Below are 139,430 nucleotides of genomic sequence, written 5' to 3'. Positions count from 1 at the left end.
AACAGCTCCTCAGTGCAGGCAAGCAGTTGAACAGAGCTGGCCCTTCTCAGCTCCAATCTTAGTTCCCAGGAAAGGACTCTGACAGACCACCAGGTGCCCATGCCTAAAAGCCAGTGTGGCAAGGGGTAGACCGTTCTTCCAGAAGAGCTCCCTTTGCATAGAGTGGGAAGGGCAGTCCCCAGTAGGGATATTTAGAACACACATGTTTGGACTTCAGCTTGGATAGCCCAGAACCCCTTCCCCCATTCTTTTGGTAAGAGATTCTGCCCTCCTGGCTACACTCATTCTATTTCCATGCTCTTTCTTGGAAAAAAAAATGGTCCCAGGAGTAGGAACCCTTCCTCATCCTATGCAGAAATTTGAAACTGAATCTGAGAGAGAAATCCTCTTTTTTCTTAGTCATGAGATATGAGTGATAGGGATCAGATAGAAGTGCGCAGTGGGAACATGGAGTTAAAGGAATGGTTCTATAAACTGACTGAGTACGCTGACCCCCACCCGCTTTCTTTTACTTCTTCTTTTTTTCTTTTTTAAGCAATTTACATGCGGCCCTGCTTGGATTAAATGGATTGGATATGTTGTGTTCCTCAGCAAACTACCCATTTTCTTCAGGACAAATGCAGGCCTGAAATACCAATAAGAAGAACACAGGTTATCCTGAAGTGGGGGGACTTTTGTGACCCTTATACAGACTGGATCCCAAAACTCAGGGAGATAAGGGTAATTCCCCCTATCCATAAAATATGTAAGAACAGGTTTCAATTAGAACTGTTCATTATGGGCCAAAATAACCAAGAGTTGTCTTGTGCAATGAGGCCTTGAAGTCTGGTGTCATCCTTCTTTCAGTCAAAAGTCAAGAGGTAAACCAGGGTGAGACTCTGGAAACTTCTTTGGGATGCCCCAATAAAGCTGGAGGGAAAAGAGGTGTGCTATCCTTCTCCTCTGAGAGGACCCACTCTTTCCCTTGAGAGTTTCCCCTTTCCCTGTTTCCTATCACTTCTGGTAAACTCATGCCCATTGCTTGAAATCTTTCTAGCCTGCTGGCAAGAGTCAGGGTGAGCTAGGCTGCCTCAGCTCAGCAGCATGGCTGGTGCTTGGTAATGATAGACCCAACCTGATCTTTTATGAAAATTGGGAGCCATCTTGCCACAAAGCCATGAAAAGCTAATTTCGGCTTTACTATAAATTACTGCAAATTCTGAACCTGCTTGGAATGCCTACCCGTGCCTTGAACTCACCCATGCCTGGCTCTCTGACCAGATAGCAGCCCTCTCTGAAACTTTAGTGACACCTCATAAATATTGGCCTTCCCTGGCCAGACAACGACCCTCTCTGAGGCTCTAATGGTCCTCATAAATTCTGATGTTGGGGCCAGCAAAAAAAAAAAAAATGTAAACTACCATTAGTGTGATGCTTGTCAGAGTTCTGTTATCTGTAACCCCCCTTTGTGTAACTTTCTGGGCTATAAAGCTGGGCTGTAGGAAAGGTGGGGCTGCTGTTTTGTTCCCGCCGTTTTGGGAGGGAAAGGCAGACCGGCCGGTTGAAATAATAAGCTTGCTTTAATTTGATTTTAATTGGAGTCAGTGGTCTTTTCTTGCGTCCTGGTCTAACAGGTAACTTGAGAATACATGTCTGGCTCTGCTAGAGGCCAGGTCTGAGTCTCATGCAAAGGCCCATCTGAAGAAAATGGAGCAACCCCACAGGGAGAAACAGAGGTGAGAAACCTAGGGTCCTGATCAAGTCTTGGCTCTAGCTACTCCTGAGCCTGGCCTAGGGCTTGAACCAGTGCATTCCCACATTTCACTTAAGCTGGGGTTTTGTTTTTTAGTTTTTGTATTTGTTTTTCAGTACTGGGGCTAGAACTGGGGTCCTTCTACATGCTAGCAAAGCACTCTACTACTGAGCTACATCCCCAGTCCTTACCTATTTATTCATTATTTTTGCATCACTGGGGATTGAACCTAGAGGGTCTCTACCACTGAACCACACCCCACACTCTTTCAAAATTTTATTTTGAGATTGGGTCTCTCAAAGTTGTCCAGGCTTGCTTTGGGCAACTTACCATCTTTCTGCCTCATACTCGCTTATACCAACACACCTGGCTTCAGTTCTTAATGGCAGTATTTGATAGTGAGAGAAATTTTAAATTAAAAAAAACCTGTAACCCAAAAGGTACAATCAGAAATATGAGAGTAGACCTAGAACATTAGAAAATACTGTTGTTGCCATATGTTGAAACTATTTTCTCTTCTACCCCTAAACAGAAAGTGAAGGGACACCATTTCAAAAAGCACCATTGGAATGACTCATGAGATATTTATAACTCTGCAGAGTGCCTGTCCAGCCCGCGCTCCCACGTGGTAGAACCAGAAAGTGTACAGCAGTAGAAGAGGATTTTTTTTTTTGATACCAGGGATTGAGCTTAGGGGCAGCCAACTACTGAGCCACATCCCCATCCCTACTTTGTATTTTATTAAAGACAGGGTCTCACTGAGTTGCTTAGCACCTCCCTGTTACTGAGGCTGGCTTTGAACCCACGATCCTCCTGTCTCAGCCTCCTGAGCCACTGGGATTATAGGTATGTGCCACTGTGCCCAGCTTGGAATAGGATTTTGATTCAGCAAACAAATATTTAAATATTGTTGTCATGAGATAAAGCTCTTTGCTTAGGTATAAAAGACATTTATTTTATGCTTAAAATGACTTAAAATTGAAACAGCAGTTTGTTGAACTTGCTCTGCAAATCTGAATGCTGGGGCACTGTTCCTTGGGGAGGTTGGTCCCCAAATAAGAAGGAGCCATTCAGGGACACAGGTCCTACAGACATGGGGCTCCAGGACCTGCCACTTTGCCTAAGATATGACTTCTGCATTCCAGCTTTTCTTCCTGACACTCTTTTTCCAAAAAGGAAAATTTTCTTTCTCAAGTACCCACTAGACTTTGGACTTATTTTTAAATATATATTTTTTAGTTATAGATGGACACAATACCTTTATTTATTTATTTTGTATGTGGTGCTGGAGATTGAACCCAGTGCCTCATGCATGCTAGGCAAGCACTCTACCACTGAGCCATAACCCTGGCCCCAACTTTGGTCTTTTATTAAGCTTCCCCACAGCTCAAGTTTCCTTGGAAATCCTTCATACCTTCCCTAGTTTTGTCAAGGAATATGCATGGAGAAATGGCTACTCCATTTACCAAAGTAAGCCTAGTACAGCCCTTGTTGCCTGGGAAGTGTGGGGCAATACATAGCAGGGCAGAACAGTCTAGTGTGTTTTCTCAGTCCACTCTGTGTTGCTAGAACAGATGGCCTGAGATGGGGTAATTTATAATGAACAGTAGTGTTTTTGGCTCATCATACTGAGTCTGGGAAATCCCCGGTTGAGGACTGCATCTGGTGAGGACCTTCTTGCTGGGTCATGCCATGGCAGACATCACATGGTGACACTATAGTGCCGCAGTCTGGCTGGGCACAAAATAACCGAGCCGCCACGAGGCACTTAAAGGTTCAAACAGGAACTCCTTTATTTCCCGAACTCCCGAGAATGCCACCCACGTGGCCCTTCCAGGAACCCCTCCAACCAGAAATCCCTCCTCCAGAACTTCCCCAACCAACGCAGGAACTCCAAAGTGGGGGGGGGGCAGGCGGACAGCAGGGGTCTAATATACAATTGAATACACAGCTTAACGTAGCCATCATCATCTCAATGGCTGGCTGGCGTCACCTCTCAACCACTCCCTTCTGGCAAAAATGCCATGCGTCATTCCGACTAGGCTGTGGCTCTCAGCACTATAGTGCAAGAGGGGGAAGAGGACCGGATTCATCCTTTCATTGGGAATCCTCTCCCATAATGAGTAATCCCTCCTTCAATAAATGTCCTTTCATGAAGGCAGAACCTTCTTGACCGATCATCTCTTAAAGATCCCACCTCTCAACACTGTTACACTGAGGATTCTTTATAGTTTCTTCCTTTTTTCTTGTGGTGCTGGGGATTGAACCCAGGGTCTTGTGCATGCTAGGCAAGTACTCTACCAACTGAGCTATATCCCCAGCCCTGAGGATTAAGTTTCTAATACCTAAATTTGGGGGCACATGTTCAAACCATAGGAACTGCAAAGGATCTTAGGAAATGTTCAACTGATCTTCCTTCAGGTTGAGATGATCTAGTCCTGCCCTTAGGAAGGCCACATTGAGGTCCAGATTCAGATGGGCTTCTCTGGTCTTTTCAACCTTCTCTGAAATCTGCTGTGGGCCTCTGCCCTAGACCTTGGGAATGTACCCTTGATCATTACCATAGCGGGTACAGTGGCCCACATCTTCTCCCTACACTATCTCTTTCTCCTCCCTCTCATTTTCTTCAGTTCTCTTTTCTTCTCTTCCCTCAAAGCCCTATCTTCTTGGTGTCCAAGATGATCTCACTGTGTGAAGGTTAAGGTTATCTACTACTCCCTGCTTCAATTTCTCAGTTAGGGGTGTGTGTATTGGGAGTGAGAAGAAGTGACCTTTATGGTGCAGAGGTGGATAGTAAGGAAATATCTGAAAGACAACGGGCTCTTTGACTCTTGCAACTGACTGCTCTGTGCCTTGTTAATTGTAAGAATATCTTTCTTCTTGCAAGTCTTAGCTTCTATTACAGAAGCCCAGCCTCCACCCCACACCCATTATTTTAACCTTAAAAGTTACCAGCTTAGGAGAAGATAATGGGGGTGGGGAAGAGAAGGACAATACTCATTCTTTCCCATGCGCAAGAATTATAGTAAGGATTAGTCTACAGATCTGTGAACCTGAGCTTTGGTGGACTTTATATGGGAAATCAATGACAAGCAGCCTCAGGTCAGCATTCTGTCAGCAGGTTTCCTCCTTGTGAAGTTAGGGTGACTTGAGCTGCAAGCAGCAGAAATCTTATGAGATAAATAAACCAGGATTCACCAAAACGTGTCTATAGGCTGAATCCAGACAGTGGTTGTTTTTATACACCCCTCAAGCTAAGGAGAATATCTGTCTATTATTTTGGTAACAGGGATTAAACCCAGGGATGTTTAACCACTGAGCAACATCCCGAGCCCTTTTTTTTTCTGTTTTTTTTTTTTTTTTAATGTGGTGCTGAGAATGGAACCCTGTGCTTTACATGCTCTACCACTGAGCCACAACCCTAGCCCCCTTGTTTTTATTTTTTATCTTGAGACAGAGTCTCACTAATTGCTTAGACTGACTTTGCAATCCTCCTGCCTCAGCATCCCAAGTCGCTGGGATCACGGGCCACTGCATCTATCCCTGAGAGTCTTTATATTTTAAAATGTAAAATGTACAAAAGACTATCATATTAGCCTTCAAGGGAGTAGTGCTGCTCATTTTGCCTTTTAGCTTGCAAATTCTAAAATATTTTCTGGGCTAATCCTTATAGATGTTTATTATTTCAGAAAACAGAAAGTCCCATGTGGGGGTGGGCTTCAGGTTGGTTGTGGAGTATGGTGGGCAGTTTGGAGTATGGTGGGCAGATCCCCGTGGATCCCAGCTCTTTTCATCTTTCTACTATGCCCTTTGGGGATTGAACTCAGGGGCACTCAACCACTGAGCCACATCCCTGCCTATTTTGTATTTTATTTAGAGACAGGGTCTCACTGAATTCCTTAGGACCCTGCAAAGTTGCTGAGGCTGACTTTTTTTTTTAAATTTTTTTCTTTTAGTATATTTTTTTTAGTTGTCAATAGACCTTTATTTTATTTATTTATATGTGGTACTGAGAATCGAACCAAGGGCCTCACACATGCTAGGCGAGCACTCTACCACTGAGCTACAACCCCAGCCCCTGCTGAGGCTGACTTTGAACTCATGATCCTCCTGCCTCAGCCTCCCAAGCCACTGGGATTACAATCGTGTGTCACCTTTCCCAGCTGCTATGCCCTTCTTTTTTTTTTTTTTTATTGGTTGTTCAAAACATTACAAAGCTCTTGACATATCATATTTCATACATTTGATTCAAGTGGGCTTCTTAATGAAGGCATTGTGTTTGGGCTGAGAGCAAATGACTGCAATACGTGCAAGTCAGAAAATGATCTGAGGGACAGAAGCAGTGGTGCAAGCCTGTAATCCCAGCAGCTCAGGAGGCTGAGGCAGCAGGATTGCAAACTCAAAACCAGCCTCAGCAAAAGTGAGGCACTAAGCAACTCAGTGAAACCCTGTGTCTAAATTAAATGCAAAAAAGGGATGGGATTGTGGCTCAGTGTTTAGGTGACTTAAAAAAAAAAAAAGGAAAATGACCTGAGGAAGTGATTTCTCTTCTAGGAATCTCTTAGGAATGTGAAAACTTATTCCAGAAAGGTTCCTAGTGGAATCTTCTTCTTCTTTTTCTTCTTCTTCTTCTTCTTCTTCTTCTTCTTCTATAGACACAATACCTTTATTTTGTTTATTTATTTTTTAATGTGGTGTTGAGTATTGAACCCAGTGCTTCACACATGCTAGGCAAGTGCTCTGCCACTGAGCCACAACCCCAGCCCCCTAGTGGACATCTTCTTACATCTCACTGGCCAGAATGGAGTCACATGCTGGTTCCCTGCAATGGAAAAGCATCACCTTTAGGCCACCTTGCTCCTCTTGGACTGGAGGTGTGAGACTGGCTGAGTGGGAGGAGCCGGTACCAGTGTAGCTAGTCTCCAAAGCTCCCCCTCACCCCTGCTGTTCCTGTGTAGTCTGAGTCTAGGCCACTGCTATGTAATAAAATGAAATATGGTGGAAGAATGGCTGCTTTCTTTCAAGGTCAGGGATAAGCCTTGCAGCCTCTGCCTTGGCCTCCTAGGGGGCTCACTCTATTGGAAAGCTAGCCACCACCTACAGAGCCTGACTACTGGAGACCGCCATGCTGTGAAGATGCCCATGCGAGTTTACAGCAAGGCTGTGTGAAGAGGGGAAGTCAGAATAGGAGAGAGACCCGGCCAGCTGCCAGCTTTTGCAGCATCCTGCTCGGGCACCAGGTTTGTGAACCAAGAGGCCTCAGGGGGCCGGGTGTGGTGGCACACACCTGTAATCATAGCAACTTTGGAGGCTGAGACAGGAGGATCATGAGTTCAAAGACAGCCTCAGCAAAATCGAGGTGCTAAGCAACTCAGTGAGACCCTGTCTTTAAGTAAAATACAAAATAGGGCTGGGGATGTGGCTCAGTGGTCAAGTGCCCCTAAGTTCAATTCCTGGTACCCCCCCAAGAAAAAAAAAGAGGCCTCAAGGCAGGTTTCAGATGACCCCAGCCCCAGCTGCCATCTAACTGCAACCTATGAGACCTCAGGCAAAACAGCCAGCTGAGCCCAGTCAGCCACAGAACTGTGAGAGTATAATAAATGGTTGTTTTATGTTTGGTGCTGGTTTGCAATAAAACAATACACTACCGGAATAATAACTGAACAAAATTAGGGCTCTCCCAGGGAGGAGGGAGCAGAAAATGACTGCGTCTGGTAGGTGGGTAGACTACAAAAGGTGTCCCCTGAACCCTGCTGGGACTGTACACAGAACAGCATGGTGCTATCTGATGACCATCTGAGTGCCAGCTAGAGCAATGCAGGGGCCTTAAGGTACAAAACTTGCTATTATTGAGTGTGATACACACACTCCATAATTTCACCATAAGAATGAAACTTTTATTCCAAGAAGAGATCACTGGGGTGAAGACAGTATATCTTTGAAATCACTAAAGAAAAACTCAGTCTGTACCTTCTGTGATTAAAAGGGAAGTAACCACAACACTCGGAGCAACCAAGAGATCTTTATTACAGCAGTGCAACAGAGGAGAAAAGAGAGAAAGAGAAGGGGGGTGGGGAGAGCATTCGTGCAAAGGAGATAGAGAGAGCAAGAGAGAAGAGAGAGCAAAAAGGAGAGCAAGAGAGAGACAGAGAAAGCAAGAGAGATAGCAAGAGAGAGAGGGGCCCGGCAGGAGGGAGTGTTTATAGCCCAAATCTAATGAGGTCTCTGGGTCTGCAAGCTGCCTTGTTGGCACACAAGGGGGTTAAGTGCTCGGCCTTGAGCAGGGGGTTGAGTGTTCAGCCTTGAGCAGGGGCTGGGGCGTTTGGGCTTGAAGCAAATAGTTGATAAAGAACCAGACAGAGGGTTTGAGAGGCCAGGTCATCCTGCAGCTAACTTTGTTTGGCATGCCCTGCAGACAGCTTACTCAGCCTGTCCTGCACCTAACAGTGATGGTGATGATTATGATAATGACCATGATGATGATTAGAGGAGGAGGAGGAAGAAAAGAAAGAAAAGGAGGAGGATAAGAAAGAGGGGGAGAATCTAACACAGATGGAATACATCTGGTGTGGGAGGCCAGACCCTCATGACAGCATAGCCTTGTAGGTGCTGTTGCTGGCTCTGCTTTGTAGGATGAAGAGCTGCCATGTGGCCCCAAGGGTTTTGGGTTCAAATTCTCACATTTCTCTAGGTAAGTTGCTTGAGCTCCTGGGATTAAGTGAATCCATACTGAGAACAGTATCTTGCACAAGTAAGAGCTACATATGTGTTGACCATTAGTATTATTTCAGAGAAGTAGACCAAGGCAAAGGGAGGCAGATAACCTGTCCACATTTACACAAAGAGTAAGAAGCTGGCTAGCTTTAACCCTAACCTGCGGGCTCCACAACCTCCAGGCTTGACAAGCTGTGCTTTCGTTCTTCGTGGAAGAAGGCTGAGAATCTGCTGAATTAAAAAGTCATGTTTTTTGGCTTTGAACTGATGCCTCTCAGATCTCTGTCTAGGGAAAGCACAATCAATGATAGCCCCAGATGCTACACTCTAAATCCAGTCCCACAGTCGGGCTGAGTCCACACTGCACAAAGCTTGTCCCAAACAGTAAGTCTGCAGCAGGGCTGCTAAGGCAGGATGGCTCCTGAGACAGGCAGGGCTCTGCTGGACTGTGCCTCAAGGGAATTGCCATGGATTCTGCCCCTCAAGTTCATATCTTGGGGCCCTAACTCCTAATGTGATGATGTTTGTGGGTGGGGCCCTCATGGGTGGTATTAGTGCCCCCATGAGATTGGCCCCAGAGACCTGCCTTGTCCTTTCCACATTAGGGACTCAGGGAGAATGTAGCTGTCTGCAAACCAGGAAGAGAGTCCCCACCAGACCCTGAACCTGCAGGCACTTGGTCTTGGATTTTCAGCTTCCAACCTGTGAGAAATGCATTTCTGTTGTTAATAAGTCCTTGTTTCAGGGTATTTTGTTTAGCAGCCTGAACTGAAGCGGACAGATATCTCAACTTAGCATATGCTCCAGGCTGAGTCCTCCTGCCTAACCTCCCTGGCGTCCCTCTCTCCCTTGCAGGTAGCACCTTGGGGCTGCAGCCTGCACCTCTTCCCTCACGGCCATCACTCTCAACAAATCTCGCACATGTGATCCTGCTTGGCTCATGACTCTCAGAGAAGCAGAAGTGGCCATGATGACATCCAAGTAACAGGAGGAGGAAGGGGAAAAAAGGGGTGCTGTCGACTTTGCTGTAGACATTTTGGGGGTCTGCCCTCCCCAAGTCCACTCCTTTTTCCTTCGATAACATCATAGGCTGTATCTCTAGCACATGGCTAGAATTTTCTGGCCAAATATTTTTGGAATACTAATGAATATCTGACCTAAGTTGGGCCCAAATTTTCTCCAAGGATCTTGAGTGTGGGGAAACCTGAAGGTAGTGGACCCCTCCTGTAGGCCCCGCACATGCCCAGTGGACCGGCTAGAGGCCTTTTATACTGTATGTTCCTATTGGCTCTTGAACCTCCTCCCTTTTCTGAGTTTTATGAAGTGCCTGTTACACGTCAGGTACTAGTCTATGTGTTAGGACTACATCAGTATTTCTGTCCTTAAAGAGCTTCCCTTCCAGTGGCTGAGACAGATGGTACAAAAGACATATCAATCCAGCCACTCAGGAGGAAGTAGGAGAATCCCAAGTTCAAGGCCAGCCCTGGCAACTTAGAGAGACCATGTCTCAAAATAAAGAGCTCAGAGTAAAGTGCCCCTGATTTCAATCCCCAGTACTGTTAAATAAGTAAATAAATAAAAATGAGTAAATTAGCCAGGTGCGGTGGTACATACTTGTAATACCGGTGGCTCAGGAGGATGAGGTAGAGCCTGCGAGTTCAAAGTCAGCCTTAGCAACATGGTGAGACCCACTCTCAAAATAAAAAAATAAAAAGGGCTGGGGATGTGGCCCAGTGGTTTAGATCCCTGGGTTTAATCTTTGGGATACATACATAGAGAGAGACACACACGTATGAGGAGTGCTATGGAAAAGCCAAAGTGGAGCAGGGGGAGAGGTGGGCAGTGGCAGGGTGCCATCTGCACAGTAACAGGGTTTCCTGGTGGAGCCTCACTAAGAAATGAGATTTTGGCCAAGGTTGGAAGAAGGTGAGGGAATTGGTCGTGAGGTGATGTGAGGGAAGAGCATCTGGGCAGAGAAAGCTGCTAGAGGCCTGGCTTCGTATCAGGAGCTGATGGAGCTCTATTCATTCCTTCTGTTGTAGGTGTGACCTGTCCCCTTCCCAGGAAGACAGCCTATGACTGACCAAACTAGCTCCCTGCCTGGGAGGGGCTGATGCCTGCCCCAGTGAGTGCAGGGCACAGGTGCCCACTCCACTTGTCTCTGAGCGGGACAATCTCTGTGATGTGGTGCACATTCCAGAGAGCTGTGTGGGATCAGGCTAAATCTAGAGCTTTCCCTAAAGAATTCTTGCACAAAACTCAGTCTCAGGCTCTGCTTGTAGTTTGTACATAACAAAATACCTTTTCTTGATAAAGAAGAGAGGTTTGTTTAGTTTTGGAGGCTGGGGGTCCAACATTGGGCAACCCCATTAATCCAGCCTCTGGTGAGGACCTCACGTGGATGGCATCACAGTGGTGGGTGTGGTGTGAAAGGGAGAAGGCCCGTGGAGATGAGTGTCAGAGAAGGTGCAGGGACCAGGCTTGCTCTTTTTCATTCCTTCCAGGTGCCCATCCCCAATGACCTACCACCTCTTAAAGGTTGTGCCATCTTCACTCTGCCACACTGGGAATCGAGCTTTTTTTTTGGTACATGAGCTTTTGGACGATACATTCAAACCATATCAAACAATAGGGCCACCAGAGCTTGCCTACTATATGAAAATACATCAGGCAAGTCTTTGTGGCTACAACGAGTCTCCCCAGGAAACAGCACATGCAATTTGTATACAATTCTGCCCAAGTCACTGGATTTAGCAGCCACAACATCTCCTGGGCCTCCACCCAAGGGCTGGTAACCCACATGCTGACTTCCTAATGAACAATCCATTTCTCCATAAAGAGAAGAGGATTGGGAGGTTTCCTTCTCAGATACAATTTTCTTTCTTTCATTAAGAAGAGCTGTCTATTTACATCTTTTCAAAGCTGCTTTCCTGGGAAATTAGAGAATCCATGTGCTATGGGTTGAATTATGTCCCTCCCAAATCTGTATGTTGAAGTCCTAACCCCTATTATAACTGTTTGGAGATAGAATTTTTAGGAGGCAGTTTTAAGTGGGATCCTAAGGGGTAGGACCCCAATACAAAAGGATTGGTGGACTCATAAGAAGAGGAGGAGGCAGAGACGTAGGAAGGCCTTTCTTCCTCCACTTTCTGCCATGTGAGGCCACAGCCAGAAGGCAGCCATCTGCAAGCCGGGAAGACAGCCTTCACCACCACCCCAATTGACTGTCACCTGGATCTTGGACTTCTCAGCCTCCAGGACTGTGAAAAATAAGTTTCTGTTGTGTAAACCTCCCAGTCTTTGGTATTTTGCTTTGGCAGGCTGAGCAGATTAAGACACCACCCAAAATACAAAAGTCGGTTTTGAAAATTCTAGTTAGGTTTTCAGATCATTTTTTTGATCCTGTCAGGATCCAGTTCTTGTAGTGCTACCACCTGGCCACTAGGAAGTCTGGGTGTTAGAACCAAGGGTGAGCCTGGACCCACATTCCTTCTCCTTTCAAACCTAGCCATGAAATGGAAGACCATCAAAGGCTGAAGATAGACTGAGGGAGGCTTTTCTTACCATTTCAATCATTTCCCTTGTCACTGCTGTCTCATGAATACAGAGGTAATCTCCTCTTGTATCTAAAATGATTCCAAGAGTTAATTTTTTTTTAATGTAAAACGCTTAGTCCACCTCTGCCTATCCTGGCAATACAGCCAAGCTCTTGACAAGGAGTGGAAAAGAATCGGTTTGGAGATCGGAGACAGCCACTTGGTTCTCTACTTTTCTTGTATGACCTTTGCCAAGTTCCCAGACCTCCCTGAGCCTCAGTTTCTTCCTCTATAAAATACACATAGGACTCACTCTACAGAGCAGGGAGGATCAAGCATAGATCACATGAGAGTGCATTTTCATTTGGCCCAAAGTTCCCCGATCAACTACCATTAGACACTCCGAGTGAACTCTGAGAGTGGAGAGTGAGCCCTGAGAATGGAACCTGTGAATTTGAGTGAAGTTATCTTATTTTTGATTAGATTGTCATGTGACCCAGCCCAAGAGAAGTTCAGGAACTGGAAGAATGTTTCTTAAACTTGGGCACATCTGTGTCTGCTCACGGGTGAGGAAATGAGCAGGGACAAATGAGGAAGAGAGCATCCACAGGATAAATGGCCAAGCCAGTCCTCAGCTGACTCTACCTGGGAAGTCATTTAAAATGTGCCCCTGCCTTGCCCCCAGCAAATGACTGATTTTCTGTGTACAGCCCAGCCCCAGAACCTGCATTTTAATTTTTTTTTTTTTTTGGTAATTGAACCCAAGGTACTTAACTAATTGAACCCAGAGGTACTTAACCACTGAGCCACATTCCAGTCATTTTTTTTTTTTAATTTGGGGATAGGATCTCAGTGAGTTGCTTGGGGCCTTGCTAAATTGCTGAGGCTGGTCTTGAACTCATGATCTTCCTGTCTCAACCTCCCAAGCCTCTGGGGTACAGATGTGCACCACCACACCAAGCCGGACCTGCATTTTTAGAATGGACTCCTCAGTTGATTCTTGGACACACCTAAATTTGAGAGGCAAAGTAACTGGATTAGATTTTATAGACACTTCAGGTTACTATAGATTTTGTGCCTAAGTTGTAAATGTTTTGAATATTCTGCTTGGAATAGGCTGCATTTAAAAAGTGTCCTCCACAATAATCAGTATCTCATGCTATTTGGAAGCTTATTACATGTCATCTAGGATTAGTAATTGCATTATGTAAAATACTGTATTCCTCCAGTTACATACTCTTACATCCAATTAGGGTGATTTAAGAGGAGCAATTGGAAACTCATTTTACATGCATTCATGGAAAGTCAAGTAAGTAAAAGATTAGGAAAGACACACAGTGGTAGTTGGAATCTGGGCATAATTAAGACTATTGCTTTCTATTGTTGTTGTTCTGGAGAATGAACCCAGGGGTGCTTAACCACTGAGCCTCGTCCCCACCCCATTTTAAGTTTCATTTTGAAACAGGGTCTCGCTAAGTTGATGAGGCTGGTCTCAAACTTGAGATCCTCCTGCCCCAGCCTACGGAATCATTGGGATTACAGGTGTGCTTGACCACGCCCGGCTAAGACTACCACATCATAAATTCCAATTTTTGTTTTTGCTGCTCAAAATCTGAAGCCAAGATGCAGATCAAATTAAATGGCCACAAAATGTATTTTGCAATGAACAAAGAGCAAAGGTTCCTTTAAATTTAGCATTCTGATTCCATTAAAATTTTTTATTCCAGCACATAGAACATGCTGTGAAAAAGAAATCACAGAATGACATAAAACAACCTCTTTGTCATCTGGGAGTCTATATATAGAGTCATTTCTAAATGTTTCTGCACCACTGGGACTGTGGGAAAGATTTTCCTTTTCATTATGCAACATTATGAACAAGAACCAAAAATTTAAGACAGCTAGTTTTAATATTTTTCGTTAACACCATATTGTTGAATGGTATAATGCCAACGGCAAGCCAGAATGGGTGAAAAAACCTGTTGTCCATATGCTACAGGATGAATAATAATTTCATGAGTGGAAACAAGGAAAGAGTAAGCCTAAAAGATATGAAATCTATGAAATACAGTGTCTCTGGATGGCTCAGTGATTAAAGGGGACAAAACTAACGCTGACTGTCTGGCCCTCTCCCTTTCTAGCTGCTAGCCCCATGGCAGGACATCTAGAGTTCCAGCACCCTGAGAAAGGCTCCATCAAGAACCGTCTGGGCACAGGCAGAGAGACTTATTATATGTTAACCCTCTTTCTGACTTTCCATTTGTTGCCTCCAATCTTCCCAACAATTCTGGGGTGCCTCGATTTTAGCCTTGGGGAATCAAATGCAACTTGCCTTGGCTACTTACAATCAAGATCTGGGTTTGAACCCAGCTCTGCCTCTTACTCATTCTCTGACTTTCTCTGTTACATCACTTTACCTCCCCAGGGTGGCTTTTCTCCCAGTGTGATGTCCCATCACGGGCATCAGAAGGATCTGGAATGCTTCCTGATTCCAGCATACCCAGACCAACAGAGTCCATCAGCCTGGCCAGGACCAGAAATCTGCAATTGACAAGTTCTCCAGGTGATTTTTACTCACGCCCAAGTTTAAGTATCACCATTTAAAAGGAATCCAGAAGGAACACAGATTCCACAGAAGATAGAGTAGCTGCCCTTCACACTTTTACGAATGAGTTGGAGAGAGCAGCCCCCACAAAACAAATGCAAAAAAAATTATTTTGCATCTTTGGTAGCGAATTATGAAATCCCAGCCTGGCTTCCACCTGGTGCTCAGCGTCCTTTGGTGCCATCCTGTCTTGTGATCAGGTGGTATTTACTTGGGGAATAAAATCTTCATATTAACATAAGCAAAACATAATTAGAAAAATCTGTTATAAAAACCATTCTGCTTTCTGAGCCAAATATAAATTACTTTTGGGTTAAAGCACGCCAGGAATTCCACTGTGTTAGCTGATGTAATTAAGAGTGACTGTCATTCCAATTGCTGTCACTATCTATTTTTCTTAATTGTTTGGACACTTGCCCCCGACATCCTCCCTGCATACTCCCAGCCTATGTATAGTTTGAAAGTGTTGCCATGATCTCACTCATTTTGGGGACAGGTTGGGCTGGTTTTTCTGCATTTCGCCCCTTCCTCTCCATCCATTCTCTGCCCTTCTCAATGTGCTATGGGTTGCAGGCTGACCACCTGGGCTCCTTCTGCCCTCTGGATTCTGATTGAGCCTGCACAGTGGAAAGAACCAGCAAAGGAGAGAAGGGCAGGAAAAGAGAGAAGCCCACAAGAGCCTGGCCTTCCAGGGGTTCTTGATTTCTGTTATGGCTGCAGTTCTTCCTGGGCTCTCAGCTCTCTCTCTCTTGGATAACAGCACACATGTCAGATCTAAGGGATGCCATGACTTCTTACTGTTGCTAGTCCCCAGATGCCTCAACACCCCTGGCTGGGTCCCTGAGCTCTGGAACTCATCTCTTCATTAAGGTCTCTTCTTACCTGCTTTGTTTCCCACACGTTCAGATGCATCTTTTTTTTTTTTTTTTTTTTTTGTACTGGGGATTGAACTCCAGGGATTTTATGACCGAGCTACAACACAGAGCCTTTTAATATATTTTTTTTAATTTTTGAGACAGAGTCCTTGCTAAGTTGCTTAGCCTACCCTCGAACTTGTGATCCTCTTGCCTTAGCCTCCCAAGTGGCTGGGATCACAGGCATGCACCACCATACCCGTCACATCCCCTTTATATTCATGTGTTATATACAAGAACGTCTAGTCTACCCAAATTATGGCATTAATTTACAAATATAATTACTAAGTTAAAAATGATAGTGTTTTTCGAGTTGGGATTGTGGCTCAGTGGCAGAGTGCTTGCCTTGCACATATGAGGCACTGGGTTCCATCCTCAGCACCACATAAAAATAAAAAAATAAAATAAAGGTACTGTGTCCATCTACAACTAAAAAATAGAAAAAAATCTAATTCTTAAAAAATATAATGTTTTTAAAATACATGAATTCACACATGTATGTGTACACACATACTTGAAAACGTCAAAGAGTGATAACCGGCCCCTCCCACCTTCCTAACGGGGAGAGACTTTATAGGTTCCATTGAGGGAATTGGTAGAGATGGATGCTGAAAAAAGGGGAAAAGGGAGAGTCTGGATTTAATTTTATAAAACAAGGATTGCAAGACTAGAGCAGAGACATAACAGGGGTTCACTTGATGCTTTGACTATATCCCTTGTGGCTTTGAAACTTACATTTTTTTTTTCTTTTTCCCAATTTTCTTTTCCCTGAACTTCTCCCTGATCTTCTTTTCCCTGGCCTTCCCATCCTGATCTCTCCTCCCTAATCTCATTTTCTCTGAACCACCTCTATAGAAGCCCCTTGTTCCTGCGGATGGTGAGATTCACTGCCTTAGGGACAGGAGTCCCCTGTTTTTCTCCTTTGCTGGCAGAGCAATAAACCTTCTCTTCCCTTTTCCTCAAAACTGTGTCCTCATTGTTGCATCGGCATCAGGGACAAGGACCCAGCTTTTGGCAAAAAGGGGAAAGTGAAGGAGGGCTGGTGGAGAGGAGGGAGGAGGACAGGAGCAACCATGCTGCTATCAAGTGTGGACCTGTTCTTTGGCATAAAAACTGGGCAATAGGGATTTTAAAGAAAATTTCTGTCGATTTTTTTGTATGATCTTCCTTTCATTACTGTCCCTGAAGAAAAACTTTTAGCAGCGTGCAGTGGTGTACTCTCATGAGGCTGAGGCAGGGGGATCTCAAATTCAAGGCCAACCTGAGAAATTTAGCAAGACCCTGTCTCAAATAAATGAATATGTAAATTAAAAGGGCTGGACATGTAGCTCAGTGGTAACTTGCTTGTCTAGCATGTGCTAAGGCCCTGACTTAAATCCTCAGCCATGCAAAAAAAAAAAAAAAGAAGAGGAAGAAATAAAAGAAAGCTTTCGGGCTGGGGATGTGGCTCAAGCGGTAGTGCGCTTGCCTGGCATGCCTGCGGCCTGGGTTCGATCCTCAGCACCACATACCAACAAAGATGTTGTCTCTACCGAAAAACTAAAAAGTAAATAAATATTAAAAAAAAAAGAAAGCTTTCAGTTGTGATCCACATTTCTTTCAAAGTTATGGAGTTTTGAAACATGACGACAAGTTCTTTGACATTTTTCCTGTCAAAAGATGAGGCTGATTTCTTCCCCGTTAAATGTGGACCTGCTTCCAATAAAAGCAGCAGAAATGATTTTGTGACTTTAGAGCTGTAAAGTCCTTGCTTAGCATCTGGACAGCCATCGTAAGTGACAGCTGCCATTTTAAGAAAAATTTCACTCCCTTGACCAAGGGCATTCCTGAGAAAGGCTCATCACTCCCTCATACCAACCCCACCCTTAACCCCTGCATTACGACCCGCCCAGCTCTGATCCCTGAGCCTGCCCCATAAAAGTCCTGGATCCCAAGCCTGTTTTGCCTCTCTCCATCTATGGAGAGATGGCCTTTATTTGTCAGCTCTGACAAATAAACTCCCTGTGCATCTCCGCCTGGTCTCTGTCTTTCATTTCTTACTTGCCCGTCTCCTGGCTCCTTGATTTCCTTTAAGAGCTAGTTCAGAAAAGGCCAAATATCTAACACCTGGTGTCTCCACCCCTTCTCTCTCCTGTCCCCAGGATCCCAGGCACTAAGTTGAGGGGAGGCCAGCAAATCACAAGAGAAAATCATACCCAGGTGGTCCAGCCATAGCCCCACCCATTGAAGTCCCAAATGACCACCAGCCTCACCAGCCAAACTTGTGAACAAAGGACCCTTGAGTGACACCACAGCCTTCACACACACCTGGCAAAGCTGAGTAGAGCCAAGGCAAGCTGTTCCTCACAGGCTCTGCCCAGGTTGCAGATTCATGAACAAATACATGTTGTTGTTTTAAACTGCTACATGTTGGGGCAATTTGTTATACAGCACTAGATGACTAGTACAAAGCTTGTACAATCAGGCCTGAAGGTGACCCAGTGCGTATTAACAAGGAAGTGGCACACAGTCAATGTTTTTATCCACTTAGCAGCCTCAGAAAAGTCCTCCTCAGGGACAGTTATGCACATAATATTATGACCCAAACTGCATATTTAGCACCTAGAAGTGTGTGATAAATATCTATTTTGAGTGAATAAATCAGCCACTTATGGTGGCAATGGGACCCAGGGGCATACTTTAGTAATAAAAGTTACTGGGGGTGGGTTTGGATGCCTTGAGGGCTCTGATTTAGCTCTGAGCATGGGGAAGGGGGTGTTGCAAGTTTGGATCTGAGCTCATTTGCTCTGTTTAATAGAGAAGAAAGGAGCCAGGAGATAGCTCAATGATCATCTATGTGTAGGAAGGAGGAAAATAGGTTTAAATGCTGTTGGTGGACATTTTCACAGAAAAAACTGTTTTTCTTTCCTTTTTTTTTTTTTTTTTTTGTAGAAGAACATCTTAAGAGCCGTGGCTGTTGTGATGCAACTGTAGGGAAAGTGAGGAATGAGAGATGGGTAAATGAGAAATGAAAGAAGGAGACCAGGGAAAACAGGCTTGAGTTCTGGGACTTTTATGGGGGGGCTCAGGAATAGAGCTGGGCGGGTCCTAATGCAGGTGGTTAAGGGTGGGGTTGGAAGGAGGGAGTGGTGAGCCTTTCTTAGAAAGGCCCTTTTGCAGGAAAAGGAAACTTTTTCCCTAAAATGGCAGCTGTCACTTAAGATGGCCATCCAGAAGCTAAGCAAGGACCTTATAGCAATGACCCCCAAAGCATGGCCAGGGTGGACTTTGAACAGAGATCCTCACCACTCAGAGGGCAGGTACAGCTGGTGGGGCTGGGGGCTCAAAGAAGGCAGATCAAAGAGAAGTTTCTGATGGTCAGGTGACTGAAGAATTTTGGGAACAAACACATCTAACAGTTATTTGTAAGTTGCTGGCTATGAGTTCTGTGATGTAGCACCCATCCATAGGCCCCCATCCTCAGTGAAGTGTGCCTTACACATGGCTCTTCTTTGGTGGTGGTTTGGGAAGTTAAGAAAATGGGGCAGTATCTGGCACAGAATGGAAAGGGTCAGAAGACCAGAACGAGGAGGAAATGTGGGTGTGGGGCCAGTAACCACAGGAAGCAGGCTTACTCTCCGGAATCCCCCTTTTGGTAGTTGCTCTAGAGATTCATGTACGCAGTACAGCCTCTTTAGAGTTATCCACTTCATGTAAAATGTATAAACCTTGCAATCACATAGCTCCGGTTACCACCCTCCTGCATCCTTTACAAGTGGCATAAGCACTAAATCTATGTACATTGTACACTCCACAATAACAGGTGACAATTATCGCTTTACTCACTTTTCATTCCTTTCTAAAGATTTGAGATTTTTTTCTATTATCATATCTCATTAGATCCCCCAAATTCCTTGAGTCTTTTTTTTTTTTTTTTTTTTGTACTGAGGACAGAAGCTAGGGCCTGTGGATGCTAGGCAACTGCTCTACCAATGACATATATCCTTTCTAAATCTTAGTTTTTGGGGGGTATAAGTTCCTTGCATTGCATTTGGATGGCCATCTTAAGTGACAGCTGCCATTTTAGGGAAAAAGTTTTGCTTTCCTGCCCAAGGGCCATTCTGAGAAAGGCTCACCACTCCCTCCTACCAACCCCACCCTTAACCACCTGCATTAGGATCTGCCGGGCTCTGATTCCTCAGCCTCCCCGATAAAAGTCCCAGAACTGAATCAAGCCTGTTTTGCCTCTCTCTCTTAAAGAGAGATGGCCTTTATTTGTCATCTCTGACAAATAAACTCTCTGTGCATCTCTGCCTGGTCTCCGTCTTTCATTTTTTGCTTACCCACCTCTCATTTCTCACTTTCCCTTCAGGAGGGCTACCGGGGACTAAACTCAGGGGCACTTGATCACTGAGTTGCTTAGTACCTCACTTTTGCTGAAGCTGGCTTTGAACTCTCAATCCTCCTGTGTCAGTCTCCTCAGCCGCTGGGATTACAGGAGTGGGCCATCACCCTTGGCTTCATCCTCTCTAAATCTTTTGAGACAAAATCTTGCTAAATTGCCCAGACCGACCTTGAATTTGAGATACTCCTGCCTCAGCCTCCCAAGTGGCTTGGGATTACAGGTGTGTGCTGTTTTGCCTGGATCTGAGCATTTTTGATAGGAAATCTGTTAGCAACAATGTCTTCTGTTTTCTTTTTATCTGGAAACGTCTTTACTTCACCTTCATTTTTGAAGGATGTCATTTCTGGTACTAGAATTCTGCATTGGCTTTTACATATGTCTATTTTTTCTGATGAGATTTGCTTTGAAAAAGTTTTATTTCAAGAGTATTTTCTTTTATGCCCTTGCTGTGGTTTGAACGGGCGCTCCAAAGTTCACGTGCCGGAAACCGCCTCTCCCGTGCAGCAGTGTTGAGAGGTGGAACCTTTAACAGGCAGAGCCCTCACGAATAGGTTAATGCCATTATCAAGGGGGTGGGTTAGTTATCGTGGGAGTGGGTTTTTGGTAAGAGGTTGCATTCCCTCACATGCTGCACTTTCTCACCATGTGATGCCCTCCCCTCATATGACAAGGAGATGGCCCTCACCAGATGTAGTCCCTCAATCTTGGACTTTCCAGCCTCAGTACTATGAGCCAAGCAAACCCCTGTTCTTTATAAATCTGTTACAACCCATGAAGTGACTAAGCCGCCTTGGAGTGTAGTCATCAGAGCTGCTTTGACATCTTTGCGCATTCTGGGGTTTGGAATGGAGCTGATCACTGTCATTTATCTTTTCTCTTGAGTAGGGTCAGGTTTTATGGCTTTTTTTTAATATAGCAATTTTGGATTATATCCTGGACATTATGAAAGATTACAGACCTTCTGAGTTCTATTACCTTCTTCAGAAGTATTTTGACTTCATTTTAAAAAGGGCAGTTAGTTTGGCTGAATTCAAACAAACAAATTCTGTGCCCCCCCCCCCCAGATGTTAAAAAACTTGTCCAAAGTCATACAGCTAATGGGCAACTAACTTGACGTGACTTACAAGTTAAACTAAACTCGGACAGGGATTATTTATTTCCCTAAATTCTTTTCTAGGTTGAAAAGTTATACCCTAGCTAGTGCAGTCGCACAGACCTGTAATCCCAGCGATTCTGGGGGCTGAGGCAGGAGGATCACAAACTCAAGGCCAGCCTCAGTAATTTAGTGAGGCCCTGAGCAATGTAGCGAGACCCTGTCTCCAAAAAATAAATAAAAAGGTTGGGGATGTAGCTCAGTAGTAAACTGCCCCTGGATTAAATCCTGGTACAAAAAAAAAAAAATTCTACCCTAAACTTCATGCTCAGGTTCCAAATGGCTCTCTTTGATGCGAAGCCAGAACATGGCGCTCAGGCTGCAGTGGGTGCTTCTTACCGCCACTGTTCTTCAAGGTGCCAGTGCCTATTCCCAGCTGTGGAAGCACAAGAGTTCTCCAACCCCAGGGGATGGAGCCTCAGATACACAGAACAGGGCAATGTTTGCCAGAAAAAAGTACAGGACAGTCAGTCAAATTCAAACTTCAGATCAAGGAAAACACATTTTCTTTAAGTATATTTGAAACATATTTTTTGGGGACACACTTACACTAAAAAAATATTATTTGTTGTTTATCTGAAATTCAAGGAAAAAAACTTCCTTTTGCAGTGCTGAGGTTTGAACACAGGCTTCACACATGGTAGGCGAGTGCTCTACCACTGAACCACATCCCCAGCGCTTTTCTTTTAAAATTCCTCCCAGAATTCTCCATGAAGCCCCTCATCCCATGAGCTCCCAGCCTCTCGTTCTGGGTCAGGCGCCCAGGGACCGAGTGAAGGCTCTAATGCATGCTGAGAACTATCTCTCCTCAGGCCTGGTGCTTCCTTCTGTCCAGAATGTTCTTTCCTGGATGCTGGACCTGCCCAAGTGACAGGACTTACCCTAAGGCAATGACCCTTTTCAGAGATGTGTTTCTGAGCACCTATGTCAACCCGTAGCCCTGGAGCAGACACAAGCAGGTCAGCGGTCTGCGGGCTGGTCCTGCAGCAGAGCTGTTCCCCACGGTGCCATTGACAGGTGCAACAGGACAAGCCGAGGACTGCCCGCACCACAGGTGGGTCTCCACCCTCTGCCCTCAGCCCTGAGGGCTCTCTCTGGCCCTCAGGCTTGGCTTGCTGCCTGGGCCAGAAAAGCTGAGGGGTGGAGACCCCCGCCCCCCGGGGGGCCTTTTACTGTGGCTCTGGGCAGGGGTTCACAAGCTCCCAGCACACTCCCCTGTGCGAGGGGTAATGCAGGCTTGTGCACCTCACCAGTGCCCACTGGGGAAGCCCGGGTGACCCGGGGGTGACCTGCTCACAGTGCTCAGGAGGGCATCCGAGGCTGTTTCTTTCTTTCTGTTTTGAACTGGGGATTGAGCCCGGGGCACTTAACCACTGAGACACATCCCAGACCTTTTTTTTTTTTTTGAGACAGGGTCCTGCTAAGCTGTTTACGGGTTCGATAAATTTCTGAGGCTGGCTTTGAACCTTCAATTCCTCCACCTCAGCCTCCTGAGTCCCTGGGATTACAGGTGAGCACCATCACACCCAGCTCTCTCCCCACAACTCCCCGCAATACTGGGGACTGAACCCAGGGCTGCTCTACTACTGAGTTACACCCCTAGCCCTTTTTATTTTATTCTGAGACAGGATCCCAATAAGTTGCCAAGGCTGGTCTCAAACTTGCAATCCTCCTGTTTCGGCCTCCTGAGTGGTTGGGGTTGTAGATGTGTGTCACTGCTCTCGGCTACAGGGGTGATCTCTATTGACTTTCTTCCCTTTCTCAGGCTCTCTTCCAGGTGTTCCCTGGGTCACCCTCAGGGCTTTCCTCACACTGAACACTGTGCTCCACATTCTGTTTTTGGGGGGCTCCAACTACACACAGACTTCTTGACCTCCAGCTGGCCTCCCGGCCGGCTGCTTTCACTGTGGGATCTGCCAAGAGCAGGCCTACCCTGTAGAGGCCCTGGACTGAGGCCAAAGCAGAGACAAGAGCAGAAGAGGGGCTGATGCAGTGGAGCCAGTCGGGTGGCTTGGGGGGGTCGCAGTCGCCGGGCAGGGGGAGGGGGCTTGTGTGCTCATCTGTGCCCCCTGATGACCGACCCAGCCCCTGAGGCACCCCCCCACACCTTTGCCCCTCGAAACACGAGGAGCCTGCCTGGCCTGGTGATGCTGTCCAGTCCAGAGGCCCCTCCCTCTGGTAGTGGTTGGCTTCCAGGGGTGATTCTGCCACACTCCCCACCTGACCCCAAAGTGTTGAGGAGTTGCGACTGGCCCCCAGTGGGCAGAGGCACTGGGCAGCCCACAGCAAAGAATGGCTCGGCTCCAATGGCAGCAGCACAGAGGATGGAGGCCTGCTGCAGAGAGCAGCCTGCTGTCCCTCGTCCCTACTGAGTTGGTGCCTCCATGGCCGACTGGAACAAGCACGGGCGTTGGGGGAGAGAGAGGCATTGCCGGTGGCTGGCTGGCCCAGAGCTGGGGTGGGAGCTGTCCTGGGCACCTGCGTGGTGCCACTCCTGGAAGGCACCAGGCCCAAGCTCTCGTGCCACAGGTGTCACGGTGGAGGAGTCCCCTGAGGGCGAGGGCTCACAAGCAGCACAAACACTGTGGCCTTTGAACTGCTAAGGTTGCGAAGATTTCTGTGGGAGCTTCACGTTGACAATGGTGGATGCTTTCTGAGGGCTTCTGAGGGGTCGTGCGCTGAGGGTCATGGGTCAGTAGTACGCCTTTCAATCCTCATAAGGACTCCAGGAGGCTGAGGTTTGTCACAAAGCAAGATTCCAATAGTTTAGTTGGAAGAAGTAGCTGGCTTCGTTTTGGGAGCCTAGAATCCTGCAATGCTACCTCCTGGAAAGAACAGTGTTTTAAAGGGCTGATCAGAGAAGGTTGGCAAGAAGAGTCAAAAAAAGCAGAAGCAAAGAACGAAAAGGGAAGTCAGGCGCAGTGACGCTCGCCTGTAATACCAGCAGCTCGGGAGGCTGACACAGGAGGATCAAATTCAAAGCCAGCCCCAGCAACCGCAAGACACTAAGCAACTCAGTGAGACCCTGTCTCCAAATAAAAAACAAAATAGGGCTGGGGATGGGGCTCAGTGGCTGAGTTCAATCCCTGATACCCCCCTAAAAAAAAAAAGAGAAAGAAAAGGGAATTGGTCATTTCACTTGATGTTAGCTAAAAGGCCAAGAAGCCATAATATCGGTCATTTCAAAGTTACTTGTAAGCTGGGGACAGGGAGGCAGAGCAATAGAAAACATAACTGACTGGTTAGTGTAAGACTGGAAGACACCGCACCACATGACACAGATCACCGAGAGGTTCTGCTTTATTACAAAAGGCTGTGTGTTTATATAGGTCTAAGGAGAGGTCGCAGGGCTGAGGTAGATAACAGGTCACTCATTCATTGGCTCTTCCATATGTCAGTTCTGGAGCCCAAGAAGTTAATTCTTATTGGGGCTAAGGCTTCCTACCATCGGGGTTTGAACATTGGCGCCAGCGGGAACGTTTAGCACCATTGAAAGAAAAAAAAAAGGAGAAAGAAGGTCGTTAGGCGCCATGTTGGGGTTTTTCTCTGGGGTGCTGCCGCCCGTTATATGTTTTCCCAACAGTCAGCATCACATTGCTTTTTTTTTTTTTTTTTTAAGAGAGAGAGAGAGAGAGAGAGAGAGAGAGAGAGAGAGAGAGAGAGAGAATTTTTTTTTAATATTTATTTTTTAGTTTTCGGTGGACACAACTGTTGAGAGCTGCAGCCAAAGGGGCCCCAGCAAACTTCCAGCTGATTGGCTCACAGCGCCCAGCAAACTTCCAGCTGCCAGCTGATTGGCTCCTCTGCAGTGATGCTCATTGGGCTGTTTCCCTGCCCTTTCAGACCGCGGAGCTGCTCATTGGGGGACTCTTTTGGCTCTGCCCATGCAACCCAGCCAATCGGCCTCAAAAGCAGGAGGAGGGGGGGGGTTTGAGAGGCTTGTGGGATCCCCGGTTCTTTTCTGCTTGATAAGTGGCTCATGAATTGTGCCCAGTCAGACTGCAGCACACAACCTCTTTATTTTATTTTTATGTGGTGCTGAGGATGAACCCAGTGCCCCGTGCATGCCAGGCAAGCACATTACCGCTTGAGCCACATCTCCAGCCCCACGTTGCTGTTTTTGTAAGCACAGGGGCAGAGGGAACTCCACGTCATGCCATCTGGAACCGGCCTCTTTAGTGACTTCTGTCTCTCTCCTGATTTTTTAGGGCTTAGATGCTTAGCTACAGTTTGATGACATGGATCCCTGGCCTAAGTGACTCCATTTTGATTTTTAGTTTAATTTTGGGAGGCTTAATGAAGGATTCTGGTCCAAAGCAGTGGCCTTCTATAATTTGTACTTCATGGTGTCATTATCGTCTACTTTTAGAACAAGGAAACTGAGGCAATGTGAACTAGCTCTTAGCCACTGTCATATAGCCAGGAGGTAGTGGTGCTGGGGGCTGAACGCAAGTGACTCACTGTCCTGGTGAATGTCCCAAACTCTGAACGCTAGAGCATAAAACGTTTGCGCAGCTAATCCTGATGGAAATTCAGGGCACGTCTTTTGTCCATAGTCCTCTCCATTTGGCAGTGTACATGTCGGCCCAGGTATATGCCTCCTCTGGAAGCCAGGGTTACTGATTTATTCCTCACATGTACTCACAGACGGCAAGGTGCTTGGCACATTTAGGAAGTCCAGCTCCAGAGTGTGTGCTCCAAACCACCCGCTGAGCTGAGTGTTTTCTAAAAATAACAGAAGCAAGACACACCAAGCAGGCAGAGGCACTCTGAGTAAGGCAGGTGAATGCCGTTTTCGTCCCATGCATGAGACACGCTTCTGCTCGCTGCAGAGGACAGCCTCTCCTGCCAGCACCTCCTCCTCTTCCTTCTCCTGGCAGGGCTGCAGGTGCCAGGGTATCAACTTCCTCAGCGTCAGTTGGCCCTTCCTGGCCTCTGGCCCCACTTCTCTGCCTCTGAGCAGGACCAAGACTAGAGATAAGCCAGGGCATTCTGGGGTGGGGCGCCTTCAAATGTGAGGGGGTGCAAGTGTAGGGTGGCATCTATGGGTGTTGCCTGTTCAAGCGCCTCGCTTGCCTCCTGCTATTCGCGACTTCCTAGACACAGGCACGATGGAGTGGCTGCCTGCTGCCAAGCCCCTGTGGCTCCCCATTCACTGCAGAAAGAATCAGGCCTAAGTCACTGAGCGAGGGGAAGAGGGAGAAGCAGGAGCCAAGTCTCACGTGGGATGGGTGTGTTCCGGACAATGGAGGACCCAAGCTTCTGTGTGGTGACAGTTCTGCCGCCATGTGAGAGCGGCCTGTGACCACCCTATGATGTATGAGCAGGCGAGGATCAGGGACTTCTGCAAGTCCTCAGGTCTGCTCCGGCTGACTCAGGGAATCTGAGGTGCTGGGCCCTCTGCAGCAGGAGAGACCCAACTAGCTCCCCTTGCCTCAAGAAGTCCTCCTGGCCTGCGCTAGTGCTCCAGCACTCTTGACCTCCACCTTGACCTCCCCTCTTGACAGTCTACTTGGCTTCAACTAGCACTTGGCCTCAATTAGCCTCACCTAGTCCTTTTGTCCTGAATCAGCCCACCAGCCTCAGTTAGCCCCTCTTTGGTTCCCACTGCCCCTCTGCCTCCACTAGTCCTGCTGGCTTCATCTAGTCCCCTGGTCTTCAAGGTTTTCCACAGCTTCAACTTGGCCCATGGACTTCCTGCCTCACTGATTGCTTCAGGCTCCTGCCAACATCTAAGAGGCATTTCCTCCTTCCAGGACATTCCTTCAGTCCCACAGGCTGCCTGGGTACCTCCCCCACTGCCCTGGAGAGAGCCCTTCTTGCTTCCTCTCAGGGGATGTCTTCAGTGCGCTCTCATGCTGCCTTATTCCCCTGGGAGGGGAAGGGGCAACCTTCAAAGAATACTACTGCTCACCAGGCCCTGGGCCAGTGCCAGGCAGATGAGCTCTTCAACCCTCAGGATCACCCAGGCAGGTCACCTACTGCCCTTCAAAGACTGGAAATTGAGGCTCAGGAAGGCTGGGTGACTGGCACAAGACTGTACTTTCAGGAAATAAAAGACAAGGTATTTTAATTCCATTCTGGACAAAGTGGTACAAGCCTGTAATTCCAGCTACTTAGGAGGCTGAGTCAGGAAGACTGCAGGTTCATGGCCAACCTGAGCAATTTAGTGAGACACTGTCTCAAAATTAAAAAAAAAAAAAAAAAGAGGCTGGGGATGTATCTCCGTGGTACAGGTTTCCTGGGTTAATCCCTGATGCCTCAAACCAACCAAAAACCTTTCTGTCTGTCCCAGGGCCAAGGAGGTCCCCACCCCATGGCCTCCATAGGCCCAGCACGCATTTTGAATGGGTGATGGAGGACATGAGTGTGTGTGTACATATTAGGCCCAGTGGTTGGGTCAGCTGGGAGCTGCGAGAGAATAGATCAGAACATAGATTGTCCATACCTGGACCCCACATGCCAGTGTGGTTCCTGCACAGTACAGATTTCCCAAAATGGGAGCTTGTGGGGTGGTTGTGGGGGTGAGGCCAGGCATTTGCATTGGAAAGGGCCTCTGCTGGAGTGAGGACTGGAACTGAGCTTGCTGTCTTACAGAAAGCTTCGGGGCCTTCCTGAAGCTGGGTCTCCATGGAAATTAGTTTGCAGAGAAAGGAGCTATTTTAAGAACTTGGGAAGACAGAACCTGGTAGGCTGGGGTTAGGGAAGGTAGCTGTGGGAGAGAGCTTTTCTGAATGACTCACTAATTTCCCTCCCAGTGGGTGGAAAAAATGGCACGGAAAAGCAACCAAAGCCCTGGAGAGCAGAGGCTACCAGTCCCACAGGTGGCGTGGGCAGAGTGGCTGCCCTTCAGGCTATGTGGCACATCCTGGAAACTGGTGCAGGCTGCAGGAAACCAGCAGCACCTTCCTGTCAGCAGGAGTTCTGGAGCTTTCCACCAGTTTTCATCTAATCATGCAAAGAAAACTTTTTTTTTTTTTAGTTGTAGATGGACACAATATCTTTATTTATTTTTGTGTGATGCTGAGAATCGAACCCAGTGCCTCACACATGGGAGGCAAGCACTTTATCACTGAGCTAAAGCCCCAGCCCCAAACTTTTGTTTCTTAAAAAAAAAAAAAAAAAAAGATTGTAAGTTGCACTCTCTGATGGGGGCAATGGGGTCATCCAAGAGAAGGGGCAGCTTTGTAAGGAAAACCTAATTGAATTTGCCTTTTTGGTTACAGAGCTTGGTGAAGAATATGAGGTCAGATCAATTAGGGGTCAAGAGGTGGCTGGGTCTGGTCCCTGCTTCTCTTGCCCGGGTAGGAGGCTGGGTGTTTGGGAGGCCTGGAGCAGAACTGTCAGGAAAGGAGACACAGCCCAGAGAAGGGCTGTCAGGGACCTCCTGTGTGTGTGTGTGTGTGTGTGTGTGTGCAGGGCTGAGAGCCTGGAAGGACAGGATGGCACTTCTTTAATTGCCTTGATCCCAGTTCTGGGTATCCATGAGCCTGGTTGGCTGTCCATGTGCAAAGCCAGGTCCTCATGACAGCATATATTGGACTGTGGAGGGAAAGGGATGACTAGGTGACTAGGGCTCAGTCAAGGTGACAGGGAGATGAGGAGTGTTCCATGCCGGTGCCCTTCCGCTCGCTTCTCCTGGGAACCCAATAAATGGTGGGGAGGCTTGATGTCCACCCTGTGGGCTCTCTGCTGTCCCTGTGTGGAGCTGCTCCTGGACCTCATGCAGCAGGCCAGCCCGCCCTGGCAGCAGGTGGGTTCCCAAGGGCCACAGGCATCAGTTTCCTGGTCCTCAGCAGTGAGGAGGTGGCTGGGGGCAGGCTGAAGGACATCGGGGTGTCTCCAGCTTTCTCTATGCCCTGGCCCTTCGTCTACTGGGTCAGCATGCAGCGGGTGGGGGATGTGGGTCAGGTTTCCTGCAGAGTAAGGGGCTCCCACCTGAGTAGGGGTGAGAGGACAGGTTCAGCTGGGTCTGAGCTCTGTCACAGTGTGTGCCACAGTGGCAGGCAGTGAATGGATGGTTTGCTCTGAGAATGCCAAAGATTCTAATCCCTGCAGTCCACACCTGGAGTCTGCAGGAGGACAGATGCTGAGAAGCCCATGGTGGCCAGAGTGGCAGTGCAGGCCGTGGCACTTTGCAAGGCCTCTGACGTGGGAGCCCATGACCTAGGGGTTGTTTGCATGCGTTTGTCTCTGGAGCTTTAGTTCTGGTCACAAAAGCTGGGAGGGGGGCACTGTGTGCTGTAGGATAGCAGGCACCCAAGGGTGGTTGTGGAAGTTGGGTGGTGGCAGGGAACCTGGAGTCCCCCAGAGACCTGTGTGGAGGGAGTGGCACCTACCCTTGGCCCTGTCCATGCCCAACCTCAAACTGGCTCCACAGAAGACTGTCCCAGTGTCCGTCTGGTGAGGGTGACGTTATCTTGTCACCAACACGAATCCTCAACAGATTCCAGCCTCCCTGACTGCTCCTCCGGCCCCCACATTCCATAAATGTGTGTGTGTGGCTCTGAGTGTCAGAGAAAAATGCCACACCGATGGAAGAAGAGAAAGGCACAATTTATTGGTCACACAGACTGGTGCCTGTGGGCGCCTGGGGGCATGTAGGGATTCTTGCACACACTCTGGATTTGGTTTTCTACATTAATTCTGTTATGTCAAAAAGCCACAAGGGAAGGCATTAACAATCTATTCTCCTAGTAACCAAGGACACGGGACTAAAAGCCACAGAGCTTGGGAAGAGGATGCACTAGTTTGAGAGCCTGGAACCAAGAGGCCCACCCTCTCTGGCAGCTGGGCTGGAGAGCTTGGCCTCCAGCAATAGTGGAGACTTGTCCCTTAGCAAGACAGAAGCGTCGGGGTGCTCAGCCTCATCCAGGCCTGGCAGCGGCTGTCCACTTCAGGCAGTGCGCAGGGATTTGGCACTGGACTCGGCAGGGGCCTTGACATCTCCAGCCAAGGTGGAGGCATGATCTCTCCAACTGGAGAGTTGGAGCTGACTGTCCAGGCCCTGCTCTCCCAGGGGACTGTGCTGGACCCCTGGTTTGCAGAAGCAGCTCACATCACTGAAGCTGGAAAGGATCTGGCTCCTTGTACCCAAGCTAGCCATTCAGGTCCTACAGCCAAGCCCCTTTCTGCTCTGGGGGACACTGGCCTTCTTAATGCTTTGTCCAAACCGTTTAGGACACACCATTCTGAACTGGAGGGTCTGGGCAGCTGTTCCAGTTGGCTGGAGCCTCCACCCTGGAGTCATCCTGACACTGTGTTCGTAAAGCACTTAGCACAGCACGTGGTGAGGACTCCACCCATGTGTCCATTATTATTATTATTAATATTATTATTATTTATAATTCCACCCTTGAGTCGGCACTTCAGTTTCCTTCTTTCAAAGGGCGACGAGAACAAGGTCCGGGGGTTCCAAGTACCAAGACCAAGATGGGAACCAAGCCTGGTATGAGTTTTCCTTTAAACCTCAGCACAGCTCCCAGGGGGCAGCCGGCTGGCTCCTCCACCACACGGGAGTGAGGCCCCTCCCCCGCCCCCAATAAAACCCTGCCCAGGAAGCTAGGTGGGAGCAGCAGACGGTCCTGGGAGAGGCTTCCAGAGCTGTGAGTGGCTTCCGGCATCATGCTGCTCCTTTGGGTTCCCGTCGCCAGCAGCACCCCACAGGCTTCACTGCGGGGCAAGAACAGAGGGTTGTCAGGGGCTCACTCTCACCAGGCCATGTGTGACTAAGTGGCCCAGCAACACTGTGTGCTGTGGGCAAGGTCAGCCTTCCTGTGGCATGAAAATAGCCAGCCACACTATTCTAAGTACTTTACATATAACATATGACATATACCTGTATGATTATGCAATGTTATATGTAATAAGAGTCATATAGATCATTAACTTTGTTATTTGTATATTATTACCATGAAGTCATATGTATGTACAACATAAAAAGATAATATATAGTAATACATAAGAGTATATAACGGTTCTCCCCAGAAATCTATAGGAATCATGCCACTAATAGCTCCCTTTTATAAATAAGTAAACTGAGGCTCAAGGCACAGAGCCAGGAAGTAGGAGAGCTGAAATTCAGATTCAACACTGTTTTCACCACTGAGCTATACTCCAGTCCCCAGGGTGTTCCTAACCACTGTTAGTATTGCTTAAGAAAAATAAAAAAACTAACAAAAAACCACACTATTTTATTGGAAGGGAGATTATTTATAGGAAGGGGAGATTATGTTTGAAGTCTCTGAACAACAGGGAACATTATGAATGCATGCACTAAGGATGCACAAATGAAATACAAATGCTCTAAGCTCCACAGGGCTAGGAGTTCATCCACACATGGCCCCTCCTCTGTCCCTTTTAGCAATCATTCAGAGGCAGTGGAAGGTCAGGGCATGGGGACAGTCAGGTTCAAGTTCAAATCCTAGCTCTAGCTCTTCCTCATGGAGCAGCTCCTAGAATGATCATGCACACAAGTGTACGCACACGTGTGCACACATAGACACAGGCGTGTCCATGAACATACCTGCATGGCAGTCCTGCTGATGAGCCCCTCCTCGGGCCGGTGCTTGCCGTGGTGGGGGAGCTCCGAGTTGTCACGGTAGTCTCGGCCCCTGGACTGCTGCAGCTGTAGCACTGCAGGGCTCTTGATGGGCAGGGGTGGCCGTGGGGCCGGGGTGGGCGCCGTCTGCTGGCTCATTTCTGACCTCGAAGGCTTGATGGGCCTCTTGGCTGGCACCGGGGCTTGGGAGCTGGGAGGGGCCTTGGGCTTCCCTTGGCTCTTGTCCCCGCCGGCCGCCCTGCCCTCGGCAGAGGATGAATAGGTAAAGGAGCGGAGCCGGGGCGCGGGGCTGAGGAAGGACGGGGGGCCCTGCTTGCCTGTCCCTTTGCCGCCCTCGGCCTCCTGGGCTTTGGTGAGCAAGATGCTGGGCGATGAGACCCCAGGGTCCAGGCAGGCTGCAGGCTCCTTGCGCAGCATCTTGGGGGACTCTTGCTCCTTCCTGGGAACCAGCTTGGGGAAGGAGCTCACGGACCCGTACAGAGGGTTCTCGAACATCTCGGGCTCGTCGGGTGGAGGAGCTTCAGGCGGGATCTTCCCCAGGTCGCTGGGCCAGCAGCTGGGGGAGAGAGGGGAGGGGAGCCGGGAAGAAGCGTGCTCTTCAACAGAGAGGACAGCGGGGAGGGGCTGCTTCGTGGGTGCAAGCTTTCGTTTGGGGGTGATAAAGACGTTTTGAAATCAGAGGTGGTGGTCGCATATTTTTGGTATTGAATACCAAACTGTTCATTTTAAAATGGATAATTTTATGCTATGTGAATTTCACTTCAATAAAAAAAATTAAAGAAATAAAGATGAGGAGATAGACGGTACTGTATTTTTGTATGTTCCCCCAAGCAACTTCAGTTCTGACCTGGGACATTATCCACTAACAAAAGTTGATCACCCCAGAGCATCTGCGAACAAGGGGGACTTCAGTGGGGTTTTTGTAGAAAGGGAAGTGTGAACTGAAATGGCACCTCCAATAACAACCCCCAGCCTCAGCAGGAAAGCCAGCCATACCCCCACTGCTGGCAGACCCTGTCTCCAGGCTTCCCGAAAACTGTCACAGCTCCTCTGCCATCTCCAGCAATCCTGTGGGACCCTTCACTTGCTTGGATGCTCAGGGAAATGGAAGCCTTGCAGGGGACCAGATGAACCATCTGACCCTCCTAGGTAACCACTTGTGCTACTTGAGGGTCTCAAGAAGCTCCATCTACTAAACACGTAGAAAGCGTGACAAGCTCCCCCAGGCACAGCGGAGCTTCAGTGAAGCAAAGAAAGAAATCCGATGTCTCAGGTGGTCATCATCCAGATTAACACAGACCTTCCCAGGGGACAAAGTCCTTGCCCCAGAGGGCTCCTGGGAGTGCGGTTTCCTTCCTCTCATAACTCACAGTGGAAGGAACCAAATGGCAGGTGGGGTCTGGAGGGAACCTGGACAGATGTGACCAATTGTCCTCGTTCGCCAGGACTGAAGAATGGACTAAAGGGTTTCCTAAGAGGTAGAGCTTCTAGTGCTACAGCTGGAACAGTCCTGGGCAACCCAGATAGGTGGGCACCCCACCCCAGGCCTGGGGAAATGGTGGGGACCTTGAGGTGCTGGTGACAGTGCACAGTAATTATTCAGGCTGAGCCTGGGACCTGGAGGCTTAGGACCTACAGGCAGGGCAGGATCTTCCAGGTTTTTGCCTTGAATCACCTCCTTGGTGAGAAGTGAACTTAGAACCCCACCTGGGGGACTCTTGCCTATAGATGCCCTATTCTGCTCTCACCTGTGGGGCTGGAGGAAAACTGCTGCCTACCAAGCTGTGTTCAGACCCTTAAACAAAGATATGTTTATATTAGGTGTGATGGGGCACACCTGTAATGCCCATGACTTGGGGAGACTGAGGATTGCAAGTTCAAGAACAATCTGGGCAACTCAGTGAGAACTTGTCTCACACAAAAAACAAAAGGAGTTGGGGGCTGTGGCTTATGCCTGTAACCCCAGCAGCTTGGGAGGCTGAGGCAGAGAGTCACAAGTTCAAAGCCAGCTTCAGCAACTTTGCAAGACTCTAAGCAAGTTAGTGAGACCCTGTCTCCAAATAAAAAGTAAAAAGGGGCCGGGGATGTGGTTCAGTGGTTAAGCACCCCTGGGTTCAATTTTGGTACCAAAAAAATTAAAAATAAAAAGTAAAAATAAAAATGAGCTGGACTTGGAGGCACAAACATGCCTGTAATCCCAGCAGCTGGAGAGGGTGATACAGGAGTATTGTCAAGTTCAAGCTAGCCTGAGCAACTTGGCGAGGCTCTGAGTGACTTAGTGAGACCCTGTCTCAAAATAAAAAATAAAAAGGCCTAGGTAGCGATATGGCTCAGTGGTTAAATGCCCCTGGGATTAATCCCCAGTACAAAAATGAATGAATGGATGGGGCTGGGGATGTAGCTCAATAATAGAGCACCCCTGGGTTCAATTCCTAGTACCGCAAAGTGGGGAGGATCCCAAAGAAACATTTACTTTGGGAATTTATAAACTACTTAAACATTAGCTCCTTATTCTTTGTAGTTGCTTCCATTTCCATTTCTGGGGCCAAGGAAATGGCCTTTGCCAAATGGACACTAGGAGAAAATCTTCAACTGCCCCTGGCCCCCCATCCAGAGGAAACCCTGCCAGGCCAGAGGGGGCTGCAGGAGAGCAGCATTATGAACTACACTCCCTGCATCGGCTCCCGACCACTGTGGAACTGACGTCCTCATGGATAAAAGGAAAAGCCAAACCCTGCCAGGGAATGAGGCCAAGAGCAAGGCTTGGGGTCATGATAAGACAGTACTAACAGCCCCAGAGGGGACAGGAGGCTCGCCATGTTTTGCACAGCTTCAATCATTGTTAACGGGGTCTGCCCTTTTCATGTCCAAAGGTCACCCTGTAGGACTGGAGACTTACAGGCCTCTCGGTCCTGAATTCCTACGAGAGCTCAGGGGCTGCCCCTGCTTTGTTTTGGGCCTCAAATTGCAGACTCAGGTCCTTGCGGCCCTGCCAGTCTCCTCTGCAGCTCCACCCTGCTTGGCCCACTTCTCGTCTGAGTGACTTCCTCAAAGCCCAGGGCTGGCTGCTCTACCTCCCTTACGTACCTCTGTCCCAGTTTTCTAATAGCATGCAGCAGGAGAGACTGCACACAGGAACAGGGGCCCTCCAGGTGGAGAAAAAGAGAGGGGATCTTGGGGTTGAGAAGGGCTTCTACAAAGAGATCCCCACCCCTGTTCTAGGTTCCCTCCAGGGAGCCAGAGATGCCCGGGGAGAAATTCACTTTTCTTTTTTTTTTTTTTTTTTTCTTAGCACTGGGGATTGAACCCAGGAGGCTACCACTGTGCTACACCCCAATTCTTTTTATTTCTTATGCATCTCTGCACCTGACAGGAGCTTGTTTTTCTTAATAGTATCTTTAATAATCTCTATCCCCCAACATTTTTTTTTTCTTTTTGGTACCAAGGATTGAACCCACAGGTGCTTAACCACTAAACCACACCCCCCTTCTCCTTTTAATTTTGAGACAGGGTCTCGCTAAGTTGCTGAGGCTGGCTTTGAACTTGTGGTTGTCCTGCCTCAGCCTGTAATCCCAACCCTGGGATTACAGGTGTGCGCCACGGCACCCAGCTATTCCCCAACTTTTAAAATCAAGCTGCACCAATGGGCTGGGACTTGGAGCTTCCACCAATAGGCTGGAGGGTAAGCAGTGAACAGAGCAGACCCAAGCCCCACCCTCCCAGGCTGCTGCCCCAGCATGAAATCCAGAGCAGGAAAGACGAGATGAAGAGGGCACTCACCTGGACTCCTGAGCCCTGAGGCAGGGCCCCCGGGGGGCTATGGAGGGTGAAAACTTCTTTGGTGATAAAGGTGGCTGGGAGGGAGGGGTGGGGGGACTTTCTCCCCTCCCAGACCCCAGGGAGGAGTCCTTGGGTGGCTGGTCATAGCTCCACGCGGTCAGCTGCTGGTCTGGGGACAGGGTCTGCTTCATGTGCAGGGACTGCCCGAAGGGCCCCACCATGTAGTTGGGGTTGATGAGCTCAGTGGCACCGGAGGAACTGCACAGAGGGGTCCTGTGGGAAAGACGAGGTGTGTCTGGGGCTCTGCCCTTCTCAAGGTCAGCACCAGTCTGAGGACCGTGCCCTCTGATGTCCCCTGGCTCGTCAGGTCCTCAACTGCTTTGTTTCTGGGGCACCAGATCTTTCCTTGACTCTTGCCGCGTGGCAGGTGCTGAGTGAGCACCAGGCCTGAACCGGGAGCAGGGCTGTGGTGGGAAAAAGGCAGCCCTGATTCTGTTCTCACAAAACTCCCATCTGCTGGGAGAGACCCACACTGAACAAGCTCAGTGGCAGTCAGACAGGATATTTATATTGTGCTGAAGTAACAAGAATCAGAGGTTGGGACTCAGGGGCAGTGGAGCCAGACAGGGCCTAATGGAGGAGTTGCTCTTTTAGCTCAGATAAGAAAAGACACATCAGATACAAGAGAAAGTAGGCGAGGAGGTGCTGGGTAGAGGTAAGAGTGCAAAGGCCCTGAGGCCAGAGGGGCTCGGCCTGTCCCAAGATGTTCTAAGACCAGTGAGCAGATAGGAGAATGGAATGAGAAGCTGGCAGGCCGAGCCTGGGATCTGTGGGAGGTGGACAGGGTGGGTGGGGTGGGAAGGAGGGTAATTTCAGAGCAGACTCTGGCAGAGTCCTCTGGGATAAGGTGCACAGCATCAGACTGGGAAGCAAGTGCAAGGTCACAGAGGTCAAGGTTGGAGCTGCTCATGGGCAGGTGGATTAAAATTGTAGAGGGGCTGGCCCAGGTTTGGGTGAGGTAACCACAACAGTCACGCACACTGCACGCTGCCTCTGTGCTCGGAAGCATCTCCAGAGAACTGACTGGTTGTGAGGAGCCCCTGCAGCCCCGTCTGTCTTTCCCTTACCCCCACCCGCCCACGAGGAGAGGCAAGGCTGGTCCAGTGCTGGTCAAAATGGGAAGGACTCTTTCCCCTGTGGGCCTCCTGATTCTGGAACCGGGCCGACACTTTAGAGCTAGGATGTGTTCTTTGACGGGTGATGAGGGAAGAGTGAAAGGGGAACTTCAGTGCCCACGGCATGACATCAGCCAGGGAAGGGGACAGGGTATGTGCTGGAGAGGGAGCTGCTGTGCATAAGGGAGCAAGGGCAGGAAGGACAGGCAGTGTGGGGACTGGAGGCAGGAGGACAGGTGGGCTGGCCAGGAGACTCTAGACCCCATCAGCAAATTGAGGTGACCCTGCTGCCTCCAGTACTATAGACTTCAACGTGCAGATTGTTCCCGGCTCAGCCCATCAAGAGCAACCCGTGTGCGCGTTCCCCAGTGCCTGCTCCGGTTAGTAGCCCAACGGGTTTGTTGGCCAAGGACCCCACAACTGCCCACGCCTCTGGTCTCAGGGGAGACACGGCATGCATATGTTGCCTGGGAGTCACTCAGTGGCCATTGCTTCTTCCGGGACCACACACCCTTCTGTCAGCCAGATAGGCAGGGGGTTCCCAAGCTGGGGACTGCACACACTTGGCCTTGACGTCTCTAGCATCTGACACACAGTAGGTGCTCAGCGAACACTGGTTGGGCTGAACCGAACTTCCAGACAGCAGGGTCCGGGCTTCACGGCTGACCTCTCAGCGAGGGGCTTTGTGGTCAGAAGACAGAGGAGTCAAGGGCGGGAGAGTGGTCTTCTTGGCCCTGAGCCTCCTCCCTCCTCCACCCTGGAGTCTGTGGGCGCCAGCTGGCTCTCTCCTCGGCCCTGGTCCGCTCAGCTGAGCTGGTGTGCGGAGAGCCCTGGAACCCCTGCCCTCCCTACCTGCTGGCGGGCTCCCACTGCTTCACGAGCTCATGGCTGGTGAGGCTCTTCGAGCCCTTGGGCCCACTGGATTCATCTCGCTCTGTCTTCACGAAGTCTGGAAGGCAAGGGTCAGAAAGAGCACATGAGGGCCAGGGGAGCAAAGTGGCGTCCACTCACCGGCGGAAGCTGGAGATGAAGAGCGGCTCCCTGGGAAGGTGCCTCCCAAGAGTTCAGCGATCGATTAATTATGTCTGCCATGCCTCCAGAGGGAGAACTGGCACCCGTGACCCAGAGTTGTCCTTCCATGTGACATTTTCAACTTGACCTCCACAAAGGACAAAACAGGCCAATAATTCTTGTCAGATTAGGACAAAGTGAACATAACAGGTGGCTTCCAAGAGCATCTGGTACTTACAGCCAACCTGTCCCTGGGCTAACGGGGAGCCGGGATCCCACCTTCATTGCTGACTCTGGCTTGCAGCCCAACCCTGCAAGAGAAAGGAGCTTCCACAGGGCAAAGGGGGAACCATGGCCCAGAGGCAGCACCCCGAGATGGGCCCAGGGCACCTCCTGGTGTGGGGACATCACACCTTCCACACACAATGACGGAGAGGCAGGAAAACCATCATACTGAGCAGTCCACGCCTGGCCCTGGAGGGAACCTGGCTTAGCCACTCATCAGGGCTCTGAGCTTCAGCCAGGCAGGTAGCCCCTGCCTGTTTCCCCACCTGCCAAACACAGATTACCACACTGGGCTCCCAGGGCTATTGCGAGAGAGAAATGAGATAATGTTTATGAGAGGATCATTCTGCTTATTATCAAGAATTTAGTGCAAGCCTAATTCATTTAGGTATTGTCATTTGAATTCTCTAAAGCAAAAATTAAAGAGGAAAAGTGGGGTTGAGGGGAGATCATTTGTTCCCTGTGTAAAAAGGAAGAGATATTTGGTAAATTTTTGGCAGAATAAGAGAAAAATTACAAATTCGAATCTAGATACACTCTGTGTTCTCACTATACTATTTTTCTTTGGTACTGGGGGGATTGAACCCAGGGTGCTTTACCACTGAATTACATCCCCAGCCCTTTTCGAAAGAGGGCCTCAATAAGTTGCTGAGGCTGACCTTGAACTTGGGATCCTTCTATATCAGCCTCCTGAGTTGCTGATTGAACGTATGAATCCCTGCACCCAGCCTCTTGGCCTCGTTCTGTATCCTTACAATAGGGTGTGACAATTTTTAGTTAAGAGATGATCAACAGGGTCTTCACTAGGTTCTAAAAGGGAATGGCTTCTCAGGCTGGTGTTAATGTCTGCAATGAGTATTGGTCACAGAATGTGGCTGTGTTGGTGCCATTTATCCTCTTCATCACCACCATCATCTGCAGTGCCGAGGATCCAACCCAGGGCCTTCTGCACACCTGCTCACTGTATCACTGAGCTATGCCCCCAATCCTGGAGTCTTTTTCTTTTTTTGGTACCAGGGATTGAACCCAGGGCACTTACTTAACCACTGAGCCACATCCCCAGCCCTTTATTTTTTATTCTGAGACAGGGTCTCCCTGGTTGCTCGGGGCCTCAGTCTGGCTCTGAATTTATGATCCTCCTGTCCCAGCCACTTGAGCCATTGGGATTTCAGGTGTAATGCCTGGCATGTGGTGTCATTTTTGAGAGTCACAATAAATGAACCCTCCCAACAGCCAAAGTAAGTGGCATTTAACAAGACAGAAGGATCTGAGCTCAAGTTGAAAAGGGTGTAAGCACCCAGAAGACTGGAGGATGCCATTCTGGAGGCAGCTGGGCCAGGGAAAAGCCAAGGACATGTGGTGAGGACAGGGGGTCTTCTAGGTGCATGTGGTGGCTGAAAGCAGATGGGGAGGTCCAGCACCCTGGGCGGGCAACCCGAGGAGAGGTGTCGGTAGGTATGAGGGTATGCTGCTCATGTGAGTGGGCATTATATGGCCACGGGAAGAGCAGGAAGATTCCAAATCTCAACCGTGGCAGAGCTTTGGTCTCCTTTGCCTGGTGGCCTGGAGAGGTAGGTTTCACTCCAGGTAGGTTGGTTTTGCAATCTTGGTGGAGGCCCTATCAGGAGGTGGCAAGGCCTAAAGGCCAAGAAGAGGTGAGAACAGGAGCTCTGTACACTTCACAAGCTTTGTGCCCTTGAAAATGGAAGCTGACCAAGTTTGGCAAGTGTGACCTGGGCTGCTGGGCACTGGGGTTCTAGAGAAACTCTTGAAGAAGGTAGAAGTGGGTCACTGGACTGAGAAGCTTTCCAAACTGGGTTCTGTTCGAGGTTGCAGTGGGAAGCTTTGCTGAGAGAAGGCACAAGGCTGTCCCTAGCCCAGGAGGTGACCAGGGCTGGGGCTCACTCACCGTAGAGCTTCTCCCTCTTCTTGCCCTGGGAGGTCTGCAGCTTAATCTGCCCCTGGAAGTGGCCTGTCATCTCTCCATGGTGGGTGAGAGGGGTATGGATGGGCAGCTGGGTTTCTGTGGCCTCCAACCGAAGAGCAATGCAGCCCTCACCTGGGGGGAAAGGGAGAGAACAGCCCTGTCAAGACCAGACCATTTCACAGGAGAAGCACCGAGCATGAGCCGGACACGGCTTGACCACTGTAGTCAATCCTCGGACACCGTGGCCAGGCAGAGACCCCATTACTAAACCTTTGAACAACCACAGCAATTTGGGACAAATGACTCAAATCTCACAGCAAAATGAAATCTCCATGGATTAGTCAATGTGAAAAGAAGAATTAAATCCTAGAAAAGCCAGCAACAAACCAGAATTAAATGCTAACCTGTTTGCTCTAGGGGAAGCTAACTTCCCAAGGTTCAAAGCAATGTAAGAAATGATAAGATGGGCAGATAGACAAGTTTAAAACTTCTGCACAAAGAAAAAACCTGAAATAGTCAGGCAGAGTGGGGCAAGCCTGTAATCCCAGGGATTTTGGAGGCTGAGGCAGGAGGATCACAAATTCGAGACCAGCCTCAGCAACCTATTGAGACCCTAACAAAAAAAGGGCTGGGGGTGTAGCTCAGTGGTAGGGCACCCCTGAGTTCAATCCCCAGTACTGTAATAAATAAATAAATAAATAAATAACCTCTAAAATAAATTTAAAAAGAAATGACATGGGAAGCTGGCTTGTCTAGGAGGGAGGGACTGGCTGGGGACACATGAGAAGCACAGCGATGCTTGCAGATCTGGCTTCAGACTCAGTCAGGACTCAGTCAGTCAGTACCTGTGCAACTTCTCAAGTGACTTGATGTGAGCCTGAGTTTGTACCTATTCACTGGGGAATAAATAGTATCTACTTTGTAGCTCTCATCAGGATTAAATCAAGTCACACCCGCAAAGCCCCTGTCACAGGCTTGACCCAGGGGAAGGTGTGGGTGGGAGAAGTTCCAGTTGCTGTTGCAGAGGCTTCATGGGACAGGAGCGGTGAACCTCTAGTAAAGGACCCTTTAAGAGCAGCCCCAGGACAGGACAGGAGCAGCAGGAGGACAGATGGGAGTGGCAGGTCACCCTCCCTTGGAGGAGATGGCACCGCCTCCTTGCTGGAGGCTGCAGGCTCCCAGGTGGCCTGTCCCTGTCTAGGATGCTTACCGTAGGACTCGTCACTATCAGAGGACTTAATGCTGATGAGGATGTGCTGGTCCAGCAGGTACTCAGGGTCAGAGATAATGGGCTTCAGCTGCAGAGGGGAGGCAAGGTGGGGGCAGGTGAGGAAACACGTGGGTGGACAGGTGGACTAGAGTCTCCACTATCAATGGGGGGGCACATGGGGAAAGAGGACACAAGTTGTTCTTTATCAGGCAGATCAACTCTCAGCTCTGTGTCGGAGAGCACAGGTGGGAACTGGGAGGCCCACCCTCCCTGGTCCGGGCCTCTTCCCTGTACCCTGCCACCTGCACTCAGGCCTCCTAGGTCCATATGGCTCCCTTCCTCTATCCCCCTCCTTTGCATATTTCAGGGCCTTGGGAGACGGGCCAGGGGCCAGGAATGACTGAAATGACTCCTGGGTCCACTCAGCCCACACTCCCCCTGGCAGGCCACTCCCTGCCCCTCAATCTCTCTTAGGCCTGTGGGTTACATCATTGCTGACACCAGAGGCCTAACCCAACCTGGGGAGGAGGAGGCCTGTGTCTCCCTGAAGCAGACTCCCACCTTGTTGGGCCAGGAGTGTCCTTCAGGTTGCTGGAGGAGGGGCTTAGTGATTGACAGATACAGACTCCTCATTCTAGCTGTCCCCAACTTCCTGCTATAAGAAGGGCCAGGGACTGCGGGCTCCTGGACCCTGCTGGTCCAGCTTGGGGGCAGGTCCGTGCCAGGCTTTATGATCTGCTGGGTGAACTGTAAACCTCACCGGTGGAGGGTGGTGTGCAGCCAGTACAGGGAGGAGCTCTGTATGCCCATGGCTCCTACATACCAGCTGCAATTTATGACTCCAACACAGAGGGGCCTAGTAACAAGGTCACATGCTGCTCCAGGCTGTGCCCTGGTGCAGTGTTCCTGGCATCGTATCAGGATGGACTTGCTATTTTTCTATTCAGAAGGTTCCAGAAAAATAACTGGAGATCGCAGTAGGCTGAGGCATCCTGGGGTTCAAGCACTGCACCCACCACTCTGCTCACTGACAGGTAGTGATGTCTGGCTCCAAGTTAGACCTAGGGCCAGGGCCAGGTTTGCTGACACAGGACCCCATCCTCTCCGGGCTGCGGGGATTTAGAGGGAGAGAAGAAGCAGAGGCAGAAGTCAAGGTGGAAGGTCTGGAGCAGAGTTGGGTGAAGGCCCTGAGGTGCTGTGGGAGCAGCAGATGAGGCTTGGGAGGTCACCCAACCTGGCACCTTGACGTCAGCCTGATAAACGGGTGGATACCAAGGGCGGACAGGCACTCCAGAAAGATCTATTAGCAGGAGACAGAAGTAGAGACTCTTGGGAGGTGGCAGCAGGACAGAGGAGAGGGGACATAGACTAGAGCAGCAGGACTTGGCCATAGTTAGGATATAGGATCTAGAAGGAGATAGGGTATCCAGAGGTCCCAAGCTGGACCAGGGAGTGGACACAACATGGGAACTGGGAAGCTGGCATCACCAAAGGAGAAAATAATTCAGGTCCCTTATGGGAGCAATCGGGAAAAGAGGTCCAGCCAGGAGGATGGGGTCCAGCTGATGGGACATAAATGTTTTCTTGAAGCCCTGAGATGGCCCCAAATGGGGACTCTTTTTTTTTTTTTTTTTTTTTTTTTAGAGAGAGTGAGAGAGGAGAGAGAGATAGAGAGAGAATTTTTAATATTTATTCTTTTTAGTTCTCGGCGGACACAACATCTTTGTTGGTATGTGGTGCTGAGGATAGAACCCGGGCCGCACACATGCCAGGCGAGCGCGCTACCGCTTGAGCCACATCCCCAGCCCCAAATGGGGACTCTTGACAGCTGTCCAGGGACTCAGTATAGACCTCCAATCACAGCGATGTGAAATAGTGGGGGCCCTGGAATGACTGGAATTGTACCTGAATCAGGAGAATCTGGAGTTTAGGCACTGTTTCTGTTCCTCTTGGCCTCCTTATTGGCCAAGAGTTGGTTCCAATCACGGTCAATGCCAGCATGGGTAGCTCAGCCTCCCCAAACCTGCCTTTGACCCATCCCAGCCTCAGGAGAAACCAGGTCCCTCCACCTACTTGAAGCCACTTCAGGTGTTACCCCTCTGGGGGAACCTTCCAGGGAGTCCAGGAGACCCCACCTCCTGTGAGGTCCACCCGGCCCCAGACTCGACTTCTTGTACCCTTCTCATGCTGTGAGAGGGAAACGGTGTTCTACTCCACTGTATTCCCAGCACGAACATCTGGAACACCCAAGGAGCTCGTGTTTAATGACAGCCAACACCTCCACTGTCAATTTAGCAGCACAAAAGCCGTTTTGTGGAAAACCTCTTTATACATAAGGCCAATGCTCCCACTGAGGCTGGCCTTCGGGTTTGCAATGCGCCCTGGCTCACCTGGGCCGCGGCCACCTCACACACTTACTGCGTGCACAGTGTGCAGCTAGGAGCCACCCGCTGCTCTCTAGCTTTTACTTGACCCGTGAGCCAGCCCTGAACAAGGGAAGGAGCACAGAAAGGCACCTGGGCCATCGAGTCCTGGGTCTGCCACTCACGAATGTGTCTCTGACCCTGCACCTCAGATTCCTTCTCGGCAAAGCCACGTGGTAAGACAAATCTTCCTTAAGATCCCTTCTATGATCCATGGGCCGCCAGGTCACAGCTCTGCCTTGGGCCAGGATAGCTGGCCCTGTGTCTACGAAATCCCCCGGAACTTCCTCTTCTTGTATTACCTTGGGAAGGGTGTCGCCAAACCTCACCAGCAGCTCCCCTTCACTCCCCTCTTCATTTTCTCCTTCCTGGCTCTTGACAAAACCTGTTGGAGGACAAGAGGACTGTGTGGGGAAGACAGGGCCGGGACGAGACCCAGACGGTACCTTGGGGTGTCCCCCAGCCAAGGAAGATGGTCCCCCTCCTCTTAAATCTTTGGGGGCCACAGCTGCATTTAGAAATCAGGCTTGTTGGGGATTCTGTTTCTGTGCAGGGAATGGTCATTTGCCAACATGGTCTAAGTATTTTTAGGAAAATCAAGGAGATCCCCCCTCCTTTTCGGCTCTCTGCAACAAACTGGGCAACAGAGAAATCATCACATCACAGGCAAGAAGATTAGGAAACATGACAGCTCGTCCCACGCCACTCAGGATAGCAGCCTTTTGAAATTCTAATTTAAGCTTCCTAATATGCTGTTTCCATAGAAATGTATGCAAATGTCTCGAGAGTTTATTAAAGACACCCATGCAAGAATCCTCAACCTTTCTGGAACTGCTCTGCCCCTGCTTGGTGAACAGGGTCCTGGGGACTTAGCGGCCAAGGCTGTTCTATCACCAGGACTGGGTCTTACTGAGACCAAGGAGGAAGGGACACAGCGGGCAGAAGTATACCTGGCAGCATTCCTGATTTCTGGAAGCAGCACAGCTACGCCTCCATTGTGCGGTTAACTCCCTCCCTCTTCCGCGCCACCATCCAGACCAACCCAGTGAGAACTAGGAATCATGCACATCTCCTGCCTTGGAAGAGCTGGAGACAATCTGTCTAGAAATGTCACCCAGAAAGGGTGTTTCCTAAACACAGCTGGTGTTAAATGCTGCCGGCTGAGGAGGCTGTCCAGCTCTGGCTGGCTTCGGGATGCTATGGGCCACTGGGGAAAGATGCTGGTGGTCTCCACAGAGCAACAGGGGCCAGGGCGATGGTAGGTGGGTGGCAGCAGCTCTTCAGGCCCTGTGCTGGCCTTTATAAGCTCCAGAACTTGGCCCCAAACTCTCTGGCTGAGTCAGAGCCCAGCATGGGGCAAACCAACGGAGTTATAGTGCGCCGAGTTATAGTACAGGTTCCTAGGGGCTGAGAGGTCCGAACACCAATGGCTGCAGGTTGTCCCCTGGGCCCTCCCACAGCAGCCCCATTTCTCTGACCCCACGAGGTCCATCAGAGAGTCCTCTCCAGCGAAAGGAGAAGTGGAGTGGGATACCACTTATGAAGAGGATTATGAGAGAGGTGGCCTGGCTGGGCGCTGGGGCGCATGCCTGTAATCTCAGGGGCTCAGGAGGCTGAGGCAGGGAGATCGTGAGTTCAAAGCCAGCCTCGGCAACTAAGTGAGGCACTGAGCAACTCAGCGGGACCCTGTCTCCAAATAAAATACAAAAAAGGGCTGGGGATGTGGCTCAGTGGTGGAGTGCCCCTGAGTTCAATCCCCAGTACCTCCCACCCCTCCAAAAAAGAGTGGTGGCCTGTCCCACCCAAAAGACCACTTACTCTCTAAACAGCTCGAGTGGAATTCCAGGTAGAATTTAGTTTGGGACTTGGTCTTCAACGTGGCATAGCACTGGAGAAACTCGATCTGCCCCTGGCTGTCGACAGTCCCAGGACCTGGAACAGGTGAAGATAGGGATTGAGGGGCGCAGTGGGCCTGGAGGTGCAGCACGTCCTGTCGGCTGTTCACCAAGGTTTCTTTCCTCTGGGTGCTCTTTCCCCAGGCTGAGCTCCCGCTTACAGTTCCAGGAAGGGAAGAGGAGGAGGAAGGCAAGGTTTTCCTTGAGGTGAGGCTACAACGAAATCCACAGCCCCTGCTGAGTGTTCCAGATGACAGTTACAACCTCTCTGATCAATCATGGGCTGGCCATGTGGGGAGCAGAATGGAAAGAAAAAAAGAGTTCAACGAGCCAAGATCTACTCTTGGTTTTGCTACTGAAGCTGTGTAGCCTTGGGAACCCCCTTAATCTCCCCAATCTCCCCACTAGTTCCAACAAAGAGTTTGTAGAAAAGCCCGGAAGCTCAGAATCTAAATTTGTTCGGTTTTGGATTCAGATAAGTGAGGGACAGCTGCTCTTTCTTCCTCAGGTGTGTGCTTATCCCCAGTCCTCCTTCTGGGCTCCGCAAGCTCTCTGGTGCTAATTAAGACTGCGTTAATTCGGTGGTGCTTTTGTAAGTATCCTGAAGCGGGTTTTAAACAACTATGTAAATTCTGATCCACTTGAGAACAAGAACAAATATCTCCTTTCTCTATTCCTCACATTCTTCCTTCTCTTCTTTCTCCTTCGAAGCCCCACAGCACCTAGGCTGCTCTGGCAGAAAAGCCATCAAAGCTCAACCCAGGTAACCAGTATTTTTGAGCATCTCCACGTACTGACTGGTCCCAACAGTGAGGACGCTCCAGCCAGCTCCAGCCAGCTCCAGCCAGCAAGAGACGGGGAGGAGACACCGCCAGCCCATGAGGGCTGCAGGAGCTCAGGGGAAGTGCAGATGGGTGGGAGCAAGGGGGAGGGGAACCTAAAGGCTAGAAGGTTCTGTGGAGCACAGAGGCAGAGCAGGGAAGGAGGCCAGAGGGAGGCCAAGACTGGTAGAGAGGGAAGGTCACACTGCTGAGGCCCCACGTGTCAGGCCTGTACCATGGGAAAAGCATTCCAGGGGGTGTCCCAGCCTCCCCCTGCCTGTACCTAGGTCCCCCACACTCAGCCTCTGTAAATGAGCCTGAATCGTATGCTGCACAGAATAGGGAGGTGCAGAGATGGCAACCCAAGCCCCTAGATACCCAGGCCGCAGGCTGGATGGACACACACCTACCGGGACGAGGGTAGCCTGGCAGCCGGGGAAGATCTGAGAAACTACCTGCAAATCGAAGTATCCCTTACTCCAGTATTTCCCACGACTCAGCCATCTACGTCCACCTTCAAATATTTTTACCATCAGACCTACTTTATAATCATATCCATATTTCCCTAAGAGAGACTCACTTTAAAAACGTGAGGAAGGATACACCGCCATACTGAATAGAAAACCAATGGACTCACAAGAGACAAATTTTAAAACGTATTAGAACACGTCACTGATGAATGTTCATTCCTATCCTGCACGCCCAGAATCATCGTTGGTGGTAAACAGGCTACACCTCAGTAGACACGGATTTCCTGTTTTTCAGACTACATTTCAAAGTTTCAAGGGCTGTGGCATTTGCCAAAGAGAGTATTTGAAATTGCGATGTGGCCTGGTCATGACAGACAGGATCTGTCCTGAAGCCCAGCCTTCTTCCAACAGACAACGGGTGGCTGCAACCAGAAGGCAAGTCCCCAAGACCCTTCATCTCTGAGGAAAACAGAAAGCAACACTCCCCACCGCTTACCATTCTTGGAGACAAACTGGGAGGTGACCCCTGCCTCGAAGGTGGCAAAGACAGGGCTGTGATCACTGGTCATGATGTCGCTGGTACTGCCTACAGGGAGGGGAGGGCATTTCTAAGCGAGGTTCGCCATCTGGTCAAGCTGCAGACGGCGAACCCACCGCAGGGGCAGGCTGAGGCCTGAAGCTGAGAAGGCGGAGGGTGGATAGCACCGCTGAGACCAAGAGCCCTGCCGATGCCGGCCAACCCCAGGGCTCCTGCCTGAGCGTGCACAGCCAACACCAGACACCAGCAGCCCAATCCAGTCCAGCCCAGGGAACAGGGAGCAAAGACACATTTGTTGTTTTAAGACACTGAATTAGGAAGTGGTAACTCGAAGACCTCCGCCGTCGCCTGGCTCTCTGCACAGGTGGCTAATGGAGGCAGAGGGCCGGATCTTCCTAGAAGTAAGGACTGCCCTGGGATCTGCAGAGGTGAGAAGGAGAAATGCTGATGCAATTGGCCCCGTGTGGGGCTGGGAAGGAGTCAGGGGTGGAGGGGGACACGGAGGGAATAGAGGGAGGAGGCTAGAGCGGGCCCTGGCTGTGGATGTGGGAGGGGAGGTGGCCTTGCGTGAAGTTCGTCTAGTGAGGCCACTTCTGGGAGACAGAGCCAAATAAGCAGGGTCCACGGGTTAAACTATCCTGGGGCAGTTGTTCTGGGCCCTTCTGGGGAGCAGGTGACATACACAGATAAAAAGAATAGGTATCAGCTCAGCATATGGGCCCAGAGCTCAATGCCGGGGTCTGCTGGCCTCCAGAGAGGCGATCACAAGGGCGGCCAACCGGCAGAGGCACGACCCCTCCTATTCCTCTCCTCACCATGAGCGGCCTCCAACTGGAGGGGCCTCTGGCCTGGGACTGCTCATGGGCGCTGCCAGGGACGCCACTGTCTGGGAATTTGCAGCCTCTTAATTAACACATGATTCTCAGTATTCAAAACGACTCTGCTCTATAAATTTTTAAGCTCTCTCTCTGCTAGTAATGGAAACTAATCTGTAGGTTTAAGAATAAACATGCTGGGTGATTAAGATCACCCGACATCCCTTAAACTTTAAGGTTCAACAATTATTTCTTAATCATTTTGGGAATGCATTCTATAAATTATTTGCTTTGTTTTAGTATTGTTTATTATACCTCCCCCCTCCCCTTGTCCTGGAGATTGAGTCCAGGGATGGTCAACCACTGAGTTATATCTCTAACCCTTATTTTGAGACAGTCCCTTATTTCAAGATAAGGTCTTACGAAGTTGTCAAGGCTGACCTTGACCTTGCAGTCCTCCTGCCTCAGCCTTCTGGTGGTGGGATTACAGGTGTGCACCCCACCCCTGGGAATTATGTCTTTTTCACTGATTTAACTCGGTTTATCTGTACAAATGTGTGTGAGTACTTTATGACGATATGTATCAAGTTGAACCGTATGAATGCCCAGTATTTGACCATTTCTGAACTACAAAACACCAATTTCACATACTCAAATTTAATATAGTCCCTTTCAAAAGAAGTAAAACTGAATTTCTTTTTTTGTTCCAAAGATCTTGGGGCTGGGGCTAGGGCTCAGTGGTAGAGCACTTGCCCAGCATGTGTGAGGCACTAGTTTCAATCTTCGCCACCACATGAAAATAAATGAATAAGGGGCTGGGGATGTGGCTCAAGGGGTAGCGCACTTGCCTGGCACGCATGTGGTGCTGGGTTCGATCCTCAGCTCCACATTAAAAATAAAGATGTCGTATCTGCCGAAAACAATAAATATTAAAAATTCTCTCTCTCTTAAAGAAAAATGAATAAGATAAAGGTACTGTGTCCATCTGTAACTAAAAAAAAAAAAAAATTTAAAGCAGGGAGGGGGCTCAAAATGCAGAAGTCACAAAAAGCAGGGACCATTTATTGTGCTACAGCCCCAACATGGATGGGACATGTCAACTCCTTCGGGCCACCCCCTCAGGAGCGCAGGAGTCCGTCCATCTTGCAGATGAGCTGACCGAGGCCTTCCCAACGTGTGGCTGTGGTCAGACCAGACCTTCCGACCCCGTTTCCACTCACCGTAAGACTGACACACCACGTGTACCAGTGGGTAAGACTTCCAGAGGACTCGGTCACACCAGGAGGGCAAGTTGTACTTCATCTGTAAATCAAAGTCACGTGTTGAAAAGTCCTGCTACTTTTTTATTTTAAATCAGTTAAAAAAAAAAAAAAGAAAGAAAAAAGACAAGGTCAACTGGTGGCTTCTGCAATCCTCAAATTCAACTGCTGTTGGTTCTTCGTAGACGTTCCCCACTGGTGGTGGTAAATGTTTAACCTGCCTCAGTTCCCAGTGGCACTGCTGTGTGCCACATGTCGGGAGGTCCTGATCCCTGTTTCTGAGTAAGACCCGTTCACCTCCCTGCTCTCGGCACCTGCTCTCCTCACCACCTTAGCCTTTCTGCATCCTCACCTCCTCTGTTTCAAAGAAACCATCTACTTCTATTCAATCCAGTCCCCATCATCTTCTCCTGCTGCTTGCTTTAAAAAGATACCCCAGCCATGGTCCCCAACACCCACAGAATCATTCAAACAGAATCTAACAGAGGAGGAGCCCCTCCTGGGCCTCAGGCTATGGTGCCGAGCAAGACACCCATCAGGTGTGATGGACAGGCAAGGGGGCAACGCCAAGAACCCCCCTTAACCGATATTCTTATTCCCCAGGCTGAGCTCTTTCTTTTTTGTCTCTATATCTCAAGGCATGCCAGGCACGGTGGTGCACAACTGTAATCCAAGTGGCTCGGGAGGCTGAGACAGAAGGATCACAAGTTCAAAGCCAGCCTCAGCAACGGCAAGGCAATGAGCAACTCAATGAGACCCTGTCTTTAAATAAAATACAAAAGAGGGCTGGGGATGTGGCTCAGTGGTTGACTGCCCCTGAGTTCAATCCCTGCTGGAAGGAAGGAAGGAAGGAAGGAAGGAAGGAAGGAAGGAAGGAAGGAAGGAAGGAAGCTAGCTCAAGGTACTTATCCTTAAAGAGCCTACCCTTGCTTTTTTCTTTTTTTTCGAACCAAATTTCTTTCAAGAATGTTCTGGTTTGCAGCCTTCACTTTCTGGATTAGCACATTATCGTCTGCCCCTAACTTGAGATCAGCTCACGTGCTGCGAGTGTACGGCTGGATGAATTTTTGCCTTGGGTATACCTGCTAAGCCACTGTCCACATCAGGAATGGTTCACGTCACCCCGGGAGGTTCCTATGCGCCTTCCTTGGGAAGACCCCCTCCTCGGGGGGACACCATGGGGACGAAGGTCTCCCTCTGTTGATTCTGCCCGGTCTTCAACTCACATAAATGGATTTGCTCAGTATCTGTTTTGGGGTCTGGCCCTTTCATCCCTATTGTTGCTTGTAAAAAGTTCCTTCATTTTAAGAAATGTTGAAATAGTATTCTCACTAAGTTGCTTAGGGCCTTGCCAAGTTGCTGAGGCTGCCTTTGAACTTTTGATCCTCCTGCCTCAGCCTCTGGAGCTGGTGGGATTACAGGCACATGCCACCATGCCCCGCCTCTTGTATTTATCTTTTGATGAACAAATGCACTAGTATTTTTTAATTTTAAGTATACACCGAAGTAGATTCCTGAATCATAAAAAAGGGCATGTTTGGCTTTTTTTTTTTTTTTTTTTTTTTAGAGAGAGTGAGAGGAGAGAGAGAGAGAGAGAGAGAGAGAGAGAGAGAGAGAGAGAGAGAGAGAGAGAATTTCCAACATTTATTTTTATTTTTTAGTTCTCGGCGGACACAACATCTTTGTTGGTATGTGGTGCTGAGGATCGAACCCAGGCCGCACGCACGCCAGGCGAGCACGCTACCGCTTGAGCCACATCCCCAGCCCCGCATGTTTGGCTTTTGTGGATGCTAGCAAACACTTGACATTGCCGTCTCCTGTGGACCTCCATAATCACACAGAGGTCAGGCCCCCTACCTGTTGCGTCAGAACCTCTGGGGATGAGGCTCAGGCATCCGCATTTCTGAAAACCTTCACCAGGGATTCATCTGCTCATCAGCAGGAAGAACCACCCTTAGCCTCTCGCTGTCTCATTTCACCTCACAAATTGTTTCTATTCAAAGTGTCTCTCCAAAGTCCAGCCAAACCTCCCGCTCCTCGTGCCCGCTTCTCCTCCAGCCCCACGTGCTTATTCCCCGGTCATGGCTGTCTGTCGAAACTCAAGCTGTCCTTCAAGCACCTCCAAGGTCATCTCTAAGCAGCCTCTGGCTCCTTCCCTGCCCCAGTGGCCACTTCCTCCCTGGACTGCTCCTTTTTGACTTGGCAGAACCATGTGTGTCCCAGTTGCAGTCACTGCACATTTGCCTGGTCTTTCCCACTATAGACTCCCTGGGGCAGGCGTCTTATTCACCTTTGACCTCTTAGCACCTAGCAGAGCGCCTAGCCCACCCGCCCCCCAGGCCATCAGAATATCTTTCAACAAATAAATCTTCCATTGCTTCTTTCTCCAAACACAATTCTTTGGAACCCAAGTGGCTTCACTGAGATACGAATTGGTGTTCTGTGACTGACTGAGCTTGGCACAGATTTCTTCATGGAGGACTGCATGCTCTGAAGCCCATAAAGGGCTCTGATAAGTCCTGCAATGAGAAACTGTTGCATGTGGATCCGCTTGTCAGATTAGCAAACGTACTCAATCACAGGTCTTGGTGTGGTTTCGTTTGGTTGGTTTTTTTTTTTTAAATAAGCTTCAGAACCCAGTTAAAGAAATAATGATTTAAAATCCTTTCAGAATATCCCTTTAGAATATCTGGATAGCTGGGTGTGGTGGCACGTGCCTATAGTCCCAGCTACTTGGAAGGCTGAGGTTTGAAGGCAGCCTCAGCAACTTAGTGAGACCCTGCCTCAAGATAAAAACTGAAAGGGCTGGGGAGGTGGCTCCGTGGTGGAGCACCCCGGGTTCAATCCCAACACCATGAAAAAAAAATCCCAACAGAAGGTGAAATCTAAGTGTGAGTTCAAGTCTTCGCAGTGCACAGGTAGATCACCAGGTAGCTTCTGCAGGGTGACATCAGTGGCACGTGACTTCTGATTTATTTATTTCCTTTTGTCATTGTTGTTGCTTTCCACTTCCTGTTTGCCTTTCTGGGACCAGAGGTGTGGGGGGACGAGATGGGCGAGGGGACAGGAGAGGACTCTGGAGGGACTCACCCCTGTCGCTTTCTGCTTGGTGTACGCGTATTTGTCCCGAGTCAGTCTTTCAAAGCGGTAGGTGGGCGCGAACGTGATCTCCTCCTCCTCTGAAACAGACACTAGGGTTTCAGTTGCAGTTCCCCAGCCGCCACCCTGCCCCATTTCCCTCCTCCCCGAGGCCATCCGTCCCCTGGTAAAGATGTCTGGGGAGACAGAAGGACGGCTGGAAAGGGCGCAGGGCAGACTGTGTTCTCACCGAAGTGCAGGAAGACCTTCTGCTCCCTCCTCTCTGTGAGCAGCTGGTCGTGGGACAGCAGATCTGCGTACTGCTGCTGCTTGATTTTCTGGATGATGGTTTCTGCCTCCTGGAGCCAGACACGCCCAGGTGAGAAGCCTCCTTCACCAGTGCATCAAGAAGGCGCTTCCCGCTGCCTTCAGCCACACCAGGGCCTGGGGTGCCTGCACTCCCCAGGCCCAGGCCTGGCAGCTGAGCGGCTGCTTCCTGGTACTCGACTAATTAACAAGGAAAACTCTAGAGAGAGCCCAGAATCATCCCAGTAGCGTAAGCTCCAGGCTAGTCCACACTCGCATGTATCCTGACTTTAGTGTCGTCTTTCCTAACCCTGAGGAGACGGGTAGGCATGCTTCTTGCTTATTCTCTGGGCATCAGCCTCCCTGATCCTGGCTGGTCTGACCCCACGAGTCAGTGTGACATTCATGGGATGTGCTGGCCTTGGATAGGAGTCCTCCCTCCCACCCCTTCTGTGACCTTGAACCAGGTGCTGAGTCTCTGCTTTGGTGAGCAGCTGTGACAGCCCCTTTGCAGGGAAGGGGCAGGAAGTGGGGGCCCTGCCAGTCCCTCTCATGTGCCAGCTGGATGACAAGGGAGAAGAGGAAAGCTGCCCAGGGCATCTTGTGAGGAAGGACGTGGCTGGGCACAATACAGACGGATGCCCCTGTTTGGTCTCTACAGAGCTGCTCAGGTGGTCAGAGACCCAGGTGACTGAGGGACATGAGATCATGTGGAAAGATGCTTGGGAAACGGACAGACCCCTCTCAGAGAACACAATCAACCCTCAGCAGTTTCTATCCTCTGGGTCCTGGGGATTGAACCAGGGGCACTGTATCACGGAGCTACCTCTCCAGTTCCTTTTAATTCTTTATTTTCAGACATGGTCTCACTAAGTTATTTAAATCCTCCCTAAATTGCTGTGGCTAGCCCCACAACTGCAATCCTCCTGCCTCAGCCTTGCAAGTTGCTGGATTCCAGGTGTGCACCCCTGCACTGCGGCCCTCAGCTGCATTCTAGTCCTCCCGTGCCGCAGTGTCCCTGTCTGCACACCACGTCAGTCCCCGTTCCGTTCCCTTCCTCTCACAGGACTGTGGGGTCAGAGCATCTACCTACAGCCTGCAGGTGAACCCCAGTCCCCAAGCAAAGGGCACTCAATGTTCTTCCTCTCGCCTCTTCCCTGTCCCCGCTTCCGAGACATATGTTCAACCACACGTCTGCCCACCTTTCTCCCCTGGGGACCATGGGTGGGCACTGAACTCAAAAAATGTCTTCCTCAGACTGGCTGGGACCACGATGTGGTGAGATGAATGCACTGGTCCCCTCGGACTCCTGTTCTTCCTGGATAACTGAGAGGCACTGACAGGGAGGAGGGGTGGACAGGACAGTCAGGTGAGAAGCTGGCGTGAGAGGAGCTCCACACAATGGTGGAAACTCTGCGATGGCACAGCGTGGGGCCCTGACTGCTGCTGCTGCTGCCTGACCTGCTCTGTGTGTCCTGGCTCCAGGACTCTGTCCTGAGCCAACCCTAGGAGCCTCTGTGCCTGGTCCTGAGCCAACCCTAGGAGCCTCTGTGCCTGACGGCCGCAGCCCCAGCCCACGCAGTGCTCCTTACCCAGGTGGGTAGCTCCACGCGGTAGTTGAGGTCCCCGAGCCAGAAGAGATGGGTGAAGCGGTGAGTGATGTTAAAGGGACTCAGTTTCTTGTCCCCCAGGGCCAGGAACCGGAGAATGTTCATGTAGTTTTGGTTGCGCCTGATGCAAGGAAGAAGAGGCCGCCTGGCATGAGGTCACAGCTCCCCACTCTACCATGGCCGAGGTCAGCGTAGGCATGTGTCCAGCCTTGGGGCAGTGACCACCTTTCCACGTGGGCAGCAGGGCTTTGAGACCAAGCTGGGAACAGAGGACCAGAGCCGCAGCAGTGGAATCTGCTCAGTAGAGGGGTGTTCTAGACGGCCATCCGTGACTGGCCACCAGTAGGCAAACCAGGCCTTGATCCACAAGGTCTCCCCGTGGACATGGGAGTGTTGGCTAGGTATCTACGAGCTTAATGACACTAATGTCACTTTTGTCCTCCAGACAAGAGTCATCCCACACCTGAGGGCCCTACTGGACTGCAGTTGCCTCTACTGAGACCATGGGAGGCCCTTAAAGGCCGGTAGATGCCCAGATGGTCCTGGGCAGGCACTGAAGAGGTCGCCAGGGGTTCAGGGGTGAGGGCTGCCTGGGTCAGTAACCCAGACACAGGTTTCTGGGGGACGCGCCCCATTACCTGAGTTTCTTCTCACTTCCAGAAGTCAAGTGGCTATTAACGAAGCCCAGTGAAGTTCCATTGAACATGAATGACACCCCAACGGCTCCCTTGTTCCCTAAAGGGAGGGAAGAGCAGGAAAGTCAGAGAAGTCAAATAGGAAACTCGTCAAGGGGTAAGGAGATGGCACTGAGAAAGAGCTAGAGAAGCAGGTCCCACGGGCCGGGAGACGTCATGGTGACAGTGAGGACCAACAGCCCTGGGCTCCTCAGCAGGGCAGAGGAAGGAGGCTGGCAGGCACGTCAGTAGCCACTGTGCCAGGCAGGCAGGGACCACCAAAAGCAGGCAGAGGCTGAGGGTGGTGGCACGCTTGTAATCCCAGCTTCTCGGGAGGCTGAGGCAGGATGGCGAGTTCACAGCCAGCCTCAGCAAAACAAAAAGTGAGGCCCTAAGCAACTCAGTGAGCCCTGTGTCTAAATAAAATGCAAAACTAGGGCTGGGGGTGGGGCTCAGTGGTAGATGCCCCGGAATACCAAAAAAAAAGGGCAGGCAGAGGACTTGGAAGAGGATTTGGGAGGAAGTGGCCCGGCTGGGAGGACTGACCCACACCCTGGCTAACTCAGGGCGGTTCTCAAGGGATGCTCCCTGCACCAGTGGCAGCAGCACCTGGAAACTTCCTAGAAGGGGAAACACCAAATCACTACCAAAGCTGAAGTTCTGGGGCCCAGAGATGTGTGCCTGACAAGCCCTCTAAGTCAGTGTTTACTATTTTAAATGGTTCAGGGGAAAAAAATTTCAAAAGAAAAATAATCTTTCATAACACATTAAGATATATATTGATACGGAGGATTAAACCCAGAGGCAGTTAAACATTGAGACACATCCTCAGCCCTTTTAAAAATATTTTATTTAGAGACAGGGTCTCACTGAGTTACTTAAGGCCTGCTAAGTTTCTGAGGCTGGGTTTGAACTTGAGATCCTCCTGCCTCAGCTTCCTGAGCCATTGGGAATACAGGTTTGTGCTACTGCACCCGGCTAAGAGATGAAATTCTGATTTTAGCATTTACAAATAATGTTCTATCAACACGCAGCTCTGCCCCTTCATCCAGGTATCATCTGCGTGCAGCTGCCTTCAGGGTTCCCGGTGCTGAGTGGCTGTGACAGAGGCTCCCCTAATATCGCAGCTGGCCTTCACAGCCCGTCTTCCAGCCTGAGCCAGGCTGGAGCTGGGGAGCCTGCTCTGATCAACCCGAGAGCCATAGCCACACATGCCTGAGCACTTGGAACAGTGTAAGTGTAAAACCCTCATGTGCCCAAGGTAAGAAAAACAGCTAGATATGTAATGAACACCTACTGAAATGATAACTTCTTGGATGTGTGAGGTTCACTAAAATCTGTTCTTAAAACTAGTTCCACCTATTTCCTTTTTATTTTTTTTTAATATTTACTTTTTAGTTGTAGTTGGACACAGTACCTTTATTTCACTTATTTATTTTTATGTGGATGGAACCCAGGGTCTCGCACGTGCGAGGCGAGCGCTCTACCGCCGAGCCACAAGCCCAGACCTCCTTTTTATTTTTAATGCGGCTACTAGGACATTTAGAACCTAGACCTGGCTCAGCTTCCCGGGTTCCAGAGGAGGAACCTGCAGCTGGGAGATGTGTCATTAGTGTGCCCAGGCCCGGGCCAGCTCTGGCATCCTGCTCCGGGGCTCACTCTGCCCTGTGCCAAGTGCTGCTGGGCCTGCACTTCCCCTCCTCTCCCAGGCCTCCTCTCCAGTTCCCTCCCCTTCTGGCAGTTGGGTCTAAAGACCCACATCTGGGTTTGAACCCCACCCACCACTTTTTGTCCCTGGGCCTTGGCCAAATTAGGACACAGCCACATGGCCTGTCTCTTCCTCTGGGATGCTAACAGGGCCTCCCCACAGGGCACTGCTGTTCAGTCAGATCATGCGGGTAAAGCTTCTGGCCCGTGGCCTTGTGTGGGGTCCACTCTCAGAAGGCCTTGGCTGCCCTGAGGACTGATGGGTGACCAGAGCTGGGCTTGGCTGAGGCAGGGTATGTTTTGCAATGTGAGGTTTCAGTGAACTTTGCTGTGTGGGTGGGGGTGGCAAGGAAGGCACGTAGCCAGGAAGGGACAGACTCCAGACAAGGGGAAGTTCCCGGGCAGCTGAAGGGCTGGGCTCAGACCAGGGCACAGCCGGTGCTGTCCCCACCACCACTGAGGCAGGAAGGAAGGACAGATGAGTGGGTGTGGCAGGGCGGTTTGAGGTTTGCCAGCAAAAAGCCGAGTTTTTCACATGGGATTGCAACAATCCTTCCATTTCCTGTCTCCTCTGGGACTCTGTTCTGTCCCCAGCTCCAGCCACCAAAGCCCAATGGCCTAACCTCCGACTCCACCCTGGCCTGTATGCACCTACCCACCCCCACACGCTCACACGATAGATCAACACTCACAAGCACAGACTAACAGACACAGGGTGGCACACTCACAGACTTACAGACACAAGCACACATCCTGAGCCACGCCCCCATAGGCTTACACACCCCTAGTCACACATACACACAGAAGCACATGCACGTGAGCACGCACACACACGCTCCCACGCTTGGTCTCTCTCAGCTCCCTGCAGTGCTGTGACTGGGGTTCACAGGCTCAAAGCTGGGATCCAGGTCAGGCACCAGCCTGTGGTCAACCCCAGCCTCGTTTATGAAGAAAGTGGCACCAATCAGCCACCTTGTTCACGTTTTGTGTGGCCTATGGCAGCTCACTGGTGGCAATGGCAGAGATGAGCATGTGGTCCATGAAGCCTGTGACAGTCACTAGGCGGCCCTGTCCAGCACAAGCGTGCCAGTGACCCCTGTTCTAGGTTCTTGCTGCACAAAGTGGCGCCCATGGACCAGCTGGCAGCACTGAGGTCACCTGGGGATTGCTAGACATGGAATCTTAGGATCCACTCAAGACTACTGAGTCAAAATCCACTTTTTAGCCAGATCCCCAGAGCCGGTGTAGACCTCAGGTGAGTTTTGGCTAGGGAGACCGACCACCGGGGTTTACCCAGGAGGAGTCTCAGGGTTTAATCTAGATATATCCCAGGTGGCTCCATGAGAAGGACAAAGCAGAGTGTGCCGGGAGGACCGGTGCTGCCCTGCTTACCTAGGGTGTTCGCGATGCCAGTCTTCACGTTGTCAGTGCAGATGTGGCTGATCCGGTTCTCGTGCTCTGGCTTGGCCAATACCACAATGCGGATGTTCCAGAGCGTGTGGATAGCGACCTGGTAGGAGGACAGCGTTGCAACACTTGGTATAGTATTTGAACCCAGAGCACAGGGAATGGTGTGCCCTGTCTGTACCCCCTAGCCTTCAGGGCACTCCTCCCGATGCCCCACCAGGAGAGAAAGCATCTTAAGGTGACACCTGGGGCTGACAACATTTCCAAGATTATCTCCTACAAGCAGGGGCTGGGAAGGAGGAGGGCTCAGTGATTTTCAGCAATAGCCCACTGACCCCATCAATCTGAGTACAGCCTCCAGGTCCCTCTCTGTGGCTAAGGAACTGGGGGCTCAGTGGAGGGGGAGAGCTGGTAGCTCAAGCCAACGGTGCTGGAGATGCTCCCTGGAAGCAAAGCCCACTGTCCCCGGGCACCACTGGGGTGTGGCCAACTGCTCACCGTTTTAAAAGTCATGCTGGTGACCTCCTGCAGGGAGTGTCTGAGTATCTCCAGCCACTCCTTCTCTCCCAGGGGGTCCTCCTGGGTGCCGATCACGTAGATGTCATGAGGGATGTAGTCAGCTGAGTCATCCCGCGTCTTTCCCTGCCCCTTGGAGAGAAACCAGGACGTGATCTTCTTGGGAGGGGGGGCGTTACCTTCAACAGCAAAACCCAACACCAAGTGAGTTGAAGGCACACCAGATCGACAGCAGCAAGGGGATCAAAACAGCAGAAGAATCATGGGGGACATAAGGGTAGGTCACATCATCAGGCAAAACCATTCCAGCAAATGCTTTTGATGAAAAACTAAGCACCAACATCTCCCAGGAGTCAGTCAGGGGTCAGAGCTCTTGATGCATTAGGACTTGTCCTGTCCCTCAGGAATCTATATTCTACTGGTGAATCTGCCAAGTGAGCTGAGGTGTTTAGATGGGAGGCTCCTAGTGTCCACCAAAGGTGGTCTCGGTCAAGAGCTGAGATGAGCAGGTGTTCACCGGAGAACAGGGAGAGCAAGCAGGCCCCCTCCGTTTCCATTTCCAAAAAGGAGAGGAAAGTCCAGCATGGTGCCACATGCCTGTCATCCCAGTGACTTGGGAGGTTGAGGCAGGACAACTACAAGTTCAAAGTCAGCCTCAATTTAGCAAAGCCCTAAGCAACTTAGAACCTGTTCTCACAATAAAAAAAATTTTTAAAAAGAAAAGAAAAATGAGATGAAACGGCAAGAACAAGGATGTCCCAGGAGGATGAGTGAACATTTTCCTTTTTCACAGAGGTGGCTTCTTGGCTCACAAGGGCTGAGAAACCCAAGAAGCGGAATGACAGTATTGGCTGAATTCTGCTTCCTGGGGCTCCCAGCTGGTGCATGAATGCTGGGCTGGTGGGTCACCCTGTGGGGACCCTGCCACCCTTCCAGTGTGCAATGGGACACTGACTGTGTTCAACCCAAAGAAACCTCTGCTGATGAAGGGAAAAATGGAAAGTGCCCCGGGCCACATGCATGAAGCCCTGGGCGAGGGCGGGAAAGCCAGGCGGACAATAAAATACTGAAATGGAAGATGTGGGGCCCCAAGGCCCTGGCCAGGTCTCTCCTTTAGCACTGCTGTGACCCCCAAATCATGTGGGCTTGACTTGGCAAGCTCAGGGGTCAAAAGTCACAGGGAAGGCTAATGCTCTGCAGACCCGGGGTCAGGAGCCCATAGTGGATGCGGAGACCCAGAATCTCCCACCTATCTTCTGGAATCCTGGCCCCTCCCCACTGCCCTCTCAGTTCCAAGCAGCCCCCCCCATCTCTAAAGGGTGCTCAAGCCTTGCTCCAGGATTCTGCCAGGTGACTACATACTGGTCCAGGTACTGGGGTGGCCTGACTCCGCCCAGGACAAAGGCAGAAAAATGGGAGGTTTTTGGAATAAGCAACAGCTATTGATCTGAGATTCAGATTTAAATGGACATCTCCTACTTACAATTGATTTCTAGCTGAGTACTTATGTCAACATTCTTTAGAAAATTTATATTCTTTAGTATCTATTTAACTTATATATTAGTATATAAATATATGTAGTATATATTTGGTATTTATATATTTATTTCTGGCCAAACACTTATACTAAAAATTTATTTGTTGTTCCTGTGAAATTCAAATTTAACTGGGCATCTCTCTATCACTCTATTCATCCACCTATCTACCTACCTACCTACCTACCTGTCTATCCACTTACCTACCTCTATACCTATTGATCTCTCTCTGGATAAATCAGGAATGGACTTCTTTCTCCCAGGCCTGGGTCCCCTAGGCAAGCTACCAACGCTGGCAGGGTGCTCCAGTGGGCCCCTCCACCTAGATACTCAGATTCTTTCTTCCAAAGCCCACCCTGTTGCTCCGGGGTACAATTACCCAGAGCTCCTTTTCCTTGCTCATCCCCCCGGGGAAGGAGTAGAATCCCTCAGAGAGGAGACTGGGCCGGGGCAAGAAGGCAGGAGAGTTGGGGGTGTCCCTCAACCACAGGAAAAGCAAAACCAAAGGAGATGGGACAGGAGGGAGGGGCACAGGGACCCACCCATGTTCCAGGTGCCGATGAAGATGGTGATCATGTCGGGCTCCGGCTGCTCCGAGTGCTTGTTCTTCATCTGCTGCAGGAGCTGGCAGAAGCCTTCTCTCTTCTGGGGATGAAAGGGCGGACAGACTGAGCAAGGCCTCTGCCTCCCTGCACATCACACTTTGCAAAGGACTCAGCCAAGAAAACCGGGGGGAGTGTAAGTCATTCTGCACTGGCCAAACCGAAACCTGGGAATCGCATCCCGAGTCAGCAAGTGTTCTCTGACCCAGCCATTCCACCAGAGGACCTGACTCTAGAGAAATCCTGGAACCACCCAAAGGTCCAGCCCTCCGTGGCTCTGCAGCACATGTTGCAAACCAGACAAGCTCAGAAACAACCTTCACGTCCTATCATGGGGGATCTGTTCATCCATAAACTAGAATCTGGTCAAGCAATTATGGTGCAGAAGTACTTAACCAACAAGGAGAGATGCCATAATCTGTAGCTAGTAAGGAAAGCTACTTGATGCAAACCAGTATAGATTGCATTCCTGTATTTTGTTTTTTTAAAAATATAAATGTATGGGTTGAATCAAACATCCAAGGTCAGCTAGTGGTATAGGGGTATTTTTGCTTTAAACTTCAGCTTGTTGGTGTTTGCTAATTTTTCACCAATGAGAATAGATTATTTATGTAATGAAAAAAAAATAATAAAAAGAAAAGAGCACAGGAGCGCTGTCAATTCTTCCCACTTATTTTTCCTGGGTCCACTGTGAGCACAAGACAGACCCACCCTTCCTTAGGTTGCAATCAGTAGAGCGGCTGACTTTAAATGAGAGTATACACAATTTCCAGTTGTCCCACATGACATGATGGATGTTTACCTGCTTCACTTCTACAAAGCCAGCAATTTTATGTGATTCAACTCCAAAATTGCAAATCTTGGTGAGTCCCCTCTGAAGAGAGCAGCTCACAAAGATGTAATGATGGCTGTCTTTATTGAGACCTGCCTTTAGCTGGTTTAGATGGCTCAATCCTTCTGAGCTTGCAAAACTGGGGCAGAATGAACTGGTTTTGGACCTATACCCCTGTGCCCAGAATACTGTCCTTCCAGTAGTCTTTCCACCTCCCACTACTGGCTCATGCACCCTATGTTTTAATGTAGGTGCTGACTGACCCTACATGACCTTCTGTGGCATGTGGGTCATCCAGCACCTCTGTGATAGATGTCCTTACTGCTCTGTGGCCCAACGGCCTCCTCTGAACTGGACAGAGTGGACTGAACAGTGGGGCTTGATGGGTCTCAGTTCCTGATTGAGACTTCTAAGGTAAGTGCTCAGGTGGCAGAGAAGCCCGCCTCTGGCTGCAGAGGGGCCTGCCCTTGGCTTCCCACTGGCCCACACAGCACCGTTTCCTCTAGGAGCCAGTCCTGGAGGAGCACCGTACTTCCTCTGAGTGGGGCAAAGTGCAGAAACAAGTTTCCTAGAGGGGGCACTAGATAGAATTAAATCCAGGTCCCCAAAGTGCTCTCAAGTCCAGCCCAGAGAAGCTAAAAGCCTCCTAGTCAGGCCCAGGGCTGGGCAAGGAGCAGGTGATGAAGGATGTGCCTGAAGGGATGCAGCCAGGCAAGGTGGCACAGGAGCTCCTGGGGCAGCCAGAGCGTGACAGCACACACCCTGGCTGACGCAGAACAGGCCTTGGTTTCCCCAGGCGTGAAGTGGGTTGCTGAGAAGTGAGCTACCGGTGCACACTCCCCGGCCCATCACCATCTTTAATAGACAGGGGTCCCCTCACCCTCCTCTCGGTCCCTCTTGGAGGTTTGCTGTCACTTACTTTGGAGTCAGCAAAAACATATTCCTTCCGCAGGATCTTCTCCTTCTCTGTTTCCACCAAAATCACCAACTTGTTCAGGAATTTCTGTGACTTGATGAGCTGCAGGACTTAAGAAAAATGGAAGTTAACTTCCTTGTTCATCCACACATCCAGCCAATACGTCCCAGTCTCCACCAGGTCCAGACTCCGGACCATCAACTCCTCTGACCCTCCTGTCCACAGGCTGAGCCCTAAGTCTCTGTCTGGTCTCCAGATCCTGCTGCTCCTAGATGCTCTGCCTTTCTGCTTCCCCTTCCCCTTCCTTCTTTTGCTCTTAATTTACCTATAAATTTAATTTACCTATAAATTTAATTTACTTCTTTTCTTTGGACTGAGGCGCAAACCCAGGGATGCTTTACCACTCAACATTGTTCCCAGGCCTTTTTATATTTTATTTTGAGACAGGGCCTTGCTAAGTTGCGTAAGGCCTCCCTAAGTTATTGAGGTTGATCTTGAAATCTCCATCCTCCTGCCTCAGCAACCCACGTCACTAGGGTTACAGATGTGTGCCACTGTGCACGGCTCCTTCCTTCCTTCTTTTTTTAAACCTTTTAGTTGTAGATGGACACAATATCTCTGCTTTATTTATTTTTTTATGTGGTGCTGAGGATCAAGCTAGGGCCTAGGCAGGCACTCCATCACTGAGCCACTCCCAGCCCCCTGCCTTGGGTTCTCATTGGTCCCAACTCCCCCCAAGTCTGTAACTCCTTCCTGTGACCAAGCTCTTTCACCACCCTTTGTCCTTGGGAAACTTTCCCAGAGCCTCTCTGGACGCCATTTCTAGGTCTGATGGTGGAGCCCGGGGCCAACACCTGTGTCATCCAGCAACCTAGCCAGCTCTGTCTCACTGGATCTTGTTTCTTGGACCCCAAGTCTTGGCTTACTCCTTCATTTTGTTACAGTAATGTCCCCAGTACCTTTCCAAGAAAGGAAGAATGGGCAACTAATACATTTTTGGTGTTTCCTATATCTGAAAACTCTACCCTCCCACTTAACTGACTCCAAATTGAAACCGTTCTTGACTCTGGAGACTTGCTCCGACACCTCCAGTTTGCAGCATTACCAAGGAGAAACAGCTGTTCTGATTCACCTTTGTGCAGAAAAGAATCGGCGCAGTGGGCCTGTGACTGCTGTCCTGGAGCTTGCTAGTGAGGGTGGCCTTTTGTTGGAGTCTGGACCTTAGATGTCAAGAGGGATCTCACCAGGAGAGGATACCTCCACGACCAGCCCCAGTTAAAAACCCTGGTGCTGAGGACCTAAAGACCATCCTGGTGGACATTTCACGTGTGCTCTCTCGGCTGGTGGGCAGGAACCGTGTCCTGGTTCCCTTCAGCTCTTGCCCGGTGCCTCTTCTGTTGATTCTGCAGAGCCCTTCCCATGCACTAAGGCCCAGCTGTGAATGCGCTCCCACGCCTAGTGGCCTCCTGGTTTCTCCTCATGCATCACTGAACCTGGGAGTGATCTGAGGACTCCCAACAGTCTGGTTTGCACTTGATCTTTCCCAGAGCTCTTCCTCCAGGGTTTCCTCGTGTGGCCTTGGGCCTCGTAAGCATTTCACCTCTGCTGTCTTCCAGTGCTCTGCCCCACTGTTCTGCTTTCAGGCAGTTTCCTTCATTTTACCTCCCACCCTTCCATCAAGTTTTTATTTTCTACATTTTTGTAGTTTTTCCTTTCCCAGAGTCGTCCTTCTTCCACTCTCTCTTCTCCTCCTTTCATTTTTATATTGTTTTCCTCCTGTTCCCTTTTTTAGACAGCACTCTAAATTCTTTTAAATCTGTATAATTTATTTCCTCCAACAGTTTTTGGTTTTCCCTTTATTTCTGTCTTCGTGTCCCACTGTCTCTTATTTGAGGTTTCCCTTAAAGATTGCAAGATCAGAAGGATTAAGACAGTGATAAATGGCCAGGCGTGATGGCACATGTCTGTAATCCCAGTGGCCTGGGAGTCTGAGACAGGAGAATTGCAAGTTCAAAGCCAGTCTCAGCAAAAGCAGGGCGCTAAGCAACTCAGTGAGACCCTGTCTCTAATAAAATACAAAATAGGGCTGGGGATGTGGCTCAGTGGTCGAGTGTCCCTGAGTTCAATCCCCAGTATCCCCCTCCTTTCCCCCCACAAAAAGACAGTGATAAATGGAGACACAGGATCTTGAGCCATCCCAGCTAAAGGCAGGTCTCAATAAAGACAGCCATCATTACATCTTTGTGAGCTGCTCTCTTCAGAGGGGACTCACCAAGATTTGCAATTTTGAAGTTGAATCACATAAAATTGCTGGCTTTGTAGAACTGAAGCAGGTAAACATCTGTCATGTCATGTGGGACAACTGGAAATTGTGTATACTCTCATTTAAAGTCAGCCGCTCTACTGATTGCAACCCAAGGAAGGGTGGGTCTGCCTTGTGCTCACGGTGGACCCAGGAAAAATAAGTGGGAAGAATTGACAGCGCTCCTGTGCTCTTTTCTTTTTAATTATTTTCTTTCATTACATAAACAATCTATTCTCATCGGTGAAAAAGCAGCAAACACCAACAAGCTGAAGTTTAAAGCAAAAACATCCCTATACCACTAGCTGACCTTGGACTAGACCTTTCCGTTATTTCAAGAGCTTTCCATACTTGAACTATAAGTTGTGTATCTCTGTTTACCAGTAAAATACTTCTGCAGCACGGTTTTAAAACTTTTATGGTATTTTGGCTTATAGATGATCCAAAATACAACTATTCAAGAAAGCCCCACGAAGGGGCATGAAGGTTGCTCTGGTGACAGGCTGGGTGGCCTCAGTGGTGTGGGCTCCTTCGAGCAGGGCTTCTCCACTGGGTGGTCACTTGATGGCAGCACTTTCATCTTTGCCCCAGGGGTGGTCACGTCATCCAGAAAAGATGCTTCCGTCCTCCTGCCTGGGCCTGCCGGCATCCTTCAGGAAAGAAGGCCGAGCTCTCAGCACTTGGAAAGCCACTGTCACTATCATCACTGGTCCTTTGCTCTCAGGAGGGTCTCTTACCCTCACCAGGTCCAGCGGCCCCCAAGCCTCTACCTCCCCTGGAGAGGAAATACCCGTCTCCTGACCAACGAGCCAGGGCACCTCTGGCTGTGTGCAGTGGAGACAGCTGGGGGCTGCGGCTCCCTGACGGGTTTCCATCGGGCCCTTCACCCCACTTCCAGGGCCCCCGGTGCTCTCGGTTCCCAGCCCGTGGTGGCCCCTGGATGAGCCTTGGCGCCTCCATTCTCCTCCCCTCGTGCTTCATGCTTAGCTGCTCGGTTCTCTAAGTTGGCTGCCGTTACCTCTACTTGCCACTTACAAAGATTTCCTTGTTCTCACCTCTTCCCCTTCCCTTTGTGCCTCTGAGTATTGGCTTCTGGAAGGGAAATGACCATAGTGGACGCATGCTCCAGAAGCTGGGAGTGTCACCAGACGGAAACTGTGGGTGACATGTGTGTGCTCTGTGCTCGGGAATCCCATGGGCCTTGCAGTGGCAGCAGGAAGTGTCCCACGGTACGATTCCCTCCCCTGCCACCCGGATGCCCTGCAGTTTTCCAGTTGGGCTACTCTCGGCGGCATCTCCTTCCCTCTGAACTGCTGGTTTTCTTGAACATCTGTTTCCAGGACTCTGCGGCTGCTGCCAGGGCGTGACAACCTCCTCGATGGGATTCTTATTTGACCAGGGTCAGTAAGTGGCTCCCTTTTCTCACATGGGGTTAGTAAAGCGAGCTCTTCTGCGCTCCTCGGGCCGCCATTCTTCCTTCTTCCTTCAAACCAGACTGTTTACCTCTCCTCATTTCAAGCCACTACCTCCTGCCTGACTACTGTCACGACTCTTAAATTGGTCTTTCTGTCCCCACTCTTCTTTCCTCCTCACAACTGATGCTCAGCACAGCAGCCAGTGACCTGTTACAGTGGGATCATGGCATCCCCCGCTTAAAACCTAGTGGTAGTTCAGCGCTCAGTGAGCCGCACCAGCTGGACCTGCCCAGCCTCTGCCTCCTCCGTGCTCGGGTAGCCAGCCTTCCCTGCCAGCCTTGCTCCCACCTAGGCACCCCACCTGGCCTCCTTCTGGGCATGACTGTCAACATGCCCATGCTCAGATCTCATTCCGTGACACACTGAGGGAGGTTTTGGCTCCTGACTGTCCTGTCTTCCTATTTAATTCCCAGCCTGGAGCTATTGCTCCGAGGCGTGTTCCTGGTATGTCTGTGTTTGTTGATTTCTCCTTTACTCCTCCTGCTGAATGCAACCTCCCTGACAGCTAGGACCCCACCTGGTACCCACACCTGGCATGGAGCAGGTGCTTAGAAAGTGGATGCATTACAATTTTGTCATAGAGCAACAGTCTTTTCCTATGTTTAAAGACCATAATGCCAAAGATATTATGGTACATGGTGACCAAAGCCTGCAGCCACAGAGCTCCTGCAGGCAGGCGACACTTCATGCTAACAGCCAAACTTGGAAACCGTGAGCCAGGCCTCACCCACTCATCTCACAGCCACTCGCAGGAAGCCCTGTTTTGCAGAGAGGAACATGGAGATTCCAGAGTCAAGCTGCTTTCCCAAGATCACAGTATGACCAAGTCCTGGCTCTGGGATGAGCACCCAGTTTACCAAAGGCCTCAGCCGTGAGGCACACTGCCTCTCAGCTATGAAGAGGCTGCCTAAACGCAGGACCGAGGGCGCTGCATGACTTCAGCTGCCCGTCGTGTATTCACCAATACGCATCTGCTGGGAAATTCATTCCTGCACTGACCACTACTCTGGGCTCAGCACAGTTCTGGGTTTTAGCGGTGAACAAGAGACCCACACCCCAGCTTGGTGGAGCCCACATGTGAGGGGAGCTGGGACTTATGGGGAATGTCCCTGAGCATGCAGCCAGGCCGGGGCATAAGGTAAAGACCTCACTGTCCTTGGCGGGGGATGGGTGGGCGGACAGACTGTGAACAGGTGGGTGTCTTCTGATGTGACGGGTGTCATGACAGAGCTACTACAGCTTCGTCAACCTGGTAGGGGGCGACAAGAGCTGGGTGTGTGCCCCCGAGTCAGGGCTGGCAGGCGCTGGGTGTCAATGCTGTTTTCTCCTTCCCACCCCCTCCCCATTACTTAGTCCCCTGCCCCAGTCTGGGGAATCGAACCCCAGGGCCTCAGGCATGCCAGGCAAGCCTTCTACCACTGAGCTACATGCCCAGCCCTGCTTAATTAAAATGATACGCAAAGTATCAGGTACCACATGGTGTTCTGAGCGCAAATACAGGATGGAACGGGCAAACGCAGCGCATCGACACATTCGTCACCACTCATACTTGCCATTATTGTGAGAACACTTTTTTTTGGGGGGGGGGTACTGCGAATTGAACTCAGAGGTACTTTACCACTGAGCCACATCCCCAGCTCTTTATCACTTTTGGAAACAGTCTCATTAAGTTGCTGAGGCTGGTCTTGAACTTGCAATCCCCCTGCCTCAGCCTCCAAGTCATTGGATTGCGATTGCCCACAGCTACAAGAACACTTAACATCTCGTCCCTCAGCAATTTCCAAGAATTCAACCTACTGTCATTAGCTGGAGTCACCTGCTGTACAACCGACCTCCTGAACTTACTCTTCCTAGGAAAGAGGGAAGCACCGTTCTAAGCTGGCGGCTTTCCACACAGCCCTCGTGCTCAAACGCCGGTAACTCGCGGCTTCTCACGTCCGACTTGGCACCGCACGGAGGGGCCTGCCCTGATGCCAGGGGCTTAGTTCTGCAGGTATGACAGCTTGTCACCCAGTGCGCAGGGACTTTCTTCCTGATTTACCCCCACCCCATACACGTATGCACACACACTGCTCCGTTCTGCCTGCCTCACAGCTGTGTTGGAAGGATTAGTGGAACGGTGACAGTGGTGACAGTGACCAATGGTGACAGTGACCAAATGCATTGAGCAGCCCCAGACGCCAGGCCCCATGTGCTTCAGTGTTGGCCCCTCATGCCTCGTGGCAGCCCTCCAGAATAAAACCACCATCGCATTTGACAGAGGAGTAAACTGAGGCCCAGGGAGGACCCTAGCCCTGGGCTTCCCACACCCCGTGTGCTTGACGTGGCTCAGGACCCACTACCTCCAATAGACACCTTGACATGAGGGGTATCAAGGAAAGGAACCCAAAACACAGCAGATGCAGAAAGTGCTCTCTGACCTGCCCTGAAGCAGGTCATAAGACCCTCATGTGACAGGTGCCCTTCTCATACCAGGACACACAGGGGAATCTGAAGGCACAGGCCCGGCTCAGCTCCTCCCAAGGCCTCTCCTTGGCTCCCACGGGTTTGTTCCATCCCATTCTTCCACACTCCACCTCCTAAATACACCGAGGTCCCAGTGCTGGGTGGAAACGGTGACCCCAGGGAGGGCCGGTCATCCACTGTTGTTCCCCGGAGCGTCCTTCAGTGGCACTAAGGCAATGGCACTGAGGTCTAGTCCTCCTGTTCTGGATCCAAGTTTTCCAGAGACTTCCTGTACATTTGCGACAGCATCTAAACTTGTTTCCCTGGCCCCAAGGCTGTCATCCCCAGTTCTCTGCCTCTGAGCACCCCAGGCTGGCCTCAAACTCATGATCCTCCTGCCTCAGCCTCCCAGCAGATCATGGGTGAGGCTCCCCAGCCCTTTCTGCCCTTCCTCAAGGCCTGCTTGTGCTGCCTGAGTCCACACAGGCTGTTCCCATCTGGGACCCTCCCCTCAGGCCCCTGTCTAACCTCTCAGCTCCTGCGCTCCTCGCTGAGAGGCGCCCGCCCTGTCCCCCTCTGCTGGCTACTCCATCTCCCTCGCTGATTCCTAACCCATTATGCTCTTGTTTTCTTGGCAGCACTCATCAGCAGCTGACAGTGTGTTGATATATTTGTTTATTTATTGGCCACTCAATGCACCAGAAGTTCCCCGCCCAAACAGCTCCGGGGCCAAGACAGTAGCCGGCTCAGAGGGGCACCTAGGTGCTGGGCTCTGTCCCGTGTTACTTAGGTCATCTTTCTCATGCCTATTTTACAGACGAGGAAACTGAGACCCAGAGTGGTGGGCCAAGGTCCCAAAGCTGCTAAGACAGCTTGGAGGTGACATGCCCATGGTCACACAGCTGCTAAGTGGCTATGCAGGGCCTGCAGTAGGCACAGTGAGGTGACAGGGTGGGTCAGACTGGCCTGTTTGCAGGGAAGAGAAGACAGAGTCACACACATAGATGCGTGGTCACCACAGCCGCAGCCACAAGACTGTCGCTAGGCAGGGCACACCACGTGAGGTGTGAGCTCCTTCCCCGGGGTTCAGAAGGAGAGGCCAGAGCATGAGGGGAGGGGACACGAGGCCAGGGGAGGGATTCCAGGGGCAGGGTGGGCACGCTGGGCAGCAACCACTCTGCAAAGGGCTTACTCTCTGGGGCTGCTACTGATGGGTCACCTGCTGCAGGTCCCTAGTAAAAGCCTCCACAGACCTAGGGCAAGAGGCATGGGGGTCTTACTTTTCTTGTGGCTGTAGAACTTGTCCTCAGAGCCATCCTTGGACTTCTTAATGATCAGTTTCCCGGACTCGACGTCCACTTTGAGCTGCATTTTCTGAGAAATCCCCAGAGACTCCGACTTCACCTTTCGGAGGAAGAGATGTGGTTTGTTGATTTTCTGAATGAGCTTCGGTGATGCCAACCCACGGCTGGGCCACCTTGGGTCAGCGTCCCCTGGGGGGCCATCGGGCTGCTGACACCATCTCCCTCACCTCAGTCCACATGTGCACACCCCACTGCCTCCCCTGAGAGCCGCCCACGCTCGGGGGCCGGCCCAGCTCGCCCACTGTGCACCCCAGCTCTTCTCCAACAGGTTCAGTGGAGGAAAACGCATGAACTATTGCCAAGCGGCTCATATGTCAACCTGCTTTGCCCTGACTTCCAGAAAGGACATCAGTGAGACACCCCCGGGCCTTGTTACAAGGCCAGCTGAACACTGTGGCCTAGGACAGCCCAGAAAATGGAACTCTGTCTTTTACAGGAATTTGCAGGATGAGAGAGGACTTTGGGGTGGGGAGCAGGGGTGTCTCTCACTGTATTTCTGAATGCAGGGATCAGGCTGGCTGGACACACCAGAAACACTGGGGATCACTTAAGAAAAACACGCTTCTGGATCGAGGCTGGAGGTTCGAATTCAGTCCCTCTCAGGGAGATCACAGCAATTGTTTTGGTTTGATTTTTCCCCACCGGCCGCTGGGGACACTATTTTGCATGTAGCTCATTCCTCTCATTTTGAGGACAGAGTTTATAGCACTGCAGCCAATGAGGAGCTTGTCCCTGGCAGCCTCCCGACGGAGGGGACTTCACTGACGTTTGTAGGCCCCAGTTCTCACGGTGAACCATCTCCCCGGCCAGGCAGTTCCAGGGACCGCCGTTTTCCACAATTGGGTTCCTTGCCCTTCCAAAGCCCAGGCCAAAGGCACGCTTTCCCCAGGGACCAGAACGATCCCCAAAGCATGAATTTCAAGGCCAGCCTCCACTGTCATGGCCACTTACCTCAAAGGTGACTGGAGGGATGAGGGAACGCCGGTGGGTGTACTCGGGACCCTCATGCAGCAGGGCCTTGACCTGTGGGCAGCAGCAGTGGGGCAGAGTCAGAAGGGACACAGGATACAACCTGGCCATCCTCTGTCTAAACAGGGGACCCCGCCCCCCAAGAAACCACAAGAGCTGCAGGACCCCCTGCAGTACCTTGTCTTCAATGGAGGACAGCAGACTTGTCAGTTGGCTGAGCTTGGCCACCATGTTGATGGGATTGGCCTCCCCAGGCACCTGGGACATGAGGACGAGAAGGAGGGTGGCCCTGACTGCGGGATCATCAGGAAGGTGGCTCCCACTGAGCACCGCCCTCGCCCCCTCGCTCCACCCGGTTCCAGCTCCCGACAACCTTGCGGGCCTCTGTCTTCATCCCCTCTGCAGATGGGGGCACGGGACAGGCAAAATCCTCAGAATCCTCACGGCCCCAAACCAGATCTTCACGTCTTTGCTCTCATCCGCCTCTCGGGAGCCCGTCACCCTCCAGCTCAGTCGCCCCAAGCTACAGGCCTCTTTGATCTTAACCCTCCTCCCTCCCAATCTCCTGCACTATGGGGCCTGCTCTGCTCCCCCAACACACCCACTCTGTTCACCACTTAAAACCCGAGGCCAGCTGCTCCCCCTGCAGGGACAGCACTGTCCACTCCTTACCCTGCCCTCGAAGGCGCTGGGCTCCAGCACCGCCCCCCCAGGGCTGCTCGGATCCCTACTGCTGATCTGCCGAGAGTGACACTTTCTAAGGCTCTCCAGAGACTTGGATTTCACTTGAGAAGGGCACTTCCTTGTCATTCAGGTCTCATAGCACTGGGAAATCGTCCCTGTCCCCTCCAGCTGGGCTAGCCGCCTGGTCATTGCTATTAGTCAAGTTATCTCCTCCATGTATGACCTCCCTGTGTGCTTCCCCTGCTAGAACACAGGCGCCACGAGAATTGAGACCAAGGACACTGTGACCAGTGCTGCATCCTGGGTACTAGGAACACCCTCTGACCATTGGAGAGGCTCAATAGGGTTGTTTGTGAACAGAAGGGCCCAGAGAGCTCAAGTTACTATCTGTAGTCACACAGCTAATAAAACACAGAGCAGGACCTGTACTCTGCTTGGCACCAAGTCCATGCCATCGAGAACAAGCATTGTAAAGTCTCCATTCTAAGGTAGACAGGCTGCCAGGAGCTGGAGATGCATTGTTAGTCTTGCAGGAGGATGAGGAAATCGGACACATGCCTAACTTGAACACCAGGCAGAATGGAAAGAGTGCTGTCCCTTCACCTCCCTCCTTGCTCAACGTATCAGCCTGGCTATGTTTGCTTTTGACCTCAGTTTTCTACCCATCTCCTTACACCACTCCTGCCATCGCCATCGTCACTGCAGCCTCTACCCCACCAAGGAAGTGGTTTTGTTATGACAGTGTGTTCTCTCTGGCAAGCCTGCTTGTTTCCCACTTTCTATCCTGGACAGTTGCTGTGCAGCTTTAGGCTGGTGTCTCCCCCTTTGGATCTGTGACTTTGGGGGAGGTCTGGCAGAACCTTACAGAGCACAAGGATGTTAAGCCCAGGGAGTTAGTTCCTGGGACAAAGGTTTTGGATAAGAGCTGTAGCTTTTCTAATACTTCTCCCTAATAGCGAGGATCATTTGATGAATTCCTATAACAAGCACGATTTTAAGCCCTGGGGGAGCAGAGACAGGGTGTGCTAGAGCTAGCACACAGCGGGATTTGAATTCGGGTTGAGTACTGTGGCTCTCAGGTACATTTTACCCCTCAAGGGACATTTGGCAACATCTGGAAACATTTCCAGGCAGCACAGCTGGGGAGGTTAATGGCACTCAGTGGGCAGAGGCCAGCACACAGGACAGTCCCTACAACAAAGAGCTACCCAGGTCGAAATGTCACTAATGTTCAGGCTGAGGGTGCAACTTGCAGTGCAGCCTGCCCGCGGATGGGTTGGCACGGGAGTCACCTGCGGGTTACACAGTCCACCCAGTTATCCCACTTTGCCCCTTAGTGGCACTTTTCTTTCTTTTCTCTCTCTCTTATTGGGGACTGACGCCCAGGGTGCTTTACCACTGCATTACCTCTCCAGTCTCTTTTATTTATTTATTTTTTTTTAATTTTGAGACAGGGTCTCACCAAGTGGCTTAAGGCCTTGCTAAGTTGCTGAGGTTGGCCTCAAACGTGCAATCCTCCTGCCTCAGCCCCGGAGTCCCAGGCAGGCCATACCCACCTGAGCAGCACTTTGCAAAGGGGATGCCTACATGTCAACAGACCCCCATTCTGGGTTCTGTGCAGGGTAGACCCAGGGCTCTTGGCTGCCCTGAGGTTCCTCACCATTTTTTTTTTTTTTTTTTTTTTTTTTTTTTTTTTTTTTTTTTTTTTTGAGAGAGAGAGAGGGGGACACAGAGAGAGAGAGAGAGAGAGAGAGAGAGAGAATTTTAACATTTATTTATTTTTTCTTAGTTCTCGGCGGACACAACATCTTTGTTGGTATGTGGTGCTGCTGAGGATCGAACCCGGGCCGCACGCATGCTAGGCGAGCGCGCTACCGCTTGAGCCACATCCCCAGCCCCCGTTCCTCACCATTTTGATGGCATAGTTTTAGGAGCCTTTCAACAGCCCTCGAGAGATTCCCTGCAGGAGTTAGGGTCCCACCAGGGTCTGGGGAGTGTCCGCCTTCCTAAGGCTAAGGGCTTGTGTGGCAAGGATCCGACTGCTCAGATGCCAGACTCACGGGCATCCTCCCCGCTTATCCAGCCCTGCACCCTAGGACACCACCACCCCCAGTTCACAGGCCGGGTCAAAGGGCCCAAGGGCCTAGTCTTATTGACCGAGGCGCGTCTTCCTTCTCTATGCCAGGCAGCCTCTCCGAACACCCTCCTGACTGTGAATTCTGAAGGTATACCAAAGGTGACATTCTCGGCCTTCCTTGAACCCAGTAAGTCCCGAGTGATGGATTCTGCAAATACTTCTACAAAATCGATACGCTGCATTAAAGTAGGCTGGACATCATAATCTAGAACTCATAGCGCCTTGTATATTTTTTCAAATGCTGTAATCAGCCACCTGTTTTCTCAACAGAACAGACCTCTAAAAACATGCTGCTTCAAAGTTACCATAAGTGGTATATTTGCTGCTCTATTTAAGTTTCTATAGGTGTTCCCCGTCTGGGGCCATGAAGGAAATGGATTGAAATCCAGGGTCTCCCAGGAGGAGACCACCCCACCCCTGTCACCGCTCTGTCCTACCTCCAAATGCAAACCCGCTGTCCTCTGGGGGGCAGACCCCCACCCTGATGGCGGCTGGCCCATCTCTGGAGGCCTGTCTCCTGATCAAGGACTTGGGTGCACATTCCTCCTCTCAAACTAATTTCGGATGTTTAGCTGGTCCCGTTCCATCTAGATTTGTTTTTGCTTTCTTAGAAATTAACCCATCATTCACTTCAAAGAAATACATTTAAATATTTTTTTTCCTGGTGAATTTTTTCAGTTGTATAAATAGAACACAAATATATTTTCTCTGTAAAAAAAAAAATTCTGTGGAAGACCAAAATAAGCCACCTCAAAATATTCTTCTTTGGCATGTTTCAAGATGGCTATTCACAGAAGCCGCAGACACAGGAATAGCTCTGAAAAGCTGTCTTTTTGTAAAAGACATTTGTAACCCTCTCCACCGGTAGTCAAGGGAGGCTCTCCGTGATCTCGCCATCTGCTGTCTAGATCTAGGAAAGACCCGTGAACACCTCACCACGAACCTCACCTGTTCTTTCTTTGTTTTCTTTTCTTTTTGAGATGGGGTCTCACTTTGTGGGTCAGGCTAACCCCCAACTCCTGGGCTCAAGGGATCCTGCCACCGCAGCCTCCAGCACACCCAGTTCACCCAGTTCACTGAAGGCTGCTGACTAAGAGCTGAACTGTTCAGGACCAGAGGCTTCCCCTTGAGACCCCCCCACCAGGATATGACCCACCACCACCTGCCCCACTCCAAGCCCCTGCTGCTTTCCATAGCCTCACAGTGGTAAAAAAAACGTCAATCATCTGTGTCTTCTCGGAGGGTCACACTTTGTGAAGCTCCCACATGTATAAATGTCCTGTTGGTCCAGTCAATCTGTCCACTCTCAGTTTGCCCCAGAGACTCAACAATGGAAACTTCAGGAAGCAGAAAGGAGGAAAGTTTCATCTGCCCTCAACTCAAGCAAGCAATGTGGACAAAGGCGCCCTGGGCCCACCCCCTTCTCTCCCATCCCACGGGACTTCCTGGTGAGCAGAGTGGCCCGGTAGATTTAAATCCTTCTGGTTTGCTTTCCCCGGGCTGAAGCCACAGTGCACAGTTGTTCCGCCATTTGCATATCCCACCCAACAGGTATGGCTGGAGATCTGCCCACGGCGGTGCCCATCTCTCTACATTCACCATCTCTCTACATTGATGGGGCTTCCATATTTTTGCTTTTAGAGATCAAGCTCCAGTGCACACCTTTGTCAGTACCACGTGGCGTGCAATCCTTAAGATGGCTGCCTACACCAGGCTCTGCTGAAGAGGGGAGTGAAAATTTGCATATGAATGGCTTTCACAAAACCCATTTCCATCCCGCCAGTAGAGGGATGAGCCCCCGGGAGCATCCAAGAGCATCGGGCTCCCCAGTACTAGGGGCCCTGACTCTACAATCGCCTTTAGCCATCAATTTTCTGCCTGATAAATGGAGATCACACTTGAGTTTCAGGGTTACTTGCCCAGGAGGTTGGAAATCTTCCTTTGGATACACTGCCTGCCTCCCTCCATCTTCCGTGAAGCCTTGTTTATAGCTTTTCCCATCTAAATAACTGGATTTTTCTACTTATTTTTTGGAGTCCCTCTCTCTCTTAATCCTGCTAATCCTTTGTCTCTAATATTTGTAGCAAATATTTTCCTCAAGATACTGTTTCTGCTTGTTTTTATAACTTCGATGAGGACACCTTTTTCTTTTCTTCTTCTTTTTTTTTTCTTTTTCCTTTTTACACATTCATGCCTAATGGTCAACTGGACCGTGGCCTGCAGCCCTGCCTGAGGAGAGAGGTCTTCATTCTGCCTCTGGGGAGCAAGCAGCAAGGATCAAGAATTGGTCACCTCTTATCTTTCTTTCCAGTTTCGGAGGAGCCATGGTGGGAACAGGTCCTGCTCGCCTCCTGATTCAGTGCTAAATCAGCAGTTCAGCTGATGGGCACATCATCTGAAATCCTTATTCTTCAAATCGAAATTCGGCCTGGGAGACGCCTTTGGGGAGGGGCAGGATGGGGGGTGGGTTCCCCCTCCACCTCAGTGTACCAGTCTGCTCTCCTCTCCTTCTGCGCCCTGGCGACCTTGGCTAGCTCAGCCCCCTCCTTGGGCTTATTAATTTCCTCTTCCACCCCAAGACCCTGTACCTGAGGACGAGAACGGAGGCCAGGGGAGAGCTGCTGGTCGAACAACTTCTGCAGAGACTCCAGGGACGGGAGCGTCCGGACCACTTCGCTGGAGGCCAGGGGAGGGGTGGAGAACAGGGTTAGTGGGCACCGAGAAGGTGCGTCCCAGACGGCTCAGGCTCCGCTGGAGACACGGTCCCACTCGGCCTGGCAGAGGCCGGTGATCCTTCCCCCAGGACAAGCCCAGGCAAAGATCAATCCGCCCGCCAGGGCCGGCCCGTCGGCCCAGACCCCCTCCCTTCCCCCTCCGCGTCAAACTGGAGCCCCACTGTGTGCAGAACCGAGTTTACCTGGGTTTCGTCCCAGCCGCGTAAGAGCGCGCAGCCTGTAGGCAACTCCAATCCAGACCCCAACTACTTTAAAATCACGTAGGAATCCTGGGTTCCCTGTCTAACTCACAGGAGTCACACACACACACACACACACACACACGCACACAACCCCTGTTAAAAATGCAAATTTCTGGGCTCCAAGCTGATTTGGTCCGGAATCTGCATTTTAAACACAAGGGCTTCCCGGTGCTGGGGACTGGTGGATTCTGATGCAAATCCCTTTTCTAGCAGCTTCGAGGGAGCCCAGAGGGATTTTTCCATTGTCAGATCCAGAGACAAATCTAATACTAGGACTTTATCGTTTCTTTGTTCCCTTCCCATCTCTTCCTATTGTTTTCACGTTTTAAGCATGGTGAGCAGACAATTTTGAGTTTGATTTTTCACTTATTTCATCAAAAACTGTTCATGTTTGTACATGTTTAACATCCTAATGGTTTCAAAATAGTCTATCAAGTAAATGTGCCAAAATCAGTTGTTAGATATTTGGGTTACTCTGAGATCTTTGCTATGATAAATAAAGGCTGCTCTGAACAGCTTTGTTCATATAGCTTTTCTGTTCTTATTTCCAGTTACAGAATTAGAAGAAACAGGGATCCTGGCTCCTGGTCAGTTTTGCCAAGTCCTTGAGTGAGGGTCTCCAGCTCTGTTCAGGCCTGCTTGGCCAATATCGCTTCTGCATTCTTTTTTACTACTTTTTTCTCTTTCTCCTTTTAACCTGCCTGACATTGTACTTTAATATTAATGAATATAGCATGCCAATGCCCTGGGGTGGATCCCCAGCATTACCAAAACAATGGACTTGCATACCTTCTATTTCTAATGCTTCTGCTGTATTTTTCTGGTTGACTTCTACTACATTTCTCTTTACATAAACTGTTTAGGGATGGGGCTGTAACTCAGTGGCAGAGTACTTGCCTGCATGTGTGGGAACTGGGTCTTTAGCATTGCATGAAAATAAACAAATAAAATATTAAAGGCATGCTTTTCATACACAACTACCAAAAATTAAAACAAAAACAAACAAACAAAAAACCTTGTTTATCCCCTTTGGCAATTTTCTGTTGAGAATTTTGTTAGTATTTTTATATATTGCTGTAAAATTTACATTTTGCTTTGCTTCTTAATTTAATCTGTGTTGTACTTATCCCTGTTGTTATGTTATTTTCATCCTAGATGGTATGGATTTCATTGTAAAGTTATTTGTAATTTTTTATTCTAATTTGCATCTTTTCCTTGGTAATTTTGTTGCCCAAAATGGTCAAGTGCCCCTGAGTTCAATCTTGGTACCTCCTCCCTCAAAAAAAAAAAAAAAAAAAGATTGTTCTATAAGTTTTGTGTGTGTTGTAGGTTTAATTCCTTACCTCATCTAGAATTTTATTATCTGGTATGTAGGGAAACAGTCCCACCACGTCACTATTCATTTTGACTCAAAGTGCCATTTTATTCCCATAGTTCTTTTGGGTCAGTCGATCGCATGAGCTCTTCTGAAATGTGGTAGGATTTGCTTCCAGTCTCCATAATCCCTTCAAATAGACCCAGAGCTCCCTGTGTGCTGGGCAATGTAGCACTTGAGTATTCCTGACATTTTACAGTTTCAAGGATGGTGCTCTATTTTACTGACTTTGATGGGTTTTGCCTTTGTTTGTTTGGCACCCGGGGGATTGAACCCAGGGGTGCCTAACCGCTGACACCTTTTAATTTTTTCTTTTGAAACAGGGTCTCACTAAGTTGTAGAGGCTGGCCTTGAACTTGAGACCCTTCTATCTCAGCTTCCTGAGTTGCTGGGATTACTGGTGTGCACACCAAGCCCAGCCTACTTTACTGACTTTGAAATGGTCATCCAAGGGCTGGGTGCAGCTCAATAATACAGCACTTTGCTACCATCCTACCTGCACAGGCCCTGGGTTCCATCCCCAGCACCAACAAAGTAGAAAAAAGAAAAAGAGGAAGAAGAAAATGATGGTCAGGATTCCTTGAGGGACTCAGGATGGAGGGAAGGTTTGCCAGGGAGAAGCCCTGTAGCAGGGGTCTGGTTACCATCACCCCTTCCCCGGGGCTCTATCCCTGCTCAGACACAGTGTTGCTGTTTGTTGTTGTTTTTTTGGTTTTTTTAATGTTTACTTTTTAGTTGTAGTTGGACATAATACCTTTATTTTATTTATTTTTATATGGTGCTGAGGACCAAACCCAGGGCCTCACATGTACTCTACTGTTGAGCCACAACCCAGCGCAGCGCAGTGGTACTGTTTTAAGTGACCATTTCATCAAAGAATTCTGGGCTAAAACGTTTTTTTAAAGCACTACTTCAGAACAAGTTTTAACATTATCTAGATCTTTTTCTCCTTTTTCAAAACACTATCCAAAAAGCACAAATGATACAAACTGAACCTTTGGAATGTTCTAAGAATAGTGCTGTTTTCCTTGTATTTCTAACTGCTTTAAATTTTGGAGAAATCTGAATGGCTCCCAGACCCACTTGGCAGTATTATTTGGGGTCAGAATGATCAATGATGCTCAGGGACTTTAACAGGAATGGCACAGAGATGGAACTTTGGACCCGATGGTGATAGAAATGCAATCAGGCCAAGAAAAGCAAACACAGGAGAGTAAGGCTTTAACTGGGGGGTCTGACCTTGGGGAGAAGGGAGAGGGCAACGGGGGAGGGGTGGTCAGTCTGCCCCTTCCCCCAGCACAGGACGAGGCCAGCTTTTCACCTCCTAGCGGAGGTGGGGGACTTCTGTGATCCTACGCCAGGATCTGGGTCTCCAGGGTCAATTTGATTCTGAACAGGAGGGTGAGAGGTGATTTCCTTGTGCCACCAGGTGGAGGACAGAAAAGGCTTCTAGGAACAGCTGTGGTTTCTGTCCCCAGAGCTTATCCACTCTATGGTCCCTGTGGTGGCCCCTGTGTGTCTCAGGAAGACTTAAGAACTGACCTTATCCTGTGAAGGATCTGTCCAGGGAAATGACTGTTAGCTGGTCCCCAGAAAGCTTGCCAGGGCCTCTGGGCAGGACCTCAGCCCCCTGCAGAGGGACGGCTGGCTGCCCCCTGGTCTCTGTGAGTCGGTTAATTTCCCCCAGATTCCTATTCAATTTCAGTGATGGCCCCAGAACTCCAGACCCCAAAGGATGTATGGATGCTTCATATCCCCTTTGTTTTTCCTTCTTTGAATTTTTTTTGTTCCTTTTTTTTTTTATCTTGCTTTAGCAAAAATCTGTCATGCAGTATTAAATAATCAGGCGAGAAACAGCGGAAACAGCATCTCCTGCCTTTTGTTCAGGTGTTTAATGGAATCACTAAATGGCTCCCTGTCAAGTGTCATCGATTTTGCGTTGACACATGTTGCTTTCTTAAAGCAGTATCCTTCTACTCCCTTTTTTGAATTTTAAAACGAGGAATGAATTTAAAATGTTAGTTACTGGGACATCTAGGCACATGATTCCTTCAGGTTTTAGTCTAAATCCCAGTGTCTTCTGCGTGTCCCCCGGTCTTGCGGCTCAGACTCCTGCGTGTTGAATGAAGGTCTGAACGTGCCTGTGTCTGGACATTCTGGGCTTAGAATGTCATGGAATTACATCTGCAGGGATGGCAGTGGGGAGGGGAAGCACAATTTTGTTGTCACTTAAGTTTTTTTTCCTTTTCTTTTTTGACCAACGTATGAACCCTGGTCGGGCCACTTTATCTCTGAGCCACACCTTCCGCCCTTTTTCTTATTTTACTTTAGAGGTGGGGTCTTGCTGAGTTGCTTAGGGCCTTGCTAAATTGCTGCAGCTGGCTTTGAACTTGTGATCCTCCTGCCTCACCTCCCAGCAATACCTAAGATTTCTGACAGTCTGCCCCTCACCTAACCTTGTCTCCAGGCCAGGCTGTTGCTTGACCTACCAAAGGGAAGAAGGGGTCGGTCGCAGCGCCACTAACCCTAACTTGAGGTGAAGTGTCCAGCATGGAGATGAGAAGCTGGCGATGCTGAAGGAAGCTCTTGGTCCTGCCACAAGGTACCAGAGAATGGGCAGGGAGGGGAAGCTGCCGTCCCCACAGTGCTCCCTGGGGAAGTGCAGCACGGAGCAATGCACTGATGGGGATAGGTGCCCGTGCCCCCAAGGATCTGGGGGAGGCCTGATAGAAATTCTGAACTGTATTTACTCCTCTACACCGACACAGCCAAGGTCGGGAGCTCTGCCAAAGCAGAAATAAAAGCTTGTTACCAGCCATTACGAAACCTGTTTTTTAAAAAAGAAAGTGCCATTCAGAAGCATTTACACAAGTGAGGATGATTGATAAACACAGCATCACGTGGAACACAGTCTGCCATGGAAACGTAGAAAAATGATGTTTCCGTTTGGCTATGGAATGACATTTGCTGAAGGCCAGTTTGTTGAAATGAAGCTTGACTGGCCCATTTGATGACGGCTCGATTTGTCCAAGAAATTATTTGTCACATGCACCAAATATACTGATTGTGCTTTTAGGAGCCAAACTTGGTTACGGATGACGAAAGAGTCTTTTCTGTACATCAACTAAGCTAAGATAGACACGGCGGCCAGGAACTAAGGAGAGAAGCTTGACACTGCTGTAATGAAACAAAAGAGCACGATGCAGGATCGCTCATCCACAGAAAGGACAATCGTCCCCAACCGAAATGCTGACCTTTCGCTTGTGACAGGTTTGTTTGGGCTCCTTGTGACTTGGGTGTGTGTACCAGGGATTGAACCCAGGGGCACTTTACCACTCAGCCACATCCCCTGCCCTTTTTCTGTTAGGGTCAGGGTTTGCCTACATCGCTGAGGCTAGCCTTGAGCTTTTCATCCTCCTGCTCAGCGCCCCGGGTTGTCTGGGTGGCTGGCCTGCACCACCACTCCCATCCTCCTGGACACTTCCTACAGATCACCCCGAGCTGTAGCCTTTTAAGCTATTCTTTGCTAATTCATCTGATGACACATCGGCCTTACTTTTGCACTTCTAGCAATTAAAATGGGATTGAACTTGAGGTTCAGTTTAAGGTTAATAAAATAAAAAGTGTAAAATCAAGAGAATCTTTACAAAATCAGAATTTTTACCATTGGTTGTTTAATGGATTTAATGTTGGAAAATCGAACTTTTTAGTGAATCAGTTCACTTTGAAAAACAGCCATCACTGGAAATTTTGGGCTGTCACCACCAACCCAGAAGATAAGCTGGTACCCTTAGGTGCCTGTCAATGTGCTGGCTTCTGTAGGAGGAATGGGGCCAAAAGCTGAAGGCTGGATTCTGACCAAGTCGCCTCTGTCTCTCCCACTTCCAGAGCTACCGACTTCAAATGAACGTGGTCTTGTTTTTTTGTTTTTGTTTTTGGCCCCGGGGATTGAACTGAAGGGTGCTTAACCCCTGAGCCACATCCCCAGCCCTTTTAATTTTTTAATTTGAGACAGGGATCCACTAAGTTGCTTAGTGGCTTGCTAAATTGCTGAGGCTGGCCTCAAACTTGAGATCCTCCTGCCTCAGCCTCCTGAGTTGCTGGGATTATAGGTGTGCCCCACCACGCCCGTCTCAAACTCTAGTTTAAAAACAAGACAGGCTGAGGCTGCTCCTCAGTGGTGGAGCATTTGCTCAGGTTCCATCCCAGCACCAGGAAACACACACACACACACACACACACACACACACACACACACACATTATAGCTCAGATTCTATGAAAACAACCACAAAGCTCACACTGGGACAGCCCCACCCTGCAGGCTCCCCCCAGGGCATCTTCTGCCTCAGGGGCTGCCGTTACCCGTAGAGCTCCTTGCAGAGCAGCGAGGTCAGTTTCTTCAGGTGGGGGAGGCTGCTGGAGCCCGTCTTCACGAAGTCAGAGTCCAGGGTGAGCTGAGTGCTCAGATAGTCTTGGATAGCTTTCAGATGCTCTTCGGGAAGCCTGGAGAGGAAAAAACGAAATAGAAGCAATCACAGCAAGGACCACGAAGAGCGGAGGTTCCTTGGTCCCAGGCTGAGACGTGGCCCTGGCGGAGAATGTGTGCAAACCTGTGCAAAGGCCCCTTGGCCTCACTGCAGAGGAGGCCCAGGTAAGAGGAGGCAAAGGGGTCCAGCAAGAGCAGGTATCTGTCTTGAGGCTTGGGAAGTAGCTGTCCTTTAAAAAGAAGACAGGCGGGGTATATCCTGCAATCTCCCCGCCTCTCTACTCACAGGGCAAGAGTCGGAGGGCTGGAGGTCGGACATGGCGAGGGGCCGGGTCTGGCACGCACGCTGGAGAGCTTGGAGTTACCCCATGCTCCTGGAGAAGTCTGGGTGATGACAGGGCTGGGCATGTAGGTGGCAGAAAGGCTGTCCAGGTGTCCTGGCTCTGCTCTCCCTTGTAGGGTCCCAGTTTCTTCAGTTTAAAAAGTGCACGGGGACTGGGCACAGGGGTGCACTCCTGTAATCCCAGCAATTTGGGAAGCCGAGGCAGGAGGATCACAAATTCAAAGCCAGCCTCAGCAATTAACAATAAAAAGGGCTGGAAATGGGGTTCGGTGGATTCAATCTTTAGTACCTGCCTCCCACAAAAAAAGTGAATGGGATGGGCACAGTGGCACAGGCCAATAATCCCAGAGATTAGGGAAGCTGAGTCAGGAGAATTGCAGATTTGAGGCCAGCCTCAGCAACCTAGTGAGACCCTGTCTCAAAATAAAAAAATAAAAAGGACTGGAGATGTCAGAAAAAGAAGACATGGCACAAAGATATAGATTATGTTTATCCAAAAAGGTTAATTTTGCTTGGAGATATCGTAGTAATTAACCTGTTACCTATGACCTAACCGATGAGATCTGATTGATTTGCACAAAAGAGCCCAGATAGTCCTGTAACTGAGAGTCATCTAAAGGCCGTCCTCCGTGTAAAAAGGAACTCGGCCACCAAAGTAGATGAGTTCTGAAGCAGACGCAGCATCTGAGTTCTAAGGCTTAAAGTGAGGGCTGGCGGAGGGCACCCTGCTGCCTCTCCCCGTCCCTCTGTCCCTCCCATGATTCCTTGCTCTGTCCCATCTCCATACCTGAGTTGGCTGAGAAACAAACCCAGGCAGAGACCCCTCCCCTGCCCCACCCTGCTTCTCTGCTCCTGCAGGGAGACCAAGGGGGCGACCTGGGCACACGTGTGCAAGTGTCCTGAAGGACCATGGCCCAGCAGGTGCCCTCAGCCCACTCCCCACCCCAAGGCCTTCCTGACGGCTGGGCCTCACGCCCTGCTTGGCCGGGCAGAACCCCTGCACCTGCACCCGCTCCCATCAGTAGGAGTCAAGCGGAGTGGGGAGTGTGGAGGGCACCTGGGGGCGTCCCTGAACTCCAAGGAGTTCACTGCATTTAGCATCTTGACACGGGAAAATAGAAACCCCAGGAACAAGACAACAGGGTCTCCATGGAACTTTGAATAGTCATTTAGACGTGTGCATTGGGAAAATCATGACCCGTTATCAACCGTTAAAACTCTGACTATTCATCTCTTTGGCAAATAGCACAGGAACTCAAGGATCATGCACCAGATGCCATGGTGTGGGCCTAGACAAGAGCCCGCGGGTGGGTCCAGGAGGGAGGAAGGACAGCAGGCATCTTAGCGGCCAGTGCTGGTATTGTACCCCCAGGTGCTTCCTTTGTGTTTTGCCAAATCAGAGGGCAGGGGTGCAGCTCTGGCAGCTTCGTTTGGGAGTGGGGGTAGCTTTTCTCACAGAGAACAACAACAACAAAACGCTTTTGAGTAACTAATTCACAGGAGACAGGGTACACTGACTCATTAATTCATCCAACATATGGGCCACAGGCTAGACCACAGGCTAGGCCCGGGGGCATAAGGGGCCCTTGTGTAGCTTCCTTCCTGTTACAGCCCTCCCCAGGCCTGTGTGAAGAGGCAGAGCCTCTGAAGTGTAAGTCATGACACCTTTCAGGAGGTACCTTCATCTCCTTCCGGCCCCAGACCTGTAACGAGGCTGGAGAACCACCATTATCCAGCCGGGAGGGGAGGTGCGGGCCTCACCGTTGGAGAGGCTGTGGGAACCAGCCAGCAGGAGCTGGGGCAGTCCCTTGGGACCAGGTGCCATTCACACTCTGGACCATACCACGGAGCAATGTCATAGACACAGCACTTCATTTCTCCACCACAAAGGAAGGAGTGCTGGGACCGCCTGCACTGCCCGCACCACACCTGTCTAGCGCTCTGACCCGTTCACGGTGCCGTGGAAGGCGGCCCGCTCCATGCGCCCCACAGCAGGAGACAGCTGTCTAGCAGGTCCAGGCTGGGTACGGGCAGGTCCCCTGCTGGGGAACCCGACACCCCAGGGTAGTAGAGGTGTTTATGGTAGGAGAAGATGCCATGGTGGTTTCTGGAAGTCTCATGGGGGACTCAGAGCACAGGCCTCCAGAGTTCTGGGGTGTGTCTGCAGTAGGGAACCCACTCCTTGCTCACCAGAGCCTGGGGAGTCAGGCATCTGGCCATGGATACCACACCGCCAGAGCTGCCCCATCCGCTGGCACCCTCAGGTCCACTGTTGGGAGAGTAAGCTCAACAGTGACCTGTTCTAAGATGGCAGTGGGACGTCAGGGAGGCAGGCACCCCAGACCCTCAGCAGGTCCACGTCTGCTGCACCAGAGTCCTGCTTATGAGGTCATCTTATGCTGTGAGCTCAGGACAGTCCTTCATGCCCAGCAAACAAGGCCTCAGACGAGGGGACAACGCCCAGGAGCTGGAGGTCTGAGAGCTGAGGGAGGGTTTTCCAGGCAGAGAGAACAGCACCCTGAACCCCCTGTGGTGGGGTTGAGTTTGGCCGGCTGGTGACAAGAATGAGGAACCCCTTCCATTTCCCTTCCCTTCCTCTCCCCGACCTCCATCCTCCTGTGCTCAGGGGAGCAGGGATGGCTGGACAAGTCCAGGGCTCTCTTGGCCCTGGTCCCTGCTGGGTGGGCCTGGGAAGCACCGGGAGGAAGGCGAGAGGGCAAGAGGGATGAGGCAGGAGCCAGGTCTGGCTGCTGAGGCCCTGGCATTTGGGATCCCACGACAACACCCCGCTCTCCCCGCTGATTCCTGCAGATCTCTCCGTGTAAACCTCCTGGGAGCTCCCAGTTTAAAGGAGCTCAGGAGCCTGCGGTGTCCTTTTAGGTGCAGAGGACCCCATCCTGGAACTCAGGGACAGGGTGGTCACAGGTAGAATGTGAGCCTCAGGAAGAGCAGGGATCCTCCGCAGACTGCATGGGAATGCAGGGCGGGGTCAGGGCTCCCTCAGCCCCGAGTGGCCAGCTCCTCCCACGTGTGGCCCCGAGCGTCCACTCAGCCCCTGGAGATGACCAACTACTTCAGCCAGACCCGAGGCTCAAGTCGACAGCCTCAAGAGCAGCAAGCGTCCAAGGCAGGGAGCTGCCGTCTTGGTGTCTGCACTTGATTCCAACCCGGGGGCAGACTCACATACCCCCGACCCACACAGCCAGGATCATGGCATCCCCTGTTTCTAGCTCTGGGTGCCCATTCCCTCTCCAGGCTCTTTTATGAATGTCACCACTTTGTCCTGTGCCCCCTAATGGGGCAATAATTCTGTGGTGCCCTCCTGGGGCCTGAAGGGTATCCCTGTGTGGCATGAGAGCAGGGACAGTCACTCTGGGCCCTGGAGCAAACCTTTCTGAGACTCAGGTGCGCTCTGTGGAAGGGATTGTTGTGAGAATCCGTGGAATGAGCAGGTGTGCCTCCTGGGTGACTGGCACTTGGGATGGCTTTAAGAACGCTGGCAGTTGTGGGTGGTGGGCTGCTGCCTGCCGGGAGGATAGCAATGACCTCCTAATGATACAAGTGACTTTGCGTTCACCAAGGGAATGACTCGGGCTCCTTAGAGGATCCAACATTGAACAACATAAAAACATTCCAAAACTTTTAAAGTAAGCAACGAGCTGGAAGATAGATGTTTTACCAGCCTCAGGATGATGGAGAAAGGGCTATTACATAAGGCGGTCCTAAAACTTGATGACAAAAACAGTAAGATCTTGATAGAAAAGCAGGCAAAGAACAAGAGTCTTGAGGGAGAAATAATCTTGTCTAAAAACATAAAAATTGGTTCTTGGCCAGGCATGGCCGTGCACGTCTGTAATCCCAGCGGCTCAGGAGGCTGAGGTGGGAGGATCGTGAGTTCAAAGCCAGCCTCAGCAAAAGCAAGGCACTAAGCAACTCAGTGAGATCCTGTCTCTAAATAAAATACAAAACAGGGCTGGGGAGGTGGCTCAGTGGTTGAGTGCCCCTGAGTTCAATCCCTGGTACTCCACCCTCCCCCCCAAAAATTGTTTTTTGGCCTTGCTATTAATGAATCATATGCACACAGACGTGGATGGCCAGAGAGAGGTCATCATTCCAGGACTGACATGCTCCCCAGAGCCCCAGCTGAGTGCTGGATGCACCACAACTGGCCTCCGAAGGGCCCTGCCAGGTGGACACTCACCCGCTGGTGTCCATGCTCTGCAGCCGCTGGAACAGCGTCTCGGAGAGGCTGGGCCGGCTGACCTCGGCGGCTCTGGGATTCTCAGCTGCTGGAGGAAGCTCCTTGGCCTCACAGGGCCCAGACAGAGGGATGTTTCTTGGTGGCAATTCGGGTGGAGACATGACGCTTTCTACCCAAGAGAAGAGCAATGTCATTGGTGAGGACGCTGTGCACGCAGACCCGCCCCCATACCTCACCACAGCCCTGTGAGGTCTGGGCCATCGAGTAGCAGGTCCCCGCCTGTGCCCCATGGCTCTTCCGCCTCCTCACTTCCTCAGACTCCCTCACCAGACAGAGCTTCCTGCAGCAGACTTGGCTTTCATGATCTTTGGGCCAGGCCTCGTGCAATTGTCTGTCCCACTGTGAACTCAGCCAGCACCTGCCAGGTGCAGGGGGCAGGTGGCCTGCAGGACTGCTGGCTGGGACACACCAAACCAGGGAGGTTAGCAGCACAGAACCTCCTTAGAGGGGCTGGGCAAGTGCCTTGGGCCAGGCAGAGGACAGTCCCCAGAATGAGGCCAGAGCACAAGATGGACCCAGGATGGGGAGGCAGTCAGGCCCCACCGACCGCTCCTCTCTCTCCCCTGACCCCTCTCTCTGCACTTTCCTTTCTGCCCTCCCTCCTCTCTTTCCCCGGACCCTTGCAGATGCATTGAGAAAGTGACAGGGTGCCCTCGCTCAGACCTGAAAAGCTGAAGCAATCGCTTGGAGTTGGCCCAAGAGCAGAGACTCTTGCCCACCTTCTGTAGCATCCCCTTTCTTCACGGACCACAAACACACAAAGGTCATTGAGTCCCCCCGGGCCCAGGAGCCTGGTCAAGCACCGTCCTACTCCTAATGGCCACCTCCACCCTCCAGCCGCAGCACTGCAGAGGGACACTCTCCTTAATGGGTGGCACTTCATTTCCTGTCCCTCTGGAGTTCTGAAGGTGCCTGTGCGTCTGTTTTGAGCACTGGGGACTGCCCTGAGCCAGGTGGGACCCCGTGGGCTGGGTGCACACTGCTCTCGTCCCATCCGCCGGTGCGTGGCCTCGACTGGGGAAGTGAAGCCAGGGTCATGGGACTGGGCTTCTCTTTCCAGCCCTCACAGGAAGCGTATCAGGTCTTTGTCCAGACAGCATCCTAGAGGACCACAGGGGGGTGGGTGGCCCGTGGGAAGTGAGATGGTGGCATATAGAGGGCACTCTGCAGGACAGCCTCCCAGAGGTCAAGGCCGTGCTCTGGCCTTGGGACCCTGGTGGCCATGGACTCTGACTGCCGAAGATGGACCTTGCTTATCCCCAAAGGCACCTCTTCCTTGGACCAGGGTGGGGGAGAGGGACATGGCCTGCCTGGGTCCCCTTCAGCCTCCGTGGAGTTGTGGTCCTTTAGGAAAGGCCTTGCCTGGCCCCTGCTGTCCCTAGCAAGGCCCCCAAGGTGGCTCTGCAGCCCATGAGCTGTGCCCCTACTAAGAGGGGGGTCTCCAGGTGGTGGGAAGAAAAGCAGGCATGGAGACCCACGAGCCAGCCCCTAGGAGAGGGACAGAAAGGGCGGCCAGCTTGAGCCGACGGCAGCCAACAGGGACAGGCACAGGTCAGGCCAGGGACGTCAGCGATTCTGGTCTAATCACTCCCTCAGGGAAAAGCTAACTAGCTAAAGGGCTCAGGTGGGTGACTCCTGGTCTCTTTTTAGGAAATGCACGTTAGGGAAGAGAGAAAGCCTGCCCCACAGTGAGCTGACTTCCTGACAGACTTGGTTTCCGTGGGACTTGCCCTGTTGGCTTTGTCCCCACGCCATGCAGGGGGCAGCCCTGAGGCTCACCTGCTTTTAGGGACCTGTCTCTGTTTTTTTGTTTTCCTACAGGTTTTAAGTGCTGTCCTCCCGCCCTCCGCACACTTTTGATGATGTAAATAAATATCTTTATTTTCCTTCCAGTTTGGTGCCAGGATCGCCCTTCCTCATGGTGAAATTATGATGATGAAAATGGTGGTAGCTGCATTTACTGAGTGCTTGCTGTGTACCGGGCTCTGAACACTACTTTCATCGACTCATTTGGTCCCTGTGACGCTCTGAGAGGTATATACAGCACTATTTTTAACTGACTCTCCTTTTTCTTGTTGTTGTTCTTTTGTTTTTCTGGTCCTAGAGATTCAACTTAAGGGCCCTCAATCCCTGACCTACACTCCAAGCCTTTTCTAAGTTTTTTAAATTTGAGGCAGGTCTCTCTGAGTTGCTGAGGCGGCCTTAAAGTTGTTATTATCCTCCTGCCTCAGCCCCTGAATCACTGTGGTCACCGGTGTGTGGTACCATGCCCAGACTTTGCTGTCTCTATGACAAGAAACTGGAGGTTCAGAGAGGGTAAGTAACTTACCTAGGGCCGCAGAGCTGATGAGCTGGGGAGGAATTCCACTCCACGTCTGCCTGACTCCAGAGCCTGTGTGCCTGGCCTGTCCCTAACCATCAGGCCACACTCTCTCCTTCTCATATGGGACACTCTAATCTACAGCCCTTGTGGGGCCTGGAGGGCAGCATCCCGAGGGCACCTCCCAGCCTCTGGCCGTCCTGCCCACCCCTTCCTACCCGTGTCCTCCTCCGGGTCGTCGACGGCGTCCTCCTCCTCCAGGGGCACTGGGTACTGCAGGTGCGTCACCAGGCCCATGTTCTCCTTCCTGTAGAACTCGATGAGCTGGTCCAGCTTGGTGAAGAGCCTCATGGGGACGCCTTCCGATGCCTGAGCCAGAACCCCCAGAGAGAGGCCCATGCTCAGGGACCAGAATGTCACCCAACCACAAAGGCCACCTGCAGCGGAGACCCGCGAGGCCAAGGGAGTGACTGCGATCCAGAAAAAGCCTCAGACTCCTACGCGCACGCCCTCGCCTCCCGTGACCCGGCGCTCTCAAGGCCCTTGCAAGGGCCGCCCAGGGTCCTCTTAAAGGGCTTTCTTTCTTTCAGTCTCAGCTTTTATTTTTAAAAGTATTTTGCTCTCCAAGTAGGACATTTTCACTCTGGCAAAATTAGAAAACTCAGGCTTTCTTACACAAAAGAAAGTGCCTATAACCCCACAAGCCTAAGAGATTTACTTTCCATAGTTCACAATGTATTTTTCTAGAGCGTGTGTGTATGTGTGTGTGTATGTGTGCGTGTTTGTGTGTGTGTATGTGTGCGTGTTTGTGTGTGTTCATTCCCCCACAGAGACGATTTAAAGATTTTTTTTTAATTAAAAAAAAAGTTTTTTTTTTAAATTTCCGTTTCTTTTTGGTGTTGAGGATTGAGCTCAGGACGTTGTATGTACAAAATTCATGATTCACCACTGAGCTACACCCCCAGCACCAAAGGTCATTTTTTAAAAAATATTTTTATTAGTTGTTGGTGGACTTTATTTACTTGTTTTTCTGTGGTGCTGAGAGTTAAACCCAGTGCCTCACACCTGCCAGGCAAGCACTGTACCACCAAGCACAACCCCAGCCCCCCGACAGGTCATTTTTTTAAAATTTAGTTTTTAATGTTGTGTGGTGCTGGGGATCAAGCCCAGGGCCTTGCACATGCTACACTAGTGCTCTACCACTGAGTTACATCCTCAGCCACAGGTGTGTATGTGTGTGTTTGTTAATTTATTTTTTCATACCAAGGATCAAAGCCAGGGTCTCCTGCGTGCTGGGCTGGTGCTCTACCACTGAGTTACGTCTCCAGGTCTTTTTATTTATATTTATTTGTTTTGATATTGGAGATTGAACCCAGAGGCACTTCACCACTGAGCTCCGTCCCTCGCTTTTTTGTTTTATTTTCAGATGGGATCTCACAAAGTTCCTAGGCTGGCCTTGAACTTGCACCTCCTGCCTCAGCCTCCTGAGTTGCTGGGATTACAGGCTTGCACCACTGTGCCTGGCTTTAACAATGACTTTCATGTCCACTTTGGGTTTTGGATTTGGAGCTCAGGGGCCCACTGCTCCCGTCGGGGTGGTCAGCTACCTTCTTGCTGAGGAGGATGAGACCCACCACTTGTAGAACACGAGCCACTGGGGAAATAGATCTGGTGAGAAAGTCCACCTGGTGGGTGAGCAGGCTGGATCTCGACCCACCCACCTCCAGGTCAGATCCCTGCTGCTGCCAGCGAGGAGAGGCTGACTTGGAGGCGGGGCAGTGGGCTGGCCTGAAGGTCTTCGGATCACAGGTGAGCGGGATAGACTCAGACACCCAGCACCACAGCAGGTGTCTGGGAAGCACTCAGACACCTCCCTGAGCTCCCGCGTGGTCCAGTCCTAGTTGTGTGAGGATGCACTTTCCTTCCATGGGAGGACGCTGCTGTCATTCGCACGGGACCTGGTCATCCATCTACCAGTCCTGCCTCTCCACCTCTGCTTGTCTCCGCTCTCTGGTTGTCTGTCTGTCTCTCTCAAAGTGTGCCTGCATGCACGTATGCACTGCACCCCGGTGTAGTGTGTGGATGTGTGTGGATGTGTGTGTGGATGTGTGTGTGTGTGTGTGTGGGTGTGTGGATGTGAGTGGGTGTGTGTGGGTGTGTATGGGTGTGTGTGGGTGTGTGTGGATGTGTGTGGGTGTGTGTGGGTGTGTGTGGATGTGTTTGTGGGTGTGTGTGGATGTGTGTGGGTGTGTGTGGATGTGTGTGGGTGTGTGTGGATGTGTGTGGGTGTGTGTGGGTGTGTGTGGATGTGTTTGTGGGTGTGTGTGGATGTGAGTGGGTGTGTGTGGGTGTGTATGGGTGTGTGTGGGTGTGTGTGGATGTGTATGGGTGTGTGGGGGGGTGTGTGTAGATGTGCATGGATGTGTTTGTGGGAGTGTGTAGATGTGTGTGGGTGTGTGTGGATGTGTGTGGGTGTGTGTGGGTGTGTGTGGATGTGTGTGGGTGTGTGTGGGTGTGTGTGGATGTGTTTGTGGGTGTGTGTGGGTGTGGGTGTGTGTGGGTGTGTGTGGGTGTGTGTGGGTGTGTGTGGGTGTGTGTGGATGTGTTTGTGGGAGTGTGTAGATGTGTGTGGGTGTGTGTGGATGTGTGTGGGTGTGTGTGGATGTGTGTGGGTGTGTGTGGATGTGTTTGTGGGTGTGTGTGGGTGTGTGTGGGTGTGTGTGGGTGTGTGTGGATGTGTGTGTTTGCCTTACATGGCTATTCATGATTTATAGAGTTTAACAAAGGGCCTATTTATTCTTTCAGTCAACCCCCTCGGTTTCACAGAACCCTACTCTGAGTAATCACTTTCGGTCACTGTTAAACTGGGACATTGGAGCCGGCTGCCTTTCTATAAAGTAACTTAAAAACCAAACCATGAGCCGAAAAACAATTGGACGCGATGCCAGATCTAGGGTGACACGCCATTAGGTGTGCGGAAAAGGGATGTGATGATGCCAGGAGAGCCCGCGAGGAAGGCCCCTGTGAGTCTGGGAACAGACGCTGAGCTGGAGAGGCACCAGGAGCAGCGTCTGAGAGCAAGTGGGGTTTAGGAATTTAAGAGGCACCGACTAAGGCGATAGTTTACGCGCCACTAAAAACCATAACTTGAACTATGCTACACTATTGATCGTCGACACTCGATTTCAGAGATGGGAAATGTGAAAAGAAATAAACAACCTAAAATCGATGAGTGCGTTGTGTACCAACACAGCAGAGGGGCCCTGGGAGCTGGGGAGGGGCTGGCGGCCAGCACAGAGCTCCGAGTGGTGTTGACTGCTTACGGCTGGGCCCGGGAGGCCAGGGAGCAGCCGGAAGGGAGAGAATGCTGGGCTGAGCAGCCTCTGGGTGGGCTGCTGGGGAGGGAGGCCTCCCCCACCTCCCATTGCTCCCCAGGGGTGTGTCACCCCATTCCTGTGTTGGAACCTAATACCACACTCATATGTTAATGGTATTTGAAGATCGGAGATAATTAGAATTCAAAGCAGTCATGAAAATGAGGCTTCCATGCTGGCACTGATGGCTTTATAAGGAGAGAGAGCATGCTTGCTCTAACCCTGTGCCATATTATCATGCAGTAAATAAAACCCTCACCTGATGTCAGAATCTGTGCTTGGGTTCCTGGTCTGCAGAACCATTCAGCAAATCAACCTCTGTATTTTATAAGTTACCCAGCCTGTGGTATTCAGTTATAGCAACAGAAAACAGATTAAGGCAGAAGAAAGTGCTAGGAAGAACATGTGGTCCTTCTACAGGGAGCAGATTCTCAAGTGGCAAATCCCACCTGAGGGAAGACTCGCTTTCCATGCAAAAGTGGGCCAGCAGGAAGCAGCCTGTCCCCTCCAGCAGCAGATGGGTGCCAAGGAAATAATGAAGGCAGGGGCTCCATCCAGGCCAGAGGGAGGGGCTCCTTGGAGATGTATTCAGAACCAAGTCTTTGCCAGGCACAAAGATTTGAGCTAGCAGAGACTCCTGGCAAAATCTATGTTTGAAGCACATTTTAGGAACAGGAAAAGAGCAGCCCAGAGTCAAGGTAGGAATCCTAAAGGCTGAGCTGGCTGAGACAGGGCAGGGTGGAGTGTGGTCTAGACAGTGGGAGCCTGCATGCGTCCAGGGCAGGAAGGAAGGAGCAGTCCACCCAAGGCATGCCATTCTTTTTTTTTTTTTTTTTTTTTAAGAGAGAGAGACAGAGAGAATTTTTTTATATATATATATATATATATATATATATATATATTTTGTTTGTTTGTTTGTTTTGTTTTGTTTTGTTTTGTTTTTAGTTTTAGGCGGACACAACATCTTTATTTGTATCTGGTGCTGAGGATCGAACCCAGCGCCGCACACATGCCAGGCGAGCATGCTACCGCTTGAGCCACATCCCCAGCCCAAGGCATGTCATTCTTAAGCCAGGCCTGAAAGACCTGTGTTGAGGCAGAGCAGCCAACAGGACGGGGCAGTGTGGCCAGTGAGGAGCTGGGTCTGTTGGGAGGGCAGCCATCCCGGGTGCAGCCTGACAACCTCCAGAACCAGGAATTGGGAGAGGGGCTTCCAGATGGCAGTGTCTTGGCCATGAGTCAGCAGGAACAGTGGCATCTTGCAGAGATGGGCCTGGGGATTCCCACCCATGGCAGGTCCATGGCAGGTCACATCCGTGTCCACCTGCCTGTGAGCACCCCTCACCCCACCCGCCCTGCAGGGCCAGGTCTGCTTACAATCCTCAGATCCTGCCACCGGGCCTGGCCATCAGAGGTGCTCGGTGACTGGCGGTTTCACTGATTTATCACACCAGGGGCAGGGGAAGGATGAGGACGGAGGTCAGGGGGATCTTCAGTGGGTCTGGGACTGGGGATGCAGAGAAACAGAAGGGACAGAGGAGCCGGAGAGCACCCCCCTCCCCGCCGCCCCACATCAGCCCAAAGCGGTGCTTTCCAACTATTTTAAAATGTAAAATGTGAACAAGAAGGTGGTCATGTGTATTAGTCAGAGTCCTGGCAGGAAGCAAGTGTCTCCTTAAATTGGGAATGTCAGGAATACCAATAAGGGTGGAGGAACACTGTAAGAGGACGTGTACCACCCGAGCTGGTGGCAGAAGGGAGCCTTTCCCCCTAGGGAGACCCAGGGGACAGACAGGAGGAGGATGCAGAAGCCGGGCCCTCTGCGGGAGGGAACCACAGGACCTCACAGGTTGGGAGCCAGGCAGTAGGTCCTCCTCCCCTCCCAGACAGTCACCTGGTTGGGACTTCTACTGGCCAAACTCAGTGGGAAGCCAGGGAACGGAGAGCAGAGGAGCCAACAAGCCTGGAGGCAAATTCAAGATGCTCAGCACACCAAGTTCAAGGTCACAAGGCACCCAGGGAACCGTGGGGAAAACCACACCTGTGTGTGGGCAAGGAACAGGGGGCTCAGACCAGGAGGCATACTTCCCCACAGGGAGGGTGGCCCCGGACTCTCAACGGTCCAGGTTGCCAGACTTTGTTCCTCATTTTGCAGTGACAGCCTTCCTGAAAAGATGTATCAAGTCATTCTGAAACAGAGAAGGAACCCCAGAAGCCTGTGGCAGCCGTGTGCTGCTAACGTGATTCCCAAACTTGTGCAGCTGCGCCCCAGGGTGATGCCCACAGTCAGCAGAATTTCTGCTCTCCCTCCAGTGACTCTCCCACTTATTAGGGACAAATTTCGCCTCTTTGTAGCGGATAACTAGAGCATTTAACAGACAGCTTGATTTTGAAAAAACAAAGAGCAGCATTTCCTATTTTAAATCAGCTCGTTAACTAGAACATCCCAGCCCAGCAGACCTCCCTTCCGGCCTCACTCAATCAACAGAATGGATGTGAGTTTCTATTCAGAGCCAAAACTTACACAGACACAAACGAGGTAGGGGTGAGTGCTGACTGTGAAATAAGATGCTGATCTCTTCTGCCTCCCACCAAAATCTCCAAGTCTAGGGAAAGTTCCTGGCAATTTCCAGAAAGATCTTTTCTACAAGGTTTCTGCAGTCCGCAACCCAAGGAGCCCAGCTTAGCGTCCACAGCACCTTCTGCCTCGGGTGATGTTTCCATGTCTGCCTCTCCCACAAGCTTGCAAGTCCTTAAAGGAAAGGGACCCTGTTTGGCTCAGCCTTGCAGACCCACGGCTCCTAGAAGAGGCTGGTTGGAAATGACAGGCCCGCCACGATTTCGAGACACACACACATTCCATGAAATGGAACACAGTTGAAAAGAGGTGGATTGTGAGCTGAGCCTTGTCCTAGAGGTCCCTTCCCCCCTCCACTTGACACCTCAACTCCCCTGGGGAGCAACACCCCCAGGGAAAGTACAAAGCCAGGAAAGAGGAGCTTTCTACCGGAAGAGAAGGGCATCGAAGGGCATCGGGTCTTTAAAACAAAGGACAGCTTTATACACAGCTGGAGACCCAGGGCTGTGCACTCAGGCAGGAGCATTACCAGGTTGGATTCTGGAGCGGACTCTCCGACACCTCCAGCAGGAGAGGGACGGTCAGGAAGGCCAAGGCCGGCAGGCCAGGTTCTCAGGGGTAATTTTAACTTCAGCACTGTCTGCTGTCTCTCTCTAAATGCAGAACTGAAATAGGACAGGCCCAGGGAGGAAGCCTGCGCCCAGAGCAGGAACTGTGGGGCTACGGGAAGCCCCTGCCCGAGGTCCTGCCAGCCTTCATTTTAAATTAAAAAGCATGTCCAATCACTGGAAATCTTACAAATGATGGGAGAGTATTAGGAACTGGGAAAAGCAAAACAAAACCCCAGCTATTAACCTGCTACACAAAGCAAAAGCACTTGTTTCAGGCTCAGTGAGAAAGAAAGCCAGGAGACAGGTTTGTTTTTGTACCCAGGAGCACTCTACTACTGAGCTACCTCCTCAGCCCTTTTTTATTTTTTGAGACAGGATCTCACCAAGTTGCTGAGGCTGGCCTCAAACTTGTGATCCTCCTGTGTCAGCCTCCAGAGTCGCTGGAATCACAGCCGTGTGCCACCTGCCTGGCAGTACCCAGGTCTTAAGCAGGGTCATGAAAACACCATTTGGCTGCTGTAAAGAGGGCTGTGAGGTGGCTGCTGTCGCTATTCCTATTTCCTGGTGAGGAGAGTCCCCTTCTGTGGAGGTTGGGAAGTTGGAGGTGACGGGAGAGGCCCTGGATTGAGGACAGGCCCTGGGGTCCACCACTGCAGCCCACACAGGTGAGAGGGCATCTGGGCTGGGTGACGGGGAGGGCAGTGGGGAATTTGCCCGTCCCGGCCAAGTCTCTGGGCTCTGGCCAAAGAACTGTCTGCAGCGGCTCCGAGGCTGCTGAGGCCCAGCCTTCACAGGCAGGGCCGGACACCAGCTGTCCTGTTGCCACCTTGTGCGATCTCACTGTGAGGGGACCACCCTTCACAGGTCCTGCCTGTGCCTCCGCCGTCTCTGCCAGTGCTCAAAATGTCATCCCTTATTTCCCTCTGCCCTCAGGACCCTTCTCAGATGCCTCTTCGTCCAAATCTTTTCCTAAGATTTGCAGAAGCCAAGGCGGTTGAAGAAAGGGGAAGGAGAGAGAGAGAGAGAGAGAGAGAGAGAGAGAGAGAGAATGAATATGAATTGATCAGGGGTCTTTGGGGCCTGGCAGAGTTTGCATTCTGTTCTGAGGGCGATTTGGCAGGCCACTGGAGGTGTTTCAGAGCTGATGTGTGTTGTGACACCATCAGGTTGACATTTTAAAAGTGGCGCTTTGGCTGGGGTGGGGCGGGGGGGGGGCAGGGTGGAGGCTGTGATCCTGCGGCCTCACTTTGGTGCTTGAATGAGGGAGCTGCAGGGGGCAGGAAGGAAAGAGGGGTGGGGTGGAGCTGGAGCCACAGCAGCTGGACCCCTTACTAACCCACCCAGGAGGGGACAGTCACCAGAGGGAGGCAGCAAGGGGCATGCCCACATCTCTGGCTTCAGTAACTTGGTTGGTATCAATGCCAAGGAGATGGGAAAGATGGGCAGGTGGCAGACCGGGCACTAGGTTAGGGAGGCCGCTTCAGACCCAGAAGTCCCTCTTCAGTCACGTGGCCTAGAAGGGACCCCTGAAGGAACCCCCTCAAAAGACAGCTCTTCTTCTCCCCGCCCCCGCGGCCCCCCCCCCCCCCCCCCCCCCGCCTTCTCCTCTTTCTTTCGAACATTTTAACTGATTCTTTCCTTTGGAGTGGCTCAGCCCAGGAGGCGCTCGGGCCACAGAAAGACGCAGAACTAGCAGGACTGAGGGTGCAGCCGGGATCAGGAAGTGGCCCTTGGAGTGGTCAGGCCAGGGGGCCAGCACAGACTGGTTACATGCCAGGAAATGAGACGACAGTCCACTCCGTGGAGAAGAATGAGAGACAGTTTTCTCTCTGGCAGAGCATGGAGCTAAAAATACGGGAAGGAGGAAGGCCGAATGAACTGGAGTCTTTAATGTGTAGGTGAACAGGTGTGGGTGTGAGTGTGTGTGCATGCACGCACGCGTTTCCTGGCTCTGTTTGCTGAAAGGGCCTAGAAGCAATGTCACTCCGGTAACATGCAGCACACCCAGGGCCCAGGTCTTGATTGCTAAACACCAATTCCCCATGAAAAAGGAACCAGAGCTCCTGGGAGAAATGGATGATCCAAGCAGCCCTAGAATCCAGGACCCATAGAGAATCCCAGAACGGGAGCTTGGAACACCTGTTGTTCAGAAAATAAGGAAACGCCCCCCAACCGATGATGATTTGTCAAAAGGAGACAGGAGCCGGGAGCCAGCTGAAAGGAGAGGCGAAAGGAGCAGCTAGCACAACTTGAACATCCAAATGAATAACAAAAGTGGTTACAACCCATTGAATGAAATAAGGCTTCCTGAGTCTATTTTGACGGAACTAAATGGGAAGGGAGAGCTCTTCCCGGCAGAGCAATGCCAATTAATAACTGTCAAGGGAATGACAGAAACAGAAAGTCACCATTTGGCAACCCTCGTAGTAATCATTGATTCAAGCAAGAGTCATCAGGAGATGCTAGCACTAGCGGGGGGAGAATTTGAGGAGGAAAGAGATATGCAGAGAGCCTCAGAGAATCTTCCCACGAAAGTTAGAAATTTTATGTTTTCATTAAAAAAATTTTCGTGTGTGGTGCTGGGGATTGAACCAGGCCCTGTGCATGCCAGGCAAGTGCTCTACTGCTAAGCCACACTGCCCAGTCCAGTTAGGAATTTTAAGGAGAAAAATGCCTGTTGTGACTTTACAGAGAGGAAACCTGCAGTCACCACTGTAATCACTCCATGTTAATTTCATCATAAGAGGACAGAGTGACATCATGCACCTCCTGAGCTGGGCACATGGGTCACAGCATCACACCTGGGGTCCTGCCAAAAATACAAGACCTGGACCAGCCGTGGAATCTCCTGAAACGCCCAAATCCAGAGGAAGTTACATGATCATAGCCCGTTCTCTCTAAAATGCCAAGGTGAGGAAAGAAGGAAAGACAAGGAACTGTGCTCAGCTCAGGGGCGCTCAAGGGATGTGACAGCTTCACGAAACATATGCTTCTGGATTGGACATTGGTCCAGAAGAAGGGAAATCCATATATAATTTACATAAATAGGTAAATGATATATTTATATAGTGCTGGTAAGACTTAATTAGAGAAATTTGAGCAGAGCCTAAGGATTAGATGATACATTTACTTTTTTAGATGATGTATTTTATCAATGTTAATTTTCTATTTTTTGTGGGGGGCACTGGGGATTGAACTCAGGGGCACTCGGTCACTGAGCCACACCCTCAGCCCTATTTTGTATTTTATTTAGGGACAGGGTCTCATTGAGTTGCGTAGCACCTTGCTTTTGCTGGGGCTGGCTTTGAATTCACGATTCTCCTGCCTCAGCCTCCTGAGCCATTGGGATTAAAAGGCATGCACCACCATACCCGGCTGAATTCCTAATTTTGATGGCTGAAAATGGTTATGTAGCAGAGAGTCCTTATCATTTAGGAATAATGAGTATTGTCAGGAATTTATTCTCTATAATTCAGAAAAATAATAATGATGAGAGATAAATTCATTGTATGTTAAATATATTCATTGAGGAAAGTGAGTGAAGGATAATTGGGAATTCTTTGTATCATTCCTGAAAAAGTCTAAGTCAAATTATTTTCAAGAAGTCAAAAAAAAAAAAAAAAAAGATGATCAGGCTGAATATGGTCTGTGTCTTAATCCAAATGGTGACTTCATGTAAGCACTCTTTTTGAACTAGATACCATAATAGAAAGGTTTCTTAGAACCAGTTTATGTAACCTAACTTAGCTAATTAGCATGCACGTGCATGGGCACACACATACACACACACACACACATACCCCTACGCACACACCTACGCACACTGCACACCATGGGGTGGTGGGAAGGGGCTTAAAAGAGATCTTGTCTAAAAGTGTATTATATATATATATATATTTTAATCGTACAAAACCATTCTAGGTCTGTATACTTTTAGAAGTTTCTGGACACAATCTGCAGGTATCTTGGAAACACATGCAGTGCTCAGATAACCATGTAATGCTAATGTTCCAAGAGCGTAAAAGATAATCCCGGAGAGTCTAGAGTGGGACACGAGGCCTGTTCTCTAGGCTGGGCGCGGTGGGGATGGGTGGCCTCCTCATCAGCGCAGGTGTTGGGCTGTGGAGACTGAAGGTGCACTGGGCCTGACAGAGCGCGGCCCCCTCACATTCCATGGGTCCATGAGGCAGGTCTTGTTTTAGGAGCCAGAGAGGAGGGAGGTCTGGCTGCGGGAGGATGGGCAGAGGAAGGAGAGCTTCTGTTCTCTCCCAGAATCTTTGAACTTGATTTAGTTTCTGGGATGAATGAGTGACCGCAGAAGACTGACGAGAGGGACCTCTGGGGAAGGACTGTGGGTCTCTGGGCACCGGCAGAAGTCCAGGGCTGGTTGGGAGGCCATCCCCTCTCTGCCATGCTGAACCTGGCCGGCTGGTGGACAGGTGGTGTCGGCAGCCTGGGCTGGGACAGGGGCCTTTGTGTGCCCTGGGGAAAGGTAAACATCTTCAGCTGGTCTTGCCTGTTGGACACCTGCACAGGGGGAGCTGACCAGGGAGGGCTGTGTCCTGTGCCCTGCCCAGAGGGTGTGTGGGGGCCTTTCAGGATCTCAGAACTATTCCAGGGAAGCTGCAGAAGGCCAATTTCAGGCAGCCAGGCTGCAGGGAATTTGAGCCTCCCTACGTCACTCGGGGGGCCTGGTTTGTGGGTCTGTGGAGGCTGGAGGGTGTGGGCCGTGACTGGCTTGTGGAGGGAGGGGACGGAGGCAGGTGGGGGCCTAGGGTTCTCTGGATCAGGGAGGGGCTCTTCTCACCTTGCCTCAGTTTTTGCTTTGGAGCAGTGACGGTCCCCTGTCAGACACTTGGGACAGAAGTTAGATTCATGGTGGCAGAGACTCCACAACAGTTTCCTGCGGTGTGTCCTGTGCCAGTGGCGGGCTGGGGGGTTCCTCTGAGCGGTCTCCTGGAACCTCCTTTGCTCTTCCAAGCTGAGGATCTCACTCCCCAAGCAGAGAAGGAGCGTCCAGTGAGGAAGGAGGAGGAGGAAGGTGGGCGTCGATTACCCACAGTGTGGGCAGGACCAGGTGGAGGACCCACACTATCCCAGTGACTCTGAGGCTGCACGTGGGCATGACAGCTCCACCTTACAGAGGTCTTAGAGGGCCCGGCAACTCGCCTGCATGGCCAGCAACACTGTCAGAAGAACCCCTCTCAGAGGGATGCTTTGAGATGAGGAGGAAGGTGGGTGGGGTGGGGTGGGCCTCGGCCTTTCTGGCTGGATGGAGAGAGCTCTCAGAGGAGGAGGGTACCAGATGCACGGGGAGCTGCCCGCTGGGAAGGGATACGGTGGCCAGATACCCTCTGGCAGATTCAAGCTTCTCACGCTTGGTGGGTGGGTTGGTGGTGTAGACCCTGGAGTCTGGGGGAATGCCATATTTGGGGGCTGGCAGGTCTAAACCCAATACAGTGGTGGGTGATGGAGGGGGCAGGGAGGTTGGCACCTGCTTCTCTGGGCATAGTCCTGTCTCCTCTGGCCCACCTCATCCATGGCAGGGTCCCCAAACCACAGGTCTGGGGCCTGGAAACCATGTCAGGATGATTCAGAGCAGCATATGTGCAGAAGGGACAGCTGCTCTGGAGAGGAGGCACAAAGTCTGACGGAAGGAGACTGAGTCTGATGCCAGCGCTACCCCAGTTCCACCCACTGGCCAAGCCAGCAGGACGTCACTGCTCCTACCTCAGACACCCTGCTCTCCCTCTGCCCCCTCGCAGGCACCAGGATGCCCGTAGGTGACTTCTGCCCAGGCCTGTGGCCTCCAAAGCTGGCACGGTGGGCTCCATCCTGCACCCAGCCAGCAGCTGGCTTTCTCTGCTGGACTCCAGCCGCCCTGTTGCTGGAGCTAGGTCCTTCAGCTTTTCTCCTGCCTGCTTTTGGAAAGGCTTTCTGGAACAACTTGGCACGAGCCTGCTCCCACCCAGAAAGCTTCTGCACTGCCTCTCAGTCCACCCCCGTCCCGGGTTCGCAGTGAAAGCCCCCATCTCTCTGACGTGCCCGGCAGCTCCCCACCTCCCAGGCTGAGCCCTCCCCCCACCTCCAGAGCTCAGAACCCTGCCAGCTGCAGCCTCCGCGGAGAAGCCTGGCGCCAGGTCGCCTCAGACGCGGGCATTCACCAGGGCTTGTTCAGCTTCTTTGCCCAGGGACTGGGACCCCCACTGGGATGCTGACCATCAGACCCCCACCTCTGCCACTCACTGTGCCACATCAGTGTCCTGGGAGAAGGTCCCAAGAGCTCCCTGAAGACTGAGCAGCTGATGTGCCTTGAGCTCCTTACTCCAGAGGAGCTGCCGGCCGGAGGACGGGGAAATGGACCGTGGCTGGTCCTCAAATCCCAGCCTCTCACGGTGTGTCGGTAGTAGGAGCAGAGATACAGGGGAGGGCAGTGCTCTGTCAGCGCGAGGCCCAGGTGCTTGGACCGTGGATGCCTCATGTGGGGACCTTGGACCCACAATGAACACCCTGGGATAGGAGGGGTCTTTTGTCACTAGAATCAGAGCTGACAGCTAGACGCATGCCTCTTACCCAGCACCCCAGTGAGGTCATCAGTTCCATTACCTCTGGAAATGGAACCTGGACCAGCAGAGTCCAGGAGAGCAGCCAGCGGTGGCCGATGGCAGATTTGGGAGCAGAACGTCCATGTTCATTGTCGTAAATACAGACTCTTGAGGCCGTCTGCTGTGCAGCACGCACTGACCAGCGTAAGTGCAACGGGAAAAATGAGCTCTTCCCAAGGTCGTTCCTCTTGGTGAGCCTCTTGATACAGTGACCTGCTTTGCCATGAGGAAGCTGAGGCCGTGAGAAATTGGGCAACTGGTCCGATGTGACTCCACTGGTTTTATCATCAGGACCTGGCACGAGGCAGTTGCACAGGTCCTGTCCAGGTCTCCAGAGGCCATCACCCTTCAACTCGTCCTCCATGCAGGCCTTCAGGGCCCTCTGGGCGCCCCCATGCTTCTACAAGCCTGAACCACACTGCGGCTCCAGAACTGCTCTCTCCATGACGCTGTCCACCCCAAGCAGTCCTCACGTCCGCAGTCCCTGCCCACTCTCCAGGGTCAGCCCCACAACCCGCCCGCTGTGCCTGGCCAGCGCTACAGTAAAGCAGAGCCGGCATTAACTGACCTCTTCCAGGCACCCAGCTGGGGCTTGGCCCAGGGCATTAGCAGGGCCAGCGCAGACCCGGGCTTTGCCCTCAGTCCAGTGAAGAAGGGAGACACAGTACCGTGAACAGTTAAGTCAACGCAGGCGAGGCAGAGGATGGTGAGGGAAGCCTGCCTCGGGAGGGTGTGGCCAGGGGTGAACCCTGGGCTCAGGAGGCACTCACCAAAGAAGCAACACTTCAGCTGGGAAGCGAAGCCCAGGTAGGAGTTAGTGGGCAGAGAGAGGAGGGTCGTGAGGCAGAGGAGCGTCAGCAAAGTACTGATGTTCTTATGATTCCTGCTTCCTCCCTCCTCCCTTCCTCCCTGCCTCCCTTTTCCTTCTTTCCTTCCTTCCTTCTTTCTTTCCTTCCTTCCTTCGTGATGCTGAGGCTCCACCCAGGGCCTTGGGCATGATATGCAACTGCTCTACCACTGAGCAGGGCCCCCAGCCACTGGATGGTGGTTTGTAATCACAAGTGGATCCTTGCCTAGAAGGCAGTGGTTTGCTACCGGGTTCCCTTAGGATCCCTTTGCCAGCTCTGTGCTCCCCTTCCCCACTTCTGGGGCTGTCCTTGGTCAGTGAAACCACCTCGCTCCTCTGGAGATCCAGGAAAGCCCGGGAAGTTCTGTGTTCCTTGTTCCCAGCCATGGGCCATGGTAGCTGTTATGGTTTAGATATGAGATGTTCCCTGAAGCTCACTGGGAAGTTTCAGAGGTGAAATGATTAGGTTACGAGAGGCAGAACCTACTCAGTGGACGACTCCCTGATATGGATTAACCAGGTGCTAAGCACCTGGTTAGGTAAGCAGGTGGTGTGTCTGGAGGAGGGAGGTCACGGGGGCGTGTCTTTGGAGTCTATATTTTGTCCCTGGTGAGCAGAGGGGTTCTCTCTGCTTCCTGAGCCGCTTTCCTCCTGCACACCCTTCTGCCATGATGTTCTGATTTACCTCAGGCCCAGACCAATGGAGTTGGCCCTCTATGGACAGAGACCTCTGAAACTCTAAGTGCCTGGTAAACTCTTCCTCCTTTAAAATTGTTCTTGTCGGGTTTTTTGTCAAGAACAAGTGATGAAAAGGCTGACCAAAACAGTCAGGTGCCTAAGTGTGTGCAGAAGCCCCCCTCCGGGCCTGCCTAAACCTCAAGTGCAGGGTGCACTCCAGAGCTTCCTATCGGATCCGCTGGGGTAGGGCCTCGGCTGAACTGACCCCTCAGCGGCTTCTCCCCTTCCCCATCATGTGCCTCCCGCTCCTCACTGGCTTCTACTGAGAGTCCTGCAGTGAACGGCTGGTAGCCAAGCCCTGGGTCTGCTTCTAAGGGAACTTGACCTATGGTGGTCAGCCCTCCGAATCAGTCCTTGAAGCTGCAGTCCATGCCTCATCCAGGGAGGAAGAGCGTCCTGGACGAGAGCTCAGCTGTGGCGCTGAGGGTCCTGGGGAAGAGCAAGGAGGAGGGACTGAGATACCTGAGGGCAGAGCACGGAAGCTGTGGCTTTATAAGGGGTAGGAAGGGTCATCCTGCAGGGCACAGTGCAGGGGGCTTCAGGTCCCTCCCGGCCAGGACTCTAGATCAGATCACTAGAAGGGAGGCCGTGAGACAGAGAGAGCAAGTGGAGCTCCAGGCGCAGCAGAGTTCTCTAGAACAAACCGAGGCGGCTAAGTGGGTTTTCGTGTTTATGTACATAGTAGGAGGCCAATGTGTGTTTGCTGACCCCACAGATGGATCATTTTTTCCATCTGATGGAGATCATGGCTTAGTTGCCTGTGGAGTGGAGGGCACTCGGGTGATGTGGAACAAGCTGGAGTGAGGCGGTAGGGAAAGGTGGGGACTGTGGCACATCAGAGAAAAGCCCCCGTTAACAGAGAGAAAGTTCCACTCAGCTCCAGTCATCCCATGGGGTAAAGCAGCCTAAGGTGAGCAGACCTTTATATTTTCAAGGGATGCTGAAAAATCTAGATTATCATGTAAAGCTTCTCTATTTTAAGAAAACCTTTTACTGGGCACAGTAGCATATGCCTATAATCCCAGCAACTCAGGAGCTAAGGCAGGAGGATCACGAGTTCAAAGCCGGCCTCAGCAACTTAGCAAGGCTCTAAGTAACTTAGTGAGACCCTGTCTCTAAATAACTTATTAAAAAAGGCTGGGGATGTGGCTCAGTGAGTAAGCACCTGGGTTCGATCCCTGACACACACAAAAAAGGAAAGAAACAAAGAAAAAAAAAAGAAACCCTTTTAACAGATTCAAAATTTTTAAGAATCACTCAGTCAACATAGATGCTACCAGTTTGTGATCATTATTCTAATACATGCAGCTTTTTGCGGGGTGGGTAGGAGGGGATTGAACTCAGGGGCACTCACCACTGAGCCACATCCCCAGACCTATTTTGTATTTCACTGAGAGACAGGGACTCACTGAGCTGTTTAGCGCCTAAATTGCTGAGGCTGGCTTTGAACTCGCGATCCTCCTGTCTCAGCCTCCCAAGCTGCTGGGGTTACAGGCGTGCGCCACCATGGCCAGCTGCATGTAGCCCTCATGCAGCTGATCTATCCCTCACTTGCCCCTTGGATTCAGACTAGGATCCAGGAGGCGGGTTTAGCCACGTCTGGCTACCACCAAGCTGGGAGGCTCTGGGACATGCTGGTGACAGAGGCAGGATGGACTAGAGAGGAGCACAGGCTGCGAGGACAGCAGAGCTCTAGCGTGAGGCAAGAGCAGGGCCTGGCCCCTCCTTGCTCACCCCAGTGAGGAAGCCTGCAGAGAGGGTCAGCTGGAAGCCCTCCAGCAGGGAGAGGGGCCAGGCAGAGGGCAAGGTGAGGAGGGGCTGCGGGGGCAGGGTGGGAGGGGCTTGAGGAATGCCTGCAGTAAAGGAGACGCTGTGGCCAGAAGGAACCTCGGGGCCACCTGCCCGCTGTTCCAATAGCCCAGGATTCCATGTGTCCCCCCAGGGGTAGGACTGGGCATTACCAGGAGGGAGATTTCTGCCCTATTGGAGGAAACGTTTGGATTTGCCCAGGTCACCGTGCAGGAGTTCTGGGTTTCTGGCCCTGACCACTCGCCCAGTGTTTCGCCTCACCCACATAGAAGCCTGGAGTGTGGCTCACACCTGCCCCTTCCCATCCCCTTTGCTCTTCCTGGCTGGGCACCATCTGGCCTACGCCCATCCCTTCGCACCGCTGTCTTACTCCATTCCTCTGACGTGCACCTTCCTCTGGAGTAGAGACCTTCTCAGGTGGGCCCAGGCAGTGCAAAGAAAATCAGAACAACTCCTTCCCCCCCCAAAATTACGTGGAAAGTAATAAATAAGCCCGCTGCAGTGTGCACAAAAGACCACAGGCCCGGAGGACCCAAAGAGTGAATCAGAAAACTTTTTGTTGTTGTTGTTTTGAACTGGAAATTGAACCCAGGGTGCTCTTCCACTGAGCTGCATCTCCAGCCCTGTTTATTTTTTATCTTAAGACAAGGTCTTGCTAAGTTGCTGAGACTGGCCTTGAATTTACAATCTTCTTGCCTCAGCATCCCAAGTTACTGGGATAATAGGTGTGCACCATTGCACCTGGCCAAATTAAAAAACTCTTAATACTGGTGAGAGAATTCAGAAAGATAGTTAAGACCCCATGGAAACCATAATTTTCCTACAGCCCCGCAAAACCTAATCAAAAAAGGTTATGGAAAAGATAGATAATTTGTAAAAGTAACTAAAACTGTATCACAGCAAATATTAGAGCCAGTAGGAGAACTGAATGGAGAAAGCATAAGATAAAGCATAAATCAGACATGAGAAAATCTGAACAAGTGGAAAGAGAGGCCACGTCTCACATATAAGGACTCCGTGTGTTTTCAAGTTTGTTTTTGGTGCTGTGGATGGGACCCAGGGCTTTGCACATGCTAAGGACATGCTGTACCACTGAACTCCACCCTCAGCCCCCAGAGTTCCTAGGATATAGGTTATCTTCAAATAAATCTATAAATTCAATAAAATTACATAAAATTCCAGCTGGAATTTTCAGGAAAATTGACAAGCTGATTGTAAAATCCACCTTGAAAAGAAAATGCTTGGAAACAAGGAATAAAGAGAACAATAAATGGTAACTTAGTGCCAGGTAGGAAAATAAGTGAAGACATGTAATTGAACATGATGCAAGGATAGACTTCAAGCTATGGGACAGATGGAGGAGTTCAAAATCAGTGTGGGACACTGTGGGCAATTAACATATGACATGAAGGCATTGTCAATCAACGGGAAAGGAGAGACTCTAATATGTTGTTTGCTCTTTGTTTGGAGGATGGAGTTACACTCCCTACTGTATAACAAATGTAGAAATAAACCTAAAAACATGTTATAAGAGTGCTAGAAAATAAAAACAATATTTTCCCTGAATAAATAATTTGAGTTGGCTCACAGATCCCAGAATTCATAAATGAAAATATCTGCCTACCCTAAGTTTTTGAATGTTCATGTCAAAATGGACCACTCCAAAAACAAACAAACAAACAAACAAAAACTAGAATGGCCAATTTACAAAATTGTTAGTCAAAGAAAAACTAATTTACTGAACACATAAAGAGTTCTTTTTATCAGAAAGATTTTTAAGAAGGAAAAATATTGACAAAAGTATAAATGGGTAATTCACAAGAAAAGAAATATCAGTGGTGAATTCATGAATGAACATAGGCTTATTGTCATTTTTTGTTGTTGTTGTTCTAGAGATTGAACACAAGGTGCTTAACCACTGAGCCACATCCCCGGTCCTTTTTATTTTTTAGTTTGAGACAGAGTCTCGCTAAGTTGCTGAAGCTGGCTTTGAACTCACGATCCTCCTGTCTCAGCCTCCTAAGTTGCTAGGATCATAGGCGTGCGATACCATGCCCGGCTTATTGTAATTTCTAATGAGGGAAATGCAAACTAAATATTGAGATTCATATTTCACCCATTGTTTGATGAAACATAGACACTGATAACACTGGGCAAGGGGCTTGGTGTGTGCCAAGAAACTTCAGGTGAGAGGGTCACTTGGGCACGGTGATTGATCCGAATCCACAATAAAAATATACATTCCTTCAACCTTGATTTATTTCCTCTTGGAGAAAATATACTTGTGCACAGAAGCACATACAAACCTTGCTTATGGTAGCATTTGTCTTTTGTAGCAATAATAACAACAAAAAGGAAAGACCTACAGGTCTGTCCATCATTGCTATACCTCAATCAAAGAGCACAAAGGTGTGCAAAGTGACTTCGGTCGATCTCAAAGACAGATTGCTAAGGGGAGACAGCAAATTGCAAAGCAAAATGTACAGTACAATCCCATTTCTAATCCAAAATGAAACAGACTGCACCTTCGCACAGGCTCCTGTCTCCAGTAAGTGCATAGAAAATGGAAAATGTCCAAGGTCAGCAGTTTAGGAAAAGAGGGTGGGGAGGCCGGGGGCAGGGTTATGCTCTGGTCTCTGTGCTTCTGTTTTGTTGAAATGCTTTTTAAGAGTATATTCATATTTCACTTAGGGGGAAAAGCAAGCACAAATTGAATTAAGTTAAAAATACAGAAAAACACTAAGGAAAAAAAAAATAAGAACAACTGTAAGCAAGACTCACTGCCCCTTGATGCCCAGGGGCCCTCAGCCCTGAGCCTGGACTGGAAAAGTACCTGGGAGGCTGTAAACAGCAGATAAAAAAAAAAAAATCACAGGTTGGGGCTGGAGCTGGGGCTCAGTAGTGAAGCACTGCCTAGCAGGTGTGAGGCTGGGTTGGATCCTCAGCACTGCATTGAGTAAATAGAATAAAGGCCCATTGAACCTTAAAAACAAAATCACCCCACCACCCAGTTTTTGCCTTGGAGGGTCTGAATTCAACGCACACACACTTTTCGTGGGTAGAAGGTAAGGGGAATAAAAGGTGTAGTCAATAACAGATATAGATAGATAGATACTGGGATTGAACTCAGGGGAACTCAACCACTGAGCCATACCCCCAGCCCTGTTTTGTATTTTATTTAGAGACAGGGTCTCACTGAGTTGCTAAGGGCCTTGCCATTGCTGAGGCTGGCTTTGAACTTGGGATCCTCCTGCCTCCGCCTCCTGAGCCACTGGGCTTGGAGGCCTGCACCACTGCACCCGGTTAAAAGATGATTTTTAAAAACAGTCTTAAGATCACATGGGCATGGGGTTTGGAGTGATGGAAAGGTTTGGGAACTGGAGGAGGTGGTGGGTGCGGATGTGGTGAATGTACCGACCGCCTCAGAACTGTTAACATTCTGTGTTTTTTTGTTTGTTTGTTTGTTTGTTTTTGCTTTTTGGTATCAGGAATTAAGCCCAGGGGCGCTGGACCACTGAGCTTGACCACTCCCGCCATTTTATTTTTCACTCTGAGACAGGGTTTTGCTAAGTTTACTTAGGGTCTCGCTAAATTGCTGAGGCTGGTTTTGAACTTGCGACCCTCCTGCCTCAGCCTCCGGAGCACAGAGATTACAGGTGTACGCCAACATGCCTGGCTACTTTCTGTGTTCTGTGGCACTTAGCAAATGGTTGATTATGTGAATCTCACCTGGATTGAAACAAAACAACCGTGGAGAAAACCTCCTTGGCTGCCGGCTGCTGGCGGAGGAGTGTCCAGACTCCCCGGCCCAGGGCCAGCCCTTCCAGCTGAGTGGACTTTCTCTTTTCCGCTGCCCTCTGCTGGGATTCCCTTTTGGGACTCCCAGAGTTTGGTGACCTTCACCCTATGTTGTTGGAGATAATCCCATTTCCTGTACTATTAATTTTCTAATAATAACATGAAGTGAAATGAAAAATAATTATTTTGAAGGTTATATCTTGGCCATAGCTTAAAATAAATAAATAAAACAGTACCAATATGTAGACATTAGGAAGGAAAAGCCCTTTTCTTATTGGTAACCCCCAGCAGCCGGCAAACCCCATCCTATTCCCAGGGACAATGGTTCCTGGGTGTTGTAGGGCTTCCTACTCTTACACGTGTGCAATTCCGGGCAGACAATGGGTCCCTAAACAGAACCAAAGCTCTCCCACGACCCCGCCCTGCAGCGTCTAATCTGTCCCCTCACACCGGCTCTGCTTTCGCTTTTAAAACAGTGGCCTGGTTTTCCCCGGGCAGACCACACTGGTGTCTCACCCGTCAGGCTGCTTGCCAGCCTCCGCGAGGCGTGGTTGTTGGCTAGGGTCCTTCTCTGTGCCTATGCGAAGTCAAGCTGCAAGCCCTCCAGAGACTTTGCTCAGATCTGCACACCTCCTGTCTTGTGGGACTGGCTGCCACTGTGCTCACCCCACACCGTCTTCAGGCTTCAACGTTCCCAAAGACCCAGGTCATCTTCAAAGGCCGGCTGATCCGCAGGCTGGGCCCTGGTTGGCTGCCTTTCTCACAAGCCTCTATGTGACACTGAGGCTCTGGACCACACTGCAAGTAACAAAGCTCTAGAGCAGTGCTGTCCAGCGGAAATATAATGTGAGCCTTATTTGATTTAAGAATGTAGTTCTAGAAGCCACATTCAATAAAAGTGTTTCAAAACTTGAACTCAGCGGGGTGCAGTGGCACACACCTGTAATCCCAGTGACTTGGGAGGCTCTGGCAGGAGGATTGTAAGTCCGAGGCCAGCCTCAACAACTTAGCGAGGCCCTAAGCAACTTAGCAAGACCCTGTCTCAAAGTGAAAAATAAAAATGGCTGGAGATGTGACTTCAGTGGTAAAGTTCTTCTGGGTTCAATTCCCAGTAGGAAAAGAAAAAAAAAAAAAGTTAAACTCCACATATCCAAAATATTAGAATTTCAATACGTCATAAAAATTATGAGATGGTTTGCGTTTCTTCTCTCTCCTTACCCACCCCCTGTTGGTGCAGTTCTTTGAAGTCCAGTGTGTATTTTACACTAGCCACATTACCAGTGCTCAGCAGCCACATGGAAGACCAGCTTGTGAGAATCCTGTGGTCTAACCAGGGAGGGGATTTGGGAACCTGCCTTCCTCAGACTGAAGGGAGCAGCCCGGGGCTGCTGGGAGAGGAGGGGAGGGGTGCTCAGGAGGCACTAACAACAGCACCTTCTTCTGCAAAGGGTGGGTGTCCTGCAGGAGAAAGTTAGAGCTTGAGCCCAATTCTGGGTGGCTGCTACTATTATATTGTCATAATAACAATAACAATATAATAATCCAAATTATAGATTGATCTAAAAACCCCAAACGCTTCAAAATCCAAAATGTTTTCGGTGCCGACAAGATGCCACAAGTGGGCGATTCCACCCTGACCTCATGTGGTGTTCCCAGTCAAAACACGGACGCTCACAAAGAAGTAGACACAATCACCGACAGGCCGCGCGTTTAAAGTGTATGTGAAACCCAGATGAATTCTGTTTAGACTTGGGTCCTGTCCCCAAGATATCCCTCTGTGTGCATGCAGGCATCCCAGAAAGCGGGGGAAAAATCCCAAGTCCCAACCACTCCGGTCCCAAGCATTTTGGATCAGGGATATTCAACCTGTACTCATCTGCTCCCAGGCAGCATTTCCAAGGCCATCAAAGAGACTCACAGCAAGCTGAAACTGGACAGATGGTCCTAGCTGACCAGGCCTCCCGCTATCAGTGCCCCATTTTCACAACTCTTTCCTCCCCCGAACGTCAGAGAACCATCAACCTTTAGAGAACGCCTCAGTGAGCGCTCAGCACGCTCAAGCTCTTTAGCCCTACTTTTAAGAGGCCAAACGGGTTACGGATTCTACAGTTAAGTTTTAGAGAAACGTATTTACATTGATGGTTTCCCAAGAGGGGAAGCTCATCTCCATGTCTGGGGATTTTACTTCTGTGTCGGGTTTTCGATCTGAATTGCCTCATCTCTGCTTGCTCCTTTCCTGAGAGAAAGGGAGATGACACATAGGGAACATGACCTTCTGCCCAGGGACGGTGGCCCAAAGCCCCTGCCAGGAGCAGGGGAGAGGTGGTGAGGCTGGGTCCCCGAGGGGAGGAGAGGGGAGGGTCTCTGGTCAGTGGAGGGTCAGTGGTCGCAGGGCTGTGGGAGGCAGGACTTGGAGGGGAGTCCACCTGTTTCTCCACTGCTCTCAGCCTGTGCTGATTCTCTTTGGCTCCTTCTGTGAAGCCACGTTCCTTCTGGGGTCAAGATGACTTCCCCCATGTCCCCGCCACCCAGCAGGAGTATGCCGGGCCCGTTAGGCTCCAGACAAGGGACAAAGCTGACAGGGGGAGACGGCTGGGGGACGCAGCTGGGAGGTACCTCTGGGTCCCTGGGAGCAGAGAGGGTGGGGCGGGGCTCCGTGGTCAGGCTCCGTCCGTCTCAAGATGGAAGAGTGGGTGGGCAGTGGGTGAGAAAGGGAGGCCGCAGCCTTTGGTTCTCCTCCACCTCAGAATTCAACATTTGCCTTTAAAATGGCCATTTCCCTCTGCCCCCCCGCCATCAGGGAAGTTCATCTCCTTTAACTGTTTCCATTTCCCCTTTCCCTCTCACCCCAAGCCAAGGTCCTGTGTTGAGACAGCTGGGCAGGGCTGGGTTGCGGGTGCCACTCTGTGGTCACAGCACTTGCCTTGCATGTGGGGCCACAGGTTCCAGTCCTACTGTCACCATGAAAAAAACCAGTTTAAACTCTCCCCCTTCAAGAATCTAGCCGAATCTTTTGCCCTCTTTGGATTTTCGTGGCAGCAGTACTAACAGCTGCGCTGACTGCTGTGTTTCGGGAGCCTGGTTCCAGTGTTCCGGGAAAGCCAGCAGCCTCCACCTCCCCACTGCTGGGCACCGAGGAGGCCTATTTTTATCCTTAATTACACATCCCTGGGATGCTCTTCTCGGCTTGCCTCTTTTCTTTTTGACCAACATTCGAGGTACCCTTCTGGAAGACACAGAAGTGGCAGCTGGAGGTGACCCAGGAGGGATCAGCCTGGGGACCCCTGAGAGGAGAAGCTGCAGGCCTGGGGCGGCTCTGTTAGTGCTGCTGCTCAGCCCCCTGCTTCATCCCAGCGCGGGCAGCACCCGCTGTAGCCCAGCACCGCAGCGCAGAGGCTGAGCCCGGCTCCCAGCCAGACACAGAGGCAGAGGGGACCCTCACCACGTTCTTACAGAGAGAGGCAGACAGGGCCAACTACCACCCACAAGCCAAGGTATGGGAGCAGGAGGTGAAGAAGGGCTTGGGGAGCGCGCCTGCCAGGTGGCGGGGCCACTGATCATCTTGAAAATTGCTTGACACATGTTTCCACGAGGAGGGGACTGTGTCTCTGAGGTTGAGCTTGTGTTCCTGGTTCCCATTCATACTACTTACTTACTGACTGAATGAATGAATGGATGAATGAATGGGCTGCAGGAGTCTCTAAGCTGGGCCTGGCCTCTACACACTGAGCCTTAACACTCACTAGCTTAAAAGTAGGCTCGTCTTGGGCCTGGAGAAGGACAATGGCTCAGACTCCTGAAAGTCTCAGCAGGGTCTCTAACTGGGGCCACCGTGGTGGCTCTGAAGCAAAGGACAGTAGCCAGAGAGACTCGGGGAGACGCTTGCCTTCCAGCCTGGACCCAGGCTGCCTCCTTGGCTGAAGGCCGGGTGAAGGAAGAAAGGTGCCCAGCAGGTCTGCAGCAGCGGCAGCCCAGGGGGGCCTTTAAAAACCGGGACTAGTAATGATCCCCTCCCGGGAGGCAGAGTGTGCCCAAGAGCCAGCTCCTGACAAGTGGTAGCTGTGGAGATGGGGATAGGAGGCAGGGTGTGGCCCGTCCTCTGTGTCCACGGCTCTCGCTGTGGTCAGTGGCCCAGCCTGCCTTGCCCCTGCCTGTCTTCCCAGCCTTCAGAACAGAGATGGCGCGGGCTCAGTGAGTGGCACAGGCAGGAGTCAGGGACCCCTCTTGGCTCCTGGGCCAGGGCCAGGGCCAGGCGGGACCCTGGACACTTGGCCGCTGTGGACAGCTTTGCTGCCCATCCCAGGACTCGAGGACAAAATTCCCGCACTTTCTCCTTCCCTGGGGCCTGGTGTCCCCACCTGGTCTAAGGCAGGGAGGGGCTGCGTGGGGAACTCCACCTCGGCGTGGACTGGACCGGCCGCGGGGTTCTCGCCGAGTGCCCGGTCAGGCAGTGACAGTGCTTTACGTGAACCGACTTTCAGTCCTCAAAACCTCCCGGGAGAGAAGAGCTGCAGCTGTCCCTCTATTTCTGACAAAAACAGAGGCCAGGAGAGTCAACAGCGCCCCCGAGGGAACTACAACAATGACTTAGACGCGAGGGAGGGCCTTCTCCCAAAACGCGGCTTCCGGAAGCATCCGGCAACCTCTCTGGGGGTCCCAAGCCCAGGCTGTGAGGACCCAGGAGTGAAACCCAAGAAGAGCGGGAGACGCGGGGAGAGAGGACAGGGCCAGTTGAGCAGGGGGCCAGCCCGGTCTGCTGTTTTCCCAGAGGAAATTGACCAAGGCCTGGAAAACCTGGTGGGAGCAGTGGACGCTGTGCGGGAGCCCGTGTGAGAATGCTGACGAGAGCCGGGCAAAGCCTGTGAAGTGGGGAGCCCTGCTGCTCCTCCGTCCTCCCCAGGGGCCCGCGGGATGGGTCCCCAGGGTAGAGATCCATTGCGCACTGGCCGTGGGCCAGAACAACTGCAGGACAGACAGTGAATAAACCAAGTGATGAAGATACTAAGGCAGAGAGTTGCCAGTGCCCCAAGGAAGATGAAGGAGGAAAGGGTTACGGAGCAGCAGGTGCAGGCGATTCCCATGCAGGGATGGAGCAAGGCTGCTCAGAGGGCGGGTGTTTCCTTAGAGGGAAGGCCCTTCTGTGGGCTGCAAGCTTGCGCTTGGGAAGGTTACACCTAGAACTTGATCTCAAGGGCAAAGCCGGGGCGAGAAGCTAAATCATTCTGCCACCAGCAGGAAATCCAGATGCCTCCCCAGGGCACAGAGATTGCTGACATATTGGTGGGTTTTTGTTCCATTTCTGGTTAGAGTTGGAGAAAAGGACATTGAGCCCAAGGATATTTGACACAAAGATAGACTTTAAGAACTTCTGGGGCGGGGAGGAGCAGATCCTGGCAACACGGTACCATCCAGGATGAAGGACAGAGGAGAGCAGGGGCTACTTGTGTCAGAGAAACCTGACATCAACTTGAAATTGACACCTTCTGTTTTGAAATTCCCCCAGGGTCGCCCAGACCTTTGCTGGGTTAGGGTGCCTTCAGCTGCAGGTAACAGAAAACCCTAATTCAACTGCCCGAACAGACAGGAATGAACAGTCTCACTAAACAGGAGGTCTAGAGGCAGGCAGCTCCCAGGCTGGTTGATTCTGTTCAACTGATTCAATGGCATCACTGAGGACCCAGGTTCACTTCATCTTTCTGCTCTGCCATCTGCACGCTGGCCTCACTTTCCAGCAGCCTCTCCTCATGGTCGCAAGACGGCAGCAGCAGCTCCAACTGTCATATCCTGTGACAACTTCCAAAGGTAGATAGAGACCATTTCATCCTTATGGACAAGCAGTCAGACGAGTAGACCTTTATCAGAAGCCCCATCAACCACTCCCCTTCGTGTCTCATGGGTTACAACTGCATTCTATTCACTAGCTTCAACCCATCGGTCACGTGATACACGTTATCCCCAGCTCTGTGCTGTTTGGGGCCACAGCAACAACCAAAGGAACAGGCCCACCATCTAGGGCAAGGTGGCTCGGAAGGCTCTGGAATAGCGAGAAGCAGGAACAAGATGGCAGGGGGATGGGGAGAAAAAAGGAGATGGTCACTGGGAGGTAGAGGGGACAAAATCCTCCAGACTTCTCTAAAACACTCAGGAAAGGACCACGTATCCTGCAGCCACACGAGGGAACGGCGGAGTCTGCGTGTCACAAAGGCATGTGTGCTCAGAAGGTCAGAAAACGAGAGCAGACGGGACCAGGTGGGACACAGGCTCACTCAGAGACCAAACAGAAGAAAAGCCTTTTGAGTCACAGAAAGCTCTGAGTTTGCCCAGTGAGTCACGGAGCCCAGTCCCGGCCTTAGCAACGGGAGGAAAATGACGGGATGGAAAAGAAAAGAATTCCCACCAGCTTCAAAGCAGAAAAAGACAAAACTGCTTCCGTCTAGCGGAGCCAGTTCAAGGCCTCGGTTGGCCGTGGGACTGGGTCCTACTGAGCTCCCAAAGGCCGCAGCAGGAGGCCTCTATAGAATGTGGAGCGATGCTGGCCCAGAGAGTCTCACGTCCATCAAGTCCCCTTTGGAGCATGAAGGCAGCTGCAAGAGGCTTTAGGATACTCAGAGGCTTACAAAGCAGACCTGTCTGTTTTCTGTTGTAGGAAAAAAATATAAAGTAGGCACTAGAAAGTGGCAGTCGTGACGTAGAGGGACCCTCTGCCTGTGACCTGTGGGCCTTCTCTGGGCCTCTCAGCTCACCTCCTCGTGCAACCTCAGGAAGTGTGTGGACGAGCCACATCCTTTGCCTGGCGGCTCAGGCGGAATCTTTACTTCACGGGGTGACCACTCAGAACAATAACTGCTGCCACCCGCTTCCTGAGCATAATAACAATGGCTCAAGAGCAGCTCGGGACCCCGGGGGAGCGCCTTGCTGTTCTGTTTCCCTCTCCAAAAGCCAGGCTTGACCACCACCACCACCAGCAACTGGAACCAAGAGTCTCCTCTTTACAGCTCCGACTGCTGCAGCCCCTGGGTTTTCTTCTAAATAGGGAAAGAGGCCTGTGGACGGACAATAGTCTGTGAGCTTGATCATCTCAAATGCCCATTTTCTCCTTCAGGTGCAGGAAACCTGCAGGAGCTCCTGCCTGGAATTCAGCCTCCCCTCAGGACCCTGGATGCCATCTCAGCCTCAAAAGCAGAAGTGCACAGAGATCTTCCACGTGATGGGGGTCACGGGCAGGCTTTATCTGCTGCCGTGTTCTTCTTGGCAGGAAGGAGCTGGACCGGGAGGGAGCAGGGGCTGGCAGGGTGCAGGGCTTCAGTTGCGGGGCAGCTTGGACAGCTGTGCCTGTGACACTTTTGAAGGCCGCTCTGAGCCTGTGGGCTCTCTCAGCCATGCTGCAGCTTGGGACTGCCCCTCCTGCCTCAGACTCACGGGGAGCAGCGTCACTTTGAAGGCAGTGGCAGCCTAGCAGCCGCTCTGGAGTCAGGAACCCACCCCGTGCCACTTCCCCAAGGGGAGAGTCACTTCCCTTCCCAGCCCCGCAGAGGAGTTGGGGCTCTCGGGTGTGGGAAACGGGGGCCTGAGGGGATGAGCCGTCCTGCCTGGCCCTGGCCTCGTGCCGTGCTCAGAGAGCTGCCCAGGCCTGGGGATGTGGCACAGGCCCCCGTCCAGAAGGTTCTCCAGGTCTGAGGGCCCCCGCAGGGGTAGAAGAGCTACTTCACAGTTCCACGGCCACTGAAGCCTGGGGGTCCACAGCCCAGAGAGCAGAGCCAGGGGAGGGCTTCAGGGAACTCGCCCCTTCCCCAGTGGCACTGCCTAGAATCACTCCCACCCGGGAAGGAAAAGGACCTAGCATTGGCAGGCCACAGGCCCTCTGGGTGGAGTCCTGGCCTGCCCTTGCCCCTGTCCAGGGGATTCCAGTCCTCAGCCAGGCTTGGGAGCACATCCCGAGCTGCATAAAGAAGGCTTTTCTTTTGGAGGGGGGATATGCAGACCTGGTGTGAGCCCCAATCCTGAGACATTCACATTTAGAGGGTTGAGTGAGGTTCTGGCTTGTGTCCTTCCCGTCTCTGACTTTTGTGAGTCTGTGAAAGCTGGAGGGAAGGAAGGGTCCCAGAGAGCTGGGGTCACACTCTGCCCTCAGGTGGGGCCACCGAGGGCCAGGAGGGGTAGCCTGCCTTCAGCTGTAGCTCGGCAAAGAAGGAAGATAGAGTGTGTCTTTGTTTTTTGACAAAAAGGAGCGCCCCCGCCCTCGCCCTGTGCCCTGTCCGCTGCGCGGGAAGAGCTAAGGCAGCGGAGGCTTCGGTCCTCCCTAGGAAGGGTCTCAGGTCAGTGGCTGCTTCTTTGGGCGCCCCACATTCTGGTGGCACCTGACAGACTGAGGTGTAAGGAATGAGTTATTTAGAAACTGTGGCTAAGCTCAGGAAGGAGTGCGAGGGTTTACCTCAATATGAAAAGAGGAACCTGAGTTAAAACCTGCAGTGCTCAAGGACGGCCAAGGGCGTCTCAGGGGGCCTCTGGCTTGGCCTACGGGGGCAGTGTCACTCCGCAGAGGACAGCTGTTATTTATTTCAGGAGGTGTGTTTTTATAGGAAGGTGCAGTCTTTAAGGTGGAAACCTTCAGACTCCCTAGGCCTCGGGTCCCTTAGTTACTTGGTGCTGGCTACCTAAGAGGTCACAGGCGAGGAGTGGATTCCTGTCCCCATCTTCCAATGGTTGGCAGACACCTGCTCCCAGACAGCCAAGTCCTTCACAGGCTCATGGCCCAGGAAGGGGATCCTGGGGGCTGAGCCAGTCAGATTCCCAGGGGACCAGGAACTGAAAGGGAGCCAGCCGGAGGGGAGGAGCAAGCCCCCAGAGATGAGCTGAGTCAGAGGTGGGACCTAGACCGGGCCGTGTCCCTGGCCCCGAGCTGAGGGCCTTCTGAGTGGCCTCCTTGCTGGGCACGTCTCCACCCAGGCCACAGCCCGGCGCACGCCTGAGCCAAAGCGAGTCTGTTTCTTACAACCCCAAGGCCTGGTGAGGCTCCGGGTTTCAAAGCCGAAGCAGGACTCGTGAGGATTCACAGCGTCACAGGAAGCACCAGGGCAGGAACGTGAGGACTCGGGCACAGCCTCCAGACGGAGTCTGTGTTCAGAGGCCCCGGTACAGACCCTGCTCGAGAAGCCACAGAGTCACGTCCTTCCCAGTCACACTTAAAGTTCTCTTCACTTTGAAGGAATAGAGTAAACCACAAGGGGAAAAAGATCAAAGGCGCTGACCGACTTTTAACTTAAGAGAGCTGAGTCCTCTCAGGAAACCACCCAGGAAGGATGCCAACCTGCTGGCAAGGTTCACGGGTCCCCGACTCAAGCAGTGTGGCAGACCATGAGGCCCACCGCCTGCCCCAAGCAGGCTCCCCTAGGCCAGCCACACCCCGGGCACCCTGGCAGGTGAGGGGCACGCATCAGAGACAAAGGTTCCAAGTCCCCGAAAGGACAGTCCTACCCTCGGCCTGCTGACACATGCTCCTGGTGACTTCCACCAAGGACCAGCCGGAGACCTTCCAGTGGCATGGAGTCCTCACCTGTCCCCAGGTGGGGACACACACGTGGCAATGACCAAGAGGCGCAGTGCTCAGCCTGACTTCCACCGGGGAGAGCGCTTCTGCTTGAGCCACACCTGCCCGTCTGTGAGGCCCGGCAGCCGGCAGACCCTGCCTCCCAGAAGGCCACTCTGTGTCCCCCAGGGCTGGTTCCAACCCCTGAGGGTCCCGCACTCTGGACTAAGCGGCTGGATGAAGTGATTCCTTTGGTCCCCACAATCAGTCACCCTGAGAGGCCTGCTCCACGAATCTCCCCCTCCCTCTTGACACGTTTCTGGCTCTCTTTGCCCCAGGGACCTGCTCTTCTCTGGCCCTTGAGTGCAGCTCTGTGTCTACCCTGCGCCCTGGAAGAGGAATCATCCCCTGGAGTCTAGAACCAGCAGTTGTGCCCCACCTCTCCCCCTCCCCCTCGCCCCCTCCCACTTCTGCTTCCACTCTCTTTTCAAGGAACCTCCTCCAGACCCTCGTCTGGGCCTGCGGCTCTGCTCTGGCATGGCTGTGTGCCGCTGGTTGCTGGGCCTCTGACCGTGGTCCCTGAGGACTTGCACACCCCCACCCCACCCCCACTGAGGTCACTGAGACCGTTGCCTCCTCCTTTCTCTCACCCCCATGTTCTCCTGATGCAGCCAGATAAACATGACTTCCCTGACTCCCACAGCACTCCATTATCACACACTGTGGTCGAACAAAGCCTCCACTGTTACCCCACAAACTGTGCTTAGGGTGGTCTCCCCACACTTCCCGGGTGGATGGGTGCAGTTGATTTTTCTTTGTGAAATTCAGCTGAAAGTCTGGAGCACCGGGGTTCCCGTGGCGAGAGCAGGTGCCGCGAGCATCGGTGTTGAGCAGCAGAGCGCTCGCAACAGCACTCCTCCAGGGCTGCGACGCGTGACTCTCGCGGGCTTCCTGCAAGTGCACCCCTGTCCCCCCTTCCCAGACCATCTACGTGCATTCCTTTGAGAGGACTAAAGAAAACCAGGAACGCTTCTCCTGTGTCTCTGGGCGTCCCCTTGCCCTCTTGCACACCACTAACCCCTGGCACGCCGGCTCTGTCGCATCTCAGAGCAGGGTCACCTCCACGGCTAAGCCACCCAGGTGCTTTGGAGGAGGACAGGCTCAGCCAGGCCCTTACACACTCGGGACGTGGGCTTTCTTCTTCCTCTTCCCCTTCTCTCTCTCTCTCTCTGCCAGTATAGGCTCAGGTCAGGTCTAGATGTCCAGATTCACAAGGGACTTACCTGAACGGTGAATTTGTCATCTTCATTGGGCAGAATTCTGTAAGTGTAAACACAGTTCCGATACCTGAAATAGATCAAAGACTTCGTTAGAACCCAAGCAGGAAAACCCAGTTTCCTAGTCACCGAAAGGACAGGCTCCCCGATGGAAGAGTCTGCCCACAAAGTCTCCAAACTTTAGGGCCGAGAGTCCTCTGAGCTGGTGGCAGACCCTGACACCGAGCAGTCATGAATGGAGGCTTGCTCACCCCCACAGCATACAAGGAGCATCTGGGAAGGGCCAGGGGGTCGTTTGGGCACCGACACATGGTTGACTTCCATGCTGACAGCTAGGGGGTCAATCTGAAGGTGTCCACTGTCTGGAAGGGCCGCCCTGCTGACCATGAGGATGGAGCGAGAGGGCTGTGTGAAGAACTGAGCCTCCCAGGGGGCAGAGCCTGGTGGGGTCACAGTGAATGGGTCTCAGGCAGGCAGCAGGGGACCACGAGGGACAAAGCCATGCTCTCTCAGTGTCAACCTCTCCCTGACTAAGCCTCTCCCCCTCCCCTGGACACTCTGCCCCATGGTTTTCTTTTCCTAGAGGTTGGTCACTGTCCCTTCAGAGACCCAGATTTGCCCCCGCAGCTGAAACTTAAGGTTGTCTCTGAGTACTGAACACCCCAGACTCCCTGCTCTTTTTAGAAAGTCCACCTTCTTTGGCTCAGGGGGAGGGGGAAGAGAAGGTGCTTTTTACTTTCCTGGAAACTTTGAGTAGAAGGGGGAGTTAGTTCTAGCTCAAGTGCCCTGATAGAGGGGCACATGGTGGGTGGTCCCTAACCTAAAGGAGCCTGGCAGCCATGATGGCCACAGGAGTCCATTGACCCTTGGCCAAGCCCGGCAGTCTACTGGAGGTTGGGGGAATGCCATTGCTATCTGGACTCTTCCTTGAAGCCGCTGGTCTATTCCCTCTCCCAACAAAATCTCTCCCCATTTCTCCCACTGGGGCTCTTGGAACTTTGAAAATTTGCTATGCTTGCAGATCCCTTAAGCAGGGGCCAGTCTCTGCCACGAAGGCAATGCTTCCTTGTAGAAGTTTCACTTAGTCCCTCCTGTGGGCCACACACTCCACCAAACATTTACATATATTATTATTTAACTTGATTGTACCTTAGTTGAAAAAAAAACATACAGAAAGAAACGGAATGAAAAACACGTTTCCTCCCCAATCCCATGAGCTCCATTTCTTGGATTTACTACTCCTGTTTGCAAAATGTTCCAGAACTCTTAAACATGCACACAAGCTTATATGTACATATCTTTAAAAGATGCATGTAAAATCATACTATATATGTTCTTCTGAAATTTGCTTTTTTACCAAAAGAAAAAAATATCTTAGAGGTCTTCTCATGTGAGCTGAGAGAGAGAGAGAGAGAGAGAAATGGGTTTTTATCCTTCTTATCATGTTCCACCATGTGGATATGTGGCTATGTGTTTGGCCAGACCCTGGTGATAGATAGGTAGTTATTTCTAGATTTTTGCTGTTATAAATAAAACTGCAGTGAACATCTCTAGCCCTCCATCTTTGTGTACCTGGGTGAACACATCATTTTAGTTTCCTCATCAGTTAGATGGAGATGACAATAACACAACATGCACCTGTTGCTGTGTAGATTGGACAAGCTCATGTGTGGAGAGCCCTTGGAACAGTACCTGGCCAGGCCGGGCACAGCATGATGGATGCTTATTAGTGCTTGTTGCTAAATCACTAGGAGGAGACTCCTGGGCTAAAGGACACGGGCACTTTATGTTTTGACAGAGGCTACCAACTATCTTCCAATGCACTTGGTGTTATTTTTTGATCTTACTAACCGGATTTGAAAGTGTCTGTGTCCCCACACCCTGCCAACTGACTGTTATCAGACTTCTAAATCTTTGCAAGTCTAAGAGGTGAAAGAAAATGACAGCTTGCTTTAATTTGCTTGTCTTTATGAGAAAGGTTCAGCATGTTCTTCTCCGTGGTTGTTTCTATTTCTTTTTCTGTGAACTCCTTTTCATGTTTTTTCTCACTTTTATGTATCATCTTTCATTTATATGACTTTGATTTTTGATCTATGCTAGAGTATATTTTGAAGTTTGTTGTTGTTGTTGTTGTTGTTATCCATGATTGAACCCAGGGGTGCTTAACCACTCAGTCACATCCCTAACCCTTTTATTTTATTTTATTTTGAGATAGGGTCTGGCTGAGTTGCTTAGGGCTTTGCTAAGTGGCTGAGGCAGGCTTTTGACTTGAGATCCTCCTGCCTCAGCCTTCCGAGCCGCTGGGATTACCATGTGCACCACAGTGCCTGGATGGAGTTATTTTGACAGTATTTACTGTTTGTTTGTTTGTTTGCTTTTTAGCTGTGTGGAAGTTTTACAATGTTATGTGGCAAATTTTATAATATTTAATTTTATGACTTTGAACCAATGAATGCTTAAGGAAAAATCTGAGCAATGTTTTGGAAAATTTCACTTCCACACTCTTCTTTAAATTCTGCCCAGGAAAATTTCTTCTGTCTCTCTCTCTCTCTCCCACCCCTTTAGTGCCCATCTTTCTGCCCCATCCTGTCTTCAGAGCCACACTGTAACAGAGACAGCAAGGAAGAATCTCTGGTCTGATGTCACTCACCTCCAGAGACATCCCTGGGACACTGAGAACTCCCCCACTCTGGCGCCTCACCCCATCCCCATGAACCAGGACTCATCCCCCTTTGCACACAGAGCCTCTCAGACAAAGCCAGAGGCCAGCTCCACCCAGCCAGTGCCTTATCTTTCAGGGCTCTGAGCTTCCTCCTGCAGATAAACAAATGAGGGAGGGTGAGGACTGTCACTGGGCAGAGGGCAGCTAACTAGGGAAGAGCTCCGGCCAGCGCAAAGCACCAGCTGGCAGACAGGAAGAGAGAGCAGGGAGTCACGGGGACACAGAAGCAGCCACTCAGAACAGGAAAGCCCCTCCAGCGCAGGCAAGAGCAGCAGACCAGGCCTTCTGGCCTTTTCAAAGATGTTCTTGAAGCACCGAGACAAGAAAAGAGCCCATATCCCTGAGGCAGGTCAGAACCCAAAGCTGGTACCACAGGGAAGAGAAGATGCTCTCCCCCAAAGGGGTCATCTCAGCAGATGCCGATGACCTGCCTGGTTAAGGCAGGTCTTTCGCTCTGTGCTTGGGGGGGGTCAGTTTAGATCTTCAGGGAAAACATGCAGCACCACACAACCACCACCCCTCAGGAGAGCAGTGGGTCCCAACTGCATTCCACGGGGTGCTGGAGCCTCCCCAGGGAACCTGGCCTCCCTCCCCCACCAGCAGCTGCATTTCACCCTGGATCCTTACCTGCACTCAGATATCCACACATGGGCACACACACAACACACATGCCCATATGCACACACTTGCTCACACCTATCCTAGGCCTAAATATGTACAGCACAGTGCATGCATACTCAAGTGGTAACACACACCTGTGCCCACATGCATAGAACACACACACACACACACACACACACACACACACACATGCACACAATCTTACAGGCAAAATATTTAAAGCAAAGATTCCACAACTAAATAGTGTTTGACCACCACAGCCCTGGGCCGCCGTCTGAACAACACGCTCATTCTCTTTAGAGGCCACAGGTCTGCCCAGCCCTCTCCCAGCTCCTCTGGTGGTTTGGTGATGGTTGAACTAACGCTTTTGGTCACAACTTCTCTGAGTGACTGGGTCACTTTTCAAGAATATGGGGATCACACTGGGGATCCAGGTCAGGTGACAGCTCTCTCTTCTGCTCCTCGTGGCATTGTGCCTTTCCTAACTGAAGGAGGACTCAGAGCACGTGTCCTGTGCGGCTCCCTCTGAGTGCTGAGGAGCAGGTGCTTGCCCGGTGCTGATCTGGAGAAGAGGTGGGAAGGTGCCCCTTCCACCCCAAGGAGCCACTGAGAGTTTTAGTGCAATATGAGTGGACAGGCGCAGGGGAGTGGGAAGAAACAACCAGGGTTTGATTTATTCTTTCAGCTGAGCACCCCTGTTTCTGTAGGATCAGCCCTAGGTGAACACTGCCAGCCACGTGCAGAAACACCCTTCACACGGCGAGCCCCGCAGAGACACAGAAAGCAAACTAAGATTCAAGAGCTTTGGTGGTGTTTGGTCTCGTCCGACCATCTGCTCACTGTGCTCCTACAATTGCTTTTCAATCCCTCTGTGACTCTTACGAGCATCATTTCTAATTTCTAGCGCTTTTTGCGTGTATTTTCTTTTTCTTGGCTGAGTGGTGCACATTTCTGAGAAAGATGGGGTGGGCTGGAAAGTCTGCATTCAAAAAGCCATTTAACCAATGGAGACATAAAAGAAAATGTCTTTTAGTCCTGGGAAGCCAGGGTGCTGAAATTGATGAGTTAGAAGGGGCCATTATTAGCTGGGCATGGTGGCGCATGCCTATAATCCCAGCAGCTTGGGAGGCTGAGGCAGGAGGATTGAGAGTTCAAACCCATCCGCAGCAACTTAGCGAGGCCCTCAGCAACTCAGTGAGACCCTGTCTCTAAATAAAGTATTTAAAAAGGGCTCAGTGGTGAAGCACCTCTGGGTTCAATCGGTGGTACCAAAAGAAAAAAGAAAAGAAAAGAAAGACCGTTAGTTGCTGATTTGCCCCCCTGGCCCCGCCCCAGGAGAAAGAGCAAGAGGAGGACCGAGGGTGAGAGGGGGTGAGTGGGCATGTGCTGCTGGAGCACCCTCTCCCTGGGTGGCCCTTTGTCCTAAAGTTGCACAAAGCAAAGACCAAGGAATGAGACTCCCAGAGGGAGCCCACCTTCTGTGTGTCCCACCACCCCCTCAGTTGCCTCCCCAGAAGCTGAATCTTGGGTTGGGGTCTCCTGTCCTTCTTTTTATGTTTGGTAAGAAAATTTGGGCAGAAATCTACTTCCATCTCTAAAAGAACCTATTTTTTTTTGACAGTTCTTTTCAGAAAAGAGAAATCATCAGACTATGAAAACATATCGTCGCTCAAAAGAAAGGGCCCCATCTTTCTAAGAGTTCCAAGGAGCTGTCTCCATCTTAACCGGAACCATTGTTCTTAAAAAATCGACCTTTAAATCAACCTTCAAAAAAAGGTTCAATTTGCACAATGTCAGATTTAAGAGAGGACTGCATGTCCAAAGGCGGAAGACTCCAGGTGAAAACTGAGATAAAGCGCAGAACAAACACCAGGGAGGCAGGACGCGGCAGCACAGGTCCAGAGAAAGTGAAGGAGGAGGAAAGAGAGCAGCTTTACAACAAGAGGGAGGTGAGAAATACAAGCCAGACCACGTTCCTCCAGCATGCAAGAGGGCTTCCTGAGAGGACAGAGGCCATTTTTTAAATGCAAAACCAGGCTGGGAATGTAGCTGGGTGGGGGTGCCCTCACCCTTATCCAATCCCCAGCCCCCAGACAACAACACAGATGTAAGCAAAAAACAAAAAAGAATAGGTAAATGAACTGAAGAGCATGTGACTTGAAAACTAAGTGGATAAACTTCTGACAAACAAAGGAAAGAAACGCCCACTCTAAGTCCTTTCCACCTGCCCTGCGTACACCATCTCCATCCTAGGGGCTGCTTCACCCTGGTTCAGCCAATGGGAGGGACAGGTGGGGTATTTGTTCCCCTGAGCCCATCCTGCCTGCTGCACATCAGCAGCAGCCAAATTCCTTCTCGGGAGACCACAGCTAAGCCAGGTGGCCTGTGTCACAGCTGCAGTCATGCTGGACTTGGTGACACACCTTCCTCCCCTGAGACCCCAGGTCAAGGGGGCAGAAAGCCTTCCCAGGTCGACAGCTGGCTGCTCACCATTCCATCTCTTTTGAATATGCCACCACTTCCTGCTGGGATCCTGGCCACCGCACCCAAAATTAGAAATGCAGAAAGGAAGATGATAGTAGCAATAAAAGAGAAATCACCATAATAGAAAACTGTGCATAAGAAAACCTGGAAACCTTGACCAATGGATTGTCCTCTGCACATTGCAATGTAACTGATCAAAGGTGACATGCAAAGGAATAGGGAAGGCTTATCAACACCCAAAAAGAAATGGAAGAAAATACTAAAGAATTATCTCTCTAAATGATTGTTAGAAGAAGTGGTTTTGTCAGCATTGTTTTTAATTTTCAAAAGTCAGATAATGATGATATTCTACAAATGGCTCCAGGATATTTTATAAACCTTACATGACTATTCCACCATGACATGCCCCAAAGCATATAAACCAATCTCACGGATGAATACATATGTACAAATCCTAAATAAAATTCAGAATGCAAAAAAAATATATTATCATCATGAAGAATTTATTTTAAAAATGCAAAAATAGTTTAATATCAGAAAGTTCACAAATGAAGTTATTATGCCTGTAAATGAAAAAGGGCATTTGTCTATTTAATGTCATCACAATAGACATTTGGTGAAATTCAATGCTCAGTTTTTCAGAACTCTGTGAAACTTAGCAAAGACAGCTCCCTCTTTAACACAACAAATACCAACTGACTTTAATGCAGTCCCCTCTATAGTCAGGCACTGTATCAGTCCCTCCTAGGCAATGCCACGTGTGATTGTCACAGAACTTTTCAACATTATCCATGGTATTATCTTATAAATACACGCCAATGTAATAAATTATGAAATCTGAATTACAGTTGTAAATATTTGAATGAGACTAAAAAATGATCATAGTTTATAGATGGTATAAGAGTTTATCAAGAAAGGATAGAAGAGGGGCTGTGGCTTTAGCTAAGTGGTCAAGTGTTTGCCTAGCACATGCAAGGCACTGGGTTTGATCCTCAGCACCACATTAAAAACAAATAAATAAAGTGAAGGTATTGTGTCCATCTACAACTAAAAATATTTGAAGAAAAAAAAAGAAAAGAAAGAAGAAGGAACTGAAAAGCAGTTTGAAATAACAATGCATGGCTGAACTGATATTATAAAAGACAAATTTATAAAATCTTTTCTATAGGTTGTAAGTTACCATTAACCAATATCTACAGGGGAAAAACTGTCATTCACCATAGTGACAAAGATACAAAGTAACCAGAAGTAACCATAACAAGAAATATGCAGGACCTATAGGAAAAAAATCACAAAATATAAATCCTAGAGATAATCATATGTATCATTAAGAAGAGAGAATATTACAAATTGCATTTGGATTTCATGCCAGTCTAAAACTAGTCTAAAGTAGTTATGCTAATTCCTTCCCCCCACCCCCAGCTTGACACAATTATTATCTGGTTCACCCAGAAGAATACCTGAAAAGAGTACATTTGAAAACCTTAAAATAAACTATTTTGTAAAATTGTAGTAATACATTAGGTATGTTACATGCAACAGGATAAACAGGAAAGAAAGAGACACAAAAGGCTTTATATATATATATATATATATATATATATATATATATTTTTTAAAGGAGTCTTCAAGGGAAAGGAATAAATTATTCAGTCAGAGGTTTGGGGGAAGGTAGTTACTTGAGAAATAACACACGTGGGTCTTTATCTTATACCATTCATTTAACTAATTCCAGAGAGATTAAGAGGTTCAATGTAAACACAGAGAGAGAGAGAGAGAGAGAGAGAGACAGAGAGACAGAGAGACAGAGAGACAGAGAGAGAGAACAGCTCCTAGTCACTCCGTGTGTGTTTGCAAGCCCTGTGCTTAGCAAGCACACAATATTCATTTCATTCAGTCCACCCAGACCTAGGACATAGGTACTCTTAGCCCTGCTTTTCAGATGAGGAAACAGGGGTTCAGCAAACTGCTGGAGAACCATCTCTTAGCCGAGTCTGTTAACCCCAGGGGCCTGTCTTTACCCTCCTGTCTCCCCCAGGAAAAAACAAGTGAATTTCTGTGTGCAGAGGAATTCTCTGCATTGAAAAGGCAAAGAGAGAAATCATGAAAGAAAAAATCTACAGACTTTACAAAATTTTACTGTCTCTGAATGTCAAAAAATCTGAAATAGAAAAGCAAACCATAGTGAAAATATTTGCAACAAAAGTGATACAAACAACACATGTAAGCAGCTAATGGAAAGTGCACAACTTGACTAGAAACAAAAATGGCAAAGAGAATTGAACAGATCAGGCACCAAAGAGGAATTAGGAAGTTCAGTAACCTATCAAATAGGCTCAACACGACTGCAGTCAAGTGCGAGTCAACATGAACATCAGCTACCTGTCACCCTACAGCTTAGCAATGTTTTTCAAAGTGAAAATATGCAGAACACAGACGTTGGAATGAGGTGGGCACTCTTGTATTGTTTGCTGGAGCATAAATTGGAACACATCTCTAGAAAGCAATTTAAGAGGCAGTGACACACCCTTGTAGACCCAGGCTGAGGCAGGAGGATTGCAAGTTTGAATTCAGCCAGGGCAACTTAGTAAGTCCCTGTCTTAAAATAAAAATTTAAAAGGCCGGGGGTGTAGCTCAGTGGTGGAACACCCCTGGGTTTGAACCCTAGTACAAGACTCACGCGGGTGTATTTGCATACACACACGTCTTAAAATGCTTCTGTCCTTTGACGGAGTAATTCCAACCCTGGGAATCTATAACCAGAAATGTATATAGCATTTTTGCACAAAGACCTTCATCGTTGTCATATTTATAACAGTGAGACACTGAGGATAACTTCAATGTCTGACAACAGAAGAATCATTTCATGAAGTATGCCACATTGTGTAACGGAACTCTATACAGCCATCAAATGTGATAGTTAGAAAGAAATCCTAACTCAGCAGGAAAATGCTGATGCTGCCCAAAACCTCAGGCTCCAATGACATGTCTAAATATTGCATGTGCATAACATGTGTATGTAAAATGGAGATAATACACATGTATGGAGAGAGGGACAGAATGAGAAGTCACGCTAACAAATTAACAAGGTTCATGTTAGTTGCTTGGTGATGGGGTGATGATTTTTCTGTTTTAAATTTGCCCAAAAGAAGGCTGCACTGTTTATCAGAGATCCATCTACTCCTACGTGGCTACTGACGGCGGCAGGGCCCAGGCAGAAGGGGCTCTTCTCTGCAGAGCACACTCCTAGCTGGCTGGCCCAACTGGTCTTTTGGGTGTATACAGTTGGTCTTTGCACCCAAATGGATGGAGTCCCTGGTCCTGGGTAATATGATGGTTTTTTTAATTAGTGGAGACCCAGCATGCATCAAGCACAGGAGACACTCAAGATGGCAGGCTGGACTCAGAGCACAGAGAATCTGGCCCATGCCTGTCACAAGCTCCGCCACCTCCCCACCTGCTAAACCCTCTTTTCCCAAGGGGCACAGCTCTGCTGCTGCTGTTCTGTGAGAGTGGAACTGCCACGGAACATTCTGTGCTCTGTCTAGCTTCTTCAGGGCCGTAGGAGTTCAGCACCCCCAGCACTTCCTCCTCAACTGGGAGCCCCACGGTGTCAAGATGACCCGACCTTCTCCTTGATTTTGCCTTGGTTCCCCTGGTCCACTGGGTGCTCTTTCTCGGGCCCCTGCCCAGAGTCCTCCCTCCCTCAGGCTCCCAGGCCCTCCGCCCTGGCCCAGCAGCTAGGGCGTGCGTCATTCAAGTCCTCTTCCTGCCTCAATCTCTTTGAGCGCTTCCTCTGAGGAGGCCCCACATGACAGCTCAGAGTCTCCCGGAGGCCTCCAGGAAGTCCCAGAAGTGACGCTTGGCCACTTCTCCTCTCTCCTGCTGGGGAACGTTCTTCACAAATGGCTCCTCTACTTCTCTGATTCCGAGATGACATTCCTCAATTTTTAGTTCATAAAAAATAATGCCCAACCGTATTTTTACAGATGCAAAGTATTCAGCGGGTGCCTGCCATGTGCCCAGCCGTGGTGCTGCCCACATCATCCCATCCTGTCCTCTCGAGAGCCTAACAAAACGACAGCAGAAAGACAAACACCTCCATTTCTCAAGGTGCAAAGAATACGAATCGACAGTTCTCCAAATAAGATACACGTGGCCAGTACACATAAAAAGGTGCTCAACATCATTAATTAGGGAAATGCAAATTAAAACCACAATAACTTGCCACCTCATGCCCACTACGATGGCAATAACCAAAAGGAGAGATAAAAACAAGTGCTGGGGAGGATGTGGAGAAACAGCCTCACCTGTGGCTGGTGAGAATGTCAAGTGGAGCAGTGTGGAAAACAGTCCAGCAGCTCCTCAAAACGTCAAACCCCAAACCACCACCCGACCCAGCAACTCCACTCCTGGGCACTGGCCCAAGGCTGACGCAAATGCACATCCACCCAGAAACCTGTCCCCATGAATGTTCATAGCAGCACGATTCACCGTAGCCCAAAAGTGCGAACAAACCAGACATCTTTAGACCGATGCATGGAGAAATAAAACATGGTACATCCGCACCATGGATTGTTAGCTACAGGACTGATTTGTGCTACAGGAGGAACTTCAAAGCATTACGCCAAGTGAGCAGGTCCAGAGACCAAAGGCCACACATTATATAATCCAATATGTATAAAGTGCCCAGAATAGGCAAATCTGTACAGGCAGAAAGTAGATTAGCTGTTTCCAGGGGTTGGGGGAGGGGGTGGGGAATGACTGCTAATGGGCGCGGGGATTCTTTTTGAGTATTAAGAATGTTCTGAAGTTGGATGATTGTGTTGGTGGCACAACAGTGTGATTGCTCTAAAAAGCATTGCATTGCATGCTAGTGTGGGAAGGGTCGTTTTCCGGCATGTGAATTATATCTTCATTTAAGAATCTAACCCAATGAGTTCACTGTGAGGATACTAGCTTGTCAGGAAGCTCAGAGTTGTACAAATACTGCTGGGTGCTGTGGCTCATGCCTGTAATCCCAGCAACAAGTGAGCCTGAGGCATGAGGATCGCAAGTTCAAAGCCAGTCTCAGCAATTTAGTGAGGCCCTAAGCAACTTAATGAGACCATGTCCCCAAATAAAATATAAAAAAAAAGCTGGGGATGTGGCTCAGTGGTTGAGAGACCCCTGGGTTCAATTCCTGGTACAAAAAAAGGGGGGGGGAGAATTATGGAAATGCTGTCTCATCAGATTTAGGCAACTCCAGAGCCTTTGCTCCTCAGGACTGCATGGCTTGGCATGAACTAGAAGGAATACAGAGCTCCTGTCACTCTGTCTCGGGGACAGGGAGGTCTGGCTAGGAGGACCACCTTTCATTATGATGCAGGGCTTCATGTCCCAGGGAAATGGAATCATTCAAGCAAAATGAACTACTGGTGTCTGTGCACAGGTGATTTAACCCACCAGGCAGGCAAATGTGTAAAACACGCCAGCGCCTACTTCCACCTAGAAGAATTGCTCTGGGGTGCTGCTGGGCATTGGCACAGAGCACCTGGAGCCACTCGATCATAACAGGGTTGTTCTGAGTCACTTCACAGGGATGATTCAATTGAGTGGAGTACATAGGCCTTCATTGGCATATAGCTCCCTCCTGGTCAGGCACACAGAAATAAAACTCAGAAGAGCCATTTGCAGACAAAGCCTTTTGGCCTGTTTTCTTATGTAAACAGATTTCAGGAGCCCCAGGGTCTCCAGCCCCGGTTCCTTCTGTGCCAGCCTTTCTTCCCACTTGCTGCACATACCCCACGCGGAACAGCGCCTTGTTGCATCTGCACAAAAGTAATTAATGAGCCATGTCAATTTTATGAAAGGCTTGGAGGAGGCTGGAGGAAGGGAGATAGCCGCACACCCCTCACACCACGGGTCATGGCTCAGCACCTCTGCTGGACACTTCTGTCCCCTCAAGTCCCCACTCTATGGTTCTCCAGGCTGTCTCTCTCCCCTGGCCCCACCCGTCTCTCCACTGCCAGGCTCCTCTGTCTTTCTCCCCAGAACAGCGGGATGCAAGTCCTGGCCCTGCCATTTATGAGTCCTGTCACCCACCTCGTCCCAGGACTCTCGGTGCAGTGGTTTCCCGTCTCGGGTGGGCATTGCACTGCTTCCTCTGAAGGCCCTGAGGGTGTTAAATGAGCTAGTGCACGGGAAGAGCCTGCCACGGTCCCTGGCACAAGGTAAGCCCCATCAGTCTTCTGTGGCACACAGAGCGGGCCTCGCCACGCGTTAGCAGGGCAGGTTTGGGGTCTGCTGGCTCCGGGGCCTTTCCACACTATTCCAAACAAGGAGAACGCTTCCCCAAACAGCATTCTGGCGATGAAGGTCCTTCTGTGCTTTTTTGTCTTTCCTGCTGTGCTGACAAAGCCACCAAGTCCAAGGCTCTCTGGTAGTTTGTCCCCAGGAGGAAGCTCACCCTGTTGTCATGCCTGAGTGGCCTGTGGAAGGCCATGTGCTGAGGGAAACCCCAGGGCTTCCCCGCCTCAGCTGGCTGGAGCAGGCACTGGATTCAGAGCCAAAGCCAGCCACGTGGCTTTCCTTCCCCGAGAGGGAGGACGACTCTTTCCTGAGTGGTTCTTCGTACCGCCCAAATGGGCAGCTCCACATGGACAGTAGCCAGCTGACCTGGTTGAACGTGGGCTCACTCTGGGCCCTGGTTGCTTTTTCAGGGAGGGTAGATTGCACTGTGACAATACTGGGCCACTGTTCCAGCTCCACCTGAGCAGCCTGGGCAAGAGAAGGTCACCCTGCTGCCCATGGGCCCTGCACGGGTGGAGCCCCATCCCTGAAGGTGCTTGACAGGTGTGCTGGCCCCGACATCGTAAAGAAGCTCACAAAAGGGATGGCCTCTGAACGTCCTCCGTCCACGATGGGCTATGGCCCCTCCTCTCCAGGGCTCCCAGACTCCCTGGAGTAGGGCTGACCGTGGGTGGGACCAGTGAGGGCGACACCGGCCCCACCAGAAGAGCCTGCCACCCCTCACCCTCCAAGCCCCTTTCACAAGACTGCAGGGTTGGACCTCTGCCAGGTGTCCCCGTGCCAGTCCTCTGCGACCCAAGGAGCCACGCAGAGGCTAGACTTTCTGAGCAGCAGAGGGGAGGCCAAAGTTTTTCCTCCTGGGTAGGTGACAGGGCTGACCCCTCTAAGGAAATAAAAGGCACCAGGTGAATGTGCGCTCCTAAGCCACGGGCGTGGCACTGAATTGCCATCTTGTCTTTCAGTGTCTCCCCGCATCCCTGAGTTCCATCTTGGTCAAATCCCACCCTCTCCTAAGCATCCCACCCTCTCTTCCAGCAAGGCTGCCCTTGGGCCTGGAGCCCAAACACACGGAACCCAGCAGGTGGAGGTCCTACAACTGTCCTCTCTCTCACCAAAGGGGACCAGGGAGAAGCTTGCTGGGGCCCAGGCAGGAAGAGGCCTGGGTGCCCTGGTGGTGGGACATGTGGTCCTTCTCGACGTAGACATTTCCAGAGCAAAAAAGTGAGTATCTGTGGCTCCCTTCTGCAGTTCTGGCTCACTTTTTAAAAAAAAATTTAAATCTCAATACAGTGTCCCAATAAGTTGTGAGGCTGGCCTCGAACATGGGATCCTCCTGCCTCCGTCTCCTGAGCACTGGGATTACAGGCGTGTGCCACTGTGCTTGGCTGTGGTTCACTTTGAAAGTAGGGTTGTTAGAGGGCCCTGACCATGACCTGGTCCCCACAGCCTGGCTGGAAGCCAGGACGACAGCTGGGTGCACAGACCATTACTTCTGGAACCAAGGAAAGCCCAGCTGCCCTGTACCCCATCTCTGCCCTGTGGCTCCTGCCTGGGCCTCAGTGGAGGTCCCTGTCACTGGTTAGGGACCAGGATAGTGAGGGGCCAGGCTTCCACCAGTCCCCAGGGAACAGGGAAAAGTAAGGATGTAGTTTGTTTTTCAGGAAGTTAAGTCTCTGCTTTAAAAGGACTGGCTTAAAATTTAAAAAAAGAAAAAAAATTAAAAGAGTATGTCCTTCCTGCCTTTTTGATGTTTCAAGTTGCTTCATGTCATAGACTGAGGTGGTGGAAGATGACAGTTGTCATTTACTTATTTATTTAGTTTTGGTTTTCAAGTCTGTTTATTTATTCTTTATTTTTGGCCCTAGGGATTGAACTCAGGGCTGCTTAACCACTGAGCCACATCCCCAGCACCTCCTCCTTTTTCCTGCACAATTTTTAACTGGTGGCTTTATAGTCGCACATACTTGATGGAATTTGTCGTCACAGATTCACACATGCACCAATATAACCATATAATTTGACAATATCACTCCCAGCCCCCCACTCCTTTTATGTTTTATTTTGAGACAGAGTCTTGTGAAGTCCTTAGTGCCTGGATGAGTGGCTGAGGTGATCCTCCTGTCTCAGCCTCCCAAACCACTGGGATTACAGGCATGTGCCACTGTGCCCGACTTTCAAGTTGCCTTCATTGGCAAAATCAAGGGCGAGAGTCTGCAGGGTTCTCAGGGTTGGAAGGCTTGCTGGCCTATGTCTACCCACAGCCCACAGTGGCTTCCCTGACAGAGCAGCGCAGAGAGGGAGCCCTGGGCTTGGGATGAGGGCCCGGGAGACTGAGGAGCTGTCCAGGCTGGGGTTAACAGGTGGTGGCATCGTTAGGTGGCACCAGGGGCAACCCTAAGGTGCCTCTGCTCAGGGCCTTGACTCTGAGGGAGGAGAAGCGGAGGTAGGTAGCACCCCAGGACCTAGGCCTGGCTCCTCGCTGCCAGCACGGCCAACCTCTGGCCCAACCTCTCTGAGCAGTCTGTCCCCTTCGAGTCAGGGGCCCCCAGCCTAGAGGTTCTTGGAGGCCTCTCGGCCTCTGGGTCCACTTGCTGCCACCTAGACTTGAAGATGCCATGGCTTAGAGTCAGAGAGACTGAGGTCCCCCCCTGCAACCTGAGCATACTCCTGGGGGGGGTCACAGGACTAATGTGAAGCATAATGAGATGGCCTGGAGGCTGGGGACATAGCCAACACCCAACAGTCACTTTTAGCCAAGGGCCCACTGGTGTCACATGGGCCCACGGAGTCAGGACAAGCTCAGTCATTCCTAAGGCCCCTTCATGGGTGAGTCCCTATAGGGCAGTGCCATCTGGAGGTCCTGGCTGCTGCAACCTTCTGAAGTGTGGGGTGGGGGGCGGGCAGTCAGCCTTCAGAGGGGCAGCTGCTGACGGCCGACTCCACAGGGCAGGGTGGCTGTGAGCCTGGGCTGGTCTCGTGTCCAGCTGGGGGCGGGAAGGGTGGCAGCACAGTCTGGTGGTCTAGCTGCAGTCTCTGGGCGTAGATGATCTTGGGTGACTGTCACCTCTCACTTAACCTGCCCGGGCCTCAGTTGCCCCATCTGCAGGGCGGAGGGCCTGCACTTGAGTCGTCTTGAGGATGACACCAGCCAGTAAACGCTGAGCACAGCAGGTCCCCGTGTGAGCAGGGCTCAGAACAGGGCTGTGGTCAGTCACCCACTTCCCCCTGCCTGGAGGCAGGCAGGCTCTAGCTGCTTGAGGGGGCCTTCCTGCTGGCCCACGGATGCTACCTGAAGTGTCTGGGTGGACACACCCTTCCTGACTGCACCCTGGCACTGCCGGCCGCCCAAGAGGGGGTTAGACCACAGCGCTGCAGGGGCGAGGCCTCCCGTGGACCTCGGGCAAGAAGGGGTGGTTAAAAAGGAACTTCCAGCAAGTGGTTGCTCTCCTGTCAGGACAACTGGCACTTTCGGCCACAGCACAAGCCAGACGGGGGGAAGGGTGGGGGGCGGTGAGCTGCTGGGGGTGCTGACCAAATGGGTGGGGACACAGCTGAGTGCCAGGGAAGAAGAGAGGGTTCACGTGAGAGGAGCGACGTGCTGGGATGAGGGTGACCTCCTCTTCCTTGGGGACAGAACGTCACTGCTGGGTGAACTGAAACCCACCCAGGCTCTCGGCTCCCCAGGTGGCAGCTCCCTTCAGACCCACTGTTTGGGTGCAGGAGGGCTTCTGAGCTGGGCATCTTGGACCCACACCTAGCTGGTGAGCCGCTGCCTAACACCCACCACCACGGAGCCCCGAGTTCTTGGCTCCAAGAACCCAGACCCCCTTCTCCTGCCTCTGGAGCCCAGGACGTCCCCAGCACCACAGTTCATGGGCAGCTGAGTCGTGGGACCCGGCGCAGCGTGGCTCCGAGAGTTCCGGCACTGCCAACCTTGCCGCAGGATGGGCCCCCTGAACTCCAAGGCCAAGCCCAGGTGGGCCTCAGCCGGACCACCCCACAAACTGGCCGGCAGCGTGCCAGGCAGGCCACTCTGTCCTGCGATGGGAGAACCACCCATCCAGGACCAGCCCCTGGCTAGCTTCGGCTTCCAAAGCCACCCCTCGGGTCTCTGTGCCCGCCCAGGACCCGGGAAGAGGGTGGCATACTCACAGCACGCAGAGTGCGAAGGCCCGGGGGATGGACTCGCTGGCACGCACGAGGAAGCTCCCGTCCTTGCCCGCCCTGGAGAGCAGCTCCTCCGCCTTGGAGCGGGTGATGTTGCCGTGGTTCCAGGTGGGGACCATGGCGGGTGTGGGCCTCCACCCCCAGGACCGACACACCACCGAGGGCGACCGAGGGCCCTGTGCTCAGACCTGCCACCGTCCCCTCTCAGTCGCCTCTGTTGCTGCCACCCGCTTAACTGACTAACTTCCTGTTTCAAGCACTCAGTGAGGGAAAGGAAACTGAGCTGCAGAGAACTTCCTCATTACAGAAACCGACAGAGAGAGAGAGAGAGGCCCCCGGCGTCCACCTTCACACCCGTCCAGCCACCGTCTGCAGCTCCTCCTTCTCCCTCTCTGGCCCTGGTCTTTCCCTGTCATGAGACTCAGCTTCTAGACACACCCAGAATTAGCGACAGTCCTGCGTGGGGGAAGTAGCAGTTCCTTCAGCTCAGTGCATCCCTGGCTGCTTCTAAAGGAGTGTGGCCTAGTGGCTGTGGACGGGCCAACGCAGCAGCCATACCGAGGCCTGTGCTGCTGCCCACGTGGGATGGTCGTGCCCTGGTCAGACCCCTGAACCTCCCGGTTACCCTTGGGCTTTTCACCTCCCTGCCCACCCTCCAACATACCCAAAGGGCAGAGTTTCTGGACTTGGACTGAGGCCTGTCCCTAAAACGAGCAAAATGGAGACATAGAGTCAAACCTGGTCCCTGCCCACGGGAGACTCACAAGCATCGGGACACCTACACCTGGGTGTTGGGAGAATGTTGGCTCCCAGTGCCGAGGACTCTGAGGGCCCAGGGATAGTCCTGTGACTCTGTTGCCCTCGGTCCCTGGAGGTGACCCATTCTCCATGGGCTGTGCTGCCCTGGTGACTGCACCTGGCGTGAAGACCCACAGGGAGCCTGGAGGGCTCAGGGCATGGACTGTGCACAGGTCCAGTGCAGGCAAGGCTTCCCCTCTGGGCTTCTCATGGGGCTAGCTGGCCACTGGGCCAGGGACGATACTCCTTCTGACTCTGGCATCACAGTCGAGTCCAGGGTGGACCATCAGATGGCTCATACTTCGCAGTGGGCATAGCCACAGGGGAGCTGCCTCTGTGGGTCACCATTCAGTACCAGCAGGTTTCTGAGGGCTCTGAGGTGGACACTTTCCCTGGGCCCAGAGCTGAGTGCCTTCAGTCCTTGGGTCAGGCTAACCAAGGGTGCAGGGGCACATGCTGACCTATTACACAAACGGTGGCCTCACTCCCACCCCAGACCCCCTCCAGGGGCCTGAGCCTGGCAGCCCCCAATATTCAAGCTGGAAGAGGCTGGTGGAGCTTCTTGTCACTCTCGGCCTCGTTTTCCTCTTCTCTGACTTGAGGGATCAGCTCTGAAAGGAGCTCCCGAGCCAGGACCTGCAGCGGGCTGCGCTGTGGTTGTTCCCGACTAGGAGCCCGAGTCTCCCAGCTACAGCCCACTCACAACAGACGAGTCTGAGAGCCAGAAAAGTACTCTGGCCAGGCCCTGGGCCAGGCACAGGGACATGGGAGAGGTCAGAGCTGGCCTCGACTCTGGCCTTCCCTCACCAACTTGGCCCTGCGGCCTCTGGCTCTGCAGCGGCCCTGGGGAGGCCCTCTGCTCCCCTACGGCATTTCTACCCAACACCTCATCGCTCTCGTAGGAAATTCCTGCTTATTCCAAGTGCCCCTCGTGTGTCCTTGCACACGTCCCCTCACTTCCCCAATGACTCCCACAACCTCCGGGGTCCAGCGGGAGGCTCCACCTGCAGCCTTGGCCCCTGTGTGCCTTGCCCGGCTCACCTCTAGAGATCCCCCCGCAAGGCAGTGCCACCCGTAGATGCCTTCCCTCCACGCCCAGCTTCCTGCCCTGCCCCTCACACTTTCATCCCACTCTCTTTGCCTTTCAACTCAGCAAGCTCACCAGATGCAGGCGTGACACACACGACACACAGGTGACATTCACACTTTCCTAATTTTTAAGGTCCGTCCCTCTTCACTTCCTTTCCCACCCAATTGCCTGAGCCGTCTAACATGGTCAACTTCCTCACCCCCCTGCCTTCAGCCCCCAGTTCAGACAACCCCAGCATCTAGACCAGAGTGGCCCTTAAGGTGGGCGGAGCCTCGGGAAATAGTTTTTGCAGCGTTTGTGTATATATAAAGAATTTGATGAGAAAGTGTTCTAAAATTTCTGGAACCATAAATATTTGTCAATCAAGATTTAGATGAATGGCCAGAGAGGAGCTAATCATGCCTGTACTTGATATCCAGCTGGTGCACAAGGAGGGCCTTCTTGATGTCCCTGCTTTCTGTTCCCATTTGGATCCAGAAGTCAGCTCCTCTGGGTTTTATTGTCCAGAGCACCCTCCTCTGGTTTCGCGCCTGGCGGGGGCTCAGGGCAGCAGCTCTGCAATC

General features: G+C 51.0%; 1 protein-coding gene across 1 annotated transcript; it reads right to left on the bottom strand.

The window, feature by feature from the left end:
* Positions 1-29,575: 29,575 nt before the first annotated feature.
* Inpp5d (inositol polyphosphate-5-phosphatase D) lies at positions 29,576-137,359 on the bottom strand. Its single transcript, XM_013359104.4, has 27 exons — positions 136,965-137,359; positions 120,701-120,764; positions 89,750-89,900; positions 87,152-87,320; positions 82,484-82,624; positions 76,356-76,443; positions 71,124-71,204; positions 70,929-71,000; positions 69,894-70,017; positions 62,395-62,501; positions 60,584-60,686; positions 58,489-58,685; positions 57,976-58,093; positions 54,841-54,937; positions 54,185-54,323; positions 52,537-52,645; positions 52,299-52,387; positions 49,170-49,251; positions 47,093-47,182; positions 45,229-45,342; positions 43,713-43,795; positions 40,988-41,075; positions 39,760-39,909; positions 37,407-37,503; positions 35,380-35,652; positions 31,564-32,155; positions 29,576-30,710 (listed from the first exon to the last, which is right to left on the bottom strand). The coding sequence occupies exons 1-27, from the start codon at positions 137,096-137,098 to the stop codon at positions 30,708-30,710; spliced, it is 3,555 nt and encodes a 1,184-aa protein (XP_013214558.2). The 5' UTR covers positions 137,099-137,359; the 3' UTR covers positions 29,576-30,707.
* Positions 137,360-139,430: the final 2,071 nt, after the last annotated feature.

This window comes from Ictidomys tridecemlineatus, chromosome 7 (genome assembly GCF_052094955.1).
Source record: "Ictidomys tridecemlineatus isolate mIctTri1 chromosome 7, mIctTri1.hap1, whole genome shotgun sequence".
Lineage (NCBI taxonomy): Eukaryota > Metazoa > Chordata > Mammalia > Rodentia > Sciuridae > Ictidomys > Ictidomys tridecemlineatus.
This window is presented reverse-complemented; position numbering and strand designations above follow the sequence as displayed.

Coding starts and splice junctions, on each gene's coding strand:
- Inpp5d (XM_013359104.4), bottom strand. CDS start 137,098: ATGGTCCCCACCTGGAACCACGGCAACATCACCCGCTCCAAGGCGGAG. Junction 82,625..87,151: donor CAGAGCATGGACACCAGCGG/GTGAGTGTCCAC, acceptor TTTCCTCTCCAG/GCTTCCCGAAGAGCATCTGA. Junction 37,504..39,759: donor GAAGAGGGAGAAGCTCTACG/GTGAGTGAGCCC, acceptor CTTGCCTTCCAG/ACTTCGTGAAGACAGAGCGA.